Source organism: Meriones unguiculatus, chromosome 7 (genome assembly GCF_030254825.1).
Source record: "Meriones unguiculatus strain TT.TT164.6M chromosome 7, Bangor_MerUng_6.1, whole genome shotgun sequence".
Classification (NCBI taxonomy): Eukaryota; Metazoa; Chordata; class Mammalia; order Rodentia; family Muridae; genus Meriones; species Meriones unguiculatus.
Window position 1 is genome coordinate 12,771,169 of NC_083355.1, and position 144,179 is coordinate 12,915,347.

The 144,179-nt window shown below is 46.9% G+C and overlaps 2 long non-coding RNA genes across 2 annotated transcripts; both read left to right on the forward strand.

Moving 5' to 3' along the window:
• Positions 1 to 2,255: 2,255 nt before the first annotated feature.
• Positions 2,256 to 50,079, forward strand: LOC132655379 (uncharacterized). The gene is made up of 3 exons (XR_009593193.1): positions 2,256 to 2,368; positions 42,626 to 42,750; positions 49,968 to 50,079. It is a non-coding gene; the product is annotated as an uncharacterized LOC132655379 (long non-coding RNA).
• Positions 50,080 to 116,031: 65,952 nt separating this feature from the next.
• LOC132655380 (uncharacterized) lies at positions 116,032 to 119,074 on the forward strand. The gene is made up of 3 exons (XR_009593194.1): positions 116,032 to 116,415; positions 116,831 to 116,892; positions 117,436 to 119,074. It is a non-coding gene; the product is annotated as an uncharacterized LOC132655380 (long non-coding RNA).
• Positions 119,075 to 144,179: the final 25,105 nt, after the last annotated feature.

Consider the following 144,179-nt stretch of genomic DNA (forward strand, 5'->3'; position numbering starts at 1 on the left):
GCTCTAGAAGCAAGGCTCTGAACACCCAGAAATTCTCTTTGGGTCCACAGCCAGTGATGTTCCCCTTAGCAAAAGTAGCCATGACCCTGACATCTAACACTTTAGATTAGTTTTGTATGTTTTTGCGTGCTGTTTCATGTAGATGAGACATCTTAAATATTATCTAAATGGATCACAAGGCATCTTATTGAAATTTGTTCATAATATTTACATATAGTGTTGATTCATGCTCACTGAGTACAATATCTTTTTTCTATCCTTTATCTATCATCTAGCTATTATCTAGCATCTATCTATCATCTGTGTGTTATCTGCACACATTTAAACATATGTGGAGCAGAATTTAAGATTCTATTGAATGGATACACGTGATTGGCGAGTATAGAAAATAAAGTTTATGAATTCTGTTCTCCATCCTGCCTCCCCTTTTATGTTGCCTAGGGAACAGATCTGTATGTTTCTCTGAGGAATGGAATGCTCAGTTGTGGGGCACATGTATGTTCTACGTGAATCATTACCATCAAAAGGTTTTGCAAAAGTGATTGGACCAAGGTAGGAGTGTGTGGGTTTTTACTTGCCTTTTCTATTTTGGCCCCATGATGTTATTTTAAGGGATTTAAACACAGAAATGCCTTTTTCCTATGTTTGTTGGCCACACGGACATTCTCTTTTTATGAAGTCCTATTCAAGTCCTTTTGTAGACAGCACTATTTATTTATTTTGAGTCAGGGTCACACTGTATTCCTGGCTGACCTGGAACTCACAGCGTAGACGGCATGGCCTCAGACTCACAGAGATCCACTGCTTCTACCCCCTGAGTACCGGAATCAATGGCATGCGCCGCTATACCTGCTGATACTACTATTTGAGACAATGATTATTATCCTCCTTTGTAGATGGTAGAAATCTAGCTCTTTTTATTGATAGTTTTTTTCAGATGTTGGTCCAGCTGATTTTTCCCCCTGGCTCGAAAGTGTGTGTAGGGATCGGGGACATGGCTCAGTGGGTAAAAGTGATGCTTGTCAGCTCCAGCCTGACACAACCTGAGTTTGATTGCTGGGACTCACTCCACAACATTGTTCCTTGACTTCCATAGCATTGGTACTCCCATCTCTCTCATTTGGGGTGTGTGGGTCTTTTGCTTGCATGTCTGTCTGTCTGTCTGTGCACCACTTGCATGCACTGTCCTCGAAAGCCAGGAGAGGGTGTTGGAGACCCGGAAACTGGAATCCCAGGCACTGTGTGGGCGGCCACTTGAGTGCGGGGAATCAAATCTGGGTCCTTTGGCAGAGCCGGTGCTCTTCAGGCCTGAGCCGTCTCTCCAGCCCTCCTCCTGCCCCCCAATTAAAAAAATGCAGGTACCCACTTTTCACTAAGGTATAGTGCGACTACATTGACTTCCTCTTCGTTAGGATGCTAGCTACCCGCCTAAGCACGCGCCCGCTAGAGGTGGGCAGAATGAGAAGCATGGAGGATCCTTTCGAGTAGTAGATGCTGTCTTGTTTAAAGTTACTTTTTACTTATTCTTTGACAATTTCTTTCATGTATACTATGTGTCTCGAGTATACCATGCCCAATTCCTCCTCCCACTCCTTCTAGATGCCCCTAGCAAGCCTCCCGCCTTCATGCCTTCTCTTTTCTTCCTCCTCCTCCTCCTCCTCTTCTCTCTCTTATAACACACTGAATCCAATTAATTATGCCTGCATACACATGAGTGTAGGACTATCTACCATGATATGAAAAACCTACCAGGAATTATTCTTCTAAGAAAACCCAATTTAGTTTATTTTCCCTTCCTTGGTAGCCATGAACTGCCAATATCTCCTCAGGTAGAGGTCAGCCTCAAGAGCCCCTCCCCCAGCGTGCTAGAATGTTGATGGCCTGTTCTTATGCAGGTAACCACAGCTGCTCTTCCCCAGCCTCTGGCTTCCACATTCTTTCTGTTCCCTCTTCTAAGATGTTCTCTGTAAGCCAACAAAGAACCCTCCCTTCTATAAAGTCTCACTAAAAACTACACCAGAGTAACTAACAACAAAGTAACTAAAAGGTAACTAAAAGATCTCTGCTTCAGTTTCTGTCTGTACGCCCCCCCCCTCCCCCCCTTCCTATAAGTGTAAATAAACTCTTACCTGTCCAGGTTGCTTTTGGTCACAGCGTTTATGGCAGCAACAGAGAGCAAACTCTAACAGTCCACCTCTGTGTAAGACAGAGCCGGTAGCTCCCCTACAAGCCTGCATAGCAACCTTCTGGCACTATGGAAGCTAGCCAGCAGGGAGGAAGTTTCCAGGCCAGTTCCGGTTGGATTTCTCTATGTCCTGCAATCCAAATGGATGGCATCTTCAGCAACAGGGCCTGACGTCTAGTGATGGTGAGCAACTGAGCTTGCTGTTTGCTTACTCTAGTGTTGTGGCAGAGTCTGAGGTGAGGTAGCCTGACACTACTAGCCTTACTTTTATTTGTTTTATTTTATTTTATTTTATTATTCTATTCTATTCTATTCTATTCTATTCTATTCTATTCTATTCTATTCTATTCTATTTTTTTGATCCGGATATCTCTGAGTAGTCAGGATTTTTGTGGTTACAATTAATTTCTACGATTGCTTTTCTTTCCATGTCTATGAGCAATGCCATTGGAATTTTTGGCGGAGAGTGCACTGAATCCAGAGCTCAGTTTAGGTGTCAGTGTGGATATTGTAACAATATTAAGTTTCCCAGTCTGTCAACAGGGATTCTTTTTCCATTCATCTGTGTCAATTTTCAGTGCAAGGACTTTTTGCATTCCTTATAGACTGTGTGCGTGCATTTGAATCCAAAGCCACATGTATGCTAAGCAATGACCTTACCGCTAAGTTATTTGATTCTCAGTGTTCTTCAATCAAAGTATTCCTAAGTGTTTATGGCTTTTACGAAGGCAAACATATCCAAGGAGAAGAGCAGAGAGACGTATTAGGTGGCTGCAGGAGCCGGAAGGTCTGTTTGTGCCAATCCCCACTGTATTTTTTTCCTTCTGGATATAGCACCTTACCTTTTCCATCTTTAGACTTACTCCCCCTTCATTCTAAATCAGTTACCACTATTGATCTGATCTAACCAATCAGAATATTCCTTCCAATTTTCTCCTTGTAGTGATTGGTTCAGGAGTGGGCACCTGGCACAATCCAGACCTATAGGGTCAACTGTGAGACTTCAGCCATTGGGAAAGACATCTGTGCTTTTCACCGGGGTCATTGGCTGAGAGGACCAAAAGGCTCAGGGCTGTCTGCTGTGCAGCATCTTTTTAAGGCCATGTGTTTAACAAACCTCCTGAGAAGGCCAGACTGAGAGGAGAAACCTGTGGGATGGAGAGAGTGAGTTTTCTCCTCAACTTAAATTAAAAAAAAACAAGTGTAACTGATAAGAAAAAAAAATAAAATTAAATAAAAAAAAAAAGAAAGAAAAGTGCATTCTGTTTTACGGTGTGTGGGTGTTTTGCCTTCAGTTTTTCAGTGTAGCCCTTGCAGGTCTGGTGCTCAAGGAAGTCAGAATTCATAGGGCATTGGATCTCCTCGAACTGAAATTGCAGACAGTCATGGTCACTGTGTGGGTGCTGAGAATCAGACCCAAGGTCCTTGGCAGAGCAGGCAGAGCAGTCAGTGCCTTTAACTGATGAGTTGTCTCTCCAACTCCCAGAGAGTCTGTCTGTAATTATTTATTAGCATGCATTAATTGTGCATATTAGTCTGTTTTGGTGTGTCGGCGCTGTGCACTGGTCAAACTCAGCCTCTTCTTTTCGATCCACCCCTGAGAGTAAGCTTCTGACTGTGCCGTTCGTAGCCTCGATCTCAACTATCCGCCTGGGCTTTCGGTTTACGTATTCCAGTAAACTTATTCGGGCTTCACCAAGGCTGAATCAGTTTCCTATAACCCAAAGTGTTCCGCAGGCTGCCCACGCAAACATTAGCGTGAAGACGTTTAATCAGAAGTTGCAGCGGTCTCCTTGGAATTTTTTTCAAGGTTCTGAGTACATGAAATCCTCGAAGAAAGTGTGCATGCATTCCTCCTCTGAGTACGTGAAGTGAGTAAGGCTGGGCACTAAAGAAAGGGAGTCATGTTTAGAGAGACTTTAGATGAGGTATCCTGGGTTGGCTCTGCTTTGTTTCTGACAGTTACTTCTGCTCAGTTTTATCACCCAATCCTGTTGGTTCATGTTAGGCGGCTACAAGAAAAATACCGAAAACTGTGTGGTTTGTGAATACCGCTATGTCCTGCAGTCCTGGAAGCTACACAGTCCAAAATCCCAGTCCCAGCAGATTTGGTGTGTGGTAACCCTACTTTCTGCTTTGTGGGTAGTGCTTGTAAGCTAGTCCTCCAGTGGTGGAAGTGAAGGGGGTAGGACTGTTTGAGAATTCAGCAGGCCCCACACTCACGGCCTAACATTTCCTAAAGGCCCTGGCAGCTAATGCACACTGGTGGGTAGATTCAACATGGAAATGGAATGGGAGGAATAGCAGATTCGGATCCTGGGAAGGATAGAAAATACTTGTCAATACTTGTCGAGTTGGATGGTGTTTTTATCCATCCATCCATCCATCCATCCACACACACATCCATCTATCCATCCATCCAAATGCCTACTAATTAAACATTTATTGAGTTTAAGGGCTAAATATAAGAATTCCTGAGAGAAAAGGTTGGGCCACAGGTCAAACAAATTAAGCAGTTTTCTGACTAGAAGATGGGTTCAACCAGGTACCCCCTTTATCACTTGCAAAATGATGAGATCCAACTGGGTTACTCCATCACATTTCTTTGCACACCTTTACTTGAGGATTCAAGATATTTTCAAGATGGACAACACCCCAGAAGGTTGTCTGGTTCAATTTCCTCCTAAAAAACCCAAACTTGAGGGTTTCTCTTCCCTCCCGAGGTGACTGTATCACCAGTGCTGTGATGGCTGATGAGCCAGGACGATCATGGCCAGAACCCACAGGTACAGGCAGCTGTACAGGTCCAGATAAGACCAGGAGCTTGTGTGGTAATGAGTGCTGAGGGTGCCCACCCAGGCATGGGAAGTGAGGGGAGGGCACAGAACAGCTGCCTGTGTTTTCCTTTCTCAACAGCTAATCCTCAACAACTTGTGTGGACTTAGAGTTACCTAGGAGACACACCTGTGGGCCTTCCCAGTGAGGGCATTTCCAGAGAGGTTTAACTGAAGGGTAAGATGGAGCCTGATTGCGTGCCGCAGTGCTTCGTAGGCTGGGGTCCTAGGGCTGAATAAAAGGGGAAAAGGGAAAAAGTAAACGGAGTTCCCAGCATTCACCTCTCTGTTTCCTGACTACAGAGGCAGTGTGACCAGCTGCCAAATGCAGCCATGCCTTCCCACCACGATGGACAGAATCCCCTCAAACTATTGAGTCCAAACAAATGCCTCCTTCAAGATGCTTTTCGCCACAGATGTGACACAGTGATGGGAAAGTCTCCAATCTTCTCTTCCCCTCCCGCTGCCCTGCCTTCACTTCCTTCCCTGCCTCTGTCCTTCCTCTTCCTCTCTCTCCCCTCCTCTTCCTTTCTAATTTCCTCTCTTCCTTTTCCCAGCAGTTGAAAGACAGAGTAGCTCTGTGTGGACTGCCAAAGAATCTGGGTCCAGCTACTTTGCAGAATTCGATTTCTGAGCATGTGAAACACAGCCTGGCAGAGGACTCCAGGCTGCTCTACCCAGTAGCTGTTTCCCTGGCTTCCCCCTTCCAGAGAGGAAATTGGAGGCGTGTTTCTGCTTTGCTCAGGACCAGGGATTATGAAGCTTAAACTCTCTCCTCCAAGCCATGTTCAAGTTTTTGACTTAAAAGGGAAATGTTTCATTTTCGGCCAAATGTATCCCCCTCTTTCCCCCTTGCTGGAAGGAGAACAAAGCAATTCAAATCAGAAAACACAGGGAACTCCCTGCACACTGTCCACAGGGACCAGGCTCCCAACTGGATCCCACGGAATTTGATTGAAGTGCAACTGAGCCCTCTGCATTTGTTCAAATGTCATTTAAATAGAAATGTTTCAAATCTCTGCCAAGGAACTGCCCAGGGGGTGACACTGGATGGAGTCCGGGCCCTCTCTGCTCTGCAGGCAGCTGTGGGCCCAGACTGTGGGGGCGGGACCCAGGCCAGGAGGACTCAAGGGGTTCTCAGGGAAAATGAAGTGGTAGGGAAAGAGGGGAGAGAGGAAAGGGGAGTGAAGGAAAAGAGGTAGAGGAGGACCCTGGGCAATTTTGACCCTGAAGGTATCAGCTACAAACGAGGTCTATGCGGTGTCCACATTCTGGCACATGCTCACTGTCTGTCTGTCTGTCTGTCTGTCTCTGTGTGTGTGTGTTTCCATACCAAACCTTATTCCTTACCTTACCTTTCTTTCTTAAAAAACATACAATATACAAACTCTCGAAGTCTAGGTTTGGCGATCAAACCCCTTTGAGGCTCCTTCCAATCAGGAGGCACTCAAGGAAGGCTGATGCACCTGCTCAGCTATTTATTTTATTTTATTTTATTTTTTTACCAGCTTCCTTGCCAGGGCTTTGCCAGGGCAGATGTACAGGATTTGGTTTTTAAGTGGGGCTGTGGGTACCAGTACCAGTTTTCTGACTCCACTTGAGGATCGGAGATGCTGCTGGTCCTCATTCCTGGGAATCCTCGGCCAGCCTTGCCAGTGTGCACCCTTAAGGTGTCCAGCAGGAAGGTGGAGGGTAACGCACCCATTCCCCACTAAGTAATTGATTTTTTTTTCTTCTTGTTTTGTAGTTCTGGTTAGAATTTTGTGACACGGGCTGGGGAAATGGCTCAGTGGCTAAAGAGCTTGTCAAGGATAATGACGGGATCCCCAGATCTCACATGATGCCAAGTGGGCATGGTGGCCTACCTACCATCCCAACACTCGGGAGTTGGAGATGGGGATCCCCAGAGCAAGTGGGCTAGCCAGACTGTCTGTATCAGTGAGCTCCAGCTTCACCCAAATAAGATGGGGCATGATCTAGGAAGACACCTGATACCAACCTCTACCCACACGAGCCTCCACACATACAAACATGCATCCCCGAATGCCTCCTACACGTGAGGAAAAAAAAATTAAAAATAGTAATAAAAGTGTTTCCTAAAACTTTATGACAAAATAATTGCTACTAACACAATCACTAAAGTAGATATTTCAAAGTGTTAATAGTTCTGACTTGGGCTGGAGAGATTAAGAGGTTAAGAACCCTCACTGTTCTTCCAAAGGTCCTGAGTTCAATTCCCAGCAACCACAGGGTGGCTCACAACCCTCTATAGTGAGATCTGGTGTGCAGGCAGAATGTTGTATAAATACAAAAATCTTAAAAAAGAAGAAAAATTTGTTTAATTAAAAAAAATAGTTCTGACTCTACATGTTTACAGTTCAAAAGAGGTAGGAGCTGTGATGGTTAGTTTTGAGTGTGAGCTCAACAGCCTAGAATCGTGTGGAAAGAAAAATCTCGGTGAGAGATTCTATAGATCGGGTTGGCCCATTTTGGGTAGATCTTTGGGGGGTTGTCTTGATTATGTTTATTGGGGTTGGAAGACCTGCCCACCGTGGGTGGCACATTCCTTAGGCAAGGTATCCTGTATGAAAATGGAGAAAGTGAGGTGAGCACGGGTAAACATGGATGAATTCATTGCACTCCACTCCTGACTTTGGATGTCATCTGACTAGCTCCTTCAAGTTTCTGCCCTTGAATTCCTGCAATAACGGACTGTAACTGAGGGTTGTTAGCTAAATAAACCCTTTCTTCTTTAACTTGCTTTTGCTCCGATCTTTTATCACAGCACTAGAAAGGAGACTAAGAGCGAAGGTTGTTCCTTCATTTCTGGGAATCCATGAGCATGAAATAGGGTTAATCTGCTGCGTTAGGAAGTTTCCAAGGTAGCTGTAGTAAGCTGACCTGTTTGCAGAAGAGCTGAGTGCTGGCCAGCACGAAGCACAGGGCAACCCCCTCCGCAGGTTTGATCCATGTCAAACTACTGTCCCCGATCACATCAAAGGCCTTTCTTTCTCTCCCAGCCTTTTTCCACAGGAAGGCTCTAAAGCTGTGGTCCTCTGTATTTCTCAGGATGAGAGCGGGTTTTGAAATACTGGGAGGCTCTTGCGGAATGTTGGCCATTGTTAGTTGGACTAACCTCCTCTGTAGACCAAGATAATATATATTAAAAAATCCACTCTGAATGTAATAATTCTTCAAAGCAAGCTTGCATTTTGTTGCTACCTGTACTGGAAAACCATTGTATGCTTATGTAATAAAGACAGGCAAATACAAATCTCCTATTGTGCTGAATCACACAGAGGCGCTCATGCTGTTCACCTGAACCAGAGCCCTGCTGGTTTTCAGTAGTCTCTTGAAGGAATTGAATTTTAAATATCCATCAACTGATGAACTTACAAGGTGCAGTATTATCTACAATGAAATATTTTTAAGTCATAAAAAAAAGAAACAAAGGCCGAGGAGATGGCTCAGTGGGTAGAGCACTTTCTGTTTAAGTTCAAGAGTCCCAGAGCTCACGTAAAGCTGCGCTCACTTCTACGACGAGAGGGAGCGGGAGCCAGGAGAACCCCGCAAAGTTCATGAGCCTGTCAGAACCGTGCACACAGTGGTAAACAAGAGATCTTGTGTCAAAAGGTAGAAGGCAAGGACAGACATCACACTTTCGGTTGTCCTCTGCGTGTGCATGTCTGCACTCAAAGACAAACATGCACTCCATACACACCCACAAAAAGACAGAGAGAGAGAGAGAGAGAGAGAGAGAGAGAGAGAGAGAGAGACAGGGACACACACACACACACACACACACAGAGACAGGGACAGAGAGAGGAGAGAAGGAGAGAGAGAATTGAAAATCCCTAGGAACTTAAAGGAGATTAAAGGAGATTCCAAGAGCTGAGGGGTTGGGGATGAGGTAGGGTGGTTGCTAATAGATGAGGGATATCTTCTGGGAGCAATAAAAAGGTTCTGTCATCATTAGAAGTTTCACAACCTACTGGATGCTCTCCAACACTGTCAACAGCTATATTCAAAGGAATGTGAATTATGGGTAAGTTTTTAGAAGAAGCCATGGGAATGGATTTGAGCAGTGGATTTGGACCATCGTCGGGGCCCAAGGAGAGCTTAAAAAGCATCAAGGCTCCTTCTTGGTCACTCCAGGAATTTCCTTAGTCATCCGGTGTAAGGGGTTCCTGTCCAGTTCATTTGTCAATAGTGCCTTTGGCCTAGACTCCTGCTCTGCCATCTGTCTTTCCTGGCTGGGTGATTTTCATGTTTCTAGACATCTGCTAGAGAAGTGCTCGCCTCTCTGCCTCTCTCTTTCTCTCTCTCTCTTTCTGTGTGTGTGTGGAGTGTGTGTGTGTGCATGTATGTACATAGTTTTGTTTAAGCGAAGGTGAAAACACACTGAGGACAGCCTCCAGTGTCAGTCCTTGCCTTCCACCCTGCCAGACACAGAGTCTCTTGCTGCTTATTACCGTGGATGCCAGGCTAGCTTCCCGGCTCACAAACTGTCTCCTCTTTCTTCCCCCCACCCCATCTTGCCAGAAGAACATGGCCTGCCTTTTCTGTATAAAGAGAAAGGATGCGAGCCTCAGAAGCTCTGTGCTAGATTGAGTTTTTTTTTCTCTCTCTCTCTCTCTCCTCAGAGGAACTCTGCTTTCCTTAACTCCCACGTCTACGTTTGTGACAACGGTGGTGGGAGGCCTCAAGGACAAAGTCCAGGCAGGTGGCATCTGAGTGCTGTTAGTACCTTGATGTCCCCTTCTCCTTTTCTTCAGGATGATAAAAGCCTGGTGTCCATGAACGAACATGGCTAGTGAGGAAAGCTGGTTGAAGACCCAACACTCATGTCCTTCACTCCCCCACTCAGTGTGTGGCCACAGCCAAATCCCTGAGGTCTAGATTTGTCTGATGACAGGTCCCTCTGGGTCTTCCAGTAATGTGGTTGAGCCAGAAGATTCGGAGCTGAATGAGTTTCTGAAGCCAGCTGTTCTAGTTTTGGCTCTTTCGCTGCAGTAAAACACTCAGACCAAAAGAAAAAGCAGCTTAGGAGAGAAAGGTGCTTATCCTCCAATTCCAGCTTGACATCCGTCATAGCAGAGAAGCAGGTGGCTGGAGCTAGAAGTGGCTCTAGTCACATCTCATCTACAGCCAGAAGCAAAGAGTGATGAGTGTGTGAGGCCTTCTCGCTTTCTCCTCCCTTACATAGTTCAAGACCCTTGCCTAGGGAATGGTGCTACCCACAGCGGGCTGGGTCTTCCCACATTGATTAAAATTCAAGACAATTCCCTACCGATATGTCCACAGGCCAATTTGGTCTAGAAAGACCCTTAATTATGACTTTTTTTTTTTCCTCAGTTACTTCTAGGTTGTGTCATGCTGATACTTAAAATCTAACCATCACCTCAGGCAATGACAACAGGTGTCCAGGTACTGTTCATCCTGTTGTCTTCCCTTTCCCTTGAAATGTGGATTGCTTGCAGGACTTCTGGGTGATGCCATCATTGTGGGTGTCACCTGACTTACTAGGGACCTCCCTTCTACTCCTTCATCTTCAGAGAGAGAGAGAGAGAGAGAGAGAGAGAAAGAGAAGAGAGGGAGGGAGACTGACAGAGAGAGAGAGATAGAGAGAGAGAGAGAGAAAGCCCTCAGCAGAGGCAGAAATCAAGTGAGATGCTTTCTTCCAGAAACCAGCCTGTCTCTTTGTCCCCTCTCCTTGCTCTGACCGGCAAGCTGACTTTTATTCTTTCTGTCTCTCAAACTGTGGAGTAACCATCCCAAACACTTGTCAAAAATTAGAGTGGGACCCCCCCCCCCCAAACATCCCCTCTGCCTTTGCCAGTGAGGCAAGTTTGTCATCAAAGAATTTGCATTAATTTCCCAAATATGCACGGCTCAGAGACAAAATAATGTCTTCTGCTTTCAAGCTGGGTTCGGGGGACCTCCGGGTTTTAATATTCTCAACAAGGTGTCATGTGACAATTCAGAAAGAGGAGAAAGTGAACGTCCCCTCTTGGATGCACTGACTCTGTTACAAATGGGACAAGAAGACGTAGCTCAGGGCCACATACTTTATACTTTTTGTTTGTAATTTCTCTCTCTTTCTCTCTCTCTCTCTCTCTCTCTCTCTCTCTCTCTCTCTCTCTCTCTCTCTCTCTGTGTGTGTGTGTGTGTGTGTATGTACAGACCACAATATAACAGTGGTGGTGAGAGGATAATTTTGGGTGTCAGACAGGCTCTCATTTTTGACTGTCATCAGGAACAACAGGCTAGTGGGCTTGCATGCTCCTGGGGAGTCCCCTAAACTTTTCCTCATCTCATCACGGTAGCACTGGGGTTAGAGTTGCATGGTGTCACAGCCACGTTTGTGGGTTCTGGGGATCCATGCCAGCTTTAAGTGGGTTCTTGGGATTTGAACTCATGTCCTCACAGTTACACGGCAAGCGTTTTGTCCGTGGAACTGTCTCCCTGGCTCCGATGTGAGGAACACTCATACACACAGATTGAAGACTGAGCATCCTCAAGAGGGGCTTCTCCTGTCTCTCTCTCCCACCCAGCCAACTCAGTAGCCCAACATTATCTCATTCCGGCTCCCACCAGAAGGGAATCTCATTACAGCCAGGTCCCATTAAGCCCTGCGATAATGGGGACTCTCTGCTCTTTATAACAATTAGGATCCATTGTCCCCTTAGACCTGGGTCCTGCTTCCTGGGCCAGCAAGGTCTGAGGCTTCTGCACGGGTGCAGTCCCTCGAGAGGCCAGGAGGGGGGTGTCTTGTGCTTCAGAAGCACCTGTAGACTCGGCTTGCCCTCCTGGCTCTGCAGTCTTCTCTTGGCTGGAAAGGCTCCCTCCTGACAAATGCATGACATTCACTCCATGAGAGCCTGCAGATCAGCTTGCCACAATAATCAACTCTGCCCTAGGCTGCACCACCCAGATCTTTTTTTACTTAGAAGTCAGCTGAACTGTGAGATTTCTCGTAATGGCCTCACCTCACTCATCACCCTGGCAGGCCTGTGGGCATGGGATGGGGGCAAGTTTACACAGAGGCCTGCATCCTGGCTCTCTGAGCAGGTGTCCACTAACCCCATTCAGACTACCCTCCCACGAAAGAGCACCCCCTAGGGTTTGAGGGATACAGGTCAGCCTTTGGAGTGGCTTGCGGGGCAGTTCACTACCTGTCTGTCATCCACCAGTGGGCTTTGAGCAGATGCTGGTGGATAGAATGTGTGCTTTGGTTGACACCGGGAACGTTATACAACAGTGCCCTATTTGTCATGACGACCCTGAGGTACTTCAGTGCTATTCAGTTACATATAGGAAACAGACTCGGATCCATGACAGGCTATGCCAAAGGTCACCAGAGCAGCAGGTGGCAGAGCGCTGGCCTGCTTGGAGGCCCCCGGAGCCCTGGCCCATGCTGGCGAGTCAGCCCCACCTGCACAAACAGATGAGCCCTTGGAAGCTGGAGAAATAGTCAGCCCCCATCAATGTTTGAATTTTTTTTTTTTTTAAGGATTTTTCCTATATACTTCAGCTTCTGTTGTCTTTCGGATTCTCCCAACAGACCCCCACTGGCATGAGGGGGAGAGATACCAGACCTTGGTATCAACTGTGTTAGACAGCTCACTTCAGGGAGCCGCTCCTTCAGCAACCCTTGTTCCCAAACACTGGGCTCCATGGCTTTGTCTAAACCCCAAAGGGAGATACGTGCCTCCTGTGTTGGAATCAGACCAGTATCTATCTATTTTGTGACTGAATTATTTCATTAGTAGAATGTCAAGATTTTGACCATGTTGCAGCCTGCGGCAGGATTTCCGTTCTGTTCGAGAGTGAGTAGTACTCCACTGTGAGTTTGTAGCATATTTCATTAGCCCTTCAACTTTTTTTCTTCTTTTTGAGACAGAGTCTTACTATGTTGCTAGCTCAGGCTGGCTTCACACTCACTATATAGTCCAAGCTGATCTCAAACTCACAGCAATCCTCCAACCTATGCTCCCAAAAGGGCTTGGATTACAGGAACAAGCCACCATGCCTGGATTATCTTTTTTAGGTGAAATGTATTGTTGCTTACTCAGTTCAATGGATTATTAACATTATAATACAGGGTTGGACCCAGCAATCTTATCTTCAAGGACCAGATAGTAAATACATTAGGTATCATAGACTGTTCGGCATCTGTGGCAGCCAAACAGCTGAGCAACTATGATGTGATGTGATGTGATAGTTACCACAGAGCATATGTAAATGAATGGGTAGGGCTACATATCAACAAATTTTTATTTACAAAAGATGGCAATGGGCTGGAGTCAGCCCAAGGCCAGTGATCTGCAGACCCTGTGTAGGAGATGAAAATAGTATATAATGTAAAACACAGCTTTAGTGTGGGGAGATGAGGTCTTTTTTTTTTCTTTTCACTAAAATTATTTCTAGCTGGGTTATGATATACACATGTCATCAGAGTACTCAGGAAGTTGAAGCAAGAATATTGAGGTTAGCCTAGATTACATGGGAAGACCTCCCCCCTGCCTCCACACCTCAAAACACCAAGCAAGCAAGCACTTTTCTTCTTGGTAGCCACATATGTACCAGGGCTCTTGAGTGACATATTCTATCCAGGACTACTCACCCCTGGTCTTAGATCTAGAGCTGAGTCTGAATCCCCTTTCAACAAAACTGATTGAGTTTCAGGGCCCAGTGGTTCTGCCCAACCCCCACCCCCAGTTGACCCTTAGTTGAGGGCCTTAGTTATTATATCATCCCAGATGGGCTGACATGGGAAGAGAGGGCATTGACTGTCCAGATGATGTGAGTATCCAAAGTCCACAGTTGCTCTGCCCAGCACAATCCCTGCATCTGCAAACTGTTCATTTCCAAATTTCCTTTGTGAAGGGTAGTTTTACTCAAGACACTTGACATCTACCTCTTCCAGAGAAACTGACCCCAAACCAACATTTAAGACCTATACATCTGAAGCCTGATATCTCAGAGTAAGAAATATGAGTTTGGGCATCAGATAAATTGTACGACCTTTAAGAAGTTCCAAGTTGGCTTTCTCCTAAAGTATACAAGTTGCTCAGCACACTCAATCCCAGCTTTTCTGTGTATATCTTCCAAGTTTTTCTTATCCTTCTATCTAGAGTCTTAAGACATTAAAAACCTTTATTGAGGAATAATTTACATGTAATAAACTGCACATAAAATCTATACTTCGACAAATTTTGACTTTGTATGTCTTATATGAGTGAGTTCATGCCATAAACTCAACCTAGTAACTCTGTCTCTCTCTCTATCCATCTATCTATCCATCCATGCATCCATTCATTCACCTACCCAGCCAGCCAGTTAGCCATCCATCCATCCATCCATCCATCCATCCATCCATCCATCTCCCTATCTGTGTATGTATCTATGTATCTTAGACACTAATCAAGATAGTCAAGAATTCATCTTCTCCTAAAGTTTCCAGGTGTACAACCCATACAACCCCAGCTTTTCTGTGTGTATCTACTTCTTCATTCCCTTTTCATCTCACTTAGGTTTCCGGAATGCAGGGCCTATGTTCTGGAGTCTCTGTTAAAACACAGACTTCACTTTTACACACTGTTCAACCAGGAGCTCCTCGCAGAGAGATGGGAATGTTGCTTGACCTTAGTGACTTTCTGAAACAAGTCCCCTTGCTCTTGCAGCTTGTGTGCCTCCAAAGCTAGACCCTTATAGATGACCTCATGAGCCTGGCTTTTACTTCCTGCATTTCTCTTGGCGTTCTAGTCATCCACACTCCCACCAGAATGGCTCACCGAGCTCTGCTCGCAGCCATCTAGGACTTCACTCTCCAAACTCTTCCATGCTCTTCCCACAGGCCAGTTCCAAAGGCCTATGAACCACATGGCAGCTACCTCACTTCTTAGTATCATTTTAGGGGTATTGTTTTTCTTGTCACGAAGACCAAATGCATGGCAAACAACACAAGGGAGAAAGGATTTGTTGAGTCCATCCCATCACGCTGGGAAGGTGTGATGGTGGGTGGTTTTGTGGTGCTGAGAACACGTAGCAGCTGGTTACATAAAACTGGCAGTCAGGAAAGCTGGGAGACAATGTTGGAACCAGGGCTGGATCATAATTCCCAAGGCTTACTCCATAGTGACCTACTTTTTCCAGCTAGACTCTACCTCCTAAAACTTCCACAGTAACTCAACCAGCTGGGGATTAGGTGTTCAAAGACATCAGTCTGTGGGAGACATTGTACATCTAAACCATAGCTATGACTTATCGATACTTAAAAGAGAAGTATCGAATCTCTGATTACAATGATGATTTGTCTATTTCTTCTTTACAGTTCCATTAGCTTTTGTTTCATGTATTTTGAATCTCTGGTATTAGGAGAATAAGTGTTCACTATTGTTATATTTTCTTGCAATAACAGTTGATCCTTTTATCATTAAGAAATGGTCATGTTTATCCCTGGTTTATGGCCCCTAAGACAACATTATGGTTGCTTAAGCATGCTTTCACCCATAGAGACTGTGGGGGACCAGGTGAGTCTGAGTGAGTCATTGTGGGAGGTTGAGCTACAGCAGTATCCGATCTACTGTGATGGGCTACGGAACCTCCCATCTCCATTCTTTGCCCTGTGCTTTCCCCGAGGAGGGAATTAGTACAGGCCACATGCATATCTGTGTAGAGTGAGAGTTAGGGCTCCAGGATCTGAAATCTCATGGTTTATCACTGGACACGTGCCTCAGCCTGGTGAGGACCCAAGGTGGTAAAGAAACATGGTGACCTCGTCTAGACTCTAAGTATGTATTTTAAGAGACAGAATTGGAGGCATGGCCCAGACTGTCCAGTGTGTTCTAAGATGGTGTTAAAAAGAATCTACTGTACACGGGTAATGCCCTGGGTTTACAGTTTCCTGACTAATTCCATCATAAAGTTAATTGCCTTTGCTTTGGCTTTGAAGTCCAAAGACTCCCTTGGCACAAGACTCCCTCCTACACACACACCCAGACTCCTGGCAGGAAGTAATGACTCAATATCCAAGTACCAGGGCTCCTTGACTCATTCTCCAAACGGTTACTTCTGCCTGGCCAGGAGCTGGACTCTCCCTCTTCAGGGGGTGATGTCAGCAGAGCCGTTCTGCCAGCTACACACACTGGTGCCGATGGACGCCAGTGTTTGGGTGCTGCCACTTCAGACCTCTCCTCTGAGACCCATCCTGAGCACTGGGGGTTCCAGTCTGTCCTCTCCTCCCTCAGAGCCACCGTCTGTGTGGTAGGCCCTCTGCCAACTCTTCCAGGTGGCTTAAATTGCATCGTTGCTACCTTTGGACTTCCTCTCCTCACTACAATGCCGAGAGCCAGGCGACAGTACACCCTATTCCTGTCCAGAGAGAGATGCTAAGGATTACTGAGGACAAGGGCTTTGTGTAGAGACCCACAGCTAGGACATCGATGGCCAGGCTACAAATTGTGTCATTTGATTCTAAATACAGAGCTGGTTCCATTACTCCACACAGGTTTGTATTCATTTCCTAGGCCTGCCATAACAAATCACCACAAGGCTGATGGCTTAAAACAACAAGAATTTATTCTCTCAGAGCTCGGGAGGCCAGACGTCCAAAAAATCAAAGCATTGGCACACTAAACTGTGGAGACTCTGTTCCACACATCTTTCCAAGCTTCTGGTGGCCAGTGGCGGTTCTTGCTCATTGGCCACACATGCATCTTGGTAACCTCTCTGTCTACACATAGTCTCTTTTTTGATGATAATGAGAGATGTTAGACAGCTGGATCCCAGCATGATCGGAAAGTGGAAGGAAGATTCTGAGTCAAGAACTTCTGGGTGCGTCTTAGCCAGTTAACCCTGCTTGTTATGCCGAAGCTTCCCCATGGGTGGAAGGAGGATGGCAAAGGTCTACCTATAGGGCTCTGGAAGAGTTAAGTCTATGTGAAGCGCTTCCTCCTAGACCTGGCAAGAGCCCAATCGCCATTATATGTCAACAGCCACGACTGGTCATAGGTCATGCATCTCACTGAGCATAAAGCCCACCATTCTTTCTACAGTAGCAACACCTGCCTATGGGCCCGCGTCCTTCTGACCTCAGATTTTGCCCCCGGCTCATCTGTTCTTCAGGTTTCAGCTGCCCTGGTTTCTTGCTGGTACCTGCTTACATCCAAAGACTTTCAGATATGATTTTCTCTACTTGACCTGCTCTCCTCCTTACCCCTGCCTGACCTGCCACTCAGCTTATTCTCTTCTCTCTTTACAGTTGCTTGATTTGAGACTTCCTGTGCTGTATCCATTTCACAGGTCACCTTTCTCCTTTTATGTATCTCTCTCAGCTCCATGAATCACCTTTGTCTGAACACTCATCATTGATATATATTTATTTATCTGATTGTTTATGTACGTCTCCTTCCATTAGGACATAAGCTTTATGGAAATTCCTTTCTGCCTCAGCACTCAGTCATTCAAGCCTGGAATAGTGATGAGCATATAGTGGTTGTTTTGATAACTATTTGTTGGATGGATGGATGGATGGATGAAATCTTACTGATCTAGTCCAGTTGGTAGTAAGGTCCTTATCTACAATGATGTCTTACCAGCTTATCTCTGTGTGTGTGCATAAAACATATGTGCAAATGTAAATGGAGGTGAGAGGTCAACCTCAGGAAATCATCTACCATTTTATAAAAAAAAAACAACAAAAAAAAAACAAAACAAAAAAAACCTCTGATTTCTCATTTTCATGGAGCTCCTCCACTAAGGCAGTGGTTCTCAACCTGTGGTCATGACCCCCTTGGGGTTGTATATCAGACATTTACAGTATGATTCACAACAGCAAGTTTAGTTATAAGGTAGCAACAAAATAGTTTTATGATGGGGGGTGGTCATAGCATTACGAAGGTTGAGAACCACTGCGCTAAACTCAACTGGCTGCTTAGTGCACCTCAGGATCCACCTGCCTCCACCTTTCCATTGCTCAGTAGGACTCAGCACACGCCGCCATGCCAGTGTGGGCACCAGGCATCAAACTCAGGCCCCCGCGCTTGTGAGACACGTACGTTACATTTCCCTGGTCCCTTTTTGGAGGAAGTGGTCCCACATGGGCTCAGCAAAGCACAGCTGTGCGGTGGGCTTGCCAGATGCCCTGCTGGCAGAGCCTATGGGGGAGGTAGCAGTAGGCACCTATCCATGTGCTTCATGCTGTGTGTGGCACCTGAGTTCCTCTCCACATCCACTTTGTCAGGTAAAGAAGTGGGCTCGGCAACAGTTGCCCGTGGCCACATGGTTTTTGACGGGAGCCAGAGTCCAGTTTCCACCACCCCATGCTGGAATGTCCTTGAGCTTTGATTTTCAGAAGAGGAAAATATGGGTAGAGATGGAATTTGCTACCATCAAGGGACTCCATGAGAATTCCTCCAACCCTGGTTCCCAGAGGAAGGTCCTGCCCTCTGAAATTCTTGCCAGGAGTCACGAGATATTCCCAGACCCTCCTGTGACTGACCTTGAAGAAGTGTCTTCAGAAACTCTTTTACTCTAAAGTCCCCTGCAGCTTGCAGCCACCCACTTCTTAAATCCTGTCATCAGAGCCCTCTCATAGTTAACATTCCTGACCCCAGCATTCTGCAGCAAAGCTCTCTTCTGTGTTTCCCACCTCTGAGTTTGGGAGCATTGGGGAGGAAGGGGCAGGGACCACAGATCGGGAGACCTCAGCTGCTCCACTGGAGAGAGGAGCAGAGGTTCTTCTTCAGCTTGCTGACAGAAGTCCATTCCAGGAACATTCCAGAAGTTTCTATGAGACATTGGGGTCCTTCTAGAGATGTCTTTAGTCAGAAGCTGCGGGATTGTGGCTCAGTCTGTTCTAGTCCAGCCTTGGAGGTAATTGGTTCATCCGTTAGGCCTTCAGTCGTCTTGTTGTGGGTGGGTCTGTTCTCATATCAGGACCCCCATCCTGGGCTTCTGAGTCCATCCAGTATAGCCTTCCAATCCATCAAGAGAAGGATTCAGGACTAGTGGACATCTTGACCCTTCATGCCCAGTTGCAATGTCTGTACATCGGTGGCCAGACCCTCTCTCAGGTCTCACCCATACTCTGAAGTCTGCTCAGGTTGTCTTGCCTGACTTTGAAATCCACAAACCATCCTCCTTGAGGTGTCAAGGGTCTCCCTAAGGCATGTGTGCTCAGGGGCTTCTGAAACCCTCAGTGACCAGTCTTTTTTCTCCTCTAGCCACGTCTTTACTGCTTCTGTCCTCAAAAGACTCTGGCCTCTCCAACGCCATCTTTGGCCAGAGCTTTGTCCACATCCCTCCTCCAGCATCTTGCATTAAGCGGCATCCTCTTCGTGCCATTTCTAGAAACTCAGACTGTGCCCTTATTGGAGCCAGGATCATTGCAGATGGAATGAGCTGAGTTCATATTGCAGTAGGGTGAGCCTCTGATCCACTATGGCAAGAGCCTTTAGGGCATGCAGGGTTGCAGTGGGGTGTGTGTGTGTGTGTGTGTGTGTGTGTGTGTGTGTGTGTCTGAATAAGAGTGGAGGGAGAGAAAGAAATGGCTCAAGGAACACTAAAAGGCCTATCTGCAACCCCAAGAGGCTTGGCTGAGGTGGAATTGTCCCCTGCCTTGGAGCTGTCATGAGACATCTTGATTTCATATTTCTAGGCTCCAACCTGAGACGGGGAGATTCTCCAATGTGTTAGGACAACCAGTTCGAGCTGCTTGCTAATGGCATTCCTAGGAGACACATGTGAAATGATGACTAGAAATGAGTCCTCCTAAGAAACCTCTCCCCTCCATAATCCCACACTCACACCATTTTCTCTTGTCTGCCTCCTCCTGCTGATCCTACAGCTTCTCTCAAGATAGTCCTTCTTGGTCACTCTTCCTATACCCTAGTTTTGTTTCTGTTCCTGTAATAAATCCATGGCCAAAAGCAACATGGGGAGGGTGGGAGGGTGGTTATTTGGCTTATGCTTCTCAATTGCAGTTCATCACCGAGGGAAGTTAGAGCAGAAACTCAAATGGAAATTGAGGCAGGGATGACCTCTGATGCTTCTGGATGCCCCTCCCCCCCCCGGCTCGCTCAGCTTCCTTTTTACACAGCACAGGCCCATCTGTCTAGGGATGGTACCGCCGACAGTGGGCTGGATGCTCCTTCATCGATTAGCAATAGAGAAAGTGTCCTACAGACATGCCCATAGGCCAATGTGATGGAGGAAACTCCTTCGTGAAGGTTTCCCATTGCCATGTGTGTGACAACCATGACTAGCTAGCACGTCCCACCAAACCAGGTCAGGCTTTCCCAGAATACATCACATCTTCCTGTGTTATAACGATGTTTCGTTTGCTTGACACGGGTCCTCATGCCTTCACCTCTAGCTGCCTGTGTGGATGTGTGGCTCTCAGAGTTGCACCAGATCTGAGCATGTGCAGGGCACCAGCTGAAAGATATCCCTAAGGGGTTCCTGGTCGTATTAGCTCCTCGGCCTTATCCTTTGTGGTCCCTCCGACCTAGTGGGCCAGTTCTCCTGTGTATGTTATATTGTGTATCTCTCTCTCTCTCTCTCTCTCTCTCACACACACACACACAGCAATACTTGGCTTTTTGCATGAGTGCTGGGGATTTGAACTCAGGTCCTCATGCTCATTCAGCAAACACTCTTACCCACTGAACCATCTCTCTAGCCCCTATACCAGATTTTGATGGGCACTCACAGGGATAATCTACCAGCAAGACCTGGTGGGAGCTAGGCAAATACAGTCTCCTTTCCTACCAGGGGCACTGCTCTGGCACGCCTGTCCTTGATAATCTTGTATTATTGGTGGGCACGCTGCCAGGCAACCTTCCTGGAGAGGCATAACCCTCCATTTCACAGTGTCAGTGCTTTCTTGTTGCTGCAAACTTCAATTTGTAGAGGGCCCTGTCTAAAAACAATGGTCACGTGAGATTGGGAACTGATAAGCACTTTCCTCCACTCCCTGCTCGGAAAGGTGGGGGTCACAGGGAACTTAAACTGGTTAAAGGCTCTGAGAGGTTCTACACCGAGAGAAAACTCAAACACGTCTTTAAACACGCCACACGTGAACACTCAATGAAAGCCTGCTCCGCAGTGAGCATGGGTGTGTGTGATCATTTCACAAGTATTGGCTTTGTTAAAATCCCTCCGACACCATTTGGGGAAGGCATTGTGATTTTCCCATTTTGCAAATAGGGAAAATGAGTCGCAGTGTTCCTCAGTATCTTGTGACACAGATAGCAAGAAGAGAAGGCTTCTTTTTGTTGTTTCGTTTTTACTAAGAGAAGGTCTCACAGTGAGAGCCCAGGCTGGCCTCCGACTCAGGGGGTTTCTGCCTCAGCCTCCTTTTGGAGGGCTGGGGTGACAGGCCTGTGCCACAGCGCAGTGTAAGAAAGTGTCTACTCTGGGAATCTGGCTCCAGACTAAGCTTGTAAGCGCTTCACTGGACCTCGGAAATGCCCTTTTTTATGATGGTTGTCTTAAATCGGGTCACCTGTTAATATCAACGGAGCTGGCTCTACTGGAAACGGGTTGTTTATCTTGGTTTCCTGCAGAGCTAGCCGTACAATAGCCACTGATCTTTCTACCTTTGTTCACCCGACTGCTTTATGAGTTAACAATTTCATACCATGATAAATATTTATAGGATGGGAAAGAGGGAGTGGAGGAGGGAACAGTTATCTTTACAGAAGACTGAGAGACATCCGTGTGTGTGTGTGTGTGTGTGTGTGTGTGTGCACATGTGTGTAAATGCAGGCACTCTAGTATCATAAATGTATGCTTATGAGGTCAGAGGATAACTTTAAGGAGCATTAGGCAGTCAGTTTTCTCCTTCCACTTTCAGGGCCTGAAGACTCAGGATGTCAGGCTTACACGGCAAGTGCTCTGACCTGCTGATCTAACTGGCCGCTCATCTTAACCAACCCCTGACAGGCATCTTCAATTCCAGTTTCTTGACTGTGGCTCCCAAAGTGAAAGTGAAAGCTTCTTTTCTAGCACAAGTCTGGTCATCAACTGGTTGACTCTTGAACAGCCATGAGCGAGAAGGATGATGTGATGAGGAGCCACGGTCCCTTATGTCCGGGGGTATCGATGTCATGCAGTTAGATGGGCTGCACACGTTACAACCACAGGCTGCTCTGTTCCCATCCCCTCTCCATCAAACGGCGGCCCTGCACGGGAGCCACAGTGTATGTCAATTGCCAGGTTGAGGTTGGGTGGGGTGGGGTGAGGGTAATTGCAGGACTGCAGTCATTGCGGACACAATCTGGCTTATCGGAGTGGCTCTGGGTGTAACCCTGTGCCATATCACAAAGCACCAGGAAGTTCTGACAGTGGCGCCTGGAAGCCTGCCCTGTCTGAGGCGGGTTCTTGAGGGAGTGTCTGCACAGGCATCGCCCTGTCCGCACAGTACTGACCATCCTCTGGCATTGTGGGGAGCACTGGCTTCCCCGGTGACATGGGCAACTCTTATCGTTCCTTCTTGGGGGGGGTCTGCCCCACGCACCTCTCAAATACACCCACAAGAGGCCGATCACACCTTTCGTTCCAAAGTGTGAGCATCCAAGTTATCCCTGTTTTCCCTAGGGACTGAAGTTGCTCAGGCATGAAAAGCAATGCTGTGGAAGTCAGCACCCTCTGCTGTGTGTGTGTCTGAGGATTCCCGGTTGGATTCCCCAGAGTTGGAGTTATAGGAACTTGTGAGCTATTACTTCTCAACATGGTGGGTGAGAACCGAACTTATGTGGGCACTGGGAGCTGAGCTTGGGCCACCTGAGTTTCTGTGGCAGCTGGTTACACAGTCCTATTGTGTGACCACTCTCCATCAGTTGCTCAGCCCTGCTCTTGACTTCTGTCTCTTCCTTCTGGGATATCTCAGGTTTGGTCCTTGGATCCCATTAAACCTTCATCAAAGAGGCATTTATGGCTATCTCACGATGCCCCAAGGAAGCCTACACTCCTCAGCTGGGTCCTCAGCACATAGTGTAAGCTGCCTGTAGCCAGGGCTGTGGCTTTTGGAGGCCTGTCTCTACAAATCTCACTTCCCCTTGCCATCAGATGGGCCTATATTCCCTCACAGCCCCACTCACTCTCTTCTTTCTATCTGTCATACACCTAAGACCTTTTAACGTTCCCTTTCCCCAGAGGCAGAAAGATCAGAGGAGCCAGAGATGATGAAACAGTGTCTTTCAAACACAAGATGGATGTACATACGAACGCATGGAGATGGTAACATGGCGCATAAGCCCAAGTTTATTGGAGTCCCAGAGCTGAAATGGGAAGGGAACGCGTGCTTCCAGCCCTATCTGAGAAACTATATACACTTCATACCTATTTGTAATGGAAGAATCTGTTTCCCCAAATGGAGTCTCGCTGGATATATTATTCACATTCCAGGGCAGGCCCCATGCCCATGGGTAGTTGGCCAACACAAAATAAGCTCAATGGTATTTTTGTAGAGTTTTGTTTCATTTCACTTTGTTTGGAGATTTTTTTTTTTTTTGGCTTCTTGGTCTCTTGCTTGTTTATTTCCATTTTTGTGTGGTTTGTGCTTGTATGTTTCTTGTTTTATTTATTTGTTTGTTGGTTGGTTGGCTTTTAAGATAGACAAGAGAGAGAAAGAACATAAAGTTTAGTGGCTAGGGAGAAGGAGAGGATCCTGGAGGAACTGGGAGAAGGGAAATACACCATCAAAATATATTGTATGAAAATATTTTTTTAATAAAAAATAAAATCTTTCCTCCTTCCAGAAGCCTTTCCAGTTGCCATGGTGACCTAGATAACTATAATTGAGAATATCTTGGGGACAGTCACAGGTGGTGGCTCTCCTTTGTGCCCATGTCTTCTGTTTTTCTTTCCTCTTGGTGAAGGGCCTTCTTCGGTGTCTTCTGGATCTATGAATAGCCGCTCAAAGCCTGGCTACAGGATTGAGTTTTATGACTACATTTTCCAGAGTTGAACAAAGCATTCAGAGAGTAGTGGCCATCATGATTTCAAGCTTCTCACTGTTTCTCAGCACTGCCCATGATATGTCTAGGAGCCATGAATGGTTACCAATTGGCTGAATGGAGAATGGAGCCCCAGTTAGAAGAATGAATCAGATAGATTGGAGGTGGCAAAGGGAGGATAATCTTTAGAGACAGCTGTCTACCACACCTGTGTATACGCTGCCTTGGCTCTGATGGCTTCCTCTGAGGATGAAAAGGGATAATGGGGACATTGCTAGCTATGGTGGGCAGGCAAGTGTGTGTGTGTGGGGGGGCTGTTCTTTGGCAAGGCATCTGGGAGACTATCTCCTTGGCTGTCTTGTAGGTTAGTGAGTTCTAGGATGTGGCTGTCTCCCTGTCTCCCTCCTCCTGATAGCTCAGTAGTTGAACTGTATTTGAATTACATCAGTTAACCAGAATGGTGAGACTTACTTCTCTGCATCACATGTACTGGGTTCTAGATGGAAAACTATAAACTCTCATCGAGGGAAGGGAGAGAGACAGCAAGCCCTGGAGGATTGTTTTTTTCCCATTCGGTACACAGCCCACATCAGGTCACCCTGCCCTGAGCCATCTTGTTCTTCCATCTGCATTCCAGAAAAGTCATCCTTTGTTCATCTGTCTGTAGATGGTTCTGCCCAGGGCCTTCTGGGCATTTTGACCAAGCGCTGATCAATCTTGCATGGTGGCTGATGTTTTCTCATCAAAGCTGTCCCTTGCCTTTGACTTTTGTCTTTAGGGCAGGATGGGAGGAAAGACAAAGGTCCTCTCAGGTCTTCTCAGCTTGTGCCGAGAACAGGGAAGGACGAGGATGAAATTTTATAAAATTGCTGTGTGCACCAGGCCCTCTAAGGGTTGACAAACCTGGACTAGTTCCCAAGGTCTTCTGGGTTCTCTGCTTAGGACAGCCAGTAGGTGGCTCTGCTACATACTGTTAGGTGACAGGGAGCCAGAAAGCAGGCTCAGCAAGCTCACTCTTCCTTTTACAAGCTGCCTGGGATTGTTTTGAGGGCCGCTGGGGCTGCCTTCTTGGGAGGAGACAGAAGGGATCAGGAGGAGGAGTGAAGATTAGCAAGGCCAGACAAACTGTGCAGGGTCAGAGGGACGGACAGGAGTGCACAGAAGAGCCACCAAGCTAAAGAAACCTCAAGAAAGGGCCAGTTCTGCATGGAACATGGTCAAAGGCGGTGGGGGTGTACAGAGGAAAACGCACAGCCTCAGGGGGAAGGCAGGGTCAATGCTCAAATGCCTCAGTCCCTCTGTTTCCTTCACTGCCTGTGAACCGAAGGTCTAGTGCCATTACGGGGTTGTTGGACCATTTAAATGAGAGCCCAGGAGACGGGGACCTCCCGCCATATATGCCGTAACTGTCGTTCGCTTCGGAACCGTGCTGAACATGAGTCACCATGGACTAAGCAGTGTGTACTATGCAATGGTGTGCATCCTTGTGGCCACTCAGCAACACTTGGTTATTTTATTTGCAGGGGAGCAGGACATCAGGAAATGCTGGCTAAAAGCCTGTTTGGCCTCCATCCCCTGCTGCAGCCCCACTAAAGAAGCAACCGGGGAACTCAGAAGCCAGGTTCTCTCAAGCCGGAATGGCTGTGGAGGGCAGGTTGTGGCCCCATTGAGGACAGGCCCATGTCAGGGGATCAGGAGGAGCTATCATTTTTTATCACAGGGAATAGAAGCAGCGCAGACAGGAGATGGTTTGGAAGAAAGGAGCCTGCTCCCCTCAGGTGGAAGCAGAGATTTCTCCTTTCCTGGGAAGATGTATGCTTGGGAACACCCTCTGTTTTAGGGGGGGACAGGATTTCCTGGCTTAGGGAAGAGCAGGGGCCTTAGCATCCAAACCCAATCTCGCCACTGGTCATGTGGCTGCAGGACAAGTGACATTAACACCTTTAGAGCTTATTGCCTGCCATGAAGTAGTTGTAAGTCGCCAGTGAGTCAGCCTGGGTAGTGCCAGGGAGAGCATGACATTATTGTGAGGCAGGAGGAAGTGAACAGGATTGTTAAGATCTCATTGTCTCAACCGATTTCACTTTAACTCACCTTCACTTTCAGGGAGGGTCACAGAAGGTCAAAACCATGACAGGAATTTAATACGCACACCCATATATCATAAACCGTAATGAAGAATGGAATAAAAATGTAAAAAGCATTGTCACTATTCTGATGGTCCACATATAATCCCCTGACAGCATTTCTCTGAACATTTGTCAAAGGGATGGCCATAGATCGTAGAAAAATAATCTTATAGATAACTAAATTTGGGAAATGCTGAATTAGAAAAACAACCAGAAGGCTCCTTTTTAAAAACATATTCATTATTAATATTTTACTGCAGAAATGATCAGAGCTCTGAACAGTTTGTGTGGTAGCACTCCTAAAGGCCAGTGTGGTAAAAACCCAAAGATTTTAAAATTACGTTGTGTGTCCCGTGTGTGTGTGTGTGTGTGTGTGTGCGTGTGTGTATGTGTGTAAGTGGGCATGTGCTCTAGCAGACCTCGAGTGGAGGCTATAAGAAGACCTATTGGAATTGGTTCTCTCTTTCTATCATCTGGACCCTGGGGACCAAACTCCATTTGTCAGGCTTGGTAGCAAGTGCCTTTACTCAACGAGAGCCATCTCGTTTCTGCAAAATCCTTCTATTTTGTTGTTCTATTTGTTCTGAAGACGCAAGGAGCTCCTTATGCAGACCAGGCTGGCCTTGCGCTTCCTGGGATCTGCCTGTCTCTGCCTCCCGAGTGCTGGAACTGACAGTGTGAGCCCCCACGCTCCACCTGAAATGCTGTTTTTCTGTAGAATTTTCCCACGCCCCTCTTTGTTCTCGTACATGCTTCCTGGAGCTAGCGGTGGGGAGTTCACTTTGGGTTGTCAGGACAATTGTTGCTCGAAGCTCGTTTTCACTTGTGATTTCTACGAGGTGGTCAAGTGTAACTAGATATCTGCTCATGCTACGTTTTCCAGTTCACAAATAAGCCTGTCAGTGCAGTGCACACGCCTTAATCCCAACTGACTAATGTATACATACTTAACATAGACCCATAGCAAATGACAGGTCTTACATGTGCCCAGTGGGAGAACGAATCATTTTCACTTCCTTCCTACGCTTATCTGCACTCCATGACTGTTCCAAAAATGAACATGTCTATGGCCCCAAAGAGATCACTCCTATTGCGCAACCAGTGATGAGACATCTCCTTGAAACAGCGCGTCTTCCCTGGGGATCAGCTGCTGGGCCCATCTAATGCCTTAAAACAAAAGGGTGTGTGTGTGTGGTGGGGGAGATGTGTTCATCAGCTCTTCACACCATACTAAATTTGGAGGGGCGGCTCACACTCAGCGAGCCAAGAATAAAATTCAAAACAACCGTGACAAATTGAAAACACGGCCCTACAGAAACCGGATGAAATTCAATAGGACAATTATAAGGTGACATGCAGCTAAAAGCAGCCACCACGTGTTCAGCATGAAAACGGGTCCAACGTCCAGTGAGGGGTCAGCAATCAGCAGATGAGACCCTCCTGGACCTCTGTGCTCACACGTGGCTGAGGAGCCCTGAAAAGACTGGCAAATGGTCACGTCCACAAGCTGAGGAAAAACGAGTAAAGGTTATCCCAGTGGAACTCATTTCTGAGTCTGAAAATCTACAAGAACATTCTGGACCCTGCTGGAATAGTCTTGTATGAGGTACGACTCCCAGTTCACTGAAGGAAAAGCTCTCTGAAGCAGTGCAGCCTTCCCTTCGGGGACCCCGATCGTGTGACCTTACTGTGTTAGGGTGTCATCTGTTCCGTGCCAGGCGAGGGGAACAGTTTGGTGTCAGAGGCACTCTGGGACCTCTACTGTGGGACAGAGAAGTTGGAACTTCTGGGATGCTTTACTGGCTCGTGGCGTCAGTCAAGGAGACTCCTTGAAATCTGAGCCAGCTCTGAGAAGACTGTCCTAGACAATCCTGGGCATCTGGTGGTAGTCAACAAAGCGCCTCGCCTGCTTCAAAGCTGGCTGGATTCCGCACACATGAAAGGACCGTGATCCCCAAGTCACCCCCTTTGCTGGTCCCATGTCAGTTAGCTCCTCGTTACAATGCCGAGTGGAGCCTGCGTCACCCCCTCCTGAAAAGGTTTGAAGAAGCTGGAGTGGGTCCAGGCAAGAGCCACAGACACGCTCAAAGAGATGGAAACTGGGCCTCATGAAGGAAGGCTAAAGGAATGAGAATTATTCTGCCTTGGGAAGAAAAACACAGAGAAATCCTTGAATAACCCATACCCCATAGACCTCACCTTAGCCCAGGCTTTGAGCCCCTCTTTGACCTGGCCAGGAGTCGCCTGGAAGTTATAACCAACAGCATGCATGGATTGTATGACCGTCTCCAGCTTTCTGTAGAGGACTTAATGGTCCTATAATTTCCTGGTGTTTCAAATGAAGGAGGTCTGAGGCCACCTCCTTCAGGAGTTAGGTCCTTGCTGGGGTTCGTTTTACTAAAGGGTGGTAAACATGGGCTTGGATAGTCTGTGGATTTCAGCTGTAGTGCCAACAGCTACTGTGTTTTATGGGACCAAGTCCTTGACAAAGCCTTTCCCATCTCATGCTGCATTGAATGGCCCCAGAGGGATGCCATTAAAAAGGAAATCTCTTTTGGTTTTGTTTTAAATTTTTGGAGATAGCCCAGGCTGACTTTGAACATGTTGTACAGTCAAGGATGGTCTTGGACTCCTGGTCCTCTGAGACCCCAAGTTTGTAAATGTATTTTGAGAGGGAGTCTTTGATGAGGTATTTAATGGTGGTCCCTGGACTGGGTCCTCACTGGGTATGACAGGTAGTGTTGTAAGAAAAGTGCATTAGGACAAGGGGACCCCCACAAAGAAAAGACCATGTGACGTCAGAGGAAGAAGATGGACAGCCAAGCCCAGGAGTGAGGGCTCTGAGGAAACCAGCCTTGCCCAGACTTAGGCCTTGGACTTCTAGCCCCAGAGCTATAAGCCATTATGTTTCTGTGGTTTAAAGCACCCAGCTCTTATTGGCTTGTCAGGGAAGCCCCAAGCAAGCTACAGTCTTCTTAATGATCTTATTACTCACTGATATAAGGACAAGACCCATACCTGAAGCCTTTGAGGACCTTTCCTAGAACCAGCAATGGAGAACCTGGCAAAATGCTCGTGAGGAATACACCTGAAAAAGCCTAATCAGCCCTACCCGGGCATGATAGAGGAGACCAGAGGGTGCAAACAAATATCTAGCCCATCTTGAACATTCTTGTAGATAAAGGAACATGGTGGCTGTTGTCAGACTACATGGGGCAAGTGGAATCAGGCTTTTGGAATCAAATCTCTGCTTTAGTATATAAAATTTAGCACCAAATTAATGGAAACTGGGGACCATGCTCTATGGACCCAGCTGTGGATCCCCATGTGAAGGAAGGAGATAACATCCCTACATGGGAGGGGCTCTGAGGGGCCCTCAAATATAATACCAGCATGGAGTCCTGGTTTCTCGTGGGGAACCAGCATTCGGAGGGTGCTATGGGTCTTGCTTGGCTTATGAGTCTTGGATCAGAGCAGTTGCAATGTCTCTGATTTCTGCCCATCAGGAGTCTGTTCTGTGCATTCCTTTGATGGCTCTCATCTTTGGCAGGTACTGTGGGTACTTTAATTTGAGTGTTGGCAGCTCCCGAAGTATCCTATTTTTACCTGGGAATAAACAGAAGCCCACAGAAATTGAGCAACTAGTCAGAGACGGTAGCAGTCAGCACACCCCTCAGTCCAGGTCAGTCTTATTCTAAAGTCCCCGCCTTTTCCTGACACAGGGAGATCTTCCTCCAATCCCTTTGCCTCCCCTTTGCTTTTGAGTTTTCCAAATGTTGTTCAGCCTAGCGCTCAGTACCTTGCCTGAGCGCCTGGTTCTGTTGGGTCGGGTGATAGGCACAGCAGCTAAAGGAGCCACTTCCCAATCATATGTAAGCATCAGTGACTACTATGCCAAGCATGTACCGGATGGCTCTTGCCCCAGAGGGGTAAGGAATGGGTATAACACGGATCACCTGAGAGCTACGGTATACATCATGCAGAGGACACCTGAGACACCTAATAGCCCTAATAGCCAGTCCAGCATTTGGTCCAGTAGAAGCTAAGGACGTATTTATGAATCAAATGAGTGTGTGTGTGTGTGTGTGTGTGTGTGTGTGTGTTGGGTGTGTGTGTGGAGACGAATGAAGTTCTTTTTAAAACTTGTTTGGCTTAATGAAGTATAACTGCTTTTTGTTGCTTCTATGACAAAATAATAGTGCCAGGATAGCTTAGTCAACTAAGTTTCTTATGGTTCTGAAAACTAGAGGTCAAGTAGGGTTGCTCCCCTCCCGTGGGACTGCAGATGGCTGCCTCCTGACTGCATCCATGTGACCTCTCCCTGGTTTGTGTGCAGAGAGACAGAGACACACACACACACACAGAGTGCAAGTGCTCCAGAAAGCTGGCTGATTTTTTTTTTCTAACAAGCACACTAATCTTACAGGGTCAGAGTCTATCTCATTTAATCTCAATTACCACCTTAATTACTTAGGGCCCATTTCCAAACACAGCTGCTCCGTGTTTGGGGTTAAGACTTCAACACGTGAATTTAGGGACACACTCTGCCCCTAACAACCAGTATCACAAACTTGTCTGTTTAAACAGATTCCTTTAAGAAATAAAAGATGGGTCCAACCTCCTTGCAATTTACGTACCTACTCAGATTTCTTTAAAAAAAAAAAAAAGGTATCTGCCTGTATGTGTATTTATGTATATCATGTGTGTGCAGTGCCCGGGGAGACCAGAAGAGGGCACTGGATCCCACAGAGCTCAAGTTACACCCGTAGGCCCTAGGAACCTAACCCAGGTCCTCTGCAGTTGTAGCCAGTGCTTGTAACCTCTGCTCCATCTCTCCAGTTCCTAGTCAGGATGGTTTTTGGTGTGAAACAGCACACTATTATACTCTGGGGGACACGTTTCCAGGAAGATTGGTGTGTGTTGACACGGCCTGGCTTTCGGAACCCTCAGGGCTGGAGTTTGAAAAGCCTCCCCGTGGAGGAAGTAGATATAGGATTGAGTTTGAGGTTAGGAGTCAGAGAGAAATTTCCAGAGGCTATTTGGTGGGTTCTGGAAGATGCAGCGGCTGGAAGCCGAGGCTTTGGGAAGGTACAGGCAGGGTCTGAAGCCATTCTCAGGGCAGCTTCAGGTAACACGGCAAAGGCTTGCTCTCCCTGAGCCGAGAGGCGTCTTTGTCCGCTCAGTTTGTTGTAACAAAGCCACAAGTGACTGGGTAGCTTAAATACGCATTTCTCACGTTCCAAAGGCTGTGAAGTTCCCCTGACTCCATAAAGTCACTAACCCCTGGACTGAGATGGCTCTGTGGTTAGAGTGTTTGCTTTACAAATACAAGGACCTGAGTTTGGTCCTCAACTTAGACTTTGAAACAGGCAATCAGGCAAATAAACAACAACAACAAAAAAAGCCTCACAAAACTAGGCAGAGTGGTGCACGCTTGTAATCCCAGCGCTTTGGAGGCAGAGACAGGCAGGCAGGTCCCTAGAAACCCAATTGAATTCCAGGCCAGTGAGTGACCCTGCCTAAAACACAACCAAACAAAGAGATGGGGCTTGGAGATGGGAATTGTTTGAGAGCCATTGCTGCTCATGCTTGAAGCCTTCGGTTCAATGCCCCACATGGGGGCGGGGAAGTGGCCAGAGCCTGAGGAATAGCACACACGTACTCAAACATGTGTATACACACATCACAGGGGCCCTATCACAAAATTCACGAAATGCCCTCCCCCAACACCACCACAGTATGGATTAGTTTTCACCATAAGACATGGAGGGGAAGGGCGCAAGCCTGCAGTCTATACCCAGGGTGGAGAGATCTTAATCTTATTTTTCTCAGGGAGTAGGGAGAAAGGCAGAAGCTGAGGGTCAAGCTTAGACATTCACGAGAACTCACTGAGATGTGTGTCCTCCACAAGTTGAGGGTAAGAGGCAAAGAAACCCAAGCCTGTGGGGAGTCATCAAATCTCCACCCTGGCTGTGTGTAGCCTGTTTAGAAGTGTCAAAAATGCTTTGCTCTGAGCTTTGCCTCCTCCTACCCGCTGCAGACTTGCTGTGTAGGCTTCGGCGGATGAAGGCTAGTCATCATGGCTGCAAAGCATCCCTCAGAGCCCCAGTGGGTTCGCTTGCCCACAGCATGGAGGCCTCTTGTTGGCTGCTGCTTTCTACGTGACTGAGCTCTCAGGCTCAGCGTGGTGTAGTCCATCTCAGCAGTGCTGGTCCAGTCTGACCTACCCAGTGTCGACCTATCCTTGCCCCCTCTGGCCTCAGTTGTTCTCCGTTTGGTTTGGTTTTGGTTTGGTCATGGAAGAGATGTGTATGTGTGTGTGTTGTGTAAGTGTTCACGTGGCTGTGTGCACATGAAGGCGTTGGTATGTGTGCATGTCTGTGTGTGTGTTGTTGTGTGGAGGCCAAAGGTGGATGGATATTGAGTTGAATTTCCTCCCCAGATACACTCCATCTTATTTCCAGCTTGCTTTTTAGTTTTTATTTTTAATTTTAATGTATTCATTTTACATTTTGTTTTTTAATTTAATTTACTCCAGTTTATTCACCTTGTATCCCAGCTGTAGCCCCCTCCCTCGCCCCCTCCCAATCCTACCCCTGATCCCTTCCATCTTATTATTGAGGCCTTGCTTCTCACGGAACCTGGGTCTTATCACTTCTTTCAGGTTGGCTGTCAGTGAGCGCCAGGAGTCTGCCTGTCTTCACTCCCAACCCCTCAGGACTGGAGTCGCACGTGTGTCTCCTGCTCATTTTTGAACAGGTGGCAGGGGTCCAGACTCAGGTCCTCACACTTGCCTGGTCAGCGCTTTACCCCCTGAGCCATCATCTCCCCAGCCCCTGCTGCTCTGTCAGGTCCCTTCCAACAGCTGCTTCTAAAGGGATGTAGGGAGGCTCAGAGCCCGTGTCCCCTCTTCCTTTTTCCAGAGCCCAATCCTGTCAGGCCCACGGCTTTGTGGCAGAGTCAGTTTGGAATATTTTTGTTCCATTCATGGGCCTCTAATGGGATCAAGACTCGGCTATTTCTATTTACAGATGGCCCACACGTTAGTGGAACATCAAATGAGCCACATGTTGTCAGGACGGAGGAAAGTTAGCAAACATGCCTAATAGGAAATCAAAGAGGCCCATGCACCCCAACGTTTTCTGGGCCAGTATGTTCTGGAGCCTGAAGACTGCAGCTGATAAGAAACCATGTGATGCAGAAAGGCTTCAGCAGCCCAACTAGGCGAGTTTATTGCAGCTTGTTTTGCTTGAGGAAAAAAAAAAATGCAGTCATTGTCTGTGTCTATTGTTCCTTCTGAGACCATGCAGGGGATGAACAGCGGGCGTTTCATCTCCAATTATTTTCAGCCAAGGGGGGAAAAACAGATGGTAAATAGCACTGAAAAAAATTTTTTTTTAGAATTAATATTAATAAAAGATGTGCTGGAAGTTGACTGAATCCCCAGGAAACAGAACCAGCCTGGTGTTGGGGCTGGGAAAGGGGAGCGGGCCAGGACACAGAGAGGTGGCTGCAGAGGTATGTGTGGCTAGGCCAGAAGCTCCCCAGAGGGACCCCCAGGTGTTGAGGATGGTGTGGGTGGCGATGGCCCTTTGGAAGCCCAGCATCTGGTGTGGAGGAGCCGAAGCCCTAATACCACGTGGCGCCTGTGGAGGCTCTGAGCACCCGGGGGAGGAAGGCAGTGGGGCTGGGCCAGGGCTGCCCGCTCTCCTTACAAGGCACTCTGGCGCCGCTGGTCCCCTCACAGCCGGGTGTGGCCCAGATGGCTCTTTGGTGCAGCTGCAGCAGCTCGGAGAGGAGGCAGGCGGGTGTCCTACACCTCCCGGGACCACGCCAGTCACTGTCCCTGTCCAGCTCGGCGAGTCCCAATGCCCATCTGTCAGTAAAGGCTATAGAGTGTCCACCAGATGCCCAGCTGTCCTGGGAAGGCTTGGATTCCACATTCAAGAAGGGAAGGAGTTCCGGCTCCTTCAAAATGTGAGGAATCCACGTGGGAAGAAAGGCTGGCAGGATGAGTTTTGTAGAGACTCGCTCTTCGCTCTTCGGGACATTCACAGACTTAACACAAACTCTTGGGCGCTCTCTCTGTACTTTGGGATTGCTTCTGAGCCCTAGAGCGACACTGAGGGGCAGAAAGATGAGGCTGGTGCACAGAGAATTTATTCTGGCAGCACAGGGGAGAAGCAACAGTCAAAGGCACATTCAAATGTCCGAGGCCACCATTTACCAGGGCCTCTGCGGCGTCTCCGAGCATCTGTTTCCCTTTAGCCCCAAGCTCAAACAGGCATGAGCTTGGAGAAGAAGCTGGGAAGAGAGTATGTGTTATAATCAAGAGCTACAGACACCAATATTACAAAGAAAAGGCTACTGTAAGACAGAGATTCTCACTGGGGACCATTCTGCGGTTGGGACAATCCAATCTTGTTTTCTTTGCTTCTTACGGGTGCTAGGACGCTTGTGGGCAAAGAACGATTTGCTTACAGCAACAAACACCAAGGCACGCATAGTATGTCCTTGTGAAAATAACTTTATCTCCAGCTTTAATATTTCCTCTCCTATCGCATTCCATCTTCCTCATGAAATACATGTAATTTATAAGCATTTTAAAAAAATCATATAACTACATCTTTGGGGACTCCTTCTGGACTGTATGTGTTTGCTGTGCATTTGTACACATGAACATTTGTGAGCATGGCATGGTGCCAGTGTGGTCGGAAGACAGCCTTGACTTCGGGTCCTCAACCCCCACCTTGTTTGAGATAGGGTTACTTGTGGCTGGCCACTGGGTATACCAGGCTAGCTAGCCCTTGAGCTGGGAGTCCTTCTGTCTCTGCCTCTCAGATGTGCACTATTGTGTCTAACTTTTTGTGGGTTCTGGGGGTCTGAACTCAGGTCTTCATGCTGACATCACAGGTACAGGTAGCCATGGCTGTCTTTTTTGTTTATATGTTTTTCTGTGAGTGCTGGGGATTCAAACCCATGTCCTCATAATTGCAAATCAAGAGTTCTCTTACCCACTGAGCCACCTCCCCAGCCAACAATCCCTTCTGGAATTCAGTTCAAGGCAGTTTGGACTGTTGGTATAATACATACACACACACACACACACACATATATATATACATTATATATATATAATATATATAAAAGTATATATAATGTATATACTTTTGGAATGGATACAATTTACCCTTGTTTATTCAAATGCTGATTTTTCTCCCCCATTATCTGGTTTCAATCTGGACATTGCATTGTGATGCTTATTCTAAGCATCACCTGTCTCAAGTTTGTGTAAACATGCCATCATTTGTTCTCTATATTGTCAATTAAAACAACCAGCCACAATGCTGAGCAATGGAGAGGACAGGGTGGGACATCCTGGTCTGGAATGAGAGGAAGAGGAAGGAAGCAGAGGAGGAGAGGAGAATCTAGAGGAGAGGTCTTGGAACCATGTGGAGAGATGGACCGGACCATCTCTTCTACTTGTAAAAGCAAGTATAATGGGTGAAATCTGAATGGGAGGAAACTATGTGGGCTTGGAGGTTTAGGATGGAGTAACTATTGCCCAGCATTGTGCTCTAGGTTAATTAAATAAAGCCTAGTCTCTGTGTGGTGATTTGGCTTTAGGACTAACTGCTGCTAAACTAAAAGATAAATCAACAGTGGACCCAGGCAGGATTTAGGGGAAGCCTAAAACTCATGTTTGCTTTACATGACCGAGGGTGGGTTGTGAACATGGATGCCATCGAAGGATAACTGCTTTCGGATAATCAGGGGTCATAGGGCACACGCTGTAGACTAGGGAAATCATTGGCATATTGGGAATTTTCTACATTTTGCAATGTATTGCGCTACAATACATTACAAGAAGATGGGGCCTGCGAAGGCATCTCGGGGTGGGGAAGGAGCTCCGGCTGTGCAAGCGTGAGGATCCAAGTTTAAATTCCCCCCTTTCCCCCTCTGTTTTTATATAAATTTTGACTGATTTTTTTTGTTTTTTAAAATTTTATTATTTTTATTAATTACAGTTTATTCACTTTGTATCCCAGCTGTAGCCCCCTCCCCAACCCCCTGCCTATCCCACCGTCCTTCCCTCTCCCTCTCCTATGCCCCTCCCCCAGTCCACTGATAGGGGGTTCCATCTGACCCTAGTCTATCAGGTCTCATCAGGACTGGCTGCATTGTCTTTCTCTGTGGACTGGTAAGGATGCTCCTCACTCAGGTGGAGGTGATCAAAGAGCCAGCCCATGAGTTCATGTCAGAGACAGCCCCTGTTCCCATTACTAGGGAACCCCTTTTGGTTTCTTTTTTTTTTAAAGTTAATTTATTCTTTCATATATCACATCTGGGAAATGGAGACAGAATTTGCTGACCAGTCAACCTGGCCAGAACAGCAAGTTTCCATCTCAAGGCAATAAGGTGGAAATCAACAGAGGACACACACATCCTGTTCTGGCCTCCACAAGCAAGCAGGAGCACAGGTGCAAAGATCTGCACATTCACACACCCACACACGTGCAACTTTGTTCTTTGCAAATACATGTCAGACTATAAAGAGATATAGAGACATGATACATGTCTCTATAAAAGGTTCCAAAAGTGTATGGGTAGGTACATCCAGTCTTCTTGCTTGTGTGTAGGTAAGGGGATGTGCAGGCTGTGTGTGTGTATGTGTGTGTGTGTGAACATGCCTGGATGTGAGGCTCCAGAGACAGTCTTGTGTGCTCTATACTGTTTCTCAGGTGTTTTCCAGCGTTGTTTTTGTTTGTTGCTGTTTAGACAGGTTTTCTCACTGGCCTGGAATTTGCCCATTAGGCTAAGCTGGCTGGCTGGTGAGCCCCAAAGAGCCTCATGTCTACTTCCCTGGCACTGGGGTTCAAAGTGTACACCATCATGCCCAGCATTTATGTGTGGGTTGTGGGCACCAAACTCAGGTTCCTGTGGGTATAAAGCAATTGCTTACCTTACCAAATGCCACCTCAGTCAATCAATCAGTCATTCAACCATCTATCTAAAGATCATCATCCATCCAGAAGCAAACAGGAGAAAAGGAAAGACTATAATCCATGCTTGAAAAAATGGAAGCATTTAATATGTCCTAAAAGTTTTGCTGTTGCCTGGTTTTCACTATGATTCTCGTGTGTGTGTGTGTGTGTGTGTGTGTGTGTGTGTGTGTGTTTGACATTTGTGTTCCTGCGGGTATGCGTTTGTGCATGGAGGCCAGAGTTTGACGTCAGGTGTCTTCTATTGCTGCCCACTTTATTTTTGTGAGACTAGTCTCTCATTGAGCTTGATGAATGGCTAGACCGGCAGGTGGGTGAGGTGTGGGAATAAATCGCTGCCCCCAGCACCAAGTCCGTGCTGCTACACCTGGCTTTGATGTGGAGACCTGCGCTGAGGCCCTCAAGCTTGCCACGCCCCACCCCAACAATGCCCCTTTAAAAGGCAGCCTCTTACAAACCCGTCCTGTCTTCTCTTTCCCTCCTTCTGCTGCCCCCTTCCTGAGCACCCTGAACCTTCCTCTCTCCGCTGGAATACTAAAGGAAGACTGGAGTTCGGAAGAACTCTGGTACGAATTGTGTGCAGACAATCCGGCGCAGTCCACCTGTGCCTTTGGCGTTGCTGTAGATACAGGATCCCATCTAGGTCACCAGCAACGGCTTCAGCTTCTGGTGTTTTTCTTCCGGAAGCCTTTTATTAACCTGCAGGAGAGAGAGCTTCGGCTTTTCCCCTCAGCCTTGACTTGTTGTTTGCAAAGCAACCAAGCCCTGTGGACTACAGATACAGGGAAGGAGAAATTGCTGGTGAGCAGGATCACCTTCCTGACTCAGGGCTCAGAGCTTTCCACCGGCTTTGCTGTTGGTGGCCACAAGTCCCTCCAGCCCCGCATCCCTCCTCCCTTACACTTCCATGCATTTCATCCTCCATCCCAGTTGATGGGAGCCCCACTGGGATCCCCACCTAAGACTGCCGCTCCAGACAACTCCGGAAGGGGGGCTGGAGAATCTGCCTGTTCTATACTTTAATTTCCATCGTGACCAGATGACAAGCCAGAGACACCCTTCCAGGAAGGCATAAACACACCTGGGTTCCAGCTACCCAGCGGAACACCCAGTTCTGGCCAATGATCCCTCTTTCCCTAGGAACCACTGCTTCAGAACCCAGGACGAATCGTCCCCCGACACCCTTGCCCTCTGAGCCGCTTTGAGGAAAAAGTGAACTTGTCGGCCTCTTTTCTCAGCAAACATTGGATGCAGGTCTTTCTTCTCCACAGTCTTTTTCCACAGATGCTTATCTCCCTAGAGTCTTCCGGCCTCCACTCGCTGGGTGAATGGAGGCTGAGCTCCGAGTCTTCTGATGGGTGTTTTCACTAAGTCAGGAAAGAGGTCATCACCATGGCCTTGTTTAGTCCACAGGAATCCTATGTGCTTAGTGCGGAAAGGGAATTTGCCTCCCAGTTCAGAAGTAAATGGAGGGGGTGGGCAGGCAGAACGAGCCACGGCTGCTGCAGAAATTGTGAATTAAAGGAGTGACAGGAGTTCCGAGAAGTCAGGGGACTTTGCTGGCACCACCTCTCAGAGACTGGCCCTTTATCCCTAGGCTCATTATTTTGCTTTTTTCCAACACTCTTCTTCGAGGCCTTTTATCCGTGCAGTTCAAAGTGTTTTCCCAACTTGAGCTCTTTAATCCAGGCAGTCGCTGTGTGACGCAGGTGATGGTAGAGATAAGGCCTGGAGCAGGAGGCACCAAGCCCCGACACAGCAAGGGAAATTAGCCCAGAACACGGTCAAGGTGACCTCGGCCATACCACAGGCGACTCGTGGAGGCCAGGCTGGGCTGGGGGTTGGGACAAATAGAGGCACTTGAGGCACTCAAATGTGTGTGTGTCTATGTATGCTGGAAGTGGGGTGGATAACCAAAGCCCCGGGCTTCACTGGCTCCTAGACTGAACGCAGAAGCCTTTCATCTTGAGCTCTGCTTTGCCTCCCAGCCCAGGGCCTGGCTCTGCCCCAGCTCTGGCCTCAGCTCTGACCACCTGTCTACCACACCATCCCTTGTGCTGCTCTCAACCCACCTCCTTCTCCAGCTTCCTGGAGTCAGAGGCCCAGGTTCAAGTCCAGCCCTGCCCTCTGCTGACTGACAGATCGATCGAGCTGGATGCCTTTTGCAGTCTCTGGGGTGGGAGGCACCTGGTCTCTGTAAGGTGGTCTCTCCTGGACCTGGGTGATCTTGTCCCTACCTTACTCTTGAGTCTATCTGGGGTCACTTTTCTCAAGCCCTCTGTTCTCAGCCCTCAAGCCCACCAACCTTAAGACTGGTGCCTGCTCTCTGGTAGCTGGGTTTTCCCTTGCAGGTAAAATGTCTGCAGTTAATCCAGGCCTTGGAAGAACTAGAATTGGAGAGGGAAAGCATTGGGACCACCCGCCTCCCCATCCCATGCTGACCAGTGACCACAGCCTTAGTGACCACAGACAGCAGCCCACTGCCCTGCTGACCCTGCCCCCAAATGGAGGAGGGGCTGGTCAGCTCTCATTTTGTAGACGAAGAATCCCCCCCACCCCAAAGGCTCTGGAGGTTTAAGAAACACATAAGGCCTAGTTGTTGGGATTTGGTCAAGGAATTGCCAGACATATACATGAGTCTCTCCCTTAACTCAAAGACATTTCACAGATCCCCCAGGGTGGTTCCAGGGTTGCTTTATCTGTTCATTTAGGAATATTAAGCCAGGAGTGCTGGTTCATGCTGTGATCCCAGCACTTGAAAGGTGGAGGATGAAGAAGTAGGAGTTCAAGGCTACAAAGAAAGCAGCCTGGGCTACACAGGACCCCCGTTTAAATAACAAACAAGCAAGTAGATAAAAAAATGTTTGTTTTCTCATGCCCACATGCAGCCATGACTGACTCTAGGTTGTATCTGAAAGCGGTGTGTGAGGTGGGGACACACAGGCGTGGTTGGGGCTCACACAGATGGTGGCGAAGGCACACAGACAACAAGTTACCCAAGTTATGCTTGGGCTGAGACCTGGAAGGGAGAATCAGCCAGGAGAAGTAGAATCCTGGAACCACAGGGCCAAAGGTATAGAGGCCAAATGGAGTCTAGCAAGTCAAGGACAGGAAGCGGCCCACTGTGGCCGAAAGGGGTGAGCACAGATCGAAAGAAGCCTCATGAGGGGAATGTCTGTAGGTGTAGAAAAGTGTCAGAGTTTCATTTTCCTGGAGAGGCTCCAGTAGGGAGTTAAACACTGACCCACCCACCCCCAGGAGGTGTTGGCTTCTGGGAAGGGATGGACACACACAGAGGCCAATGCCTGAGAGAACCATCACAGATGTAAGGGAGCTTTGGGCATCTTGTGTCGGAAAGACCATAAGGCTATCGGGCTGAGAGATAAGTGCACTCTGGGCACTGACAAGGGACGCAGACCAGAGGAAGCCACCAGGATGGGCCCACCCTGTTTAGATGAAAGGTCGGACCAGCCTCTGTCACTGTGCATAGCGGTCAGCACAGACAGCGACCTCCACGCCCAAGCCCTGGCCACCATCATTCTTGTGGGTCCCTCTGCTCTCCCCATGGCCCCCCGAGACTTTTGTGTGCTCCTGTGGCCTTTTACACGGTGGGCCAGCTCAGAAGATGTTGAAACTCCCTATGAGACAGAGTGATTGGGGGTGACGGCCAACGGGGGAGAATAACATGGTTGCTAATCTCCCTGTGGGGTTTCCACATACCGGCGTTCTTGATTTTCTGGGATGCTGGTTTTGTGTGAGTGTACACACGTGTGTTGTGGTGCATACTCGGAGGTCAGAGGACAACTTATAGAAGTCAGTTCTCTCCCTTCACCATGTGGTACACGGACTTGAACTCAGGTTATCATGCTTATTGGCTACAAGTCATCTTGCTGGTTCCACTGTCCTTTTTTGTTGGGGTGACTGGGGAGCCTGAAGCTGAATTCCTCGTGTATAATAGGCTCTCCCGCTGAACTACAGCCCCTGTTCTTTAGTTTCTCTTTTTATTTCAAGATAGGGTCTTCTGAAGTTACCTACGTTGACTTTGAACTCACGATCCTCCTGCCTCAGCTTCTACGGTGCCTGGGTTACAGATATGTGCCACCACACAAACCTTTATGAGGTCCTCATGGAGCTTAAAAGGCAGCCACTATTGCAATCTCTACATCACAAAGAAACTGGGACAAAAGGCAGGTCAGCAGCTTCCAGAGGCCCCTTGGATGGAAACAAAGTCAGGGTGTGTGCTGTTAAACCTTAACTCCACTCTGCTGCTCAAGCAGTATCTCTCAGGTCCTCCCTCCAAAGTCCGCTCTCTGCTACAGTGGACACCAGCCTTCACTCTGTCTTACCCACCAAAGGCTCCAGCAGGAAATACAGTCCTCACTGAGTGGTAGAGCTGGGCAGAACCCCAGGACTGTTAGGCGACATCTGGGGGATCAACACTGAGAAAGCCAGGCTCTTCTGTGGGAAAATCAAGGATGACAGTAACTGGTCCCCTGCCACAAGAAACCTATACTTACGCATGATTAAATATGCCTTCTGGAGAGGAAGTACCCCATGGTTTGACCAAACACGAGGCACCCTCTCCCTCCCAAACCCTGTTATAGTGGTTTGTGTGGTATGCACTGTTCTGAACCTGACCCAAGTCTGTTAGACCCAGTTCCAGAGTTGTTTGAGTATTTTGTTGTTGTGATTGTTTTTCAGCCAGGCCTCACCGAAGCCAAGCAGAAGCCCACAGTGTGGTGGCTCTGTCCCTGAGCATGTGTTACTGCTCAGGGCTGGAAGACTGCCTTCTCACCCACCACTGGCTACTTTCTGTGCTTCCCCTGTCTAGGCACTAGCCTCCTCTTTAGCCTTTCCCAGTGTAACATTCGCTGTCTCTGTGAGAATCACTGAGAAGAACTGAGTTTTCCCTCGGTGAGGAAAAAAATGATTATGTCTGTCCTTTCATCGTGCCAGGCTACAAAAGGAGTAGAAGGGGCTTGGTAAAACCTGTCTTCTGCCTGCCATTCTCCTCTCCAGTGCAACTCAGAAATAGTGGTAATGGTTGCCAAAGCCATCTTCCCTCATCTCCAGACAGGTGGAAGGAATGACTCCGTTTCTACACACTAACGTAAAAACCTGTGTGGGAGATGATATGGCGATGATGGGGGAGGGGGAAAGACAGAGACAGAGAGAGACAGGGAGAGAGAGAGAGAGAGAGAGACAGAGAGAGAGAGAGAGACTGACTCAGCAACTCACATATCTTCAGGGTTCTGTAATTATCACCCAATAAAGGACAGTTCTGGGCATCAGAAAACACCAGCCTGGATCCCTGTGACTGACAAATAGGAGCAGGGGATTTCATCTCTCTTTGTAGGGCAGATCTTTTAAGTGACTGTTGATCGCCTGGCTGGATTAGGCTGACAAGAGAAATGGGCTGCTTTCCCTGGCTCCCGGACTCTGCCTCCCACCCCCCAACCCGATAAGACATCTGTAAACTCACTCTGAAACTCTTTTCCCTGCTCCTCAGGTTTCGGCTTTGAAGGAGAGTTGCAGGAAGACCTTCACACGAGATGAAACTATGTTGCCAATTGATAAAGGAGCAAGGACCCGGCTGAAATCTACTCTGTCATGGGGATTAGTAAACCTGAGAAGGTTGGTCTGGCTGGGAGACTGAGTTGAAAAAGATGGGGTTTGGATCCTATCGAAATGAACCCGACCTCCAGCCTTCCTTCATCTGCTACTCGCCTGTCATTCTTAGGGGTGGGAGTGCTTAGCTGGGTACTCAGTGTACCCACTCCCACATCCACAAAGTCCTTCCATTTTAGGGACAACTCATGCGACTTTTCCTGTCTCAGCCAGGGCGCTGCCCACCTGGAGAGCTTGCTCTCATGCAGATTCTGAGCTGTCGCCACAGTGACACTTATTATAATCCAGTGTGCAACTCGTTGTTAGGGTTCAGATGTGAAATGTCTCAGAAAGGGCAGGCCTTGAGGGTTATGGCCTGGCGCTGTGCGCTGGGTAGTTTTGCTTTGTTTGTTTGTTAAATTGATACAATCTAGGATCATCTGGGAGGAGGGAACCCAACTGCGAAAATGCCCCCACCAGATTGGCTTGTGGGTGTGTCTGTGAGGCATTCCCTTGACTAATGATTAATGTAGGAGAGGCCAACCCAGGCTAGGTGGCGCCACCCCTGGCCAGGAGGGTCTACGGATACATTAAGGACGGGAACTGAGCAGGCCATGGGGAACAAGCCAGTGAGCAGCGGTCCTTCATGGCCTCTGCTTGAGTTCCCGCCTCAGGTTCCGGCTCTGACTTCCCTTCATGATGGACTGTGAACGAAGCCTTTCCTCCCCAAGTTGCTTTTGGCTGTGGTGTCTCATCACAGCAGCACAAAGCGAACTGGGACAGCCTGTTTCCGGTCCCATCCGTGCGCTCTTCTCTGCTGCGATGCAAGCAGGTGTCTTCATGCTTCCACTGCCCAGCTTCCTTCCAGGGACGAAAGGGCTGCACCCTTCACACTGAGGCAAAGTAAATGCCTTCTCCATTAGGTTAATTCTTTTTCTCCCTCCTCCTCTTTCTCTTCTCTCTCCTGTTCTTCTTTTCATCACAGCAGAGACTGGCCTCGAGTCCCCAATCCTCCTTTCTCCACCTTCCAAATGCTGGGATAATAGGTATGTGCCACCAAGCCCAGTTCTTACATTTTTGGTATTGAGTCCAGCCTTTAATGGCTGAGCCACCTCTCCAGGCCCCAGGCCGTTCTTAAATAGTGTCTTGTCAGGTAGTTGGTCACAGTGATAAGAAAAATAACCAACACACCAAATGAACTGGATTTTGATTATGACTCAGAATGTCCAAACCCAATTTTAAAAATCATCTACTCTGGTGATTTTATCCAGGGTTGTGGTCCTGAGGGACATAGTAGGATTGATGGTAAAAATATTGAAAAATAACTATCACTTGGACTCCATTGGGGTCTGGTCCAGGGACCGCTTGGATTTCAAAGCCTGAAGATGCTCAAGTCCTTTATATAAAGTGCCTTCTTATTTGCATGAACTAAGATGAACTGCACTCTCTCCAGATGAATTGTATTAACAATACCTAATATACCAGGAGCATTTGTATGCTCCTGTTGTTATTCTGGATTGTTATGGAAGAGAGACAAGAAAAACATAGCTGCATGTATTTGTTACAAGCGACATACTTCTTAAGCAAGTATGTTTGATTGTTGATTGGTTGAGTGTGTGGATGGAGGGACCTAAAGAGAGCTGAGTGCACAGGGTTGGGGGAAAACAGCTGATAAACAGCCACAGCCTATAGTTTCTTGAATGCCAACAGACACCCCAGCTGCCCTCCCCCACCCCAGCACCTCCTAGGCTTCCCCATAATTTAGGCACCAACGAGTGAATTCAGGGCCCAGTAGAGGGGCTCTGAGCCCCTATCCCTGCTGCTGAGGCCGATGTCTGCTCTGATTGGCTGCTGTCTCTCATGACTGCCTTTTCTTCATCACCTCCTCTGCATCCAATTCTGGCATTATGGTACACACCAGCTCCTAGATGGTGGAAGGTGGTGGGTACATGTGCACGCGTGGGCATTCACATTTGGAAGTCAGGGGTCAGCCTTGAGCGTTCTTCATCAAGTACCACTAATCTTCTTTTTTGAGGTGGGGGCCTCTTAAAGACTCAGTTTTTGCCGAGTAGGCTAGCTGGCTAGCTGGCCCGTGAGGCCAGGGCATCCTTTTGTATTTGCCTCCTTAGCACTGGAATTATACTTATCCTCATACTCAAGAGACAAGCACTTCACCAACTGAGCTTCTGTTTGGACCCATTCCCCTTTTACTTGACTGTCCACTAGCAATGCAATGCTTGACAGGCACTCGACTGTATATTGAAGGCAGAGTCAGGGTAGCAACATCTGAAACCAATAGGATCCTGTAGCTTCCTCCCTGGAGAACCTGTCTCAGTACGTGTGGAGTGGAGTCTGGGCATCTCTGTTTCGCTAGCTGGAGGCATAGGCCTGGCAGAGCTGGTGTAGGCAGTAGAGACCTTCACTGCCTGCCTCTGTCTCTTGCTCCCACCACCACAGCATCGTAGATGAACGGCTCTTCATGGCAGGGGTCCGCCGGTACATCCTAAGACTCTTGGCAGTATCCTTGCAGACACCAAAGGACCGCTCCTACTTGTGATGACCAAGTGCATCTCCTGACATTGGCTGGCTTCTCTAGGAGGCAAACGGGCCTCTGGTTGAAATAGCAGTTGTGTTCTAGATTGCCGAGACTCTGTAGCCCATAGTCCAGAAGAGCCCAACATTTACAATATATGACCTAATATACACAATAACACATGCAGCAAGCCCTGAGGATCGCCTCTGCTGCTAAGTGCATCTGGGCTGGCTAATTGTATACATGAAAATCAAGGGTAGCTTTTAACTTATCTAAAAGAGATAGCCTGGTCAAAGCCTATTTGAAGACTGCCATGTTTTAAAACTCAACATGACTTAAAACAGAATCCTGTAAGTTCCTTTGCTAAAACACTTTCAGGATGTATTAGGCATAACAATAGCTTGCTACATGAAAACGGCTTTGAAAAATCTTTAAAGTGTTCTGAAAGAAAAGAGACTTTTTTTGGGGGGAGGGGGCCCTGCATTAAATTGGATGTGAATATGACAGATCTCAAAGACCGTCAAAATAACGAATTTACATCATAAATGCAGCAGCCCTCTTTGTAAAGCCTCTCCCACCACTCAGGAAGGCATTTAATGGTGAGGAAGTTCAAAATGTCGCCGACTCCCACTGGTACAAGAGGGAAGCGATCCCCAGTAGAGTCGCCGGGCTTCAGATAGCGTCTCTGGTTCTTTTTAAGTTAATAAACTGCACTCCTGTCAAATTGCAGATAAATGAAAGAGATGGCACCATTGTGGTCTCCCACATCTTGCTAAGAAAGATATCTCCCAATATTTCGGGAGGACCGGTATGCCAAAAAAATAAACTTGAAATAAATCCACCCTGCAGTGACTCTCCCGGATCAAAGACGATGGGATTTCCACAAAAGCACTTGTCTGAAGTTTGCTGTGCTTTCTTTCCGATAGCGGCTCATTAAGAAGCTTCTAATGCGTTTGATTGTTTCAAAGTTAGCCATCTGTAGGAGTGCAAGATAGGTACAGGGTTGCACCCAAATGCTGTGAAGCCTTTGTGTCCTGAAGACTCATGTCAATATAATATTTTCCAGAATAACCAGCAGGTAGAGCCAGGGGAGGGGGCGGCTTCAAACAGCTTCCCTCTTTGATGGGCTGGTGGACAGCTTTCTGAAGTTGCCTTTTTAAGAATCGTAAGTCTGAACATTTTAAAAATCTGGTTTCTTTTCTGTTTGACAGCGTAGAGCTGGTGGTCTTTCCCCTGCTCTTTCCTTCTATGTTAATAAGAGAAGGTGAAACAGGGGTTAAGGGGGCTACCAGCCTCTGTCCCTGTCACTGTAACTGGAGTCTCCAGGACAGGAAACATAGCTGTTCACTTATACTCGTGGGTTCAATCTCTTCTAGTGTGAACCCCTTCTTTTTGAGAGTATCCGCATATGGGGGCTGGAGAGATGGTTCAATACGTAAGATGGTTCAATGCTGCTCTTCCAGAGGACCTAAACCATCACCAGAGGACAGCATCACCTTAGCTGTCTCACAATAACCAGTAACTCCAGATCCAGGGGGTCCAACACCCTCTTCTGGCCTCCATGTGTCCCTGGATACACATGTGCCTGCCTACACACACACACACACACACACACTTTTTAAAAATATCCTAATATTTGGGAAGACCAGGAACACAGCTGAACCCTCTGGGTATAGACTTACGCATCCTCTACTCCAAGCTTACAGGAGTGGATGCTACACCGACAGTGGAGAAGAGACTTTGCTGCTACCATCCTTTGGAAGATGTGGTGAAGGTAACCTGGGTCTGAACCTGTCCTTGGCCTTGAGGCAGCCCTGAACCCCCTCTGTACGTGGGTTCACATTGAGTGCATTGAAGCCTGTTTTGATTTGTACACACAACCTGACAACCGAATCACTAGAGAAACCTTACTGTGGCAATGAAATCATTTGGACAAATGTCCCTCTGAGGCCCACATTAAAGGACCGATGGGTACCTAGGGGGGCACTGGGAGGTCTCCTGCACCTTGAAGTGATGTTGCCTAGAGGGAGGTTTGTATTTTACCTCTATCCCTGTTGCTGGGATAAAACACCCTGGACAAGCATTTTATAGGGAAAAGGGTTTGCTTGAGCTTATAATTCCAGGATACAGCTCATCACTTGGGGGAATCATGGCAGGGAAATCAAGCTGCCTGTCAATCACATCTGTAGTCAAGACAGGAGCCATGGTCCTCCCTTTTGAGAATGAAAGGGCACAGCAGAGGCTGAATGCTATCATCATGCTACTTGGTATTTGGGGTACTGAGAGACTACCTATTTGTGAAATCCTTTATGCCCTCAAATCAACTCTTTAATGTATAAACATCTTAGACTTTCCTTTATCACCTACAAAAAAAATGTCCTAATTAGGTGCTATGTCATTGAAGTAGGAACTCAAGAGAATCACTTTTTTTTTTATTGGTCTAATAATATTATTATTTCTTAAAATTTTCTGTTTTAGTATAATGGACTACCACTAGGTTCTATTTACTAAGTGCTTGTGGAGCAAATGCTGCTATGTATATGTATATGTATTATATGTATGAAACTTATCTATTATATGTTTTATGCAAGCATACACATATTAACACATTTAATCCCCATGCTATGTAGATAATGTTTGGCTGCTATTACAAAGAAGAAATTGAAATACATTGACACTACATAGTATAGCCAAGGTTACGTGACTTGAAATATAGGGACATTTGATAGAAAGCAAAGGTCAGTCAGCTACTAAGAAATGGAGTTAAGATGCCCCTAAGCCACACTGTGATACAAGCTGCTTTTGCATGGGTATCATTTTCCACTTTCCACCCTATTTAGAGGAACACAGGGACTTCTCTGACAGTTCATCTCCATGTGTTCTTTTCCATGGGACCCTTCTACAGCCAGTGTATGGAAGGATGCTCCAGAAAGTCTAGTAAGAGGCTACAGATGAGGACGACTGAACACATTTGTGGAAAGAGTCCTGCTGACCCATATTCTGAAGTCACTACCTACAGGATAGGGTAGGCCACAACATGGGTGGCAAAGCAAGAGTGAGATGGCATCAGCCTGGATCACCAAAGAGCAAAGAAGCCCTCTGTGTCACTCTACCTTTCTGGAGGAAAAAAAAAAAAAGATAAAATTCAGAGTGACTGAGACCGACCATGTAGAAAAATGGATATCCTCATATGCTAGGGGTGTGTAAAAAAAATGGTGGCACTTTCCTGTAGGGCATTTCAAACCACACATACATAGCATCAAAATGTTCACATTGTACACCTAAAAATCTGTTCTAAAAGAAGCACACATACACACAGATTTAGACAAACAACGCTCCTTGCATTATTTATGAGTGAGAGATTTGAAACTCCCTAGATGTCCCCCTAAATTGAATACTGCTTGTATGTTGTATGGTCTATATTCAACTGTGCATGTTGAATACAGAATGTATATTTAAATATGTATATTCAGTATATGACACACTGCAAGCCATGACACATGACACACAAAAGAATAATTAGCCAGCGAACACGATTCATACTCTAATTAAGACAAAAGGCAATCTACCAATTTGTGCATGTGGAGCTGATATTTTGGTAATTAAAACACAGAAGAAGGGAAGAGAGAGTGTGGTGGATGTCTCAGGCTGCTATCACAAGATACCATAGACCGTGGCTTACACAGCGGGAATTTATTCTTCCACACGCGGAGGCGGAAAACTCCAGGATTTAAAGCATCAGCTGACTTTTTTTCCTGCTGAGGACTTTCTTCCCAGCTTATGGCTGCCTTCTTGCTGTGCCTTGAGTTATCTTTCTTTCTGTGTGTGTGTGTGTGTGCTCAAACAGATCTCTCTTTTCTTTGTTTATTCTCTTTTGTTTGAGTTCTTGTTGTCATTATCCTTTTTTTTTTTTTTTCTAAGACAGAGTCTCAGGCTGGCCTCAAGCTCACTTTATAGTTAATGACCTTGAACTCAGGATCCTCCTGCCTCTACCTCCTGAGTGCTAGAATTACAGGCATGTGCCAGCATGCCTGGCTTATGTGGTGCTGGGCATGAAAACCAGGGCTTCATGTATGTGCTAAGCAAGCACTCAACTGAGGCTCATCCATAGCCTTTGTTGTTGTTGTTTTCTTCTTGTTTGTTTTTTTAGACAGGGTCTCATTGTGTAGCCAAGGCTGGCTTGGAGCTTCCTGGGAGTGCTGGGTTACACCACCACATCTAACTTTCTTTTTCCTTTAAAGGTGCCCATCTATGGGTCAGAACCCCACCCCATGACCTCAGTTCATTTATGCTTTTTTTAAAGCCCTAGCCCCAAACACAGTTACATTTGGTGAAAGGTATTCAACATATGAATCTGAGGTCAAGGGGAGACACAAGCCAGTCTATAGAAAGAGCCCACTGTTAATAGCAGCTCTAGCCAAGTGATTGCTGCCATGGGTTGTGCAGAGGTTTGGGTGAAAAGTGTCTGCTAAGCTTGGTATTTGGACACTTGGTGGCCAGTTGATGGCACTGTTTAGAACAAGGTTGGGGGTGGGGTTAAGAGGTCCAGCCTGGCTGGAAGAAGTGTGTCACTGGGGACGAGCCTTGAGGGTGTGCAGCCTTATTTATGGTTTGCACTCTCTGCTTCATGCTTGTGGTCTAAGGTGTGCTCTCTCCTCTTCTTGTCCCTGCTGCCATGCCTGACACTTGCGGACATGCTTCCCCACCACAGTGAAGCCTTTACCTCCCTGGACCTGTAGACTGAGATGAATGCCTTCTTCCACAAGTCATTGTTGATCATGACATTTTACCACAGCTATGGAAAACCAGCTAATCCACTGCACCCATATGCTGAAGGCTGGGTAAAGCCAATCACCAGAGGTGATTGGGTCATGAATGTTGTAACTTCATCCATGGATTAATCCCTAGATGAATTCAGAGCTAAAGGGATTGTTGGGAGATGGGAGGAAGTCAGCGCTGGAGATGTGCCCTGGGAGGGGATCTCCTCTTGTTACTTTCTGTTTTCTGGCCACTGTAAAGTGAATATCTGTATCCCCATAATGCCCAGAGAGCCTCCCCCCTACATACACACGATGCTCTGCCACAGTGCTCTGCCTTACCTCAGCGCAGAGCTAGCCCACCCTGGACAGAGGCCTCTAAGACCATGAACCAAAATAAATCTTTTCTCCTTTGAGTTCCGTCCCTTGGGTTTCTGTCAGCCACAAAACCAGCTGGCTAGCAGGAAGGTGATGACAAAGGATTCTTAAGTCCTCTCTCATCAGATCTTTCTACAGCAAACATACTTCTTCGGTGTAATAAGGGGAAAAATGTGTTTCTGAACTTCAAACCTTTTTGATACAAGTGATTTTAATCCATTTTATCCAAGTAGATCCTGAAGGCCTCACCTCTGGAAAGCCGGTTGACCCCATCCTCCTATGTGTGGGATAATTTTACTACAATGTGTAGCTTTGTCTCCTTCTGTCTGGATGGCCTGAGACATACCCAGGTCATAGCATCCCCCGTGACCAATATCCCCAAGTGTGTGGCCAGAACTCGGTAGACGGTAGCCTTTCTGCAGCCACACTACATAGAACCGGAGCCAAAGCACATCCAGGAAGTGTGTAGCTTGGTAGCCAGAGCTCAGGGCTTTCTTTAGCAGGATTCCAGCGGGTCCGCAGCATGAACGTCTGAGGGGAGAAAGAACTTCACCAGGTTGGAACGGGCTGAAGCGCTGGAGCCAGACCATGAGGTGTGATTTCCAAGCGGGTGGCCCAGACAGGGAGTCTCCACTTGCCGCTCAGCTCCACACCCCTCAAGCAGGGGAGCCAGGAGGATCGTCACTGTGTCAACCGACACTAAGCTTCACTATTTGTGCTTCAGGTTTGTTTTCTTTCTGGAATCAGCCCCAGGGACTTGAACTCAGTTTTAGGTCTGTCATCGTGTGTACAGCGGCCTGAGGAGGGGTCCTGCACCTAGCTCGGTGCGCTGGTCACTTCAGGTACTACTTCAGGCAAGCCATTTGCCTCGTGGGTTCAACCATGTTTAAACCATGAAGCCCAAGAGATGGGCCAAATCACAGGATTGGTGGCCAGGCACCAGCTATCATCAGCTCAGCCAGGGGGACCCCCGGAGGAGGCAAACATGAACAGCAGTATCTATAGATGCCCCTGGGAGCAAAGAGGAGGTACAGAGGGCCACTCCCCTCAGACTTTGTGGTATGCAGTAGGTGCTCAATGTATTCTGGGTGACTAAAGAAAGGAGAGCGTGAGTTAGTGTGGATGAAAGTGGTTTTCAGGTCATAAGGAGACTTCCGGAGACTGAGCAATTGGTCATGAGCACCTTCTCTGCTCCCTGCTTCCACAACTAGACGCCGTTCTCCAGCCCCTTGTGCTGGTGGCACTGCAGAAGCAAGACACACAAAGCCTGGCCATGAAACCTCCAGGCAGCCGGGCCGGAAGAGAGCACGGCCCTGAGGTGGACGGAGAGTGCCTGCATCCTCGCTTGGATGGAGCCAGTGGCTAACTGCACAAGCCGCTTTGACTACATGTAAAGAAGCAATAACTGCCCTGTTTTCCGAATCTCGGGGCTTGCGTGGCACCTGGCGCTGCCTTGACTAACACGCAGTGGCGGAGATAAGTCACGCTGCAGATCCAAGAGGCTCTCAGAGGTTGTGTGATGGGGCAAGCTTATAGAAGGGAGGTGCTGGAGTCCTGGGCGCTACCCATAAGCAGAGGGTAGGACCCCAAAATGCCCCTCTGGAACTGAGCATGTAAACCTGTAGCACTGACCATGGTCCCAGCAGTCCAAAAAGCCTTAGTGAAGACAGAAGGAAGGCGTGCGTGAAGAGGAGAAAGACTGCAGAAGGGTTTCAGCATCACTGAAGCGAAGGACACTGACAAAAAGGCATCAGCCGGAGACCAACACGAAACACTTCCTGACTCCAGTTGGACAGACAATCCCAGCCATGGGGGTCCAGACTTGAGGATATTAAGACAAGTTGCTAAAACGATTCCAAGCTGGACCTTCCGGAGAAAAGCCACAGGACCTGCTGATGGAAGGTGGGTATAGTGTACCCTCAAGAGTCACAAAGCGTAAAGCGCTCCTGCGCATGCCTGCTTGGTGAATCGACTACAAATGCCTGGTTCGATTCCAAAGTCCCAATAACGATGTTTTCAGGACAGTACTTTTGATCTTTATGAAGTAAATACACAGATTCCCAAGACCAAGACAGGCCAAGGTCACTGCAGTCCCATTTCCCTCGGTCCTAATAGTCTGGCACATCAAGGACATGCAATGGACGCTAATAACCGAGCTTTAAACAGCATCTGGCAAAGCCACTCATAAAATCCAGGGAGATTACATGGCCTGGGAAATGGTGCAATTAGTTAGATTTATAACCAGCTGACAGATTGTACCCAAAGGATGCTGATAAACAGGACATGGAGTCTGCTAAATGGAGACCTTCAGGAATGAGACAGATATCGTCAATAAGAGCGGGCTATGTGCCTGCTAACAGGGGACACTTGGGACAGAGGCCAACTGGAGAGCCCGAATATTGACATCACTACAGATGTGCTCATTGCACGAGGCACAGGTAGAATGTGCAAGTCTACAGCCTACATGACTGTATGTAGCTGTTCCAGCTGTTGGGCTGTGGCTCTGCTGTTGACATAGCTTCAGTCGTTCAAGAGAAGCTTTAAAAATTTATTGTTGGGCGCTGATTCAAAGGTAACAACAAAACATAAAATATTATTCAGTCCAAGCGCAGCACATCTGCAGGCCTCATTTGGCAGCTGGGCCATCGATATGTGAACTCTGACCCCAGAAAGATTTTCAGTAGCACAGGGCTGTGTCATGTGTCCACTTCTATTCAACATATTTATCAATGACTTGGATTAAACTCTGGAAAATATGAGGATCAAATTGATTATTGATCTAAAGCCAGAGGGACAGCTGGATGGCCAGCTCTGGATTCTCAATCACTTCAAGAGAGGGAGAGGAGGGCTGAATTATGCAAGAAGAGCTCTGGGGTAAACAAATGTTAGATCATGTCCTTGCGAGGGGTGTGGGGGGACGGGGACTGATCAACACAAAAACACATGCTTTAACAAGACCACGTGGTAAGAGGGCAAATGCTGGAGTGTTTTCGTTGCCCACAGATGAGCGAGTGGCATTGGTGTGATGTGCTTGCCAAAATGGGAGGGATTTTTCATCTTCACTGAGGGGAACAGACCCTGTCCTGCTTGGCCAGTGGCAGCTGGAGCTTTGCCCTCAGTTCTGGGAAACCTTGGAGACAGATGACAAAGAGGCTGGGGCACTTCTGAGGGACTGCAGCAAGGAGGGCAAAGAGATTGAGCATTATTCAGACGGAGAATGAACCACCGAAGACGATCCACGCTTCCTCCCTTAGAGAGCAGACGTCCTGGCATGGGACTCCTGGGCTCTGACATTTGGGGAGCCTCACACGGATGTCCCGGTTAACACGAAAAAAGAAAAGAAAAAAAAATTACGAAGACCCAGAGTTCAGTCAATCCTTCGAATGCTCCGCAACCAAATCTCAGATTTGGGGAAGAACTATGCCCACTTCACCCGCTAAAGACAGAAAGTTAGGATCGGCAGGTGGGGCATCTTCAGTCAAGACCAGGGTGGCGGGGATCTGACTGTTAAATGGGATGCATCAGAGACACAGTGGATGCAGCTGATGGGATGCAGAAAAGGCCCAGGTGAGATTTAGCCATGCCCTTTTAAAGCAGCCACTAAAACTAAATAGCCATGTACACACGCCTAACAGTTTGGGCTGGTAAGGAAGAGCGTATCGGAGAAAGTTATGGAGGAGGGGGACAAGGCCAGTGGGGACTTTTAGGAGAAGTCAAAACTACAAACTATACTTTCCAACGGTAGGGTTCCTCCTCTGCGGACCTCAGGAGACAGCTTACGTCCCTCTACCTCATGCAGCTCAGTGAACCCCACTTCCGCATCGATGATTTTCCTCATCACGTCATGAGAACGCTCTCCATTCTAAAATTTAAGAAACGCATTCTTCCATGAGGATACACTGGATTCTGTACACAAAGCATCGAAATGCAGCGTTGTCTTCCAACGGCTGGAGGAAAAGTCCATTTCAGTGTCATGGAAGAAAGAGGGGGATCCCGGGGTGCTAAGTGATTGCCTGAAGCTGTGGAGGTCTAGGTCTGCTCTAGGAAGTGTGACAAACACCTATGCCAGAGCAAGAGTCGGGTGGCCCCCTGGGTGAGGAACAGAACCCCAGCTACAGACCAACTTCTGATTCTCCCTGCTTTTCATAGCCCTTCACCCCAACTGTCTTGCTATACAACAAATGCTCTTCCCAATAGGAACTAACATTAAACTTGGTGTGTTCGTGCATATCTGTAATCCCTGCTGCACCCAGGAGGCTGGAGAAGGAGGATTGACTGGAGTCTGAGGCTGGCTTAGGTTTGTTTATACAATTAGTTGAAGGTCATCCTGGGCTATAGAGTAAGACCTTTCCTTATACACCGAGGGGGTGGGGGGAGAAGGAGAGGAAGGGAGAAGAAGAGGGAGAGGAAGAGAGATGGAGAGAGAGAGAGACCTGGTTAGCAATGCAGTGATGTATGCTCATAGCAGGCAGGGTCAGCCTCTAGACTAAGGGTGATCGCTGTGGCCACATCTTTCAGGTGCCTTTCAACGAGAGATGGAGTGCCATCACAGTTGTGCACATCAGCATCGTTTCCTAGGTGCAGGATCATATCATTCAATTTCTGTCCCCAGCACTCAGCCTGGCTTATCACTGTGACAGCTAGCCTCCGGGGTGGTACCCAGTTATCCCTGAATCCTGATAGTCACATCCACGCACACAGTGGACAGGCCAACACTTGAATGAGGATGACTCACTGGTGAATAAGACATGACAGAAAGGACAGTGTGAGTCTTTGGGCCATAAAATAATCCTTGTTTTGTCTTGGCTCTGCCTCAGCTCACTTTGGGAAAGCCAGTCACCACATTGTATAGACTCAAGGAGCCCTCAGGAGGGGGCCAGGGGGGCAGGACCTGAGGCATCCTGCCGACCTATGGGAGATCCTGAGTTGTGAATCAAGTCCTTTGTCGTAGGCTGTCCCACCTGACCTCCTGGGCTCCTTCTCACGTGGGACTCCGACACAGGACCACCAAGCGAAGGTTCTCTGGAATTCACGGTCCGTGGGAACCAGAAAAGATAATACTGTTTTTTGTTGTTTCGGTTGCTCCACTTTGGGGTGATTTGCTACATAGCAAAACACAACCTGTACATCCTCTGTAAATGCATGATGAATTGAGTGGATAGTGAGCAGACAGCAGGCGGATATCTGATTACACCTGGACACACCCCAGTAGCTACTATGGCTCAGCTCTATCGAGAGATAGAGCTGCCCATGTCTTACACAAAGGAGGAAGAGGCAGATAGCACAACATGGCTCTCACGCCATCTGAGAAACTTATTTCCCCGCAGGCCCACCAGGAAAGGTGTTTTCCCAGCAACCAGATGCCTGAAGTCCATTTCTTCGAACCTCAAACTTACAACTGTTCTTTACCCATTTGGAAAATTCTCCCACGGTTTCTCTACCTGGTGCTTTCTGCTCAGATTTCACAAAATATGGCTACCAAAAAATTCCTGCCATGGACAAAGGAATTCAAGGATCCACGGACCCCAGTTTAAGAAATTTTGAACAGTGGGCTGTCCACATGGTAGAATACAGTCATTTGATGGGATGTGGTATGGCTTGGAATCTACTTCTAGGAAATGTTAGGGCACTTGTTAGTACGAACAAAGCCCTGGGTTCCACCCCTAGCACTGGGGGTAGTGGGGAAGGAAGGAGGAAGCAGGGCAAGAGGAACTGCCAAAAGCAACTCATGGCATGGCAAGGGACTATGTTCATAATTACACACTGCTGACTAAAACGTGAAGGCAGTCCTGATGGGCACAGGCCCACGACTTAGTGGGTAGTGAGCTTGCTGTACAAGTGTGAGGAGCAGGGTCAGATCCCTGGTCCTCAGCTCAAGGCCAGGCAGGTGTGGTGGCTGCCTGTAATCCCCACATTTGGTGAGGTAGAGACAAGGGGTCCACCGACCACGCTAGCCAGCAGGACTAGCAGGTTCGGTGAGCTCTGGGTTCAGCCCGGAGACCTTGCCTCAGTGAATAAAGTGGAGAGTGATCAAGGAAGACACTCCATGTCAACCTCTGGCTTCCACACTCGGCCTCTCCCTGCATACACATACACCCACATGTGTAACCATGCGCTCCACACACACCACATACACATACATGCAATAAACAGCAAATAAATAAATAAGGAAAACAGCTTCTAAGAGAGCGGACCCACATGAGCAAATACATTAGCTAGTACTTATTATTATTGTATTATTAAATATGTCATCATTGTGTGTATAAATATGTGACTAATAAAACACACTCCCGAGCACAGACAAATACAAACAGATTGAGAGGGAGCAGTTGGTCCTCTAAATGAGTGGAGTTTGCATGTATATATTCTATCAATGGGGGAAAATATTCAGAGAGAAAACAAACAAACCATGTCTTTATAGAAGATTAAAAGGCCCTTTTCTATATTATCATTCTCCAACCAATATAACATAGCAACTATTTACATAGCATTTGCATTGTATTAGGAACTATGAGTGATGTGGACATGTATGAAGGGCACAGATTATGTGCTAATATTACACGATTTAGGTGAGACTTGAGCTTCCCAGGTTTGGGGACCCATGGGGAAAAGGCATTGTAGCCAAGTGCTCAACAAGAGATAGCTGTATCCAGAAAGTGCTAAGAATTTTCTTCCTTAGATAAGGTAATATGGCTAATTCTTTAAAAGGACGTTTTTGATGTGTAGGTGTCGTGGGTTTGGGGTTTCATTGCTTGTTTGTTTTTTTTTCATTCTGTGATGCCCAAGTTGGTCTACTGCACATATTCTTATTGCTTATAATCAGAATAAACCACAATCATTTTTTCCCCCCGAGAGAGAAAAGCATGTGGCTGACTGCCCCACATCCAGGGGTGACCCAGCTCAGGGAGGCCAGAAGAACAAAGGACCACTCACTCGTTCCCCTGCTCCTGGACGACCCCACAGTCACAGAAGAAGGCCTGACAGGGAGCAGGGGCCTGGATAGGCTCCCACCGGCATGTGGCCCAGGGGCCACCATCTGGAATGGAAGGTCAGAGCCTTTTCCTTCCGACACAGCAGGAGTGGGATGGGCCAGCGGTTGGAAGAGTAGCAAGAAAGCACAGGGACCCAAAACTAGGTCATCGGGACATTGAGGAAATAAACAAGGGGTTCCTGTGGAGGGGAGGGTCCCTTTGATCCCAGGATGGGAATAGGAGACACCAGCTCTGGGAAGAGGGACCGGGTCTCTGTGGCATCCTCGGTCCCCAGCAGGCTGACACAGTTAGAGCCTTAGAAACTCACAGCGAGGAACGGAAGGAACCTGCCAGCCTCCTGCTCTCTCTCACTCCTCACGGCAACACATCACAGCTCAGCCTCCGGCCTTGCTGCCTACCCCGCTCCCAACGGCCGGCCACAGCACGCTGAACGATGCCCTTGCCTGACGCCAGCGGTGGCTTACCCTTTCTTTGGCTGAGCCTCACGACTGGCTCTCCTTTAAGAGCTTGTTCACCTCTCTATGGTGCAGAGCTGAGCAGCCTGCCCTAGACTTCGCTGCTGTCAAATCAGTACACAAAATTAAACTGTAGCAAACATGGCCTGAGGTTCACTGTCTTACCCATGTGCATATGCAGCGAGTAACTGCATTCACACCACCGGGCACGGTATCAGCCACCATCCCCCTTCTCCTTCCCACCTTCCACACTGAAACGCTGTTCCCCGGCGAACACAGACTCCCCGCTTCTTGCGCTCTCCAGACTGTGAAAGCTGCCATTTTTCCCCTTCCATGAATTTGACTTCTCCAGAGACTTACGTAAGTAGACTCCTACGGCATGAGTCCTTTGGAGGCTGACTTGTTTCATTTAGAATAATGTCCTCGGGGTTCACCTATACTGAAGCATGTGTCAGAATTTCTTTACTTTCCGAAAGCTGAACAATATTCCACATTTTGTACAGACTACACCTTTTCTAAGCCTTTGTCTCGTGATGGACACCTGGGTTGTTTCCACACTTGTGTTATACCATTATTTATAATACTGCTGTGGGGAGATGTGTGACATTTTGACTATAGCAAATTGTATCAGTTACCTTTTCCATTGCTGTTGCAAAGTCCCTGGCAAAAGCAAACTAAGGAAGAAAGGAAGGAAGGAAAGAAGGAAGGAAGGAAGGAAGGAAGGAAGATAGGAAGGGTGAGGGGGGAGATTTTATTTTGGCTCATAGTTTGAGGGTACAGTCCATCATTGTCACTTTTCTTTGTTTGTTTGTTTCTGTTTCAGAACTCCATGCTTTTTATTGTGGGCTCCCCAGTCTCTTGTCCAAGGAAGGTCTGCAAAAAGGTTATCCCTGCTCCATGCATCTTGAATGTATCTTGAACAAAATCGATAGGTACAGTTTTTGTCTTATTGAAAAAATATCAGCCCAAGAAGTCCACACCCAAATCCACAGAGCTCAGGAACACGTTGCCTAACACAGGAAAAAGACCGTAAGGGTGACTAAATTAGGAATTCTGTGGTGAGACTATACAGTCTGACCTGAGTGGCCCAGGATAAGCCCACAGCCCTGATAGGGGAAAGTAGGGAGATGGTTCTGTGTGTGATGTGCTTTCCACGTCAGCTTGAGGACTTGAGCTTGACCCCCAGAATCCACATAAAAAAGCCAGGTGTGGCGATGTACGCTTGTAATTCCTGTGCGGGGTAGGCAGAGACAGGTACATCCCTCAGGCTTGCTGGCCAGTCAACCTAGCCAGAACTAGAAAAGGTGATGTGATGTCAGATGGAGGCAGAGCAGGGCTGAATGGAGGAACATTGGGTGCTAGAAAGGGTAAGGACATGGATGAAGCAAGTCATTCCAACAGATCGCGTGGGATCCTGCTTCCCGTCCACCCATCTCCCTCCCCGCAAGCTCCCATTTCTGAAACTCAGTGCAGGAGGGGCCCTGAGTCCTGCGGCCTTTAGAAGCTGGAGACACTTTCTGTTGCTGTGTATGAGAACTCTGCATCTAGACACATGCTTCCTATAAAAGGAAGTAGACAGGGTGAGGGAGGGTGCCTCTCAGATCCCTGCCTTGATCAAGCACAGCGGAGTTGGAGACTGGTGGCCCTGGGCACAAGCAGCCAAGCGCTGACTACCTGCCACTACACACGCTTCCTCACGCAGAAAGGCCTTAGAGAAAAGCTTCCATGCCTGCTATCCCAATGGCCTCCAACAGAAGAGCCCCAAACTTGAAAACAGTATTGGCTTCCTTTTCCTTTCCTTTCCTTTTTCCTTTTTTTCCTTTCCTTTCTTTTTTCCTTTCCTTTTTCCTTTCCTTTCCTTTCCTTTCCTTTCCTTTCCCTTCCTTTATTATTTGTGTGTGTGTGTGTGTGTGTGTGTGTGTGTGTGTGTGTAGGCCAGAGATAAATGTCAGGTGTCTTCCCCAACTGCTTCTCCGCCTCATATTCTGAGACAGGGTTTCTCACTGAAACTGTGGCTCCTGATTCAGCTAGTTTGGCTTGCCAGGGAACCCTACAGATCCACCTGTCTCCTCCTTCCTGGTGTTAGGATTACAGGCATTTATGTGGGTGCTGGGCATTTCATTTAGGTCTTTGTGTGTACAAGGCAGGCCTTTCACTGGCTGAGCCTTCCTCTCAGCCCCTACCATTTTTTCCTAACAGTTCTACCCACTGCCTCCAGATGTATGGCTGCTCTCACCAACCTGCCCTGATAGTGATAGTGACTTGCCTGTCTTCCAAACGGCCTATGGGGAGGGGACCTCTCACACATTAAAAATTTCCCACTGTCTATCTATCGTGCTTGGAGCATGGTATCCACAGTGTGACCTACTGTGAATGAACAAGAAGGGTCATTACTGCTGGAGTTGGTCTATCCTACCCCTAGGCTTCAGATACCAGACCCTCTGGCCTGCCCGACTCTGGTGCTTAGAGAAACCTGTCCCAGAAAGTTCAGGTCATTTTGACACCTCAGCATCTCATGTGTTGGGCAGAGCTGTGAGCAGGGTGAGTTACTGCTTGCAATTAAGTCTTCCTGGTGTGGTAGCATACGCCGAAAACCATTATTTTCATTTTTATGTCATCTTGCCTTTCCCCTGTATCCAATTTGAGGAAAGGAGAATGGCTTTTAAATCCACAGAGTAACAACTATTTTTTAAACAAAGTTCAGAATGAGGGAGGGGGGTGGGGAAACAGCTTGCCTCTGTCCATTTTACTCTTCAGGAGTTGGACTGACAAATTATCAAATTGAGAATAATCAGCCCGGACTATCTATTTACTTCTGAGACTTCCCCAACATAAGGAACCACAGCGGGGCGGAAGTCATCAAGCAGGCAAAAAAGGAAGGGAAGGAGCTTTGAAATTAAACAAACATCTGAGGTTTCTTCCCAGGTACCCACAGCTGTGTGACTCTGGGATGAGGGGGTTTAACCCTTTGACATTGGAACACAGTGTTGTCATCTCTAAATGTGTTGGGTCATATCCTTAGCCGTCCTTGGACATGTGAACTGATGGGCAGCAGGATGGACTCATCTGGTAGGCAGTCAACATGGACAGCTTTGTTTGGAAATCAACCAGTGGGACTCCAGACTGCGCTGGAGTGGACTGGCTGCTTTGTTCACAAAATGGAAGTGCGAAGGGGGCTAGACTCTGAACTTTTGTCCTACTGACCTGTCCGTTCTTACTACATGTCTCACTCCCTCACCCTGAAGACTTGATCCTCATAGGGACTCAGGATTAGATTCAGCTGTATAGAGCTGATTAGATTCAGGTGTAAAACAAGGATGAAGTAGAAACAAAGCAGCTTTTAATTGTTTATTGCCTACATCCTCTTGGTTTAGGTACCGTGATTACAGCCAAATCTAGACTAAAAATATTAAACGAAGAATTCCAGAAATGAACAATCCGTAAATCCCACATTGTTTACTGTTCTGAACAGCACGGTGAAATGCCAGGCCCTCCCACAGTTGCAACCCCTGGAGTGTGAACTGTCCCTTTGTTCAATGTTCACACTGGATAGTCTTAACCTCCCCTGTTAAGCACCTAGGATCCACTTCGGCTCACACATCCACTATCATGGTATCACAGTGTTTGTATCCCTGTCGCAACATCATTCCCCCTGGCTCACCTCCTCAACTTCTCACATATTATCACACCATCTCTCGGGCGCACAAGAAGCACTGGGCCTTGTAAGAAGTTTTAGGACAGACCGAATTCACATAACTTTTATAGCATAACTTCACGATTATTCTATTTTATCATTAATTATTGTTATCTTCTTACTGTGCCTACTTTATAAATGAAACCTTATTATAGGCACGTATGTTCCAGGACAAAACATAATTCGGGATAAACAGGATTCAGTACAATCCCTTGTTTCAAGGAGGCTCTTGAAACATATGCCCTACAGGTACACAGGGATTGCTGCACGGGGGCTTATGTCTCTCAAGGAAAACTCTTGTGAGTGGTCTATGGTGGTTTTAATCATCATCTTGACACAATCTAGAATTACTTGGGAAAGGAGTCTCCGTGGAGGATTATCTAGGTTAGGTGGGTGACGTATCAGGGGAGGTTTTCTTGATTGTTGGGGAGAGAAGATCTATTCATCTGCTGCACTCCCTAGGCAAGGGATCCAAGCCTTCTGCTGCTTCTTCCTCCTCTTCTATCCTTGTCTTTTTCTTTCTTTCCTCTTCTTCTTCCCTTTCCTCCTCCTCCTTCTGAGACAGAGTCTCGCTTTGTAACCATGCCTGGCCTGGAACTCACTTTGTAACCATGGCTGGCCTGGAACTCATATAAACCAGGCTGAGCTCATAGAGATCCATCTGCCTCTGCCTCCCAAAGTAAAGGTGTTCTCTATCATACCTGACTGCAGGCTTCCTGTGTCTTTTTGCTCTACCACTTACCTGACAGCTAATATAGTGTTGAAACAATCATGTTACGTTCATAAAGTGAAAAGGGCAAGGCAAGCCTCCTTTTAGAAGTACTTCCTGGCTGGGCTTGGTGGTGGTACACACTTTTAATCCCAGTACTCTGGAAGCAGATGCAGGAGGATTTCTGAGTTTGAAGAGAGCTTGGTTTACATAGTGGGTTCCAGGACAGCCAGAACTACATAGAGAGACCCTATCTCAACAAATAAACAAACAGATAGCAACAACAAAAATATTTATAAAGAAACTTTCAGGAAGCTACTCATAGCACTTCTGTCTATCTGCATTTTGCTGGTGAGAATTTTGTCACCTGGTCTCACTCAACTGGTAAAGAGGTTGGGAAATAGCATTTTCATCTTAAGTAATCGTATATGCAACTAAAATATGTTAAGGCCTGGGAGTACAGGTTGGTGATACAGCCCCTGCTTAGTAAGGCTGAGGCTCCGTATTCAATGCCTATCAATGGAAAACAAACAAACAAACAAGCAATAATTATAACAATGAAATTTGTCAAAAATTTTATGGAAACCAAAGTCTGTTTGGAATTCACTGGCCATCTGATGTAGTGCCTTAAAGATCTAATTCCTTGCTCTCACATAAGAGATGAAGGATTACGTGAAAAGGATTACTTTCTTCCCCGAGTCCTATTTGTTCCCTGTTGAACACTTATCTCAGGCTGGAATGACATATGTAGGCGTGATTACTCGACCCCTCTTTCCTAAAGAATTATCTAGGTGTGGTGACTCATGTCTGTAATCCTAGAACTTGGGTAGCACAGGCGGAAGGAGGACCACGTGTTTGAGGCCAGCCTGAGCCTCAGAGTGAGACTGTCTAAAAAAATAAGGAGAAGAAGGATAAAGAAGTAATTGATATGGATAAGTACAGTGACGATAAGAATGTTCTTTGACTTTTCATGTTCTACCCTGTTCCCATTGCTTACTTAATATAACTTAAAACATAGTCAACATGAAACAACTCAGTGACATGATAGGTTTAAAAGAAACTGCTAGCTCTTTCTATGGACCTATAAAGTCCCTTCCCTTTCCCTCTTCCCCCTCCACATACATGTTTAAAAGAAATAAGCATAAACTATCAATACTGCTACAACATACATGAATATGAAAATAATCATGCTGAGCAAAAGAACTCAAGAAGAAAGATTACTACAGGATTTCTGTGAATCTGAAATGCTAGGAAATGCAAATGAACTTCAATGGCCAGAAAATGGACTGTGATTACACGAGGACCATGAGGGCTGGGGGCAGTGAAGAAGGAGAGCTTGTACATAAAGGCACATAAGAAAATTTGGGGAATGATAGACATGGCCACTGCTATTACTGTAGTGTTGACTGTTACCAAACTACATTTAAATATGTATAATTTATTTTATGCCATTTTACTTAATGAGGTTCTAATAATACATTTATTATAATAACATAAAGGAATTTCTGCAAGTTGTCAAAATATCAGCTTATCAGAAACACGGAAAAATAAAGTAAAAAGCTTTACTTAGCAAAGAGAGTAGCCTAAAATGTGGGTCACCATATTAACAGACTTAGAGTCAACGCTGGATCTTAGTAGATAAAAATAAAATATTCAATAAGTGTAACATTAACGAATTAGTAATGTATTGGAAACTTCTCTTATATTTATGGCTGTGAGCCTAGCCTTTAACGGCTGAGCCACCTCTCCAGCCCATGCAATCTTCTCTCATATGATAATTTTAATGTTGCTACTTTCCATAAATAAATAATTCATATCTAATGTAGAAATATTATATTTCCCTTTAAAATCATAAAGGAGGGCTCATTGGTTAAGAGTACTTGCTGTTCTTGTCTTGTCTTGGGTCTGGTTCCCAGGACCCACCTGGTGGCTTATGATAATCTGTGACTCCAGCTCCAAGGGTTCTGATCTCTTCTTCTGTCTTCTGAGGGCACCAGGCACATACGTGATAAATATACATACATGGAGGCAAAACATACGAATGAAGAAATCATTAAAAAGTAAATAACAAATGATGTAAGTTTCCATCACTGCTTCCTGCATCTACTCTATGTTGCACAGATGATCTGAGACAAGGGGATAGAGTAAGAAAAATAAACGAGGTACAGTTTGAAAGCATGTTAACAGGGTCTGCAAAGGCGAGTTATCACAAACAGAAACCTCTAAAAGTTACAGGAACACTACTGAAATGACTCAATATGGGATATTTTGGCAGGACTACAAATGTACAAGGGGCTAGAATAAATATGTCTTCTTACCATGGCAGCAGTAGTTAGCAAATAGCTGATGTGCATTGAAAATGGCTCCATCAATTCAACACAGTATTGACGTGGGAGTTTTCAGTTTCTTTGGAAACTCACTTGTGTCATGTGACTGTGTTTTCTGTTTGGGTTCCAAGTGTGCGATGTGGGAATGTTTTTCCCCTATGGATAAACTCCCCCACAGAAAACATCCCTCATGAGAGGGCGTGTGATATTGGTCAGCTGAAAGCTACCTCATGCGAGGGGTCAATTTAACACAGAGAGACCTCAGTTGAGGGAATACATACAACAGATTGCCTGTGGGGTATTTTCTCCATTAATGATTAACGTGGAAAGGCCCAATCTGCTGTGGGCTCTGCCACCCCTGGGCAGTTAGTCCTATAGTCCCAAGAAAGCAGGCTGAGCAATCCAGGGAGAGGAAGCCTGGAAGAGCCCTCCTCCATGGTCTCTGCTCCAGGTCTGGCCCACCTTGAGCTCCTTCCTTGGCCTCTCTTGATGATGGATTATGATGGGGATTTTTATAAGCCAAACGAACGCTTTTCTCCAGGAGTCGCTTTTGGTCATGATCTTTAGCATGGCTTTCGATAGAAAGCCAACCAGAATGTATGGAATCTTATATAAGGGACCAAATGAGCATAGATATCAGTACCAATGACTAATCCATTGGGAATACAACTGTGTATATAGCCTTGTCACACTGCACGGAATTTGTGTAAATATGTAGTTGTAACTCTACCCTCCCTGGTGGTCTGTATCTAACAGGTTGTGATTTGCTCTTCCAGGGATTTACAGCCTTTGTATTGCTTGCGGCAAACATACCCTCCATCTGCTATCCCTTTGTAAGGGTGTGTCTTAATTTCTTGCATCAGACATCCGGGATGAAAGCCTTCTTTAGACTCAGGGAAGCTGCAATGTTTCTATCTTAGAAGAGGGATGTGGTGGATCCTAAAATGCTTTGGATGGAGAAAAGCAGAGGTTTTAGGTTACAGATGCTGTTTTTCAGGTTTACAGCAGTCTTGTGAAGCAGACACTATTATTATCTAGATGCCATGGTTAGAGAAACTGAGGCACAAACAAGATAAACCAACTTTCCCAGGATCACACAGCTAGTGAAGGAGGGAGCTGAGATGCAACCTCTGTCTGACAGATGTCAGTATCCTAATTCTTTCATTCTGCCAGGGTTTCGGAATAGCCTGGTCTGCACAAGTGAGATTCTGTCCCAGAAAAACAAGAACAAACCAAAACAAGACAAATGTTCACAGTTGTTCTTAAAACTGTTTTGTGTGGAGTGGAAGAAGCCCCGGGAGAGTAAAGTCTTGGATGAATGCGTACTACTGACACGTGCACAGCTGTATCAAGGACCGCTGTTTCAGACCCAATGGGAAGCAAAGCTTTCCCTCTAGCGTGAGACTCAGGGGAGATGGCCAAACTCCCCAGGTTCCCATGCGGGCACTGAGAGTCCTGCAGGAAATGTCCACCGTAGCTCCACCCCTTGGGTGTTAACGACCTTAAGACTGCTTCCTACCAAGATGAACTAAGCCTGTCTCCTTGATCTACCTGTTATCCATAAACCCTGCCTCTTGTTTGGCTGTGTGTAATAACTCCATCTCCATTTTCTATATATAATAAATGCTCTGGCTTCCAGGTTGCTGCAGTTTCTTTATCAGAAAGCCCAGTCCACCCAATCCCAGCTTCGTCTTTTCCCTCATTGCCCTAGTCAGGTCCATTCCTAGAACCATGACAGATGGGGCAATTGTTAATCATTAGTTCGTTAAAACATCTACTGAAATGTTTTTGACAGATCCTGCAGATTTAGGAGTCACAGAAAAGACAAAACCCTTCCCTTTCACAGCCCTAGAAGCAAAGAGTGCTCAGCTCAGTGACCACCACCCAGAGCCAGGACTGTGGCTTCCAACACCATTTCTCAATGCAAGGATCTAGGGATCTGCGGGGAAAGGGTGACTTCTAGGATGTGGGAAGGGGATAGATGAGCCTAGAACATCTTTTCCAGGGTCAAACAGAGTATATGACAGAGAACCTGGGTGCAAGACAATCACGTAGTAATTGATGGACAAATAACAGGCACATAGGAATTGATGGGAAATAACTCACAATGGCCAATGCAGAAGTAATCTGATAAACAAGGTTTGGCAGAAGATTTTAAGGTAAGGCATAAATAAATCTTCATGAGTCCAAACCAATATGAACAGGATTCGATGAATAATGTAATGAAGACACATGATCCTCCCACATAAGATAATCCTAAGCCCCACATCTAGAAAACCCACCCCAGGGTCAATAGTTTCCTAGGGCTGCCATGATGGACAGCTACAGACTCAGAGGTCAGATTAATAACTGGCTTCAGTTTAACTTGAATACAATACTTTACTTTTCATTGAGAATTTTATAGATGTATTCAATGTCATTTGATCATATTCACCCCCACTCCCTCCTGATTCTGCCCATGCCATATCCCCCAATATCATATTCATCTCTCTCTCTCGAAAACCCACTGAATCCAGTTAGTGTTATTCATTTGTGTGTGTGTTGTGTTGTGTTGTGTTGTGTTGGAGCATGGTCAACTTATCAAGGATGACACCCTTAAAAAACCCTTGACTCTTCCTTCCCTAGAAGTCCTCTACAGCAATAGATCCTCGGCGAGGAGCGGGCTTGATATACGCCCTCCATGCTGGGATGTCATCTGGCTTGATCTTGTACAGGTCTTACTCAGACAGCCACAGCAGTTGGGAGTTCATGATCACAGCAGTCCTGTCATGTCCAGAAGATACTGGTTTGCACCAGTTCCTCCCTGACCTCCTTTTACAGTCTCACCACCCACTCTTCCGCGGTGTTTCCTGAGTGTTGGCAGAAGAGTATATAATACAGATGTCACATTTATGGCTGAGTGCTCCAGGGACACTTATTCCCTGCACTGTGACCAGCTGTGAGTCTCTTTATTAACTGCTTTCCACTGCACAAAGCTTGCTTACCTCTTTTAAGACTTTCTCTTTCTGGTTCTGGGTTACCTCACTCAGGATGATCATTTCTGGTTCCACCCATTTGCCTACCAATTTCATGATTTCCTTATTTTTAATTGCTGAGTAGTATTCTACTGTGCAAATGTACCACAATTTCTGTATCCATTCGTTGACTGAGGGGCATCTAGGTTGTTTCCAGATTCTGGCTATTACAAATAAAGCTGCTATGAACATGGCTGAGCAAATGTCCTTGTATGGCAGAGCGTCTTTCAACACACATGGAATATACTCACTTATAAGTGGATATTAGCCATATAGTGTAGGATATCCATACTAAAATCTACAGACCTAAAGAAGCTAAATAATAAGGAGGATCCTAGGGAGGATGCTTAATTCTCATTCAGAAGGGCAGGTCGAATGTACAGCAGAAGCCATTGAAGAGAGGGAACAGGATAGGAGCCTACCATAAATGTCCTCTGAAAGACCCCACCCAACGGGGGATTGAAGCAGATGCTGAGACTCACAGTCAAACTTTGGGCACAGTGAAGGGAGTCATAGGAAAGATTGGAGGAGTAGAAGGGCCCAGAGGGGATAGGAGTTCCACAAGAAGACATCCCCTCCCCAAAAAAGAAAACAAAAACCAGAGCCAACAAACTTGGGCCCAGGGGGAGCAGCAGAGACTGATGCGCCAACCAAAGACTATGCACGAAGAGATGTATGGTCAGATGTAGCCAATAGGCAGCTCAGTCTCCATGTGGGTTTTCTAGTAAGGGGAGCAAGGACTGTGTCTGACATAGACTCTGTTGCCTGCTCTTTGATCACTTTCACTGGGTGGGGGGAGCTTTCCAGGCCACAGAGGATGCAGGATGCAGTCCTAATGAGAGTTGATAGGCTGAGGTCAGACGGTAGGGGAGAACGGCTCCCCTTTCTGAGGACTAGGGGACAAGGATAGGGGGTAAAAGGGAGAGAGGGTGGGATCGGGAGGAGATGAGGGAGAGGGCTACAATCAGGATGTAAAGTAAATAAATTATAAAAAAATTAAATTAAAAATAAGACTTTCCCTTAACATGCACACATTCCAAGACCCTGGAGCTCATGGCTTTAATGGCAGTGCTTGGTGGGTAGCTTTCAGGGTAGGCTGCAAAGATGAGAGCATCCAACTTTATACAGATCTAGTGTCCCTTATCTGTACTGCTCTGGATGAGAAGTCCTTCAGATTTTGGAGTTTTACATATGTTAAACTATTTACTTAGACATTACACAGGTCAAGTATCCTTAGTCCCCAAATTCAAAATTGAAAATGCTCCAAACTCCACAATTTTTTAGCTAGGTGTGATGGCTCACATCTGTAGTCCCTGTCACTTAGGAGGTTGAGGCAGGAGGATTGTCATGAGTTCCACACCAGCCTGGGCCACAGAGTGAAACCTTGTCTAACACCTGGCAAACCCTACTTTACAAAGGACTCTAATGCCACGGCACTGTGGAAGGAAAGAGGCCCTTTCCTCCTCCGGTCTTTATTAAAAATTCTGGGACTCTTGTTTACCTATGAGAAAAAGAACCAGTAAATCAGATGCATGTGTGCGTGGGGTGTGTGTGTGCTTGTTTGAGGCATCATGTGTAGGGGTCAGACACTGACACTGGGTGTCTTCCTTAATCACTATTCACCTTATGCTCGCTGAACCTGGCGCTTGCTGTTTCAGCTAAGCTGGCTGGCCAGCGAGCCCCTTGGATCTGCTTGTCCACTCTGCCTCTGCTGTCAGAGTTACAGACGCATACAGCCATGCCCAGCTTTTACGTGGGCTCTGGGGGATCTGACCTTAGGTCCTCACCTTGTACAGCCAATGCTTTGTCCACTAAGTCATCTCCCCAGCCTTACAATTTGCATCTGAATATTATCTGTTCCTTGGCTTGAAGGTGGTGGAGGGCGTTAAAAGTGACCTACTGGGAAGTTTTAGGTGTTTGGGGAGATGCCCTTAAAGGACTATGGGACACTGCTCTCTTCATGCTCCTCTTTTGCTTCTCTCCGCCATGCTCTGAGCAGCTTTATCCCGAAATTCACTTTCTTCGTCTGCTGGATCCCTCACCACAGGACCCAGAAGAAAGAAAGCCAATTGATCATGGGTCTAAATTTGCACAATTTTTAGCCCAAGTAAGCCTTTTCTCTTTGTAAACTTTTTATGTCAAATATTTTGTTATAGTAATAGAAAGCCGACTAACATAAGAACTTATGGAAGAGTTGATGAAATCTGAAAGCCTACATGTTATGTAATATACCAATGTTTTGTTTTGGTTTTAGCCATGACAGATGTATGAGCTACGGTCTGGATGTATCCCTCATGTCCATGTGTTAGAAGTTTGATTCCCTAATGTGGAAATGTTGGGAAGTGGGGCTTATGGGAGGTATTTAGGTCATGGGGCAGGCCTCCAAGAGCAGATAATGTCTTCATTTCAGGAGTGGGTTAGCTGCCATGAGAGCCTGTGCTATAAAGCAAGCCTGCCCCTCCTGCAGGATGAGAGGATGGAGCCACACACACTATATTCCTGTAATGCAAGGCTGGCCAGGCACACACACACACACACACACACACACACACACACACACACACAGACTTCAGCAGGGACTCACTTGCCCTTCCGCTTTCTGCCATGAAGCAATGAGAAAATAATGTTGTTGTCACGCCCTTGGACTTCCCAATTTCTGCTATCATGAGCCAAATCAACCTCTTTCCCTCAGGGCTGAAACAGAGCTCAGTAGTATAGCACTTGCCTAGCATATATGTGGCCTGGGTCCAGTCCCCAGTACCACAAATAAATTTCTTCCTGGTATAAATTACACAGATACCCTTTTGTGTTCTCTTATAATAAGAAAAAACTGGCATATCACTGCCATATCGACACAGAAGCTAACAACGGGAGAAACTGTGTTTGGAGTGTGTAAGTGCTATTATCTTCACAAATTCTCTGTAAATCTAAAATTCTTCTAAAGTTAGAAAATATTAAAAAAAAATAACCTACTCATGTGCATTTATATTCCAGAGGTTGGAAGGGAGCCAACTAGCAACAAACAAATGTATGCAAGTTGTGTGTTGGGTTGGAAAGCAATCAATACCTGTGCGGGGCAGCCTGCACTCCGCATCTTCTGGTGGGATGGTTTTGAAATATAAAGTACGCCTAAGAGAAGGGTAAGGAAAACAATGCTGAAACTCGCCGTGTTGCAAGTGGAAACACAATTAAAATATGTCCAACAGAGAGCCTACAAAACAAAGCGGTATGGCACAGCACATCTGAGACCCGAGGCTATGTGCCTTTCTAAAAATCTCCTGAGAAATAAGCTTTCAAAGAGCCTGAGACCCAGTAGTAGCTCTGTTTTAGCATTCCTGTTGGAAGCTGCGGCATGAAAGCCAGGCAGCTGCCTCAGACGAAGCCGCAAACAAGATTATACTGTAACCCATTTACAGATGAGTTCACTGAGGCTTGGGGTGCTTACAAACCTTTCCTCGGGGGCCGTGGAGAGAGCCCTGTAAAGTGCTTCCTCCATAAGCGTGAGGTTCTAAGTTCGGTTCCCCAGAGCCCAGGAAGAACAGCTGGGGGTGAGGGAGGGCGCTTGAAATCCCAGAACCAGAGAGACAGCCAGGCAGATCTCCCCACCTGCCAGTCAGCCTAGACGAATGCTCGGCTTCTCTCAAACAAGGTGGATGGCATCCTGAGGAAGGCTGCACAGTGTCCATCCTTCCACACCACCCTCGTGGGCACACACATGCACGCTACCAGCGCCTATCACTCCCTTCACCCGAGGACCTGGCCTCAAACCATGGAAGATAAGTTTGACTTTCAAGTGGCTCCTCCCAGCAACATTGAGACCAAAGCACACGGCACTGTCAACTCATTTATTTTGTTCTTGGCAGCCACAGGAGCCACACACACTATATTCCTGTAATGCAAGGCTGGCCAGGCACACACACACACACAGAGAGAGAGAGAGAGAGAGAGAGAGAGAGAGAGAGAGAGCGCACATGCCAAAGAACCCCAAAGCCTCCATTGATGTGGTCCCAGAGGAAGCCCGTGTTGAAAGCAGGCGCACACAGACCGCTGCTGGTGACTCAGCTTCTAAACCCTCGCCTAGCCCCGGTTGCACAAACTTTTCCAGCGTATTGAAGTCTTGGAGGGAACAGGGCTTCCTGGGAAGATATCAAGGAAAATGTTCTAGGAGCCAGCTAGCAAGCCCAACTCAGGGAGTCCTCAGCCCCCTTTTTGAGGTTTCTTTCTTGCTTTTTCCCCCTCAGCAATTCCTTTCAATTTTTCTCCCTATCGCCGTTGACCTTGTTAGAGTTGCTCGCTCCCGCTCCCCCTTACACCGTGGCACTTCTGTAAATGTTTTCGCTCTTTGTTCTACTTCCTGCCCTCTTTGAGCCTGGCTGTGATGTCTGTTCACTGGGGCCCTTCTGATCCAATTGCTCCTTGTCTGCACATCCTCTCCCCAGGTATCAAAAACAAGGGCAGTCGGGCCTGGAGGGCCCCTCATTAGACAGAGGCGGTGGCGCTCAACCACCAGTCGCAAGCAGAGAGGGCAGAGCCGACTCCACGAATGACCAGTATTGAAAAGAAAGCTCCAGGGGTGAGCGAGAGACACAGACTGGCAGAGTCAGAAGCAGAAGGTTAAAAATAAAGAAAAGCAGGGAAAAAAGACCACCAAAAAAAAAAAAATCTGCTTTTTGACTGCCTAAACAGATCCACTTTTATGACCTGCGGCTTTCCAAGAAAAGGGTTCTATGAGGGGCAAAGCATTTCACGGCTGCAAAACTCTTCCAACCGAAAGCGGTATCTTGGGCACCTCAGACGTCCATCCTCTCCCAGGAGCGGCTGTCTGTATTCTACTCTCGCTCAGCTCTGCGGATGGGAGAAGCCCTTTATCCCCGCGGACGGGCCACAGTGATCAGAGAGTATATCGCTGGTCAGCTGCAGCAGGAATGGAGTCTGGGAACTTTGGTGGGGATCCAGATGGGCCAGTCTCGTTGGCGGATGAGGGAGAGGAGAGATGGAGAGTCGCCACGAGGGTCTGGGGGCATATGCAAGATGGAGGATGAGAGCTGCAAGGCTCTTTGGGGGTGCCGGCTTTCCGGCCTGCTACAAAAAGCTGTTTATTCTGGGTAGCGCAAGTGGTACTGGCCTTGGGCATCAGAAGACCTGGCTTTGAGCCCCGCTGACCCAGAGTGACCGTGAGTGAACCTCTGCATTCCATTTCCGTGAGAGGGAGACAATGCCTTGTCTTCGCTGAGATCAGACAGATGTTTTCTTGAGTACCTACTATGTGCATCTGACACATGCCTCAGCAGACTGAGGGGGACTCTCACATTTCAAGGCCAGGCCGGGCGTCATAGTCTCAGAGACTTTTCCTTCAAAATAAACAGTAACTTTATACTAACAAATTTTAAAGGCAATGGACAACATTTAACATTTTAGAAAATTTAGTTTATTCAAACAGACACTATAAAAATCACAAAATATGTCTACCCTTAAATACTTTTTAAAAATTAATCTTTGATTACAGAGATGCAAAGGTTTTCAAAGACCCAGATCCACATGGCATCACCAGCCGATTATCTCAAACATTCAAATAAGAAACGACACCAGTTTTAATATAAACTCTTCCAAGAAATAAGAAAAACAAAATGCTTTCTAACTTAATTTATAAGGACAGAACAAAACTTGATACCAAAACCCAACAAGGCATTTGTAAAATGGAAAATTACAGGCTGACATAACACATAAATGAAGAGAGGTACTGTTGAGTGCTGTGTGTGTTTGTGTGTGTGTGTGTGTGTGTGTGTAGGGGTGTGTGCTTGTGAATCCTTGTTCATGTCCAAGACGCAGGTGCCCTCAGAGGCCAGCAGAGGACACTGGATTTCCTGTAGCTGATGCCATAAAGGCTGTTGTGAGCCACCTGACATGGGCACTGAGAATCTACCTCGGGTCCTCCTCAAAAGCAGTTAAGTCCTCTGAACTGTTGAGCTATCTCTCCAGCCCCAAGACACAGATTTAAGATGCTAGGCTGGGAAACCACATCCTGAGATAGAACTTTCAAACATAATAGCATGCCGTACAACGCGCTGAATGTATCCTGGAGACGTAAGGGCTGCTTAGCACTAGCGGGCTGGCCAGTGTAACTGGTCATGTGAGCAGTTAGAGCGCATCGTCTCTACAGGTGGACAAAATCGCTAAAAAGCAGACGTCTACTAAACAGAAGTAGAGCTGGGAATGCTGCTGTCATGCTTGTTTAGTATTACACGGGAAAGCCTACCCAACACAATATAACAAATTGCTGTCTTAAAGAGTATTATTTACGAATAGTATAGAGGGACTCAGAGAAACACTGATAAGCTTGAAAAGCTAAAAAATATCAGGGAACTCAAAAAAACTTTTGAGTGTAATTTTCACATGCAAAGTCAGTTATATTTATGTAAACCAACAACAACCAACTAGAAAATAAAGCTTCTGGAGCAGCAATTCTCAAACCTTCCACCCTTTAACACAGTTCCTCATGAAATTATTTTGGTTGAAATTATTTTATAACTTTGCTAGAGTTACGAAGTATAAATATCTGTGTGTTCCAACGGTCTCAGGTGACTCCTATGAAAGGGTCGCTCAGCCTCCAGGGTTGTGAGACACGGGTTGAGAACCACTATCCTGGGGAATCGGGAGATGCTTCAGTGGTTAAAGGCACTTGTCATGCAAGGCTGGTGGTCTGTGTTAGGCTTCTGGAACTCGTGTAAAAAACAGGATGCTATGACTTGGATCTGTAATCCTAGCATCCCTGGAGTGAGATGGGAGACTGAAACACTAGAATCTCACAGGCCAGCTAGCCTGTGCAGTAGACAAAACAAGAGACCCTGACACACACACACACACACACACACACACACAATATTAAGCAAAACTAAAATTTTTTAAAATTTTATGATTGCCACTGTGGATAAAACCTTCAGTATTCAAATAATCTTAGAATGATTAAAAGTTCAAGGATATAAAAGATGTAAAAGATAGTGAAAGAAAATTAAAGGTAATCTAATAATAAAGAAATACATGACTGTCTTGGTTAGGGTTACTGTTGCTATAATGAAACACCAGGACCAAAAGCAAGTTGGGGAGCAAAAGGTTTATTTGGCATCCACTTCCACATCACTGTTCATCATTGAAGGAAGTCAGGGAACGAACTCTAACAGGGCAGGAACCTGGAGGCAGGAGCTGATGCAGAGGCCATGGAGGGGTGCTGCTTACTGGCTTGCTCCTTATGGCTTGCTCAGCCTGTTTTCTTATAGAACTCAGGACCATCAGTCCAGAGATGGCACCACCCACAATGGGCTGGGCCCTCCCCCATCAATCACTAATTAAGAAAATGCTCTACATGCTTGCCTCCAGCCCTATCTTATGGAGGCATTTTCTCAATTAAGGTTCACTCCTCTCAGATAACCATAGCCTGGATCAAGCCAGCACATTGAGAGCCAATATTATAAAAAACAAAACAAAACAAAACAAACAAACTCAGTTCTAGTTTCAGTGCAATCCCAGTTAAAAAACAAACAAACAAATGGATGTTTTATGTGTATGTATGGAAAACATGGTCTCACAGTTTCTGTTGAAATACAAATGGATTTGAGTGGTAGCGACAGCTAGCCGCCATGCTGATATGAAGGTATTGATTGTTCTAATTAAGATCCTGGAAGGATAATGAGGAGATGCTTAGTCAGTAAAGTGTTTGTCATGGAAACAAGGACCTACCTGAATTTGGATCCCTGGCACCAATATAAAATGCTTGGCCCGGCAGTGTGTACGTGTCATCCCAGCAATGGGGGTGGGGGAGGGTCAGAGGCAGGAGGAGCCTGGAGCTTGCTGACCAGCTAGTGTGGATGAATCAGGGAGCTCCGGATTCAGGAAGAGACCATGTTTCAGAAAATAAGGTGGATTAGAGATAAAGACGCTCAGTGTTGACATGTGGTCAATATGTATACACACACACATACACACGCACACACCCCCCACAACCTTGATCATGTTAGTGATAATCCCGTCACTATCACAAATGACTATAATAGTCAACTTAGGAAGAGAAAAGGTTTCTGCTGGCTCACAGTTTTCGAGGTTTCAGTCTATGACCAGGTTGGCTTTTTGCTTTTAGGGCTTTGCTGGTACAGATTGGGGGGGGGGGGGAGTATGCGGTTAAGTAAAATATTGTCTTTACTGCTGACCAGGGGGTAAAAGTGGAAGAGAAAGGGGATTGAGTCTGATTGTTCTCTTTGAGGACATGTACCCTGTGCTGGCACGTTTTAAGTCAACTCAACACAAGCTAGAGTTGTGTTGAGGGAAGAGGGAATCTCAACTGAGAAAATGCTGGGCATTTTCTATGGACAAGCCTGTGGTGTATTTTCTTCAATGGTGGCTGGTATGGAATGGCCCATTTCACTGTGGACAGTGTCACCCCTGGGAAGTCCTGTATGGTAATAAGAAGTATAATCAATACATAATAAAGTAGGCTTTGCAAGCCACGAGGAGCAAGCCAGTAAGCAGCACTCCTCCATGACCTCTGCATCAGCTCCTGCCTCCAGGTTCCTGCCCGGAGTTCCTGCCCTGGCTTCACTGCTATGACAGAGTACAAGTGTAAGATGAAAGAAACTCTTCTTCCCCAGGTCTCTTTCAGTCATGATGTCCCCCCTTCCCCCACCACAGTAGCAGAAATCCTAATTGGGACATTCCTTTTGACCAGACAACATGGACCACACATTAAAGGCACCAATGCTTCCTAGTGACACTTAGGGCTGGGGTCAACATTAAATTACAGTCCCTTAGGGAACATTCCAGATGTAAACTACAGCAATTGGGATGATGAGAGGCTAGATAAACGGGCCAAAGTAATAGAGAGTTCAGAAAGGACAGAGTCATAGTGTATTTGCTGAGGATGACTTCAAGGGAAGGATTATCAGAAGCTTTGGCTCATCATAGTGCCTATGACGAAAAGAAGGCATGGCAGAGCAGGGCCGTTCACGCTGTGCTTGATGAGAAGCAGCAGGAAGAGACTATAGGAAGTGTTCAAGGCAAAAGGGTAGCTCCTAAGGACACTTTCTCCACTGAGACCCAGTTCCCACCTAACCTCCGGCCTGCATATTATGCCAGCGATTAGGAATCCATCAAAATTAATTTACTGATTTGGTCAGAGTCCTTCTACTTTGATCCCCCCTGAAACACCCACATAATAAAAAAGCAATGCTTTAATCTTGACCTTGTCACTTTCCAATCCATTCAAGTTGACAAGATTAACTTACACAACCATTTGGTTTACTGTAAAGATGATGCCACAGAACAGTGCAAAAACTGTAATAATTTCACTTAAATAGTGCTATGCCAAATGGATATCTATATAGAAGAAAATCAAAAGTTTCATTTTATTTTTTTAATTGTGTAGGTGTCCAGGAAAGGGTATGTACGTGCTCAGGCCAAAAGAGGGCATCAGATCACTTGAACTTACACTTGTGTGTGAGCCGCTTTGTATCACGGCTGGGCATTGAACTTGGGTCCTCTGGAAGAGCAGCAAATGCTCTCAAGCCCCGAGCCATCTTTCCAGCCCCTGAAAAAAATTAATCTGAGTCTTCTTCCTGAGGCCAATGAAGATAAATTTTAGGTAGAATTTAGATCTAAGTGTGAAAAAAAATTACTTCTTGATAATGGAAGTAAGGTGAAAGTTATCAGTTGGATGAGATGAAACCTTAAAACATTCCCCTTACCCTTCAAAGATATTGTCATAAAGCAAGAAGGAAAGGATACTTTATTCCAAATATAGCAACAGTGTCCTTGATTCAAAATCCATACAGAACACTTACAAATCTACAGCACAAAATCAGGGGATATAGAAAAAAAAAAAAAAGAAAAATACTCAAAGATATATGCAGGTAGCTTACAAAAGTGGATGTGCAAATATGCTTAAAACAACACAAAATGTGCTTAAAATCCCGTGTGTGTGTGTGTGCGCGTGTGTGAGGAGTCAAGTTCACTTGAGAAGTGCTCATCAAAATTATCATGATTCACTTCCACATCCACTAAAAGAGCTAATTTTTAAAATATCAATACCATCAATGATTTAAAAGACTACGAGGTAACTAGGACTGAAGAAAGGTAGTTAAGAGCTCTTGTTGCTTTTACAAAGGACCCAAGTTTGGCTCTCAGCCCCCTCGTCATAACCTGCAACTCCAACTCCAAGGGATCTGGCACCCTCTTCTGGCCTCAGGCTGCAGTTGCACTCATGTGCTCATACGCCTTCATACACACATCTGCATAATTAAAAACAAAATGAATATTTTTAAAAAGAATATGAAAAACCATAACTCTTATTCATGACTTACAAGCATGTCAGTTATTACAATCACTTAAAATCATTCAGTGCTGCTTAATGAGGTTGGAGGCCCGCACATCAGTGATCCGTTCCACTCTTAAGTTTATGGCTAGCAGAACTATTTGGGTATATGTACCATGACACTTACATGAGCCTACTTTTATGAACATTACCAAGGTTGTGCCTGAGTGAAAACAAATGCATGCTTGTCAGAAGTAGAGTTTTTTGTTTGTTTGTTTGTTTGTTTTTAAAGTTGTGTTTTACACAGTGAAACGCTGTTCGGCAATGAAAATGAATGATTCAACACTGTTTTGTTGATAAGTCTCACAGAAATAATGTTGTTGAATATGAGAAGCCAAATGGAGGGCCGGAAGGACAGCTCCGGGGGTAAAGGTCAGGCTGCCAAGCCTGACCACCTGAGTTTGATCTCCAACACCCACGTGGTGGAAGGAGAGAAGTGACCTCCGCAAGTTATCCTCTGACCTGCACACACATACATATATAAACGGAATGTTTGTCTTTCTTAATAAAAAAAAACCCAAACGTAAACAGATACATTCTTTTATATCCAACATTACTCAATCTATAAATAAAGCTTGAAAACCAAAACAAAACAAAAACTATTAATGGGTTATGGAATGTGTGTAAACAAAATCAGTTACCAAATGTTTTGCTGAGGAGGGAAGAAATCTCCCAGTGTTAGTGAGGTTTGCGGTTTGGTTTTGGTCCGTGGCTTTGGCATAAGGCTTCACAATGAACCTTTTTTTTTTTTTTAAGAAGCAAGTCACAAGATGACACACAAATATATATTTATAGCAGACTTATATCTGGCTACTTACACCGTGAAAGCCAATACTTAAGAGGAGAGAGTTTGTGGGAAGGAAGCTCGTTTTTGTTTGGTTTTGTTTTTAAAGGATTGGCTCCTTGGAGGAGAGAGGGAACTGTCGTTCTCCTCCATCTCAGGGAACTGAGGCACTCCACGGGCCTCCCGGGGACATGGCCAGGAAGATTGTGTTCTATATTCAGTCTTATTCTTCTAAATGGTGGTTCTCAACCTGTGGGTCATAAACACTCTGAGTTTGGGGTGTCATATATCAGCTAACCTGCCTGTCAGGTATCTATATTACGATTGAAAACAGCAGCAGAATTACAGTTATAAAGTAGTAATGGAAATAATCTGATGGTTGGGGGGAATCACCACATGAGAAACTGAATTAAGGGAGCACAGCCAGCATTGGGAAGGCTGAGATCCACTGCTCAGGGTGGTGACGTCTAGATGGGCCTCAACCTCCTGGCATGTCTTCCTATGGTTCTTTAGACAGACAAGTGACTCTCTGCACGTATGTGACTCGTGTCAGCTGATGCAAGAGGCTGAAGAGTTAGCAGGAGCGCCACACATTCCGTACTTATTATTCTGTCGTTATTAGGCCAGCTCTGTAAACGTAAAGGAGTATTTACCAGTTGTGATATTAATCACTTAGACGCCACCGCTCTTTAGAATTTGAAAACTGGGCCAAGGGAGGGGTCGTCACTCCACAAAGGGCGAGGGGAGGTGACACAACCTTGCAGAGCACAACTGCCAGAGAAGCGGACACCTACGCTACGCATTATGCAATAATCAAATCTCTAAGTGACGTCTCCACGTGCTGTAACTAGTCAAACTCATCTTCAGGCGTTCGAAATAACTGACAACTTCTTTGTAATGGAATCTGGGGTCAAGAAATGCAGCCTGGGTCGACAGTAAGCAAACCCAGTTCTGTGGATTTCTTTTTTCTTCCCCCTTTTCCTTAGGTGATGTCATACATTGGTGGGAGGGTGCTCAGGAAGAGCCCGAGTGTTGAGGGAAGTGGCCTGCAGCTGTCAGTCTTTATCAGAACCCCCCTGATGGACTTTCGAGTCTGGACCTCAGGGGAGGGCTGGCACATGCACTGACATCTCTGGCTAGCTCCTCACGTCTGTTTGGTCCCTCCTAGGTGTCCTTGGCCTCATTTTAGTTGGTAAAGAGCCCTTCTATTCACAGTGGTAAGACATCTTGAGGTTGGGCCTCTTGTTCTTTTCTAGAACTGTGGGCTCCTCGGTGGCATTGTTCTGGCTCCTCTTTGCCCTGGCAGCCCACCTGCAGCCATGCTTTATTTTTGTCATGCTATGGAGACTAAGGGCTCAGGTAGCTGCTGCCTCCCATCTAGAGACAAGTTCAGGGCTAATGTGTATGTGTGTGGGTTGTTCGTTCCCATCGGGCCCCAGTTTTCTGCCTCCTCCTCTACCTCTGCTTCTGCCACGCTAGTTAAAAAAAAAAAATCTCTACAAGAAGGAAGCTCACATCTTTTGGTTCCCTCTTAGACTTTTGTGGTATATAAACGCCAAGTTTTTGATCCCTTTGTTCTCTGCTTCCATGCTGACAGCTTTCCCCAAGGACAGCAAGAGGTGGGAAGAAAATGTGAAGGAGAAAAGAGTCCGCCTGAGTCAGTATGAGGCAATGTTTTTTTTTTTTTCTCTGCCTGTAGGTACCTGTGAATGTTGGGGGAAAGATCTGGAAAGCATCTCAGTGAACCCCGCTTGGAGGTTGGATGGAACTGGAAGCAGAATGGTACAAAAGGGAAAGGAAGGCTTCCCGGATCCCCGGTACCTACGAAACGTCCAAAATACTGTCAGTAAGCACAGATGCCACACACTGCTGCAGCTAAACAGAGTAGGTAACTGACACTGAGAGGCCTATGGACAAAGAAGCCCACGTCAAAGCAAGGGGTGGAGGCCGACTCACAGGTTCTTTCCCAACAGCCTTCAGTGTTTTCATTCTTCACAGTTCTGAGAACTGATCAAAGAATCGCACAGTGGCCAAGTTAAACATTTTTTCTTTTTTCCCAAAGAAACATTTCTAAAATCCAAATGTTAGAGGCACAATGAATGCATCTGATCCCTGGGGAGTGAGTTGTGAAATGAGCATAGTATAAGATGCCACGTGATCACCAGAATGGCAGGGTGCTGACCCCGTGTGGTTCAGAGGGAGGTGTGGCTGACTGGATAAAGATTGACAAATGGGGTAATGGATGTGTGGGTGTGTTACAGTCTTGAGACACAGTTTTGTTTTTTTTTTGTTTTGTTTTTTTTTTCCGTTTTCCCTGATTTGCTTTCATATGAGAGATGAGGACCATCCAGGCTCTCAGGGTGTGTTGGGTTTTTGTTGCGGTTGTTGTTTGGTTGGTTTTTGTGGACTTGAAACGAGCTAGACTTTTTGGAGGAAGGAACCTCAACTGAGGAATTGCCTCCATCAGCCTGCCCTGTGGGTGTGTCTGTAAAGCATTTTCTTGATGAAAAATTGATATGGGAGAGCTCAGACCGCTGTGGGCCCTGCCAGCCCTGAGCGGGTGGGTCTGGGCTGTATAGGAAATCAGGCTGAACAAGCCACGGGGAGCAAGACAGTAAGCAGCGCCCTCCGTGGGTTTCACCTCCTTTCTCGCTGCAGTTCCTGCCCTGACTTTTCTCGATGATGGACTGTGTCCTGGGAGTTGTAAGGTGAAATGATTCCTTTTCTCCACAAACTGCTTTTGGCGATAGTACTTGTCCCAGCAGCAGAAAACAAACTAGGACAGAGATACTCTTCACTCAGCCAATGTCTCTCTCTCTCTCTCTCTCTCTATATATATATATATATATATAATTATCATGTATTCATATTTATTATCATATATTCATATATAACTAATGATTACTATATATTCATGGTATATGCCACTGAGTTATAAGAGGCTATCTTGTGTATGTATAAACTAGACATTGAGAATTGTCTAAGCTACTGTTCTATTGTTGTGAAGGGGCACAATAACCAAGGCAGCTTATAAAAGGAAGCATTTAACTGGGGGCTTGCCTGCAATTTCACAGGTTTAGTCCATTATTGTTGCGGTGGGGAGCATGGCGGCGGGTGGGCAGGCAGGCCTGGCGCTGGAGCGGTAGCTGAGCGCATATATCTTATCTTCAAGATGGAGGCAGAGACAGAGAGAAAGAGGGAGAGAGAGGGGGAGTGGGGGAGTGGGAGAGCGAGCACACGAGACTGGACCCCATGTAGGTCTTCTTCTTCTTCTTTTAAGATTTATTTTCTTTTATGTGTATGGGTATTTTGCCTGCATGCGCAGACAGATGCACCACAGGCATGCCTGGTTCGATGGGTCCCCTGGAACTGGAGTTACAGACAGTTGTGGGCTGCCATGTAGATGCTGGAAATTGAACCCAGGCCCTCTAGAAGAGCAGCCAGTGCTCTTAACCCCCCACTCATCTCTCCAGCCCCTTGTATGGGTTTTTGAAACCTCCAATCCCACCCTCAATGACACACCTCCTCCAACCATGCTGCACCTCCTAATCCTTCCCACACAGCCCACCAACCGGGAATCAAACACTCAAATGCATGGGCCTCTGGTGGCCATTCCCATTCCAGCCACAAGCACGATCCCCCCTTGCCCTTCATCCTCCTCTTTCTCGCCTCTTTCGTTATTCCCCCGTGTCTCCCTAGATGGTTTCTTTTCTACCGCACACATATATACATGTATGATTTGGTTTACCGACATAAAATCTAGACAACATGTATGAGAGAAAACATGCAATTTGTCTCTCCGAGGCTTAATTCACATAATGCAGTCAGCTCCATTTTCGTACAGTGTAACCTCATTCTTTTTATGGATGGAAGAACCCCGTTGTGTGCATGCGCTATGTTCTGCCATTCCTCCATTACTGGACGCTCACTCGGCCGTTGTGAACAGAAAACACTGACGTGCAAGCATCTCTGTGATGCCTTGACTTGGAGTCGTCTGGGTAAATACCTAGATGTGATACACCCAGGTCATGCTGGGGACCTATTTCCGGCTGTTTTGAGGAAACTCCATCCTGATTTCCATTATGGCTGGACCTAGTTTACCTTCCCACTGGCAATGTACAAATGTTTCCTTTCACCCACATCCTCACGGGCATTGTTGGTTATTTGCTTTCTTTCTTTCTTTAAGACATTTATTTATTTTATGTGTCTACGTGCATTCCTGAGTGTGTGTACATACATACAGGAGGCCTTGGGGGGGTCAGATGAGGCACAAATCCCGTTGGAACTGGAGTTACAGATGGTTTGGGGCCACCTGGGTTCGGGGAGCCAGACTGAGGTCTTCCGTAAGAGCCGCCAAGCACACAAACTGCTGACCCGTCTCCCCAGCTCTGCCATCTGTCTTCTTAATGACTGTGTTCAGCCTGGGGGGAAGCTGAACGTCAATGTAGGCTCAGTTTGCATTTCCCTGATGGCTGAGGTTGATGATGTCTGAGTTCCCCGAGAGGCTCTTCTAGTTGCCATGGGGAGGGACCAGCTCAACCATTGGGACACAGAGAGATAGGGTACCACCCTGGGCAATCCCTCTCATGTTTGGAGCAGGAACAGGTGACAGTGTCCCCTGTCAAGTCCTCATAGCCTCTGCTCTTCCCGTGGAACCTTCTAATTTGTGGGCATCACGCGTTGTCCGCCCTGCCTGGTCACTCTGAGAGTGGGGCTCCCTGCAGGAGCAGCGGACATTTCTGTATCTCCCTGGAGCCCTTCAGCCAGAGGACGTCTCACCCTCACAGGGGGTGTTTGGTTGGAATTGGAGTGGTGTTTCATCACCTGACAGGGGAGGCCAAGTATACTCAGTGTCCCTCCCAAAATCAGCTTGTCCTATCCGGTACACAAAGGTAGGCAGAGGCCCTCGGCTCTTTCCTATATCCTCACGTAATGCTGGACAGGCTCTACCTGTAGGGACGTGAGCTAAATCAGTAACAAGACACGTAGCATTAAAGGGTCCCAGTGCAGCCCCCCATTATAGAAAGCCTCCTCACCCTTTGGCATTGTGAGGTATGAATGTGAGCAGAGTCGTGGCCATGGTACCTAGGACAGGAAGCCTGAACCAAACTCCCACCCTCTGGTCTTCTCACAGTTCATCTACCTGGACCTGAAATCTTGTGAATTGGGTGGTCCAGGACTGACTGTTCAAAAGGACCTCCCTCCTTCGGTGATAAGAAAGCCTGTCCCCAGGAGAATTAAGCCCAGAGTGATGATGCCTCTAGAGGCAGGACCAGCCCCTGCCTTCTCTGAAGCTCTACCCTTATCCTCAAGTGTTGAAAAGATTCTTAGGGTGTCCAGCTCCTTCCTCAGTGGGAGAGGTTCTGGATTCTCAAGGAGTGTGGTCAGAACCACGGTTCTGCCGCCACCAAGTAAGAAATGCATTGCTCGGGCCTATCCCACAGCCACTGAGTCAGAGCAAACAGCCAGGCCCCTTGTCCTACTCTGAGGCAGGGAGACGTAACAGTCCCTCTTCACTGTGGCAGGAGGGGGTTCGAGCCCAGGTGGCGTTAATCTTTAGAGAACACTTCCTGTTTTGTAAGTGTTTTTGTCTCCAGAGCTACTGCTATTTCAGAGACAAGAAAATGAACCTGGGCAATGTATTGGAAGAGCTTTATGAAGAAGTAAAATGAGGCACAGAGTGGTCATAAGAGTCCTGAATAACAAATACAGAGCCAGTTTGGCCTCCTGTAAAAAAAAAAAAAAGAAGAAGAAGCTCAGTCAGCTCCCTCTCCTAGGGATCAATAGCAGGTGGCCCCATGAGAAACTCCTAGGAATCTGGGAATTCTGAAATGTGTGACTATTCTAACCAGGCTTGGCTGTGTTAAATGAGCAAATGGCTCACGTCACCTCAAAGGATAGTTTCTGTTCCAAAAACGTTATCCCAAAGCTTTCATTGAAGAGTATTTCCTTTGTGCACTTCAAAAGGAGATTCAGAACTAGGAAGACGGGTCAGAATGCAAAGGTCTTGTCACTCGAGCAAGAGGACCCAAGTTTGATCACCAGGACTCATCCAAAAAGCCAGGTATGGGAGCTGGAGAGATGGCTCAGCGGTGAAGAGCACTTACCGCTCGGGCAGAGGACCTGGGTTTGGCTCCTAGTACCCACATGGTGGCTCAAGTATCTGTAAGACCAGTTCCAGGCAGCCCGAAATCCTCTCCTGGCCTCCACGGGCACCAGGCGTGCACGCGGCACATGTTCACAGATGCAGGAAAAACACTTGTAGACATAAAATAAAAATTAATAAAATCTAAGCCAGGTGTGGCGTTACATGCTAATAATACCAGGGGTGCCAATGAGGCCGTCTGTGTGCTTCGGATGCAGAGGCAGGTGGATCTCTGGGCCTTGGCGGCTGGACAGCCCAGCTCCATGTTGTATATTACTCAAGGAAGAATACACCTCAGGCCTTTACACACATGAGTAAGCATGCACAAACACACACGTGTGTGTATACCCATCATATGTGCACTTGTACACACACGTGATGATTCAAGGCACCACGACACACATCTGTAAGCTCAACGTTCAGGAGGAAGAAGCAGGAGTATGGGTATTTGAGATCAGCCTGGGCTACACAATGAGACCCTGTCTCAAAGGCACTCAATAGCTATTGATATATTGATATGAAAACGCTGCTCACGTCCACCCGTCATAAGACATGTGGCACTCCTGTTTCTCTGGAGGTCATGGAGAATGAGGTCGGCCTCTGGACTCAGGTGTCACGTGCGGGACTACCGCTGCTAAAGGCTCGAAAAGAGTCAGGAGGAAGCCTGAGGCTGAAGCAAAGACAAGTCTCGGGTAATAGACGGATTGAGTGAGTGACTCCCTTCTGGCGATGAACTACAGAACAGACCTCACGGGGAGAGAAGGCTTGCGTGTTCACTCTCCTCCCCACCCCCTGCTTTTGTGGCTTTTGTCCCTGTGACCTTCTTTACAAATTTTAATTAACAGACTTTATTCTTTGGAGCAGTTTTAAGTTCACGCGCACACAAAGAGTAGAAACTACAAAGAGTTACCGGGTCTGCCCCTACCTTTCTCCTATTATGCACAGTTTGCATTCCTGTGATACCTTTGGGATGAATGATGCACAGGGATTGATGTGCCATCCTTAGCTGGAGGTCAGTGTTTCCATTAAGACTCCTGCTGCGCTGATAACTCATATGTACATATAATGTTATATGGAAGTTTTACTGTCTGAAAAACACCTTGTACAGCATCAGGGAATGGGGACAAGAGAAGGGTACCGAGGGACAAATACAAGCAAAGTAAAACGATATGTGTGTGCAGTGTAAAAAGTGTTCCCATAGAATCCATGATTTCATGTGTTCATTAAAATATTAATATTATAAATACATACAAATGCCTTGGCTCTCTTATTCATTTCTTCCTCTCCAGCTCTTAGCCAATGCCTGATCTCTGTGTGTGTTGTGTATGTACATGCTTGTGGGTGAGAGGATAGTTTGTGAAGTTGCTTGTTGGTTATCATTCCACTTTTTGCAGGGGGGGAGGGAGGAATGAGATTTAAGATAGGGGTTCACTGTGTAACCCTGGCTGTTCTGGAACTCACTCCATGGACCAGGCTGGCTTCAAACTCAGAGATCCATCTGTCTCCCTTGTGCTGGGATTTTAGACGTGCACCAGCGCTGCCCGGCTCACATTCTGCTTTTACGTGGACACCAGAGATCAGAACTCAGCTCCTCAGGCTTCTGCAACGAGTACTTTAAGTTATCTGCCTAGGCCCCGCCTGATTTTTTTTTCCTGTCTCCACGATTTTGCCTTTTCCGGAACGTCGCAGACATGGGTTGGTGTGCTATGTGGCCTACATTCAGACTGGCCTCCTTCAACTGAACAATATGCATTTGTTTCTTTCATGTCTTTGTGTGGCTTATCAGCTCGTTTCTTTTTAGCAAGGACCATGTGACCTTTCAATGTGGGGCAGAACACCCTGCAGGCTAAGCCAGGCCCTTCTTGCCACCATCTCCCTGGAGGTGGGGTTGTGGCAGGTGCAAAGGTGAGCGTTTGCTAGCCACACATTCTTAGGACAGGTAATGCGGTTGAGTCTGCTCTCTACCAGCTGCAATGTGCTGGGGTGGTGCGACAGATGTAGAAGTGGGGGCAGGAGCAAGTACCAAAACCACCTCAAATGAGAGGCAGGAAGGACAGCATCTCAAGGATGCCCACATTTTCTTAGTTTACAGCCACTGGTTTCAGGAGGATGTGGAGGGCCTGGAATAGACCTTTAAAAGACACATTCCAAGTAAGCATGATGGATGTGACTTCAATCCACCAGCACCCACATGAAACGCTGCAGACCAGGCGCTGTGCACCTGTGACCTTAGTACCTGAGAGATGGAGACAGACAGATCTAGCTCCCTGGAGCTTAGCAGAATCATAGAGCTCTAGAAAGATCCTTTCAAAAAAAAAAAAAAAAAAAGTCCAGAAGAAAGTGATTGAGGAAGACACCCTATATGGACATCTGGTCTTCACATGTGTGTGCGTGAATGTGTAAACATGCACAAAAGAAGAAACATCCTAGCCGGGCTCAGTGGCTCATGCCTGTAATCCCAGCACTCAGGGAGGCAGAGGCAGGCTGATCTCTGTGAGTGCAAGACCAGACTGGTCTACAAAGCAAGTGTAGGACAGCCAAAGCGACACTGAAGAAGAAGTAGAAGGAAGAGGAGGAGGAGGAGGAGGAGGAGGAGAAGGAGGAGGAGAAGAAGGAGAAGAAGGAGAACAAGAAGAAGGAGAAAAGGAGAAGGAAGGAGAAGGAGAAGAAGGGGGAGAAGGAGGAGGAGGAGGAGGAGGAGGAGGAGGAGGAGGAGGAGGAGGAGGAGGAGGAGGAGGAGGAGACACATACATCTTCGGACACATTAGCCCCCCCACCAAACCCCCTTGTAGGAGGTACAGCCTGCCACCTGAATAGCACAGACAGAATGGTGACACAGGAACCCTCCTGGCCTCTGCCACGTGTTAACCCTTTCCCCCAAAATCAGGCAAGGAAAGAGAATTCCCAAAGGTGAAAGATCACCCTCCAACTGCCTTAAATCAGCACGGCTGAGGCCAGCAAGTTGTAACAGCTGCCTGGCGGCCTTCTGCCACCACCACCCCCGACCCCCTTCAGTAAATGGTGCTTCAGAGGAACCAGGCAGCATCTGGACACCCCCCAACACAGGCAGGCTCAGTTTGATCTCATCTGTCCCACTCCCCCAGGGCCAGGACAAAAGTGTCACTCTGCGTGTGACACGGTGGCCTGATTTGTTCTCACCCCTGCAGTCCCTGTCAGTGACTCCCGACTTCCCAGCCTCCTTCGGTCCTGCTTTCTTCTTTGGCTGGCATTATTTATCGCAGCAAAACGAACAGAGGAGTGAGCCTTCGCTCTCAGGAGTGCCAGTCGCCCACAGTTCCATAAGAGTTGGGCAACCTCAAGGTATTCACTCCTTCCTGTCAGTGGGCGCCAGAGGACAGGGGTGCAAAGAATTACTGCAGAAGCCACCAAAGAAGGAGCATTGGAGTGGGAGAAGAAATACAATAAAGAAAGAAAGAAAGAAAGAAAGAAAGAAAGAAAGAAAGAAAGAGAAAAGAAACAGACTACCCAGAAAAAAAAAAGGCATTTGCTACCATCTGATAGCTCATTGGCGAAGGCTGCATGCCATTGCTTTGAAAGTCCGCATTTAACAATACGGGGGACCCTATGCCTGTGTATCTCAGGCCTAATGCATCTAAAGCCCAAACTACAAAGGTCTCTGATGTTTCTTTTTCCAGACTTTTTTTTTTTCTTTCCACGATATGAACTTTCTTAAGGCCCCCACTTCCCAACCAGCCGTCCTCCATGTCTCTTTCTTGCTGAAGCTGCAGATGTACACTGAGGTGGTGTGAAGACGGCTAATTAAACTGCAGAGGCTCGGCGGGGAGGCAGGGAAGGCCCCGCAGAGCACGCAGGGTGATTGATTTGCACTGTCACACGGCTCTGCTGGGTGTCATAACTTAGTGACAAATCATGGATTACAGTGGCCCAGACTAACTTGCTCCCTCTGTTGTGCCGCAGACTTCAAAGCCGTCAAGCATATTAGTGTTTTTAATAAGTAGTTAGGTCAGGGACTAGCTTACATTTCAGACTTACTTTTCTGTACCGCAGAAGGTATTAGAGTTAAGGGGGGGAGGGGAGAAGGAGCTGACATTTATTATCAGGATGAAAAAAAAAATAAAGTATGATGTAATAAACTAAACTAAAATTAAAAGGCTGTCCTAGAATAGGAGCGGGCTCTTTGTTGGGGTGTTGGAGGCTTTTGCATTATTTGTCTCAGCCACATGGTGGCCTGCTGTGGTGAACTGTATCTTCTAGAAATTAGATTCCTACCCCGCGCCCCACTCCCAACACATAGGGGGAGAATGACTCCCAGCGCTTCAGTTCTTCAAGGGGGAAGGTTTATAAGCAAAGGGCTTCGTTTTAATCAGCTCGGGAGGCTGGGAGGGTCAGGGTAGCATGTTTGTGAGCGAACACCCTGTCCTCAGCAATTAGTATCATAAAGTAGGGGTGGCTGCTCTTATCTCTGAAGTGCACAGCTCCCGAAGACAGCTGCAGCAAGGCGGTTTATCTCGGGGTTGTTTACCTGCAGCCACAGAACACAAACCTGAGCATCACAGCGAGCTGAGAGGATGGAAACCTTTCCCTCTGTCCTTCCACTGTGGCTGCTGTGGAGCTCATGGCTATGCCAGGACCTGCCAAAGGTCTTTGGAGGACGCTCCGGGGGTCAGGCCGCTCCGGGGGTCAGGCCGCGGTGATTCCAGAGCTCGACCAGTTGGCGAAGTTGTGAGGAATCCTTTATCTCTGTCTCCTCCGTGTTATGCTACACCCCCACCCACCCACCTGCTGAGTTTGTTTATTCTTGAAACAGGGCTCTTACCTGGGGGCTGGTTCCACATTCCTGGGCTCCTGCAGAGCACTGCCTCAGCCTCCCAAACTGCTGGGACCACAGATGTATGCCACTGGGTCTGTTTAAGCAAGTTTAAGCAGGGGGAGCCCTCTGGTCATAGAGAACCCTGGCCATCGGTACACCCAGGTCTCAACTCGGGTGACCCTACGTGTGCTTAGGGAGAGAGGTTCAAAGACACAGACGCAACTGGGAAGCTCTGGCCATTCAGTCAGCCTCTCTGGGCTTCAATTTCTTCCTTCCACATAACGGAAGACAGTCTTTCCTTTCGTCTTCTCTCATAAAGTTATGGCAGCCTAATAAAACAACACTACAGAAAATAGTTCACGAGTTCCCAGGCACTATGCGATCCAGGCAGAAAACGGGAACTCCTCTCCGACAAACACTTTGTCAACATGGTTGAAGCCAGCCTGACCTTGATGTCCCTACATGAGCACTCATAAAAGATTTCACCTCCGGAAGTTTGTTTTTTTCCAGAGACTCATATCAATTGATGCTGTGTGAAAAGCCCACCTGGGAGGTGAAGGACCAGAAGTCCAACGTCATCCTTGGCTGCTCAGCAAGTTTGAGGCCAGCCCGGGACACGTGGGATTCTATATCAAAACGGAAATAGCACTGGGACCGAGGAGAAGGTTCTGTCAGTAAAGTTCTTGCCACACAAGCCCGAGAACCTGATTTTGGAACCCTAGGGCTCACCTGAAAAGTGAGGTCATTTACATCTTGCTGCAATCCCAGCCTGGGGAGGCGGAGACAGGAGGCCCCTGGTCTAGCTGAATGGGTAGGTGCCAGGTTTAGCAAGAGACTCTGTGTCCAAAAAATAAAGTAGAAAGCAATTAAAGAAGACCGGTAACACGGACGCCTTGGCCCCATATGCCTAGAGCACCCTTCTCCCACGGGCATGCACACTGAAGTAAAACCCCCTTGACGTGAGTAACGGCCTCGGCTTCTTCCTTCTTCCTAAAGGTACACCTCCGTATCCCTCCCTGCGGCTTTACGAACAAAACAAAACAAACAGCCAAAAGCCCCGCCGCCGACTACAATGCAAAACTACAGGTGTAGTACTCTTTGCTTATGGTTCAGAATTCAACTACTGGAAGGAGCCAGCTAAGACAGACCATGGGTAAGAGGCAAGGATGTTGATGATGAGGGCCGTCCTATAGGGCGTTCCAGCAGGCTGCTGAGAAAGCAACAGCTGCCCGAGGAGGGAGCCTTTGAGGAAATGTGGGTCCCTGAAGCAGTGCTTGGAAACTGGGACCCGGCCTTAGTATCTTGCTTCCTGCTAGGCAGAGCCCTGGGACAAATCAGGAAGCCTGTTTGCTTTTAGGCTGGAGACCATCTCCCTCTGTCTGAGTACCAACCCCAAAACATCACCTTTGGAGTAATTCCTGTATCTCCTTTGGGAATCGGCTCCAGTATCTGTCACAGGTACCCAAAGCCAAGATGCTCAAAGCCCTTACAAACAACCGTGGGTTTGCACAGGCTGTGCCCTTGAAATATCTCTAGGTTGCGAATAGCGCAGAGCACACAGTAAGCGGCCCGGGAATTGATGGCATGCTGAAATGTTTGGGGGGAATAATGACGCGTTCGTTCAGTCTAGACATGATTTTAATGAGCTGGGGAGATGGCTCAGTCAATCATGTCGTTCCCACGCAACCGCGAGGACCCGAGTTTGATCTTCAGAAGCCCGTTTCCAAAGCAAGATCAGGCAGTATGTGCCTGTGACCCCAGTGTGAGGCTGGTGGAGAAAAGCAGCTTTGCTCCCTCTCCACCCCGGACCGTGCCACCCCAGCAAACTGGCCAACCAGTGTAACCCACCAGGCGAATTTCAGACCAATGGGAGACGAATATGAGGACGGTGCCTGAGGAACAGCACCCAAGGCTGGTCTTTGGCCTCTACATGCATGAGCAAATACATTTTTTTTTTTTTTTTTGGATCCACCATATGTGGAGCCCATGACCCGGAGGGCTAACTATATATGCAAAACAGCTCACCTTTCTTAGAGAGTCCCATTTTGTGACAGGAAACATCACGGGTTCACAAAGCGCATCCTGCTCAGGGTGCTCCTGCCTGAAACTGCGTGCTTCATTGTAAAAATAAAATTTACACTGGGGCTGAGGCACTCACAGCCCAGCCTGATGACCTGAACTGAACCCCCAGGCCCCACACAGACCTCAGTGGCTTGCCCTCCACATGTGTGCTGGGAAACAAGCGGGGCCCCTGCTCCCTCCCCTGAATGGAAGTAAAACACTTCTATAAACCAGGCTTGTGGCACAGGCACGCTATCTTAATTGCTTGGAGGCTGAGGCAGCAAGATTGATCTGCTCAGGCTACTTAGACCCAGTCTTAAAAATGGATGTGTAGGGGCCTGGAGATGTAGCTCTGTGGCAGATCACTTGCCTAGCATGCATGAGGCCCTGGGTTCAATCCCCAGAAAATACTCACACACACAGGCACTCACAAATGCACGCGCACAAGCACACATATCCAAGAATTTACAGTTACCTTAACAAAACAACAATCTCTTATAATTACAGAAGGCAATTATGAGCCCACCTGGACCTACACACACACACATACACACACACACACACACACACACACACTTGAGTTTACAGTTACTCTAACAAACCGACCATCTCCTCTGTGGTGATTACAGAAGGCAACCATGAGCCCACCTGGGCCCCGGGCTTGCCCCTGTCCCTGTGGAGTAGACTGTTCAAGTGAAGTCTCTCTGTGGGAAACTCCGTGTCTTATCTAAGGAGGCTGCACCTGCTCTCAACACACTGAGCTACGCTTCCCTTCCTGGTGTTTACTTTGGAAACAGTCCCACATGTGCGACAGGAGATGGAGATGGGGCGTGTGTGAGTGACAGCGTCATGCTAAGCAGGAATGCACGCTACTTAGCAGCTCCCTGAACTTGCAGCTACAACGGAAGGGGCAGAGAGCAGGGTTTTAACATAAAAGGACGTCAGTATATTGGTTTTTAAAGATTTGTTTATTTTTTTATTATTTTTAATCAATTATTATTAGCTTTTTTTTTTTTAACTTTACACGTGTAGGTGTTTTGCCTGCGTGTCTGTGCACCACATGCATGCAGTGCCTGAGGAGGCCAGAAGAGGGCGCTGGGTCTCCTGGAACTGGAGTTACAGACAGTTGCCAGTCACCATGTGGGCACTGGGAACCACACCTGGGTCCTCTGGAAGGGCAGCAAGGACTCTTATCTCTCCGGTCCGTTAATATATAAGAGTTTTAAAAATCTAAGAAACTGAAGCTGGAAAGGGCACTCAGTGGCCAACCTTGTTTTGCAAACCTGAAATTCTGAGTTTAATTCCCAGAACCCAGAGTAGAAGGCAAGAGCTGACTCCTCAATGTTGTACCTGTCTAACACACACCACTACCACCACCACCAACAACAACTGTAGCAACAATAAATGGTTTTAAATAATTTTAGATAAATATTACAGTTTAAGGAAATGACTGCATGTTCTCCTTGCTGTGGAAGAGGAGTGCCCCAGCCGGGTAAGACTCAGAGGGCTGACAAAGCTGCCAATGAAGGCCAAGGTGTGACACTACCCACAATCTTGGGGTCCTGCGTCATCAGTCAGCACACGACCTGACAATAGCTATGTGGATAGTGAGTAGATGCCATGAGATTCTAGCTCAATGCTCATGCCAGCGGCTTATCTCCTTCTATGTTCCTCTGGGAAATGGAATACAGATGGATCACAGACCAGATAACGGCGACCAACCAACCTCAGGAAGATAACTAGTCGATCTCAGGCTCTCTCTCTCTCTCTCTCTCTCTCTCTCTCTCTCTCTCTCTCGCCTTCAAGCTCCCCAGCATGTACTGTGCACCCCATGTATTCAGTGTGCTGTACTCAGACGGCTCAGAAGGAGTGGGGGAGCCACAGTGTGTGTGGGAAGTGGGGGAGGCAGACAATGGAACAAGAGGTGAACCCCCCCCTCGCCTGGGGCCTGCTCCTTTGACAGCTAATGAGTGAAATCACCTGCGTAAAGGAAAGATGAATCATGTGACCAGGTGCCTCTCATCTTTATATACTAAAGAGAAGAAACAAGGAATGATGTATCACTCTCTCATCGCTACTTCTGAAATGTCGCCTCCCAGGAAGAGAGCGGGTGTGACCACCAGTCACTGGCCTGTCCCTCCATCACTCGCCCTCTGCACAGCCCTTAACCGTGTCTCATTTTTATTGTTGGCTTGTTTGTTGCTGGTCTCCCTCACCCTCTGTCCCTACCGCAGGAACATAAGCTTTATTCCCTTAGCGTTCACACTCATCATCTCGGCAACCCTACACCCTGCCCACAGATTAGGGCGTTGAACCCTTCAGGCTCACAATCTGCAAGACATCTTTTTTTTCTTAGTTTATCCAGTAAGAGTACCCAAGCCATCAGCAACAGGGGTTATGGCAGAAAACATTGAGAAACAAGGGGCCAAGACAACATTCTGTTCCAATTTAAGTCTCAGGACAACAGAACTACCCAGAGGGAAAAAGGAGGCACCATCCTTCGGGATATTGGTTTAGGCAAGAATATTTTGATATGACCCGAAAAGCATGGGCCACAAAAGCAAAAACCAGAGCACGGTAGCTGGTTTAAAAAGCTTCTGTACCACCAAGGGAAAAATCAACAGGGTGATGAGATCACCCACAGAGTGGGAGAAAAATACGTGCAAACTATTCGTCTACAAGTGACTCATATCAAGAAGATGTAAAGAACTAAACAACAGGGGGAAAAAAAAGAAAGAAACCTTTTTAAAAGAAAATAGGCAGATGACTCGAATAGACATTTTAAAAGGGAATATGAGATTAGCCAGCAAGGACATAGGGGGAAGAAAAAGCGGAATATCACTAATCATGCGGAAATGTGAGACAAAGCTATGGAGTGACATCATCTCTCTTTAGTTAGAACGACTGTTGTCAAATAGTCCAAAACCCAACCAACAACAGCTGCTACTGGTGAAGATGCAAAGAGCCAGAAGTTCTCAAGCACAGCGGCTGGATACGTGAGGAAGTAAAGCCATCTTGGGGAAGCACGAAGCGGTCCTTCCAAACACTAGAAACAGGGGCTTGCAAGACGGTTTAGTGGGTAAGGGTGCCTTCTGCCATGGCGAAGGTCCTGAGTTCGGTTCCCAGGTTCCTTCCGCAGTGTGCCAGGAGAGAGTGGGCTGCTGGTTGCCCTCTGACCTCCGCACATGTACTTCGGTGGGCGTCCCCTCCCAAACGAATAACTGTCATAAACATAAGTAAAAACCTAGAAGTGGGATCGTCACACGGCTTCAGAGATCCCACTACCGATTCATCCCCCAAGAGACCCCAGCCAGGATGGACGTTTCAAACCACCTCATTAGAAGTTTCTCTGGCCTCACTAACGTGAGCAAGCCGGACACTCCTGTGTATCTGGAGTTTACACAAAATCATGGGGCTGTTCTCTCCCGCTTTTTGTTTAGTGCCACAAAGTGCTCCGTTCCTTCTGCAATTAATTTTAAGCTAGCACACAAAAAATAATGGGTTTCGTTAAGGCATTTTCATAGATGGGTTATACTTTGCTGTCACTCATTTCCCTCGCCAGTGCTCCCTGCCCCCACTCTGGCTGCTCCTCTTTTTTCCCCCATATAATCTCCCCTTCTGCTTTCATGTCATGTGTATTCCATTACCTCTCCTTCCCTTCCCTTAAAATCTCCCCCCGCCATGATCCCTTTACAGTTGCATGACCTACACACACACACACACACACACACACACACACACACACACTTTTTTTTTTCAGACAGTCTACCATATATCTCCGCTGGCTTCAAACTTGCTAGGTTGGAAAGGGTGACCTTGAATTTCTAACCTTTGTGTTGCCTCTACCTCCCAAGTGCCGCAGTTGCAGGCTTGCGCCCAGTGTGTGTGGGGTCTGTCTAAGACTGTATTGCTTCACCTATTAATGATTTCTAGTTTGATCCACTTTTCTGCAAATGTTCTGATTTCATTTTTCCTTGGGGCTGAATGAAATGTCATTTTCTTTGCTCCTCTCTTGACGGATGACTGGGCTGGCTCCATTTCCTTGGTTTTGTGACCAGCCCAGCAGTCAACATAGATGTTCAGGGATCTCTGGTGTACTGATTTACAGCCCTTCGGGCCTGCACCCTGGGGATCCAGGCTGAGTCACGGTAGCTCTCCCGGGACACCGCTAGCCTGATATCGACGCCGGTTTACATTCCTACCAGCAGTGAAGAAGGGTCTCTCCCTCTTTCCTCACCTTCCTGCCAGCATTTGCTGTCGCTCGCTTCGAGAATGGCCACCCTGATGGAAGTGAGATGGAATCTCAAAGCAAATTTAATCTGTGTGTTCCCAATAGCTAAGGATGTGGAACACTTTTTAAAATGTTTATTAGTCATTTTCCTCCTCTTCTCTCTCCTCTTCCTCCACAGTTTTCTGAAAAACTCAAGACAGGCTCTTATTATGCAGCACAGATTGATCTAGAGCTAACTACATTAATTAGAACTCATGACACTGGACTTTATTTTAATCCCTTCACCTTTCTCTTCCCTGGAGTAATCAGCCATATCTAGAGACACCTTGGGAATGACCCATTTGTTTAAATTCCGAAAGCGATCGTGTGCTGTCTGTCTCGGTGTATGCTGGATGGGCGTGGTCTGTCGGACAGCGGCAACCACAGATAACGCTTCCATCCCTTGGGCTTCCACAGCGAGTGCGGCAGCTCTGCAGCCTCAGCTAGAAAGAGCTTCGGTCTCCAGGAAGGAGCCAAGAAGAGGGATCAGCCGGCATTGGTACCAGCTGGAGAAGTTCCTCTCGGCTAAACCAGGAAGCTCATAAAAGGGCCTTATCTCTGGACAACCCGTGCCTCCCCCAGTTTCCACCTGCCTGGTGCCTGGGAAAGAACAACAAAGGGGTGTCAGGAACAATGACCATCTGTGAAGCAGAGCCTGCCTTGTAGAGCCACGGGAACCCCAGACTCTAGGGGCCAGCCCTGGGAGACCAGGTGGTTTCAACGCCTCCTGTGCTCCCTGGCTTGTGACTTATCCGCACCCTTCCAAAATATTCTCCTAATATGCTCTTAATGAGTGGCTTTCTCCTGTTGTTTCATAGAATCCTCCTGTGGGTACAGTTATAGAAACACTACCATTTCTCTTCTCTCTGTCTTCTGTTATGAAAGCCTTTGCCCTCTCTTTCCCCGGCCCTCACGCCACCTGTGGATTCCAGTGGGATGGGCTCTGCTTTCGTGAATGGGGGGTGTGTCTCCCAGACTCCAGCAGATCCTACAGGCAGCCCCCAGCAACCCCACCCTCACCAGTGCTGAAAAACCTGGCCCTATTTTCTTTTCGTTTACCCATTAGCCTATGCCAGTGGTTTTGTTGTGTGTGTGTTTTTATCATTAATCTGAGATATACCTAGATAAAACAGTTCTACTTTATGGATAAAGAAACTAATGTACAGGTTTATCTGAGGCCATCATTAGTTACTGGCTGGGAGAGGAACCAAGATTCCTGCCAAAGGTCCTTCCTTAGTCTATCATCTCAGAGCATTGCTCAGACTTCTGGTCCTAGCTCATCCAGTCACGGCACACACCAATGAAGCTGAACCGTGTCCCATAAAGATTATAAGCTCAAGACAGAAGTTGCTCCCATGGCTTGATAAGTCATTGATGGCCAAGCTTGGGTCAGGCTGTTGGGCTAGCCCCCAACTTAGCCTATTAGAGACCCTTCCTCTATTCCCAGCCTCCCATTCTGCCAGGTAAGCAGAAGTGGGAGCACCAGTCAGTGCTACTCAGCCAGGACGCTGGGAGGAAACAATATTCAGCCAGGACACTGGGGCAAGAGCACTCAGCCAGGACACTGAAAGGTTGGGTTGGAAGCATGAGAGAAAAAGGACAATTTCTGGTTTGAGTCTGGAGGTTACACTTAGATGGAAAATACAACTGGCACTCCCCAGCTCCATCCTCTCCTCTCCAACGCTACCCAACCCTCACACCCCAATGAGTGTTGGCTTGCTTTGAAAACACAGCTTCACCTGCTACAAAAGTGGTGCCCCCAAAATCTCTCAGATGAGATCTGAGTGCAACCACAAAGATAGGGAAATCTGTTTTCTAACAGAGAAAAAAAAATCCCATAATTTCAACACAGACATAGACAGACACACAGAGTTAGACATACACACAGACAGACACATACACACTGACAGACACACAGAAACACACACACAAGGCCATAGACATATACACAGACACAGACAGTCAGAGAGAGAGAGAGAGAGAGACTTACACACATATTCCTACATGTTTTAAATAGTAATCATGATTGTCTTTGGTTCAAAGGTTAGAACCTAGTTATTGTCCCATCTGCTTTTTCACAAGTGACAAATGTGCTACAGTGCATATATAGAAATACCATGCCACATTTGCCTGAACTACAAATTTATTTTATTCACTTGTGTATATATATATATATGTGTGTGTGTGTGTGTGTGTGTGTGTGTGTGTGGTGAATGCAAAGGTGTGTGTGGGAGTGCGTGTGGACATGTGTGCATGTGAAGGCCAGTGTCAGATGTCCCGCTCTGCCACTCTCCACAGTGCTCCCTTGAGGCAGGGTCTCTCATCAAACCTGGAAGTAGGCTGGCGGCCAACAAGCCCCAGTGGTTCTGTCTATGTCCCTGACGGTGCTAGGTTTACAGGCACATGTGTGGCTCTGCACAGCTCATTTATTGTTAAATGCAGGTGCTGTGGATTTGAACTCGGGCCCTCACACTTGTGCAACAAGTGCTCTGACCCAATTAGCCACCTCCCCAGTCCCTGAACCAGTTTCTTTTCTTTCTTTCTTCCTTTCCTTTTTTTTTTTTTTTTTTTTTTTTTTTTGGTCTTTTGAAACAGGGTTTCTCTGTGTAGCCTTGGCTGCCCTGGACTCACTTTGTAGACCAGGTTATCCCCAAACTCACAGAGATCCACCTGCCTCTGCCTCCCCGAGTGCTGGGATTACAGGCATGCACCACCACGCCTGGCTCAGTTTCATATTTTCTGACACAGCGTCTCACGGCGTAGCTCTGGCTGGCTCAGAACTGGCTATGGAGACCAGATTCACCATGAATTTTACCTCCAAGTGCTAGGTTTAAAGATATACACCAGCATGCCCAGGCTGAACTAACATTTCAGCATCATGACAATCAAGGTTCCTGGAGGATTGGAGGACAGTCTCTCTGCCCCCACCTCCTCCCCCCCCACTCCCTGTGGATGGGAGGTCCTGAGCTATCTCTGGCCACTTCTGTGAACAGTCCAGCGTGGGGTTCCTTAAAGGTTCACTTTCTCACAGGGATGAGTCTCTTTTATCCCCACGGAGTCAGGGTGATATGGGAAAGGTCGAGCCCCATTACCCTCTAATCCAAATAAACGGTGAGAATGCGAAGAAGTGCTTATTTTTAACTTGAAACAGGTGCTTTGAACTCCTTCTGCCTCCCTTCTCTCTTTTTTTCCTGACCAAGCACACAATATTCTCAGATTAAAAATAGGTGTCTGCTAAAGCAGCCCAGGGGGTCACAGAGGACATCACCCTTTACTATCCCGCACCAGCTCCGCTTTTCCTGTCTTCGCCACATTAAAAGCGTCAGTTGCTTCTAACACGGAGCTACACGTGACCTAGCAATTACACTCTGGAGTGTGTGCAGGAGAGTTGAAAACACCTCCACTCAAAAGCTTGCCTGTAAATATTCATAACATCATTTTGTGTAACAGGTCCAGAAGCAGAATCAACTTCCATTCCTACCCAATGACTATCAACTTCTACCCAAACAACAGAATATTACCCAACCCCCAAAGGGAATGAAGTGTTAACTCAGGCTACAATGGGGATGAGCCTTGACAGTGTACGGGAAATGATGGTTACAGTCCTCATGCAAACGTTGGTTATCAGGACTCTTAGCTCTCCAGGTGCTTCTCAGCCATGGCTCTGAGTCCTTGGCTCTGAGGACTTGCCAGCTCTCTAGAACTCCTCTGGTGACCATGGCCTTCAGGGTATCATCTCTGGCTCCTTTTAAAACCTTCTCATCAATTTCTGCTTCTGCTTCCTATCCCCTTCCTGCTCTGGCCAATCGTTACTGGCCAAGAACATTGGGTTCTTCCTTCTGTTAAGACATCCTAGAGGAACTGAGGCACACAGAGGGCTGCTCAGGAACCAGAGTTGCAGAATGGTCTGGATCACTGAGGAGCAGGCATCCCCTCCCACTGGGGGGGGGTGTGTGTGTCAGATCCTGCCAGGTGGATGAGATCACTGGGAGAGATCAATGGGAGAGTTCAATGGGAGAGATCAATGGGAGATGGGTTGTGATACCCAACAGCTGGCATCACTGGGTGGGTTTAGACCCAGTCATAGACAGATCATATTCCCTTCATCATGGAAAGTGCTCACCTATGGCCAATGTGGAAATTGTTCACTGAAGCTGTTCTTGGAAAAAAAAAAAAAAGTTAATACAAAGGGTCCCAAACAGACCTGAAGGCTATGCCTTCAGGAACCAGGACAACTAACATTGAAAGCAGCTATTGGGAGTTCAAGACTGACCATTAGGTTCAGAGCAGCTCAGGCAAGAGGAGGAAACTCTAACACTGCTAATTGGGGAGTTCAATTCCCCAACGCTGGTGCCTTCACTCATTTACAGGTACATAAAACACTCCAGTGCTTCCAACTACAGATCTATCATTAACACCAGCAAGGAACCCAGGCATGGTGGCACACACCTGTAATCCCAGCACTCGGGGAAGGCAGAGGCAGGCAGATCTCTGTGAGTTCCAGGCCAGCCTGGTCTACAGCATGAGTCTCGGACAGCCAAGGCTACACAGAGAAACCCTGTCTCAAAAGGACAAAACAAAACCCAAAACAAAACAAGACAAAAAAACCCACAAGCAATAATTTCAACCATGCCTTACACTTGGTGAGAGGTGCTACCGGGCTCTCTCCTGTGATCCTGCCCCTCAAAACACAGCTTCTGTATAAGAATGTGATGGCCTACCCTAGACTCAGGAAGAGTTATCCATTCAGATGTGGCCAATCAGAAAGCCTAGCTTCTAAACGATAATGATGGGGGGAGGGGGTTGGCTTGTGATCCAGGCTGATCCAATCAGAGTCCTTCCCTGAGCTTTTGAGGGACAGCTCTATTGGCATGGTCCTGTTGTGTGGGGACATTCCTTGTCCAACAGGCTGGGATGAGGCCAGAGTGCGGAACAAGGCAGACACAAGGGGCCAAGTTTGGGAGTGAGGAAATCCTGGCAGTGTTTAAGTTCCTGGATCCATTTAACCCTGAAGTCAGCACCGCTGTTTCTGTGGTTTGTTGTGTGAAGTTAAATGTGGCTGCCTTGGTAGTTGAAGCAGGTTCTATGGTTTGGCTTCAATTTGTCCCTCAGAGATCCATCCATGTGTTGGAATCATGGCCCACTACTGGCCCCCAGAGCGATGCTGTTTAGAGGTAGTGAGTCCCTCAGAAGGGGTTAATGCCATAGTTGTGAAATGAGTTAGTTATCAGGAACAGCAGGCCTGGCCCGGTGGGCTTCTGGCTTTGCTATGCACTCTCTCGTTCTTACCTGCTCCCACCGAAATGTCATCCGCCATGTTAGGATGTAGCCAAAACAGAGCTGAGCTGAAGCCAGCTCTCGGACTTCCAGAATTGTGAGCTCAATAAACCTCTTCTCTCTACAAGGTAATAAGGCGTGGGTGTTTTGTTCTATTTATAGAAGACATACTCAGACACCTAGGTTCATCCCAAGACAGCCTAGAGGACATGAGGGACTTATAATAAATGCTGTTTTGTTTTTTTTCCTAGGGTAGAGCTGGGGCACTTGGAACAAACTTCACAGAGTTATTTTAATCTTTTCTGTTTGGGAAAGGAGTTGAGGAAAAGGATCAACAGCTCACTGGTATTATGTGCTGAAGAAAAGGAAGGAAGAAAAGATGCCTGGAGACCAGTGCCTTTTATTGCCATAGTGTCAACTGAATCTCTGGAAGATTCGGGGGCCGCCATCTCCAAAAAGTAGGATGTCCAATCTCATTTGACAGAACATGGACAGGAGAAGAAAAGCACACACCATTCAGACAGGGAGCCAAATCAGGGATGGTAGAAAGACCCTGACCCCTCCCCCCTCACCACCCCAGGAGCTTGGGGTCCCCCTGAGGTCAGAAACATCCTTCCTTCCCCCTTCAGGTCTCTTTGGGTTCCTCAGTCCATAAATTGCTAATTCCTGACCTTTTCACAACTCTCCTTTGCATTTAAAGTCCAAAATGCATCCTGTTGGTCTCTCCTGAGTCTGAGGTAGGAGAGATCACGGAGGTCAGTGGGCCTTTTAGTATAGAAAAGAAATAAGCATTCAAGGCTGTGCGAGAACGTGCTGTGTGCAAGCACACACGGTGCTGAAGATTTCCTGACTTAATCCACTTTTCAGCTCCACTGTGCAGGATCACAGGAGAGAGCCAGGCAGCACCTCTCACCAAGGTCCTTTAAAGACAGAAGCGCGTTCCCCGGAGTTGCCCTTTGTAGTTCACAAGGTCTGTTGTGCAGATTTCAACCGAGCTAATTACTGGTCAGCCAGCAGCCGCTTTGAACTGGACTTGCAGCAGAGGCCCTCCGAGGATCTCGTCTGCTAGGTGACTGTTTTCATCTGGTGCCTATGATGTTTACACGTGGCAGAGGCCTCCTTCGCTTTCGCTTGGGACAGAGCAGAGAGGAGAGCCTTCTAATTAAAGCAGCAATGAGGAAGTGGGGGAGCCTTGGGAGGTTCTCACAACGTCAAGGGCGAGAAGGCCCATGGAGGAGCTAAATTTGGTTGCTGTGATTCATTTGAAAACAAAACCGAAGAAGAAGACAGAGAGAGCGAGTGCATGTGGGGTGAAGATGAGCCAGTCATTTCCTTCATGCCTAACCACAAGGTCTCTGTCCATCCCAGGCTCCAACAGAGCTCCCGATGGTGGCCTGTGTGGACACTTCTCATCAGCAGTGAGTGGTGAGTGCTTACGGTACGGGTGCTGGGGAGGACCTGAAACTGAAGGCTGGGGAACGTCAATCGCTTTGCTGAGAAAACCATCTTGAAAATAAGCCCTGTGAAGCTCAGAATTTGGCTCAGTGGGTGAAATGCTTGAGGACCGGCATTCAAACCTTCAGACCCCACATAAAAAGCACGGCATGTGTATATGTGTGTCTGTAGGCCCAGCACTAGGGAGAATGTGTGTGTCTATAGGCCCGCCACTAGGGTAGGAGGACTCGCTCACCAGCCAAAATGGCAAGCTCCAACTTCAGTGAGAGACTGTCTCAAAATTACAGCGGAGAAGCAATAAAGGAAGACATGCTGACATCAGCCTCTAGCTTACACACACACACACACACACCCACATATACACACACACTCAGAGAGAGACAGAGAAACACACAAATACATATGCACTCACAGAGAGACTGAGAGACAGAGAGACAAAGAGAGAGGAAGGGGGGAAGGGAAAGAGAGGCAGAGGTCAGGGGTAATGTTCCCCTCTGGAGAAGTTAACATTAAAAATATGACCCTTTTAATTTTTTTCAGGGAATCAGATCGGGGGTTTTGCATGTACTAGGGCAAGGGCTCCACCAAGAGATACAAACCCAGCCTTTGGTCTTAATTTATGAACCAAAAACCTGAGGAGGATGGAAGGAAAAAAAAAAAAGTGGTTTCACACTAGGAGTATAAATTAAATCAGCTGGATTAGAAATCTTAAATCTGGCTGGTCTGGAAGTTACAGAATGATGGTTCCCAGTGGGGGGCTGTGTCCGAAGACTTTTTATCTTTATGCTTGGGAAGGCAGTGTGTGTACGTAGGCCTGGCTGCTTCTGCACGGAGGTCAGGCACACTACTCCCTGTCCTTCACTATACAATAGAACAAGACTCCGACAAGAAAGCTCTTCAGCATGGGAGTCGATTGTGTTGCTTTTTGAGAAATCCCAGATACAGCTTATGTACCTGGCACAACTATCATGGCCATTTGTGACTGCTCTAATTCCCAAGCAGTGTAGTCCCCTTCTCCCAATTATGACCACGTGTCTCACTGAGGACTTTGAGTGTCTCTTCCTTTAAAAACAATGTGTCCCTTATAAGCCCAACCTTATAAGGCACGTATCAGTCATGATTCAACCTCGCCCCAGTGGTATGGTTTAAATGTGTCCCCTTAAAATTCATGTAATGGAGCTGGGGATATAGCCATGAAGGTCTCAGGACCGGAGTTCAATCCCAGAGCTGGACATGGTGGCCCAGAGCTGGGGAGGTTGCCGCAAGCCTATCTCTGCAGCTAGCTGGCCAGTAGCATACTTGTCAAAGCTCTAGGCCAGCGAGAGACCTTGTACCAACAAACAACAACAAAACGAACGTAGACAGCATCTAAGGAACTCTGCCTGAGGTAGTCCTTCACACACACAGATGCCTACCTCCTCCACACAAGTGCAGCTGCACACACACACACACACACACAGAGGCACACAGACACACACACACTCATTGATTAGAAACAATCCTCAAATTCATGCGTTCCTAGTATTATGCGGGAGTAAGGCCTTTGGGAAGTAATTAGCATTAGAGGAAGCCATCAGACTGGGGCCCCTGTGATGGGATTAGTCACTTTATAAGGACAGAGACCCAAGTTAGTACACTCCACTTTTCCTATGATGCTTCCTGCCATGGGATGACATATCAAGGTCCCCACTAGGTGCTGGCATTGTGATCCTGAACTTCCCCTCCTCTTGAATTATTAAAAAAAAATTCCATTCATTATATGCAACCTCGCCTCAGACATTATGCTATAGCAGCAGAAAATGGGCTCAGACTCCAAGGCGTGTCTTATTGAACCTGAGGTGGACAATTAACCAGTGTTTATTCACTCTTCGCTTTCTCCCAATGGTTTATGTATACATAGAAGCCAGGCTCCTAGTTAGGGAAAGATACGATATGCTGTGACATAAATAACCCTGAAATATTGGTGGATTAAAAGTCATTCCTTGCTGGCCTGCCCACTCCTAGCTTTACATAGATGAGTTTTTTTCTGTTTTACAATCACTCAGACCTCCTGGCTGACAGAGGTTTGGCAATCTTATGAAACCATTATCTTGACTTCAGGGTTCATCTCAGCAAGAGAAGAAACCACAGAAGGGGGTTATACTGGCCTCTAAATGCTCAGCCCGGCGAGCGGCGCATGCTCCATCTTCTTACAGCTCATTGGCCAGGATTAATCACATGGCTCTATCAGCCATGGCAGAGAGGTTCCCGACAGCCTAGAAGAGACATGAGCTATGGGAAGCTGGGCTCCAAGGCCAGCTGTGCAGGCAGCATCAAGGGAGTGGATGCTAGAAGCACTGGGGATTGTGGGAAAGTGGTCAAGAGAAGAAAGAAGGAGAGTCAGGAAAGAGAAAGTTGGGCAGGTATGTGGAAATGAGCAGAAAGTAGCTGGCTCCTACGTGCTACGGACAGTAGGACCTTGGCTGTCAGATGGCTTTCCACTTCCCCAGTGGGCCGCCATGCTGATGCTGACTCAAGCTCGCTCTTAAGAACACTGCTCTTCGACATCCATGGGCTTTCTGACTGCCTGGTTGTGCAGGTATGCAGCTTAGTGGCAGAACACTTGGGGCTCACGCAAGGACCCCTGGGTTCCACAGTTCCAGCTGTGTAACACAGATGGTAGTGTTATGGAAGGAAACTGTACACTCAAAATAAAGGGGCTACTCCCCACCCCAAAGACAAATGTTCCTGAGTGAGCTTTGCCTAAGAGTCCCACCTGCCAACAGCTTTGACCCATGGGGCTTGGCCATTGACACAACTCAAGAAGCCCAGAGGGACCATCTCCACAGCCACCCTCCCCCATCCCAGTGATGTGGACACAAGGGTCCTGCAGTGTTTTTGTTCCATAAGGGCTCTTCTCAAAATAAAGCTCTTCAACAGTCTGAATATTTTTTTAAAGCAAAAGAGAAAATACACAGGCTGACAAAGGAAGCCAATTACCCTGAAAACACAGTAATCAAAATATTTTTGAGACACAAAAAAAGTTACCATGTAAACTTATGAGTACATTAGGAAACCATACAGTCAGGCTTAATAATCTAAGACCATAATTTAAAAGTTGTAGCACTGAGTATAAATAACAATGAAACATATTTGCTTCTACTGTAGAAGGGAGGGGGAAAAGCATGAAAATATCTTTTTGTTTTTCCTGGAGCAAAGTTAATACAGTAAGAGATACCACTGTTGCTACCGTGGTTTTGCTGTCTATGTTTGTAACTGAAGCCTGGGCCAAATCATCCCTAGACGCCTGTGGAAAGAAAGAGCTTTTGTTGTTTATGGAAAGAATATCTCATTGTTCCTGGAAATAAAAGCTTATTGGTCTTAGTCACATGCATGGGCTTCTTGAATTGTGTAGCCCCTCGTCATTTTGTAGACCACCATTGTGGCTCTCTGGCCACAGGCCCTAGACCAGTGTTTCCCAACCTTCCCAATGCTGTGACCTTTAATACAGTTCCTCATGTGGTGGTGACCCCCAGCCATAACATTATCCCAATGCTTCTTCATAACTGTAATTTTGCTACTGCTATGAATTACTTTGTAAATATCTGACATGTGGGATATCAGACATGTGGCTCCCAAAAGCTCAAGACCCATAGGTTGAGAATCACTGTGCCTAGACAAAGCTCAAGCTGCTCTCTCTGTCGTCTCTCACTCTTTCTCTCGTGTGTGTGTGTGTGTGTGTGTGTGTGTGTGTGTGAGAGAGAGAGAGAGAGAGAGAGAGAGAGAGAGAGCATATGTCTATGCGTGCATCTAGAGGTCAGAGAATAGCCTTGGGTGTCACTCCTCTGGAACAATCAGTCTCCTCCCCACGAGGTTTCTCACTGGTATGGAACTCAGCTGATTCAGCTAGACTGAGTGAGTAGTGAGCCTCAGTGACCTGATTTTCTCTACCTCTCCAGTGCTGGAATTTCAAGCATACGCCATTATGCCCAGCGTTATTTGTCTATCCACCCTGGGGCTCAGATTCATGTCCTTGTGCTTGCAAGGCAAGTGTCTTATTACTGAGACACCTCCCCAGCCTCCAGGAAGACTTTTTGGACAAGTAAACAATGGATGAAGAAGAAACAGAAACATGCCACCCTAAGGATCAGCAACCATCGGTGACTAATACCCGAGACAATGCCAGCTCATTGGCTTTGTTCTTATGATCTACCAAAGAGCTGAGCATACCAGGAACTTAAACTCTACAGAAGACACTGAATCAGGAAATGGGAGTTTGGGCTCACTGGAGTGGAACAGCTCATGCCCACAGGGCTGTCTTCAAGGATTAATTAGGACGGACTTTGAAGGTTAGCTCTGGCGTTGGTTCCTGCTGCCTTCACTGTTCCCCAGGATATGATGTGAACGGCTTCCCATCCATTCTTCATCTGCGATGGCCTGAGTTGACCCTCCATGCTTCCCTGCCATGATGGCTTGAGAACTTCTAAAGCCACGATCTTTCCCTTCTCCAAGTTGTTTCCGTCAGGTGTTGTGGTCATAGCAACAGAAATGTAATGAATGCAGGCTGATGTCAGATGCCTCTGCATCTTGGGGCTTATAGAAGCATTTTGTTCTTTAAAAAAAAAGTTTCTAGGCTTTTTGTGGTAGTGAAAATGTTGGATGAGGTAAAATTTCATAGCCCAGTTATTCATGTTTTGAATCCTTGATTGTACTAAATGTTGTTGGTTGTTGTCCTGGAGGAGGATCTGGCATTTCTATTGACCAACATTTGCTTCAGCTGTTGTGGTTTTCTTTGCACCACACTGATTTATTGAGCACGCTTCTCAGACTCAGTTTCACTAATCTTTAGAAAGATGTAATGGTCAGAATGACAGCAAACCTCTAAACACCATGGCCACCATTTGAGAGCAAACAGGAAGCTGCAGGGTTCGTGGGAGAGCCCGTCTCAAAGAGTAGCATGGAGAGCAACGGAGGAAGACAGACACCTGCCATCAACTTCTGATCTCCACATGCCCACACGTAGGCATATACATCCAGGTGCACACATGTGTATATACATTCACACACATGTGAGCACACAAATATGCATTCACCTGCACACACCTGCACCCTATCTCCTGGTTGGTTGTCACGAGTGGAGTGTGAAGACCACGAGTCTTCCTAGCTTACTCTAATGCTCAGCCAAGATCGTGACCAAGAAAGACTCCACAGTAAATGCTGGTGAGGCTGATTCTCACCGCTTGGTAGAGCACTAATAAATATGGTGGAGGGTCAGAGCCCTGGAACAGAGACAGAGTGACCAGATTCAGTAAGGCCCAAGAATTAAAGATAAAATCCACACTGGGCCGCTGAGAAATGCCAGGGAAAGCAGTGGGGCTTGGGGAAGGCACAGATAGGTTGTAGAATGCATGAATTAATTGTGTCCTCTTAGCTGAGTGGACTTGGGCCAGTAGCTTTGTCTCTCTGAAACCATTCTCTCATTTGTAGTATGAGCCTCCTATGGACAAACGGGAGGCTAACTGTGTGGCAAATCCTTTTCCAAATGCAGTACATGCACTTCCTCTTTTGACTCCTTGTCCCTGAGGGATGGATGAGAAGTCAGTTCATTTCTTTCTCTTTCACTGACTACGGGACCAACATGAAGTTGCATGACTAGAACAGGGCTCCTAGCGACAGTGACTAAAAATAGAAGCTACCCAATTCAGTTAGAATTTTAGGTAAACAAGGAATTCATTTTAAGTATATGTGTATCTCAAACGTTGTTTTGTCTGACAACCCGAGCCCGAGTCCGTTTTATCAACTGTGAAGGCTCATGTTGTTTTATTACGTTGTTTTGTGTCTTATTAGTACGAATACATTCACTTTGGATACTAACCTCCTGGCATGTGCCCTACATTTTTTTTTCTTTCTCGTGTCTTTTTTTTTTTTTTTTTCTCATTTTCTTGACAGTGTTTGCTGTGCAGAAGTTTTTAATTTTTGTGTTGTCACATGTTCCAATCTTTTTCTTTATGGTTTATGGCTTTTTTTTTTTTTTTTTTTTTGCCATGCTAGAAGTTTCCATTCAAGATTATATGACTATTCATCTACACTTTCTTTGTAACGCTCTTGTGGCTTTCTTTTTCACATTTAGAGCGTCTGGAATTTATTTTGCGGGGGATGATGGCATTTTTTCCCTAAACAGCTAGCCAGTTGTTCCAAACACATTCAATAAATTATCTTTTTCCTTGCTTGTTTGAAAATGTCCTTTATCACACACCGTATTCTGAGATTTACATGGCTATAATTCTGGAAACTCTAAATCTGTTCCACTAATCTTTTTTTTTTCTCTTTCTCTCTCTCTCTTTCTGGTAGGGCACTGTTTAAATCACTGCAACTTTATAATGTGGTTTATTATCTATGAAGGCGAATTCTTCCTTATTTCCACTCTTTTTAAGGATCTCACAATCTCATTGCTGTACTGTTCCAGCACAATTTTAGTTAATTTTATCTGGAACTTAACACAAGTGTTGAGATTTTGGTGCATATTAGGGGGTGAACTTTCAGAATTATTTAAGGAGAAAGGACTCTCAATATGGTGCTCCCTTAGCCAAGAACAGAGAGGACCCACCCTTTAGGTTTCAGGTCCGTGTCCATCCTTAGAAAACATTTCCTTCATGCACATTTTTGCAAAGTTCTTCTTAAATCCACTCCTAGCAATGACAGCCATAAAATTTTCTGTTTGATTATTTACATGGTATGAACTCTTTTGTTAAACTAGAGCATGGGAGCTGAAGGAAAAGAGGAGGGAAAACAAACGTTATCCATCTTAGAGTTTTCCCTGTGCCTATCTCTTTAGGGAGATTCCCAGGCAGGTTCTCTTTGGAACACCATACAGGGCACAGCTGTATCCTTAAGGACACGGCTTGAAAGCCTGGAGAGACGGAGGACCCTGTTCTCCAACACCTTCCTGTCCTGTCAGCCTTCATTTTGCCACACCAGACTCAGACTTACCATTGACCATCAGTGGCCTCTCCCCTCCCCACGGAGAGCCACCTCTACTCCCGGTCCTGAGGGAGCAGTGTTCTTTGGAAATTTTCTCCTCTTTGTTCTCTGGGAAGCTTTCAGGAAATGTGCTCCTCTGAAGGGCACCCGGCATCTCCCTGACACATGCTTTTGCTTGAAAGATTTACATTTTCGATTTCCTCGCCCCCTTTTTGACTGTATACATAAAAGAGAATTGTAAATGTTTAGAGAAATCAAAGATCTTCTTAGACACCTGCAGCTCATCTGAATCTGCATCCCCCAATCCATGCCAATAAAAGTCGAGGGGGACAGAGTGGAAAAACCTGCCAATTATCTCACAGGGGTTTCTTAAACTTTATTTCTTCTCCCCTCTTGGAGTAGCTTCAGGTTCCCAGGGCAGTTTGGAAGCCTGTCAAGACATCGGCACCCTGCTTTTCATGGACATGGTAAGGGAGACCTCTCTGAGGCCTGTGGTGGAGACAACAGTGAGGGAGGGGCCGGCAAGGATGTCAGCTGCTGCTGAGGTATGAACACGAGGTGTATTTATCAGACACCAATCCCCTCACCCAGGACAGAGAGCGCTTGCTGAGCCTGCCTTTCTGTGCCTGCCATGCTGCCTGTTCCCTGTCTTTGCACCTCCCGTGTGTTCACAGGTAGAGGACATTTAGTGCTGAAGAGGCTGCCGTCTTGAAAACTAGAAAATTTTAAGTGTTAACTGATTCACCCTCAGGAAAAAAAAAAATGAACTCCTCTGTCCTTTCTAGATTTTTCAGATGAGAGAGTGACAGAGACAGAGAGCAACACACCAGTGATCTCAGCATTCGGAGGGCTGGGACAGGAAGATCATGAGTCAGAGACCAACCTGGGCTATATCGCAAGGTTCTGTCTCCAGAACAACTGTGAAAATTCAGAAGAAAAAAGCAAAGAGATGGATCAGCTGGTGAAGACTACTCCTTGGCAAGCCTGGTGGATGATGGGAGTTCAATACTTCAATCCTTCAATCCTGGGGACCTACAGAATGGAAGGAGAGAACTGACTCCCGTAATTTGCCTTCTGACCTTTGCACGTCATCTGTTGTGGCATGTGTAGGTCAATGACAAGAGTCCCAGAGCTATTCTTAATATAAATGTGGAAGAAGGAGGGCAGAGTTAGTAGTTTACACTGAGCCCACTTCAGGGGAAGCTTGCTGAGTGATAACGTTTCTGGATGGCACAGCGCTGATCTTCTGAGGGCCACCAGGACCAGCGGTGACCGCACAACTCTCTACTGGCTTCAATGACTTGCAACCCACCCCAAGCCGGATTGCAGGGAGAGCTGAGCTCTGAGTTTCCCACTCACATCATCACCAACCCAAAGAAACAAAGAAAAGTTAGCCAATGCTATTCCCAGCACCACGCCTATAAAACGGGTTTTTTCTTCCAAATCTCCCACCAGGACCCTTTCAGGGAAATCTGAACTCTAATAAATCAACTTTTTCCACAGTTCCGACCTTGTAATTGCAAGGGAGTGGGCCATGTTATGGTGCTATGGTTGCTCCAGGCTTATATGTCATCATGACATCCTTAGACTAAGATAGCTTGCAGCATCAGTATGCAGTGCAACCTAAGGGGACCAATATCCTGTATGTAGTTTGCGGCTGACCAGAATGTTACATGGTATGTGATACTCCCTACTCAGTAGCAAGGTGTGTTACAAGGGCTGTAAGTCTGGAGACACCAAAGTTAAAAAGAAGAAGGAGTTCTGGATACAGATCTCACCCCTGACACGGAAGGCTTCCTTTGTGGACTGCTGCTACACAGTTCGTTGTTACCCTGGTCTCATGCGTGCGGTCTACTTCTATTCAGCCTATCATGAGAACAGCTGGGGATTCCAGGGCAGTCAGGGAAGCGATCTCACGGCCCCTCTGCCCCTCGTAATCTTTTATTGCAGTTCATTGTCTCACCCTTCTCTCCACTTCCCTGCAGCATCCCTTTTGCTCACACGTATCTTGTGGGAAACTGCACCTGGAAAGGGGGTTGTGTCCCTGGGGAATGACGCTGGATGAGGAGGTCTCAGTCAGGTGCCCAGATGACAGTATCACTCCCTCCTACATCTGCTCTGTCTGGTTCAGTTTGGAGCAGCTTCAAGGCTTAACACAGCTAAGGCTTGGGGCTCTTTCCTTGATTTCTGCTTCTCATCTCTTGTGCATTCCCCAGGAACTGTCAAGGGGGTGGGGATCAGGTAGCAACCAGAGCACTGAGGCTCTGAAACTTAAAAATAATTGAAAAAAATCCCAGGGAGTCCATTCCCTTTGGCTCCAAGTTCACATATGGTCAGCACATTAAAGGCCTCGTTCAGAAGACCGCATCAGGGCTGGGGTGGGGGCAGGGCTTGGGACTTCTGCCGTTAACACGCGTTGCTTTCCCTAAATCATGCGGGCACTCTGTGCCCTCCTGTTCACTGCAGGTTTGACCATGACATTGGTCTTAATGCAACATGATGCCTCTTGTAGGATGGTCTTCCTCTAGAGATAAAGTAGCAGTCTTCATGAATGATTGCTTCCAGATCCGACAAAGAGAAACATGTGTTTGAGATGCTTGCTGTTCTTCTCCATTGCACCATAAAGTAGCCAACTCCAGCTTGCACAATACTGTTTGATAACACGTGTGTATGTGTGTGAGTGTCTGTGTGTGTGTGTGTGTGTGTATGTATCTTCTGTATTTATAGACTCAGGAAAGGACCTACTCGGTCAGTGTGAGATAATTTCACAAGCAAAATGGAACCAGATGGGACTTCTTATTTGGCTCTTCAAGCCTCAGCACTCAAGTTCCCAAGGTCTTTTTACCTGGGTTTTCTGTTACCTACCAGAAAAGGCTCCTCTTTCCACAGAGGTTGCCTTTCCAAGGTACCTATGAAGCAAGAATGGGCAGAATTTGAGGAAGATGGTTCTCAGCTTAGCATTTTCTTGCCTTTTCAGCTTTTTATTTTCTTGCTTGGGGAAAGAGCAGGGAAGGTGTTTTCCCTTTTGGAATAGAACATCTCAGTCAGGCAGTGATCTTACCTACCGTTAACTAAACTGTTCCTCTAACTTCCCAGAACGCACACAACATACGGGTCTGGAATCCACAAGCGCTGAAGTGACTCCCTCAAAAGTCCAAGCAGAGGAGGTGGACATGGCTGTCACCCAGAAGGGCAGAACTTTCTTTTCATCTTAGTTCCTCTATTTGTTTTTGGGTTTTTTGTTTTGTTTGCTTGCTTAGATCAGTGGTAGAGCTGCCATTCACAGTGGACAGCTTTTGCACTACACAAAAATGCTCAGCCAAGGGAATAAGTGGGAATTGAAGTCTCGGCTATGGAACCCCTGTCCAGCCAGGTACCCCAGCATGATATTTATATATGAAAGAAGAGGAACCTCATTACTCCCCCACAAAGAAGCTGAATTGCTCGTCGGATTGATTTTGTATTTTCAGTAAAAAAGCTTCCCCCACCCCCCGGAAGTTGCTGGTGCCCACGGTGCCTGAAAGATAGTCCTTATCCTGAGAGATGAGTATGTGAATGCAAGAGAACATGTCATGTGCCCCCTGCTTGTGTACTGTGAGTCCTTCTCAGTGAACCCCACTCCTGTACTCTGCTGTATTTTGGGGCTGTCTTTGGGAAGCCCCAAAATAACTCACCAGAAGAGGTTTAAATATAGGATGGAAACCATGCGGCACTTGTACCACCGTGACTCTTTCTGTAGCAGACATAACTAATCAAATCCAGAACTCTTTCAACACCGAGCTCAAGTTGGCCCACAGGCCTTCTGTACACAGTAGATCACCCTACTCAGTCACTACAAAGTGAGTGGATTCATTAGACAAGAGATATTTTTTTGCCCTCAGTCCGAACTAGCTATAGCACAGTAATGCTGCATAACTAAAAATACCCCCAAGCAAAACCCGTGTATCCTTTCTCACCAACTTTGGCCAGCCAAGGTCTGGCTTTGGCACAGCTGGGCTTGGCTTCCCATCAGAGGCTGGGCTCACATCTGCTCAATGTGCGCCCATTCTGGAGCCCTGCCAAGAACTCATAGTTCACTACAGCATGTTCATTCTTCTTGTGTCAAAAGCAAGAGACACAAGCAGACCAGTCCAGCACATAAACACTTCTCTTTCTTTTTTCTTCCTTCCTTCCTTCCTCCTTTTCTTTCTTTCTTTCTTTCTTTCTTTCTTTCTTTCTTTCTTTCTTTCTTTCTTTCTTTCTTTCTCTCACAGTGCTGGGGTGAACCCAGGACTTAAAATGCACACATGCCAGGTAAGTACTCTACCACTGAGCTACTCCCCTTACCTGGAATATTTTTAGTCTACACCAGCATCTCTTTGCTTGAAACAAATGATGCTGAGTCCAAAAATCAAAAGGTGGGAAATACATTCCTCCTATTCTAAGACCAAGACTAGGGTGAAGAATTGTCACCAAGCTTTGGCACAGCTTTGTGGTCTTTCAGGGATGGTATGAGACCATGTCCTATGCCTGGCTGGGTCTTCCTTAATATTATTATTAAATCCACCTTTCTTAGCTATACCTGCATGATCTGGGACCAGAAAGACAGACGTTAGGAAGGATGAACTTTTGAGCCCAGAATCAGACAGCAGCAGCCTCTTACATACCCTGGCTGGTGAGCTTGGTGAGTAGTGTTGTTTGAGCTAGATCTGAAGAATGGTTTTGCTCAAGGGAAAGGGTACATAGGAAGAGGGAGAAGAAGGCCAGGCAAGTCCAGCAGCTTGGGCTTCAGAGTGAGTTATAAGAAGAGATAATGCAGTAGAAAGAGCTCAAACAGTAGCTTGCTAACCCAGAATGTATGAAACCCTTGCTTTGATGCTCAAGGCCAAATCAACAAGAAGAAGTGGTACGGGAGGATCAAAATTTCAAAGTCATCTTAGGCTATAGCAAGTGGGAGCATAGCCTGAGCTACATGAGACCCAAAAGCAGAGCATAAGAAATGGCATTCCAGGGGAAAAGTCCTCACACTAGAATTCTGTGTTAGCCAGAGACTGGTGTCAACATGAAACGCCTTTCACTCATCAAAAGCTAAACATTCCTTCAGGCCGTAACACGCCATCACCATCATCAAAGCTTAACTCAGAAAGTGACGGAGCCAGGATCTTCCCTCCAGGAGCTCATGAGCTGGAAACACCTGGCAAAAAGAGAAATAGAGAACCCAGATGTTTGAGGCAGGCAGGTGGCAAAGGGAGTTCCCATCATAGGTGAGCGGAGGCTGGGACCAACATCAGTACTCCCTGGAGGAAGGGGGGTGTGCTGTTCCTTCAGAAAAGTCTGTGGCTTAATAAAGGACACGGAAGTAGAGGTGGCTACAAGAAGAAGGAATTTACTGTGGGCTGAGCTGAGAGGGGAGGAGGGGCATGGGGAAGGGAAGGGACAGGGCAAGCCTGTGATCTTACAAGGTTATGCAGCTTAATTCACGGTCAAGAGCTCTGTGCCAGGGCAGCAAAGGAGCCTGAGAAGACTGTAAAGGTTTCCCCCTCAAGAAAGGTTTGGCTGCATTAAAAGCATAACTTAGAGAGGCTAAGGAGAGGACTCAGTAAAGTGCTCGCCACACAAGCGCGAGGATCTGAGTTCAATACCCAGAACCCACATAGAGAACTGGACACAGTGGCACACATCTGTTATCACAGTGCTGAGGAGGCAGGGACAAGGTCCCTGGAGCTCAGTGGCCAGCCTGTCTAGCCAAATCAGTGAGTGGCCCTGTCTCAAAAAATAATACGGGGAACAGTTGAGGAAGATGCCTGTTATTGAACTCTGGCCTCCATCGTATCTGGACCCACGTGCAAGAGTGTATACAAACATACAACACACACACACACACACACACGCACGCACACGCACACACACACACGCACGCACACGCACACACCTTAACAATGGTGGGAGAGAAAGGAAAAGTGTTCTTGGTTATAGCCTGGCTGGTAGAATGCTTGCCCAGCACCACAAAAACCTGCCACGGGTGGCCTGTGCTTATAACGCTAGCCTTGGGAGATGGAAGCAGGAAGGTCAGGAGGTCAAGGCCATCCTTAGCTACATAGTGAGTTCAAGACCAACCTAGACTACATGAGACTGTGTCTGGGAGAGGAGGTACTGGGAAAACTGGTTAAACTCTTCTCAGCCATCTTATCGGGGGAATTACCAAGGTGGGGATTGTGTGCCCCTGTCAGCCTGGAGTCTCTGTTTTGTGAACTACTGCAAACATGTGGAGACCACTGTGATCCCCATTTACGAATGAGGAAGCGCCGTATCCAAGGCCATACTGTTAGAGAATTCAACGGTACCAGGAGCCGGAGCCAGGTACCTGAATGTAGACTAGCCACCTTCACCACAGTATTCTACCATCTCTTAGAGGCGTCGCTTGCCCGAAAAGACCCAGCAGACGCTGCGTTTGATTATACCCAGCCAGCAACTGCAATGCCTTTGTGAATCCGGATCGTGAGAACAGAGCTATCAAGTCTGCTGGCCACGCAGAGTCACTGCTGTGAACGCAGAGCAGAGCCTCCTAGCTCAGCCGAGACCCTTGGGAAAGGTCAGTCTCCTATCAAATGAGCTCCCCCGTCTTCTGTCCGCTGCAGAGTCCCAGCGTGTTTTCTTCGCTTGTGAAGTCAAGTGCTCCTCGCAGCCGAAGGGAGGCTGGGAGAATGGTGCTGTCCCTTTCAAGCTGGTTCCCTGAGTCTGGCATGCAGGCAGGTGAGTCATTGATTTCCCTCTCTCCTCCACAGAGCGCTGCCACAGGTACACGGATTAAAGGCGAGGAAGAAAGGCTGAATTGAATGGTCCAGGTTGAAAGGAAACTTTTGAAACAGGCTTGAAGACTCCGGTGGGGGGGAGGGGGGGAGTTGGTTTGGAGTGTGAAATGCCAGCTACCAGCTCCAGCTGCCTCGCCTTGTTTAGATGTGGTTGGGAGGGAGGGAGGGAGAAGTTACATAATTACCATGCAGCTCTGAGGCCGAAAGGAAGGAAAACCGCTTTCTTGTGTCTTTCTTTGGTTGGTGTTGGGGGGGGGGGGCGCTGCCTGTGTGTGCCGTTCTGCAAGTCTGACTTTGAGATTACATTTTTCTAAAAAAAAGTGATTAAGGTTTTGATTTGGTGTCAAATTCCACAGATGCCGAGGCTTCCAAAGAACAACCTCAACCTCACAGGGAGGCGATTGACAAGGAGAGGCGGGTGAGAAGGAACTACCTGAGCCTGTGCTGCTCTGAGGGAAACTGTGCCCAGTAGAGGCTGGTGGAGAAGAGTATGAGAGTGGGGGAGGGGAGGGGCATTATCTTAAAAGAAAGGTAAGAGGGAAGTGTTTGAGTGCATATCCAGAAGTGCTGTGTGGAGGCCGGGGATGTGCTAAATTGTGTGGCAATGGCCGGATCCACCTGAGCCACTTTTGGCAGCAACTTTGAGAAACAATCCTAGCAAAGAGAAAGAAGGGAGCTTCTCGTGTTCCTCTTCCCAGGCCAAAGGACTAAAGGTTTGGTTTTTGAAAGAGGTCTAGGCAGGTAAGATGGCTCGGAAAGGGTGCTTACCCTCTACGTCTGATAGATCTGGGTTCCGCCCCCAGAACCCACACTCAGGTGATGATGATGATGAGTAAATAAAATACTTTTTTTTAAAAGAAATGACCAGAAGGAAGAAGAGAATATTTCATATTCTCTCTCTCTCTCTCTCTCTCTCTCTCTCTCTCTCTCTCTCTCTCTCCACTCCTGGGGATTGAACCAGGGCCCCATACACACCAACTAGGCAAGTGCTTCACCACTAAGCCATATCGTTGGCTCTCTCTTCACTTTCATCGTGAGGCAGCTGCTCCATCAAGCTGCCCGGGCTGGCCTTGAGCTTGCTACGTTGCCAACTTGTAGTCCAACTGAGACAGAGTCTGACTGCTGGCACCAGCCTTTCAGGAAGTCCTATGGGACTCCTGGAACAACAGCCTTTCCAGAGGCCAAAAGAGTCACAATGGAAATCGTCCCTCCACATGAAAGCACACAGCTGGTCAGAGAGAACCCTGACCTTCCCAAATGCTCCTGCGACGTGAAGGTTAGGGTCCCCGCTCTGCAAATGAGAAAACAACTGCAAAGGACCCTGTAGATGACCGTGCCAGAGCTCTTCCTGCCTTCAAACCATCCTGCTCATTAACTAGCACACCCATTCATCACGCCCACCGGGGCTGAGCGGACTTCGCACTCCTAGCCGGCGACCCTGAGTTCTGTATGGTTCCAAAGGCACTAAGATTCCCCCAACACTGCTAGAAGCTTGTGGTGTGCGTGGAAGAGTAGAGAGAAGGTATACACAGAGGAAAGTGTTCTCCCCGGTGAGGGAGGCTAGATGGAGGTGAGATCAAGTCACGTGTCTGAAGTGGGACGACAAGATGACCAAGCATCATTTAGGATGTTCAGCTGGACGCATTTTCCTCCTCTTTCCATGGGGTCCTCTCCGAGTCTGACACTGATGACGCTCCAGGAAGAATCCAGGGCTGCTATCTCCTCCAGCTGTGTCTTCATACAGATCCACTGTGACCCCAGCAAGCTTCTAGCTTCTTGCTGCTTTCCCGTGGAAGCACCTTGTGTGTGTGTGTGTGTGTGTGTGTGTGTGTGTGTGCGCATGTGCAAGTAAACATGTGTGAACATGTTCATATGTGTGGGTAGGCGCATGCATGGAAGCCAGAGATTGACACTGGGTAGACACTTCAATTGTTCTCCACCTTAGTTCTGGAGAGAGGGTCTCTCACTGAACCTATAGCGCACCGATTCAGCTTGATTGGCTGGGCAATCTCCAGGGATTCTCCTTTTTCTGCCTCCCCAGGGTTGAGGTGACAAATGCCACCACCTCTGGCTTTCTCACCTAGGTTCTTGGGCTCTGAACCCAGATCCTCATGTTTGCATGGCAGAGAACCATCATCCTAACCCCTGGCAGATATTATATTTTGAAGCTATGATGTCATGTTCATTCATCTTTTCTCGTTCTTCAATAGTACATTCTTGCCTTTCTGCAGTTACCTGTGACACCCAGATGTTGTAGAAAAACTGACACTTGTTGAAATATTGCAGTTAGTCTGAAAAAAACCTTAACCTGCTTTACTCAACTTCCCTTGTCCTGTGACAATTTTTGTAACTTAACCTGGTCATTCCACTACTCTAGGCTTATAAAATGCTTTTGGGAATACCGTGCTCTTTCCCCAAACTGTCTCATTGTTTATGTTTCTATTTATACATTCTATTGCACCTAAGGAAACTAATTACTGGGTGTGCCACACGGCAGCACCTTTCATGCAACAAATGTCATGTCGTGCTTTGTAATGAGGTCTACTGCTGGAGTTTCCTGGCAGCTTTTATCCCATGATCATTAAATGAACATAAATGGCTTCCCACTTCTTTCTCCTCATTATCTATGTTGATCTATTGACACTGTCTCCTGACAGGTTATAGGATTCATTGTCTGGCCTTTTTAAAGAGTACTTCCAAGGAGCTGGGGAGGCGGCTCAGTGGGTAGAGTACTTGTTGCACAAACATGTAAAAGCTGGGTATGGTTAGTACAAATCAGTAACTCCAAAAGAAGGAAGGCAGAAACAGGAAGAGCCCTGGGACCTGCCGGCCCATTACTCTAGCCCAACTGGTGAGCTCCAGGTTCAAACAAATAAATAAATAGACATTCATTGTTAGCCTCTGGACTTTACATGCATACCTACACACAAGTACATATGCATGCACACACACGCACACACACACACACACACACACACACACACACTAGCACGATACCAGGAAGCCTAGTGTCATATACATTAAATCCCAGTTACTCAAGAGACACAGGCAAACAAGCTCGCTCTCTACCTGGAAACTAAGATCCTGCCCGCAAATAAAAATACAAAAGGAACTGGAAACATAGCTCAGTGGAAGAATTCTTGTGCAGCATACACAAGGCCCTAATTCAATTACTAATATGGCAAAATAAGCCAACAGACGAGCAAGACTGTAGCAATCTACCCGTTTTTGCCATGTGAATACATGTAATACTGTCCTGGCTCACAATTTCTTCATCTCTATTTTTCTACCTTTCTTTCTAAAAAGCGCTTCACGGACAAATTAAAATGCACTATCACTGCGGAAGTTACAACCCACAAGCCGTACAATAAATCACAGTTGTTACCGCTCTCAGGGTGGCATCAGTCTGGAGATCACAAATAACACGGCACTTTCATAGCAATAACCTGGATGCCGCCGAAGGCATGGATTAAGCTGATTAAACTCCGCTACCATTTCTACCACCTCCATCTCAGTAACGTCAAGCATCCCTCTTCTAACATGAGAGACACTAAGTAAATAAGGGTTCCTTGGTGGGATTGCCTGTTCCAGATCAGGGCATTCAGAGTGTGGTCCTTTGACACTGGCCCATGAATTCATTGGACCTGGTCTTGACATTTTGAATATCACAGTGGGTCAATGGACTATTCACCGCCCTTGAATTCCCCAGAATGAGAGAGTCAAGTCCCTTACCTCTAAGCCAGCGCCTGTTGTCCCCCAATCGCTCCTATGTGAGTCATGTTAGGAAGAGCTCAGATGAGTCTTAGGTAGAAGGACAGCATAATGGTGACAACCCCCATATAGTGCCTCAGCAGACAAGTAGACCCTTTAAAGCTCAGTGGCCAGTGTCAATGCTGTATCAATGAGCTTCAGGTCTGGTCTCGAGGCTAAGGGTGAAGAGTGATTAATGAGGACAAAAGATGTTAGCCTCTGACCTTCACAGGTCTGTGCATTTGCACCATACACATGTGCACCAGAGCATGTAAGTGCGCACACACACACACACACACACACACAGTGGAGAATGGTAATCTCCACTTGTCACACACATATACACATGTACACACATTGTATACCTGCACACACAGGAACACGCACACAAACACACAACAGAAGAACACCTGGGGCAGGTGTGTCCACCTAGGAGAGGAATCCGAGGTACTGAAGAACTCGGATAGGATGGTGATAATGACCATAATTTCTCCTGGTCCCCAACTTAGGTTTGAATTTGGAAAAGGTATCAATACAGCCTTTGGGACATAACCACAGGAGGGTCCCTGGAGAGCTCCAGAGCCCAGCGGGCAACCCCGGTGCCATTCTTTACCTCTCCACTTCTCAGCTCTCTCCCACCCCCTTCTATGGCTTCCAAATTGGAATCAAACTTTCAAGTGAAAAACACTCTAAGCCCCAGCTGGAGAACAATGGGCACATAATTAGGAAAAGATTCTTGATTTTTAAATAGACAATCCCACACATGCTCGACGTGTAGGGAGGCAGACAGAAAGAAAGCTGACCACTTGAAACGTTTCATTCTTTTTAAGTGCACAGATTTCTAAGAACCAGCTCCTGCTGTGGGTGAGTGTCTTAGCTGCTAGCGTGGCATCCGTGGACAGTGAGGTCAGTGGGAAGGTGGGTGGGCATCCTTTGGACAAGGTTTGCACACTTCCTTCTGTACTTCCCGGTAATCCCAGAAGGAGATCGCAGAATACCAGATCTCTGTAGAAAGAGCCCAATTCAAGAACTGTCTTAACGTGAGGAAGTCTGGAGACAGTTCTACTTAGAAGCAGGGGGTGGCCAGGAAATAATAGCCCAGCTTCCTTCAAATTTAAACTTCCAGAAAAACCAACTGTAAACTAAGGGTAGCTATAGAGTGCTTCAAGTGAGACAAATTTAAAATGCTTTTTGAGCTAAGTCTGGCTCCAACTCTTTCTTTAAACAACATGCAGACCAATAGAATGCCTCTTCCTGCCTGCTGCCTGCCTGCATTCATGCTGTCTGCTGCCTACCTTCATACCTGCCTGCCTGCCTTCCCCCCCTTCTTCTTCCCTGTTCCTATTCTTTTAATTTTTCCTCCCCACGCTTTCTGTGTCCTTCCTTCATACCTCCCTCCTTTCTCCTTTCTTTTTCCTCTTTTCTCTCCCTCCTTCAGATCTTTTTTTTTCTGCCTCTCAGGTTTCTCTTTCTCTTATTTCCCTTCCTCCTCTGCTTCTTTTCTTTTGTTTTCTAATTTTTCATTATTCCTTCCCTTAATTCCTCTCACTTTCTACTTTGTTTCCCTTTTCTCCTCCTCATTCTGCTTCCTTCCCTTCCCGTGGCTTTTTTTTCCTTCTACTTTCCTGTCATTCCCCTGCCTCCCTGCCCACCCCCCTTACTTAGTTTTCTTTTAGAAACATTCTAGGTGTGTGGGCAAATTTTTTCCCTAAATTTGTTCCATGCCGTCATTCTTATTCATCAGCTCCAAGCGGCACAAAGGAAAACATAAGGTTTTTAAGCATTTCTTATTTCCGAGGCAATAAAACACTGTGACTGAACATAACTTAGTAAAATAGGAGAAACTGTTAAGCTTGCACCCCACCAACTCTTTCCAGTGCAGAGTTGATCCATGCAAGTTTCTTTAAAATCTCTGAAGCATTAAATCCTCATTAATAGAAACCCAGTGCATTTATGGTGTCAACGTATGCTTCAGAAAAGCCAAAAGCAACCGCTACACAAGTTGCTTCATTATCAATAATCTAGCAACATGCCTTTTATGTGTCATCTCTTTACACAATACACTATCATTGATGACTTTTAGCAAATACATCATGGCAAAGGATTACTCTCATCAGAGACAGACTTTGAAAAGGATATGCTAATTTCTAGGGAGCAAGAAAACATCAAAACAGTGCCAGCAAATAGCCAAGGGACTCTTATGTCTTAATATCCCTTAGAACAGCTTTATCTCCTGGTGCAACGTGTAGCACTCTATAAACAGGAAGCAAAACAGCCGAGGCATCAAAGGAGCGCCCGGCCGCGCCTGTAATTTCAGATCAGGTTTAATAAAGGTTATCTGCAGTGGGCTAATCAAACAAAAGTGTGTATGTTTTAAACAGCCATTTGATAATTTTCATTTAAGGGGCCCTATCAAAGAGCTCTCAACAATAGCTCCAGTCTCTGTTGAGACCCAGCCCTCCTCTTCCCACCCTACCCCCACCCCCATCAACGGAAAAGATCCCTCCGTTGGTTATGAGGCTGCTTGGCCTACATTTTTAGGGGATTCTGATTTTAAGGTGATTGTCTTATCCGAAGCTGGTTTACTTTAATGTCAACATTGATATATATATATATAAAAGAAGAAAGAAAGAAAGAGAGAGAGAGAAAAAGAAAGAAAGAAAGAAAGAAAGAAAGAAAGAAAGAAAGAAAGAAAGAAAGAAATTGTGTGGTAGTATTGCCCACAACCAGAGCCAAGCAGAGATTGTAATCCCTTCACCTGCCCCCCTAACAATCAGTTATCCCCCGACAGTGTCAGCTAGAGGTTGGGCTTCATGTCCTGACCTTGACATCAAAGTAGTCTTGCAGAAACAGTGCAGCCACTGGGATTCTAACTTAGGTACCCAAATCTACTTCTGATGTTCCACTGTGGGTGAGAAAGGAAGAAAGAAAGAAAGAGAGAGAGAGAGAGAGAGAGAGAGAGAGAGAGAGAGAAGAAAGAAAGAAAGAAAGGACAAACAACCTAGTCTTCTTTCTGCTCTGTATAAACCTAGGTCCTTGGTCATCAAAAACCTGGAGACACAGAGTGCAGAAGACAAATGTGCCAAGACTGGGTTCAGCTCTGTGCTGAGACCACTACCAGAGGAGAATAACATAGTTTCCCACCACAGCCGATTCTGACCGGGTACCCCACCTCCCCCGCCCAGGCCAGCCTTGACTGGGTTCCACTTCCCAGCTGGGCTAAAGGTTCCTCACATTTGCAAGTCAAACACCCCATTCAGTTCTTCCCAGCTGATGACCAGGAAGGTAGGAGGACAGATGGGCCACCTGCCCTCTATCTCATCAGGGGAGGGGGAGACAGGAGGGAAAAGGTCATTTGCTCAGAAATTGAGTCTGGCACAGCTTGGATCGGAGTGAGTCACTGTGCTCAGTCCTCCCTTTGTGGTAATTCCAACCAAATTCAACATCTCTTGGCTAGCTTGGGGTTTATTGGGTTCCATGGGGGGGGAGGTAGGGGAGACCGTGGCCGAGGACACCTGCCTTTGGGGTGGTTTTCCCCCACACTCCGAACCCTTCTTCCCCTCCCCTCCAAAGAGCAAGACCTGCTGGGGGCTTGCTTCCAGCTCCGCTACAGAGCCCAAAGAGAGGCAGAGGGGACCCTCTGGCACTTGGCCTGTAGCTTATCCATCTTGGGCCATGCACAGGCAAGGGAAGGGGTCCCCCGCCCTCAGCTGTTACCATGGCAGGGCACTGTGCTGTGGGGATTCAAACTGACAGACACTGGTGGCCAGAGCAGGCAGGGTCAGTGCTGGGCTGGGAGAATGCCGTACGCCAGAACTTGAGGCTAGGGGCTAAATCAGCCACCAAGTCACCCACCAAGGAGAGAGAGAGAGAGAGAGAGAGAGAGAGAGAGAGAGAGAGAGAGAGAGAGAGAACCCTCTGGCTCCTTGTTGAAGCAGCTGGGGGGTGGGGGCATTCTGTGCTTTGTGGAAAGACAGCCCGAGTCTTTCATCTCTTCCCTGGCCCTCTGGCCTCCAACAGAGTCCTGACTATGCCTGGCTCAGGCTAACCACATGTCTAGGATCCGGGCTACGTGAGAGTCATGCCGATGGGGCCCCAGGGTCGCAGAGTTGAGTTCCCAGTGGTCCATCTGTCCCAGACCCTTCCCAGCCTCAGCGTCCAGCTCCCACAAGCAGAACTCAAGCTTGACAAATTCCCACACCACCAGCAACCCAACCCATCCGAATTCCAGACACTCTCTGTAGTCTCCCTGACCCTGATACTCTGTGTAGGAATCTGATAAAACAAAAACTCAATCACTCCCACAAACAATACGGCCGGCTGCGCCATCCATCCGGGATAGCACATCAAAGCACCAAGAACAGAGTCATAAACATCAGTCTTTAAAAGCTCCGGGAGTTTTAAACCCCCTCCCCCACCATCTCCACCCCGCCCGTTAGGAACGTGTGCAGGCCAAGTGCGGTTTGCAGACTCCGGGATGACTTTCGGGACAAGTGTCATTACTTTCTGAGAGAGCCAGCCTGGGAAAAGTTCAAGGGGAAACAAGCTTGTCACAGTCAATTTTTAAAGGCTTGCCTGTCGCTGGGATTCAGAGTTTCATTTTTCCTGCCTTGTAACTTAAGTTCCTGCGAGATGGGAGGTTGCCTGGCTCGTGAGCCAGTGTGTGAGACTTGGGGCTAGAGGCAGCTTCCTGTTAACGCTGCTTTGAATTCGTTTACTCATTCAGCATTTGGAGACATGGTTTCTTTCCACATAAACACAGGGAGACACCAAGGAGAGTTCAAGGTCCGTCTGTTCTTCATGAATAGAATACACCACACCTCAAGGTTTTGATCGCTTTGATCGCTCATGTATTACTTCATCAGTTTCACTGGGGACTCAGGGAGATCCAGGAGAACGTGGATTGATCTGGACTATAGTCCAGCTCTGCCATTTATTAGTTGTGGGGAGCCTTGTTTTCATCTTTTGCCTTGCGGCTGGAAAGAGGGCTCAATGGGTGAAGCACTTGCTTCATAAAAATGAGAGCTAAAGTTTGATCCTGTATAAAGCCCTGTACTTCTACAGTGAGATAAGCAGGTGGAGACAGGAGAATGCCTGGGAGCTTGTGAGCTCTCTAGCCTGGAACATGCAATGCTGAACCAAGATGTCTCAAGACAAGAACTGACCCTCAAGGGTGTCCTCTGACTTCCACTCATGGGTGCATGGCACTTATGCGTGTGCGTGCACAAGGATTTAAAACAACAATAACAACAACAAAAGATTGTTTTAAGGATGGAAACAGCTAAAAAGGAAACTTCATTAAGCACTTAGTATGGACCAGGCGTGAAACTTAGCAGGAACTACGCCACCTCACACATGTGGAGGTCAGAGCTTCGTCTGTAGGCATCACTTCTGACCATCCACCATGTGACTTCCTGGAGCTGGACTGAGGTCATCGAGGCTAACACTAAGATTTCTGCCCACTGAGGCGTCTCACCAGCCCAGATCTTCTTCCTTAGTCTTCTCAGCCACTGTCATGAAACCCATTATTCACATTCGAATTTTGCAGAATGAGAGGAAACTTTGGGAAGCCGTGTGAGTTGCCTAAGGTTGGAGTGGAGGCGTGAACTCGGATCAACATTTAGAATAGAAAAGGGCAACTATGCCTCTCCCTGTTGGGTGCAGTAGCCTCCTGTGGACAGAAAGTACGTTCCCACGGTCATGGATGGTTTTACTGGACAGGGTTGATGAGACACTCATTGTAAAACCTATTTAGTAGTGGAATTACTTTGTCCCCCACAAAATCATACAGGAAACTTGACTGAGATGAAAATGAACAAACTAGTTGCTTTCAACTGAATTTCCTTTCTAAAGTCAAACTAATAACATCTGCTAATTACCCACCTGATGAAAAGCATGTTTTTGTTTATGTGCATGTATGTGCGTGGGTGGTGGTGCACATGTACATACGTGTCATGTATTTAGATGCAGGGGTTGACACTGACCATCTTTCACAGTCACTCTCTACTTTATTTGTGAGTCAGGGTCCCTCACTGACCCTGGATCTCAGCGATTGGCTAGAATGGTTGGCCAACAAGTCCTGACTCCTTCTGTCTCTGCCTCTCCAGTGCTGGGATTACAGGCGCATGCCAAAGCTTTTTAGGCGGGTGCTGCGGATCCGAACTCAGGTCCTTTATGCTTGTGTAGCAAGTACTTTACCAACTGAGTTATTGCAGCAGCAGCAGCACCACCACCACCCCAAGCATGCTTTATACATTAATTTCCATGCTGCTTTTTTTCACAATGTTTGCATTATGAAGCATTTTATAGGCCTGCAAGAAAGTATAAGCTGTACTACCAAGTTTCATGAGTAATTATGATGTTGACATCCACGAAACCACAGCCAAGAGAAGAAGCCAACCACCACCAGTAGTTGAAGCAAGCTCCTGGACATAGCCCTGTCCTTCCCCAGTGTCGTACACATCCATCTTTCAGAGCTGATCATCAGAACCCTAATTCAACCGATGACAGCAACAACCAATTCAAGATTATCAATTCAAACGACAAATCACGGCTCGTGATTTATGAACAGTTTCTGGATTTGTCAATTTTTGGAAAGAATTAAAAGAGCGATAGTATTGCATGACATGGGGGGAAAATGTATGTAATTTAAATTCCAGGATCTGCAGATAACGCATAGTTAGTAGGAAGCCATGGCCATCTTTTATGTGCTGTCCACGGCTGCTCTTGTGTGGCCAGCAGAGCCACCATGCAGACGGCATGCTACCTTCACCAGGGCAAAACATATCTACTGTCCAGCCACTTGCAGAAAAGTCTACCTCCTTCTGTCTAGATGACAATTCATTCCCACCCCAGCCTCCATATCTTCTGTATAAATTATTTCTACGTTTTCACCTTGGTTGTACAATAAGCAACCTCTGATTCGCACACACCAAGTTTTGACACTGTGATTTGTTTGTTTGTTTGTTTGTTTGTTTCATCATACATCTCATCTTCCAGCCTCAAGATACACTTTAGATTAATCCCATCTGAAGACTTGAAATGGACGTAGTTTGAGATTTCATTTCCAAGTTCAAACATATGTGATATCTAGCTTTGGCTTACAATTTGTGATCACATTTAGGAGAGTGAAAGGTGCAGTATTATTAAGTTAGGAGTAAAAATAATCTTAAATACAATATGTGAGGTCACCACACATGACTAGTTTCCCTGTTATGTGTACCCAACTCACAGTGAGACATGCCAAGAACATGCGCCGAGCAGATGTTGCCTGAGTTCTGCTGGCCTGTGAATGGAGCAGGGCCCACATTAGCTGTGGCTTTGTGGGAGGAAACAGCCTGAGTCTGAATTTAGAGAAGGACCACTTCATGCTCTCTGATCCATGACACACTGACAGGAACTTCAAGTACACGCATGGGGACCATAAGGTTATGACATCATTTCTCCTGATGTGATACACTTTGGTGGCTAACAGCCGTGAGCGGACCTGGTTGGTTTTTAGGGAAAGTGTTCATGCATGCATATGTGTTCGTCTGTGTGTTTTATGCATGTGTGTGCACATGTATGTTTGCACACTTGTGCACGTATGTATGGAAGCCAGAGGCTGATGTCAGGTGTCTCCCCAGTCCACTCCCCACCTTATTTTGAGAGGGTCTGTCTCTGAACATGGAACTCATCTATTCAGCTAGGCTGGTTGGCCAATGGGCTCCACTTGTGTCCACGCCTCCCCAGTGCTGGGATTGTAAGTACCTGGTTTTAATGTAGATGTTGAAGACAAATTCAGGTCTGCAGGCTTCTATGGAAAGCACTTTCCCAGCTGAGACATCTCCCCAGCCCCAAGAACAGCCTTTGACACCTTAATTTTATAGCTGGATTTGGTTGGATTTAGTGGCTGAGGGACCCCAACCTCTCATACCCAGTGCACTAGAACCCTCCTAGGCATCAAGAAAGAGTTGCAACTTATTATTGATAATTCTTGGGCAGTGGTCCATAAAACATGCAAATGTGTAAGTGGGGTTGCCTGCCCAAGCGGAAGGAGAGAATGCACTTAACACACACATTCAAGCCCAGCCAAGCTGTCCTTTGTCATGAGATCTGTGTTTAGAAGGTTGGCAAGGTCTGCCCTGGTCTGAGCTAAGCCATAGTTAGCAAGCTTTATGGAGAGAGAGGAGAGAGAGAAATCAGTGCACACCAATGGCTTCACCACCCTTCTTGGCCTTTCTGAATGGCTTGTCATCATTCCCTAGGCTTTCTCCTCAGTGCCCAATCCCAGGTGCTGAGAGAACCCAGGGAACTGCCTCTTGCCCACCTTCTCTACCCATGTGGACCCCAGAGTGTGACCCAGCCCTTTGTTCTCTTCTGTACATTGATTCTGGAATTTTCCCTGAACCAGGCAGGGCTTTTCAGCTGCTCCCCTGGCAGAAGGGGTTCTGGTCTGTCCCGTCCCAAAACTCCCCATCCCTGGACTCTGTGAAGGTGCCGAAGCCAGAGGCACTTTATACCCTCACTGTTTTGCCCCTAAAACAGGTGTATTTTACTTAAAGATGTATTTTTATTGTGGGACTACTACAAAACTGATTAAAGGACTACTCAAATTATTCAAATGCTTGTTTTAAAAATGTATGAATTTCTAAACCTAGACCACTGGAAAACACAAATATTTACATTATGATCACAGCAGCAGGAAAATGACAGTTATGAAGTAGCAACAAAAATAATTTTACAGTCAGGGGTCACCATGGCGAACTGCCTTAAAGGGTCACAAGCATTAGGAAAGTTAAGAACCACCGCTTTAGATGCTGTTCAAATATTTCTTTTAAAGTGACTTCATATTCACTTCTGTGTAATTGCATGTGCAAGACTAGAAAAGGCGTAACTCATGAGGATGAATCTAAGAGCTGGCTGTTTTCAGTAAGGTCCTGGGCCCTGTTTCCACGGACAGTTCTTAACCTGGACCTCCATCTCTGAGGTCTGAGGGTCGGGGAGACAAGCCGGTTAGAGGACATGCGTAAGATGCTCTCCTCTCAAGCTGAGCCTTTCTCCTTCACCGAGATCCAGGGGATGAGAAGAAAGTTGGGAGGAGGAGAAACTGTGCCCCCGGGCAAGTCAACACTACCTGGCTTCTGTCCCTACACGCGCTACAGTCGCCTCTCCCTCCTGGAGTCACCCCTCCCTCCTGGAGGCACCCCGTTTATATACTGGGAAACAATGTAGGTAGGAGCCCAGACTCAGATGCTGGTGATCTTGGCAAATTCCAAACCTGTTGTCCCTTCTAGATGAAATAAATAACTCCCAGGCCCCAAGATGGTCTGGCACAAGGATGAAGTGAGAGAGTTGATGTGTGAAGTATGTGATGGAGCTCCCATCACATACCAGGTGTGCAACAAATGTCTTCATTCATTCGCCATCTATCCAGCAGTGTCCTCAAACGTGTTGGATGCCCTCCAGGCGTCACACTCCCAGTGGTGATGGCTAAAAAACGAGCCCATGGAAAGCACCTAGGGTCCTCCTGTTCTCCACAGCCATATCGTTTTAGGCACACGCACACACACACACACACTCACACTTGGAACGTGACTAGGATTTTGTGACAATCTTGTCTACCCTGCAGTTGGGCCCCTCATCATTCCTTCCCCCGGTGTTCTCATCCTGAGCTTTGTCACAGAGACATCCTTTGTGCGTCCACTGAAAGCTCTGTGGTACAGAGCTCTGCTCTCACAAACGAGATCAAAGATGCCAGGTAACCAAGGCAACCTGTGAGGGAGACTCTGGGACGCCAGCCTCCATTCTGAGCCGTCTAGGCTGGAACTGAGCTGCGTTGTAAATATTTTCCAAGGGTGAATCTGAAAGCTGGAGGCACCTATGCGTTCCTCTCCCCTCCCCCATTTTTTTCCTCTTTTGCAGAGCAAAATAATGAAGCTTGGGTTTTTAAGACCACCCACAAACATGGGTTCCTTTGAGCACTGGCAGGTGCTTGAAGTTCTAGAACATTCTAGTGGAGGAGAGAAGCCAGGCAGTGGTGGAGAAGAATCTTTCCGCAAAAAATCTTTTTTCCCCTAAATCTTACATCCTTTCTTTAAAAAAAAAAAAAAAAACAAAAAACCCTCAAGCCCCGAGCCTGCCCCTCACTGGAAGTTTCTAGACATGTTCTCCAGAGGAAGCTGGACCTGTGGGGAATGGATAACAGTCAAGCAACACAACTTCAGCCTCAGCTTTTGCCACCAACAAGCTGGGTGAGAAGGATGAGTCCCTATGCCTCTCTGGACACTCATCTTTAAAGGGGACTTGGAGAGGTGCTGACGGCTCTGAGGTCCCTATTCTGAGGCTGAGGGACTCTCCTGTGCCCTGAAGGATGGAATAGGGGGAGTCACAAAAGGAGGAGCCTCCAAGTACCCTATGCCTCCCCTAGATAGGTTACCCCACCTTAGGACACACTGCCACACACACACCTTAGGACGTGTGAACAAACCATCAGTGGCTGTCAAGACACTGACAGCCACTTGCTACACTCATTAGCACACAATCTTCATAGTAGGGCAGATCTAAGACAGTGGCTGAGGTCCACCCGGTGTGTGGAACTTCCCAGAGGCACAATATCCCAGCGCAATCAAGGCAAGGTCATTTTGGTTAGACAACTTAAGAAAAAAAAAAAAAAACTCTATATGAAAAAAAAATATATATATATATATATAATTCTGGTCCTGAATTTTACTTAATTTGTGAGGACAGAATTTGATACAAACTAAATTATCCATTTAGATTGAGAATTACCTGTGGAGCTGGTAAGGGTCCACCAAAAACAGCTGAGGTTTAATCACCCTAGGCAACTTAAGGAGACAGTGAAGAGCACGCATCAAGTGCAAGCAAGAGGGTATGGCATGAATCTACATGTTCTCATTAGTAGTTATTGGTCGGAAAGTCGGTTTCACGCACATGAACAAAAAAGCCAACAGAGTCACAGGCCTCCTTCCTCACCCTCCTGCCCCTTGGAGGCGAGCATCCCAAGCAAAACGGAGGGTTACTCTGAATTGTTTGTCATGCTCACTCATGCATCTCTGAACTGACTGTAGGGCTACACAGGGACACGTGCCAACTGCTACAATGTAGCAGGGTCCCATCGTCCACCCCCAGCGTGGCAGTCAAGCAAGGACCATGGACTGTGGACAAAGGGAGGGAATGGGGGATGCAGACGCCCGCTGTGCACAAGGCTGGGCCAGTTTGGACTAAGCGGGAAGCACTGGATTGCTAAACTCAAAGGCACAGAGGCCTCCTAAGGGGTCACAAACCCAAATGGTGAGGTGTCAAGTCACAGCATTACCAGCTGAAGCTGGTCAGTGAGGAGGCTGCCGTGTTTAGGGTGCACACCCCATCCAAGTGACCAGACCTAGCACTCAGCTGCAGCCAAGGACTGCCACAGGGGAATGCGGGTCCAGGGGTGCCAGAATTTCTGATATTTTAAGAGTAGCCAGAAATCTGGATTTTTATATGAACACTCCCCATCTGAAATGCCGAAAATGAATTCAGAATGTCTTGGCTCGCTCGTAGGCCAAGTGACACACATCTGCAAGCCAGACACAACCTTGGATTGCCAGTTTGCAGCCTCTGATGCAGATCCACCCCCATAATTTACTGAAGGGAAAATCAAACTGTTCCAGAGACCGTCGGCGACTTACCCAAAGTCACGCAGCAGATCCCTACCGGAACCGGGCTGCCTCAATTGCGGTCCATCATTACATGCTGAAACACCGTGCCCAAGAAAGACCCATTCAGGGCACAAACCAAGGATAGAAAGCTGTAAAGCCCTCAGGTCAGATTGGACCAGCGCTCTGTTTCTGTAAATAAAGTTTTATTGGAACATGGCCACGAGCATTTGTTTATGTATTGTCTGCCGCTCTTCTCCCATTAGAGTGACAGAATGGAGTTGTTGGGACAGAGACCGCATGGCTCGCAAGCTCAAAAATATTTACTGTCTGATCTCCATAGGGGAAAAAAAAAAAAATGGTCTACCAGTGGCTACTCTGGACACTCGACATTCCCAGATGTCACATTTCTTGTTTCAGCTATCCAGGAGGACTCCCACGGGGTCCAGGCAGTATCACTTACACGCCCCGGGGCAGGTTAGAGGCTGAGCCCAGCGCCCAGGGAAGGGTATCTCACCCCAGGTAAGTTATTCCCTCTTAATGATAAGAAAACCAACAGCAGCAACAAGGACAACTCTCTAAAAGCTTTGAAAAGACGGTGGAGTCGAGGGGCAGGATGAGGCTAAGACTGCAGAACTTGGGAGTGGAAACCTGAGAGAAACAGGCTCTGGGGGTGGCAGGCCAGCAAGATGGATTAAAAGCCTTCCCTCAAGCCCGATGACCTGAACTCCATCTCTGGAACACACCAGGAGGTAGGAGAGTTGCTGTGTGCTGTGGCATGCACCCATCCCCAAATTAGAAAGTTAGTTCTAACGTGTGTGTGTGTGTGTGTGTTTACCTCGTGTGATAGATAGGATTTCAGTTTTAATTTTCCCAAGCACAAACGCAGCAACAGAGAAGGTTTGGCAGCCTTAGCTCTTCCAGATGACCTAAAAGAAGTAAGAATCTTGCAGATATGCAGACAGCAGCCTAGCGTAGGACACAAACCACTGGTGGTCCTGGAGGACAAACTGGGACCATGGACCAAAAGCTCGCAAACTCTAAGATTGAAAGCTGGGCCTCGTTCCCATGGAAGGAATCAGAAAGGAATACAACACTGCTTCTTGCTGTTTTATGCAACAAATATTGACCTAAGCATCCGATGGCAGGATGGTTGAGGGTGTGACCCTTAAAGAGATCACCAGAGCTCCTATCCTGCCCCCAGCATGGTATGGACCTGGGGAGGTTAGGGATTTTTTGTTTTTGTTTTTGTTTTGTTTTGTTTTGTTTTGTTTTTCTGTGTGGTTCTTCTCATCTGTAACACGGGCATGACATTAGAAACCTATCTCGTAGGGTTTGTGAAGACAGTTCAAGAAGACCTTGGAGCACTTCCAGTCAGCAGTGGTTGCATGTTTTCTGAAATGTGACTCTTTGTAGTAACTTAGATGGTATGTTTCAAGAAAATTATTTTGTTAAAAGGAAATCTATGTAAATTCATTCTTTAAATTAAGACACAGAAGGCTGGATAAATGGCTCAGTGGCTAAGAGCACTTGCTGCTCTGCGGGAAGACCCAGGTTTACATCCCAGCAGCTTGCAATCCTCTGTACCTCCATTTTTCGGGCGCTATATCTCCCTCTTCTGGTCTCTATTGGTACTGCATACACATGGCACACATACAAATGATCAAGTACTCATCAACACAGAATAAAAACAAATAAATCTTTAATGATTGAAATACATCATATGAAGTCTACAGGTCTTAATTTCACAGCTCAATGACCTTCTACGTACATCAAAGTCGATGGAATCCCAACTCCACATACAGCTAAGACTGTATGTACACAATTCTGACCCATATTTGCATACGTTTGTCCATTACAGAATTTCACATAGATGAAATGAAATTCTGCAGAGATATGTGTTTGGCTCTTTTCACTCATTTTTATGTCTATGGGATGCATTCTTGGCATGCAGAGCAAGGTGGTTACTTCACTGCTGTGTAGCAGTCCAATACATGAGTAGATCATACTATAATTAATTCATTGTTATTGTGTGTGATGTGTATGTGTGTGTGTTTGATGGGGTGGTGGTACATGTGGAGGTCAGAGGACAACTTAAAATTGCTGTTCTCCTCCCTGGGTTTGGGAGATGTAACTCCGGTTTCGAGGCTTATGCAACAAGCGCTTTTGCCCACTGAGCCATCTTGCTGACCCTCTATCATATTATTTAATTCTTTCTCCTCTGCATGGGCATTGGGCTACTTCCCAATGGGGGTTATTCTGGAAGCATCCGGTGTGAACATTCTTGCATGTCTTGGTAGACAAAAGCACCTGGGTATTGTTATGAACCAAACTGAGTTGTGAGTTCCTGTCCTCCCACCCTGCACCCCAGTTATCAGTTCTCATGTTGAAATCTTAGACTTTAGAATTTCCGAATGTGGCTATGTTTGGATATAGGGTCTGCCAGGAATCAGCCGAGCTCACACAGGGCTGTAAGGTTGGCCCCAAGCTCACCATGACTATGGATTTTTATGTGAAGTGGTAACTTGGCTAGAGACACGGAGGGGAGGCAGGATGCCTTTCAGCAGTATCCACCAGGGACAATCATATGTTTCATCTGTATATCAGAGGTAATCAATCATATTATGTGATTTTATTCCCCTCAGCCATCCATGAACTGAGGGGAAAGTCTGGGAGTGGATGCTTCCCTCAGAGCCCCTGGCAGAAACCATTCCTTTCATTTCTGTCATGGAAGTTAAGCAGTCTGTGATCCTCTGTTACAGCAGGCCTAAAAAGTTGCCCTGGCTATGTACTAAGAACAGAAGTGTTGTGTCCTAAATGTCTACTTACATATAAACACAAGGTGTGGATAATTTCCAATGATTTAAATATAATCCATTAGCTGTCCAGCACTATCTCCTTAAGCTGATTACATGCAAGATACATAGAAATGTGTGTGTATTATTCTTGTGTGTAAACATGATATATGTAAGATTGGTAGATTGTGGTAGATCGTACACATTTAATTTGTAAGCTGTTTGGAAGCATCTACTGGAGCCAAGCACATATAAGCCGATCATCTGCTTACAAAATTACATATGGGATGTATAGATCATATATATGAGATGGGTCGTTATGTGTATTTCTCAAAGTGTGTGTGCATGTGTGCGTGCATCTGAAATGCAGTGCCCACAGAGGCCAGAAGAGGGCTTCAGATCCCCTGAAACTGGACTTAGAGGTGGTTGTGAGCTGCCTGATGTGGGTGCTGGGAACTGAACTCAGGTCCTCTGAGATCAGCAAGTGCTCTTAACTGCTGAGCCGTTTTTTCCAGTTTCCAGTGGTGTATGCTTAATTTGTATGCTGTTCAGCAGACTCTACAAGATAATTCTATATATGATCTACATATATGTTTATATAAAATCACATATTATGATTACCTCTGATATATAGATGAAACATATGATTGGCCCTGGTAGATACTGCTGAAAGGCATATGAATTAAAAATTTAACATCAGGAAAAACCAATCATGTTTTATGTGTCTGATTTTATGGGTGCATGCAGCTGCAAATATGAATGCATATATTTCAAGGTAGATGTGAAGACAACTGTAGTCATATGAGGGATGGAGAGATGACTCCATGCATAAGAGCACTATGGCTGCTTCCCCAAAGGACTCAGGCTCGACTCTCAGTACCCACATGGTGGCTAACAGCCATCTGTAACTCTGGTTAACAAGGGATTCAATACTCCTTTTTTTGGCCTCTGCAGGCATCATGCACACAGACAAACATGTAGGCAAAACACCCATATGCATAAAATAAATTTCAATCTTTTTAATAGGATATGGTTGAAAGAAGTCATCTGTAGATGTTTAATCTACTACCAGCATTAACATGTCTTGTATAATATAAAATTATAATAACCAGGAGCTGAAGATGAAGCTTGCCTAACATATAGAAAACTCTGGCTCAATCCCTAGCTCTGCAGTAAATAAATTAATTTCAATTTTAACCATGTCCTGTAGGGGCGATGGAGGGGAGGTCATCAGTGGTTGGGGTAGAATCTTATACCAATTCCTATACTTGCAGAGTGTCCCACAGTAGGCATGAATTCTCTTTATAATCACGGAGGAAAATGTCCCTAATAGAAAGAAAGGCTTGGAAGGAAGCAGGGCTATGCGCTGTGACCATTGATCTCTGAGTGTGCGACTTTAGGATCACTGTAGCTCTGCCTTTGTTTCAATTATCTGCCTCTTCCACGTAACATACTGACCATATGTTACTCTTAATAATTCTAGTGGGAGGAGAAGAGGCTCCTCTTTTTTAAAAATAGCAGGAAATGATCCACAAAGCTGTCAGGCGCAGAGAGGGTGGCCATAGCATATATCAACAAACCCGTGGCAGATGGCATTTGTATGATGTTCTTTCATGGGTAGGCCAGTAAGGAGGGACACAGTTTCAAGTGAACTACAGTACTCAAGTAGTTGCAAGGTATTTACTGATCTAGGGGATTTATGTAGCCTTTGAAACGTGAAAAAATATCTAAGACTCTTCAGTGTGCAGCATTCTGCAAGCTACAAAGGGATAAAAATATACCCGAAGCCCTAGACCCATGTAGGTTTCACCACCATCTGCAAACCATGAGGACCAAGGCTGGAAAGGCCAGTGCAGACCCTCAAGCAGAAGAACGCGGTGGGAGGGACCGAGACCCTGGCTTGGTCCCCAACTCTCTGGAGACCAAGGGCAGAAGGAGTCACCCAGTCTGCTGTGTGGTTTCCTTGATGGAGGACACCCACTGACCGGGCAGAGAACTGTGTGTGACGTCTAATTGGCTAATGTCTGCAGAAGGCTTTGAAGATGAAAAGTACCAGGTGGGTATCATCACCATACACTTCTTAAACTGATGCATGAGAATAATAACAAAGCTCTCCCCCACTGGGCCTTTCATCCATGGATTTCAAAGCACTTAGTGAACCTTAATTAACCCTCCCAGCACCTCTATGAAGTCAGCATTAATAGCCTCTTGCATTGGAAAGGGGAGAAAGAGGAGAGTAGGAGGCTTCCCCAGGCCGTCAGAGTCACAAAAGATGATATCCTTGTATGAGACAGAGGATGTGCATTCAGCGCCTCTACTACATAAAGTCTCTTGTGACGTACTTGGGACACCCCTATGGTGTGCTAGGACTGGCCAGGACCAGCTTGCAAGCCTTGGTTATTAAATTTTCAGAATGTTTGCAAGCCAGTTGTGAAACAAAGCCGTTACTCAAAATTAGATTGTGTACGTATAAATGAATTGTATTGAAAACAAAGCAACTACAACTCAGAATGCATCACCCTGAATATTTTGCCTGATTTTGCCACTGTGCGCACTTTCGGAGGTATTTCCTACCAGGTGGCGGAAATGATAGGTGCCGGTGGAAAATCACTTCCGGCTCCTCTGCCCGGAGACATCCCAGAGGCTGCTGGAATCAGCCATGGTGGGAGCATTTATACCACAGGTATCGGCAGATGCTTCCGGTTAGGACTTGACTGCTTTCTTGACATCCAGACTAGAAGGAGTGACAGGAGAAATGTCATTTCTGTGGCTATTTAATCATGGCAGAGCATGGGAAGGGGGAGGGAGAGCTGGAGAAAGAGCATTCAGCATTCAAAAGACACCGCCTAATTCAGGAGAAGTCACTCACGATGTCATTGACAAATAAGTAGTGTCCCCAGGCACATCACTTTCATCTTATTTCAGAAGTGAAAAGATCGGTCAGCATTTGTGTCAGAACTACCTTCCCCTCGAATGCAATTCTGGGTAATGTACAAATACCAGCGTCTGACAGAGATAAATGAAAAGATCCTATGACGCTCTGCTGATTGGAGTTATGCCTCTACTTGTCAATCTTTTTGTGGGTCTGATTTGTTACTGTTTGTGCCTGATTTTTTTTTTTTTCTTGTGATAGTGCTAAACACTGTCAGCGCACACTGGGAGGCTGTTTGTGGGTGTGCGGTGAACAAGGGTCTTGTTCTAAGATCGCTGATAAACAAGCTGGTACCTTCAGGGCCTTGAAAGCTTGTGGCCAGCTAGCCTAGCAGATACAGTGAAGAAAAGCAAGAGACCCTGTCTCAAGCAAGGCCTAACACCCACACTCTGACCTCTGACCCACCCTCTGACCTCACACACACCCATGTCCACATTCAAGAATGTATACACATGGTAGCCACAGACTCAAAGATTTTTTTAAAAATTAACTAAAGGGGTCATCATCAGCTGAGAGCAGTGAAACACACAGGAAATCCCAGCCCTTGGGAAGGAGTGAAGTAGAGGCAGGAAGAACAGAGGTTCAAGGGCATCCTTGGCTACCTAACAAAATTGAGACCAGGTACCTGAGCTACATGAGACCCTGCCTCAAAAATAATTGATTAAACTAAAATTAAAATCATTTTCACATGGGTAGGCAATCAAAGTATGCAGTCAAAATTTAGGAAAAATATTCTAGAAGTATAAGGAAATTCACTAAGGACTTGTATTATTTTCTAACATTTAAAAATTTATATTCTATGGTTTATTTAATCATTTTTTTCATGAATATTTGGTTTCACTGTTAATGTTGCATTTATCATTTAAATTCTTTTTTTTTTTTTTTTTGAGAAAGATCTTCTCCCCAATTTGTATAGATCGCTAGTCCATCATACAGGGGAGGGTCCCCTGTGGGGAGAAACCTTAGGTGTGTCTTGTGGATACCAGGAAGGGGTCCAGCCCTAAGGAAGCCTCAGGAAAGATGCTACCTACCCAGAAATGCCAGTGAAAGGTGAGAATTAAAGTCGGTGGGGACAGGAGGACGCTGAGCCAGCTATAGAGTAGGAGAGACCTCTTTGAGGTCAGGACATGACCCATTGTGAAAACATCTCCTGGCCTGAAGATAGCTACAACAGCCCTGCCTCTCTGCAAAGCTCTTGCTTGGATCCCCGCTTTACTGTGTTCCTCCATCGTAAAAACACAATCTCCTGATTTGACAATGTTTGGGCAGCAAACCTTTGAGTGATGGCTACAGGGGTGTAAAGGGGGCATTGTAGGTTGTTTTTCTTTACAGATCACTATGGTTTGAAAATACATTTTACAGGGAGTTGGCAAGATGGCTCAGGAAGCAAAGGTGCTTGCCACCAAGCATGAAGACCTGAATTCAGTCTCCAAAACCTCCATGGCAGACAGAGAGGACCAACTCCTATAAGTTGTCCTATGACTTCCATGCATGTGCTTTGGGGCAAGCACGCCCAGACACATGTACACACAACACATAAACATAACTTAAAAACATGATACATATACATGTATGAATATTCAAACACATGTGCCTATAGGTCCACATATAAACACAAAAGTGCACACACATATGCGTGTGTGTGTGTGTGTGTGTGTGTGTGTGTGTGTCACAAAGAACATCTCAGGTTCCAGGGTACACCTCCGTTCATACCCCAGCAAGCTCAGCTAAGGCCTGGTCTCATCCAAGACTTCTTCCCAAAGATCTCTGAGCCTTTCATCTTCAGAGATGGAGAATGGGGTTGTAAATCCCACGAGAATACCACCCTACTATCTCAGAAGGACCCAGGCCCTGCACTGATTCAAGAGCAAGCAGCTTCCTGCAGAACTTCGGCCTCTGGATCCCTCCCGATTGATGCCTTGGCCACAACCCAGCCAACCCACACATCTAGGTGACAGCCCAGTCTTCTGATGTGGCAATGGGCAGACAGTTTTGTCCACCTGAATCTGACTGCCTTGGGGGCATTGCTAGCTTAAGATCAGAAGATGGGCTGTCAAGGTTCTCAGCAAGGCTTCCAGGGGCTCCTGAAGCAGCTTCCTCCTAAGAGAGTCTTTTTTTATGTGTGTTTGTATGTATAGGTGCAAACGTGTGTGAGAGATAGAGAGACGACAGACAGGCAGACAGGGAGGGACGGGGGAGATTTGTACAGAAGCCAGAGGACAGCCTCTGGTGTCAACTCAGGAATGCCATCCATTTGCTAAGTTGGGGTCTCTCGTTTGACCTTGGGCTCACCAAGTAGGCTAGACTGGAAAGCCAGTGAACCTCAGCGAGCCTCTTGTCTCAGTCTCCTCAGCTTAAGGATTACAAGCACCACACCAGGTAATTTGGAGAGGTTCTGGGGCTGAAACTCAGCATTTTACTGACTGGACTATCTTTCCAGCTCTATAAGGCCTATTAAAAAGAACATCCCATCACGTAAGGGCAAGAGCCCACCCCGGCTGACAGAACACATCTCACCAATCTCTATCAACAGCACCAAAAGCTGGCTGTGGTCCTTCCCTCAGCCAGAGGCCCAAGCCCAGTCCAACCTGCCCATCCTGCTTCTCCACTCCAGAGTGACCATCTCGGGAGCAAGTGCTTCATACAGCATGATCTTGCTAGCCACTTTTGATTGGCTGCCAACAGGCCTAATCAATAGGGGGCCAGTCACAGAACCTTCCTGAGGTGCCCAGGGAGGCCTCAAGAGAGCATTAGATCTTCTGGAACTGGAGTAGCAGGGAGCTGGGAGCTGACACGTGGGTGCTAGGAGCCAAACCCAGGTCCTCAGGAAGAGCTCTTGACTGCTGAGCGACCTCTGCAGGCCTAGAAGTTAACTTTTAGAGCTCCCTAATCCAGCTCTTACCCAATGCATGAACTTCCTCCAGTGTTTCTCAAGCTTCCTGATGCTGAGAACCCTTTAAAACAGTTCCTCAAGTGGTGACTCCCCCAACCATAACATTATTCTATCGCTATTTCATAGCTCTAATTTTGATGCTGTTCTGAATAGTAACAGTAACAGCAACAGCAACAGTAACAGTAACAGTAATAGTAATCTGACATACAACCTCTGGGGGTCGTGACCCACATGTTGAGAACCACTGCCCTACACCTTTCCTCCAAAGGATTTCAATCCATTTTTCTCCCCCAGTATTTTCGTTACAAAACAATTCTTCCGGGTTGAATCAAAATCTGCTTTTCCTGTAACTTCTAACCACTGGTCTTAATTACACACCCTAGAGCTACATGAAATAGATCAAAGTCTTTGTTCACATGATAGCACTTGAAATATTTAAAGCCAAAGTCCTATTATTACTATCCTTGCTTACTGAGTCGTTGCTACATGCCAGCACATAATTCTCACTCTCCATCCTCATCACAGTTAGCAGTTGGAACATCATCTTACAAAGGAGGATACAAAGGCGGGGTAGCGATGTGAAGTGATGAGTCCGAGGGTCTGATTGTCGTATGTCAGCATCTTCCAGCAAAGAATCACGAAGAGTCCAAGGGCCGGACCTTCCCGGTTGTTTCAGACTTCTGTACGTCGTGGTAGATGAAAGGAATGTGTTTAAGAGCGTGTGGACTTGATTTATTGCTTTTAATTATTGAGACTTGTGGTTTGCTGGCCTCTCTTTGTACTCCCGTCCTGAATCTGAAAATGTCACAGGGAGCCAGCGGATGGCCTGGGGAGATGCTTTCTCCTGGCGACCAGCCACTGAGCATTCCTGTTCATCGCAGCACCTCACTACTTACTTCTTAGGGTTCTGCTGTCTACAGCTTCCTGCAGAACGAGCTCTGCCTCTCATCCCCAGCTCCAGCTGAACTGTGACAACCTTCTGCCCTTTGGCTGTTGCATGCAAAGGCCAGGATGGTTAAATTCCCAGGTCGAAGTGTAAGGAACATACCCATTTATTATTATTATTATATTGTTATGGAACAAGCAATCCCAAAACATACTGGCATAAAGTTAGCACCCTTTCCAGCCTGACAGTGATTTGGGCGTGAGCAGTCACCGGTCTCTGAACCACACTGTCTGCTGCCTTGGGTGGGAAGTCTTGAGGACAAAGGATGCTTGCCACCTGCGCCTGGGACCATCTGAAGGTATCGCCTCTCACACACAGGAGGGAGGCAGCAACTGTCAGCTGGGACCTGACTAAGCTGTTGGTCAACACTTTGCGTTGTCTTTGTGTGATTTTCCCACATGGGCTAGCATGGACCCTCCTCACAGCATGGTGGCTGGACTTCACAGGTTCTGAGAACAAGCACCTACAGAAGACAAGGTGGACGTATGTGGTAATTTCATGCTCTCACCCCAGACGTCACAGACCACCACTCTGTTCAAGTCTGCTGGTTGAGGGAGTGGAAGACGTAAGAGAAGAGACAGGGGCCCCGCCACCCAATAAAGAAGAATGTGATGGGTAGAGGTCATTGTTGGGCCCCTTCTGGAAAAATATGGTTTTCCATGGAGAAGAAAGAGAACAGAAAGGCCACTAAATGGCACAGTGCCCTGTGCTGGGAGCTTTGTGTCATTCTTAACCGTACCTAACCTGGAGATTCTTCATTCTCAAAACCTTAGGCTGCCCCCTTCCACTGGTGCTTGAGGTTGAAGATAAGAGATCCACCTACATCCCACAGGGTCTCTGCCTTAGATTCCTTCATAAACGAGATCCCATGAGGTGCCAAGGGCAGCGGGAAACTCTGGGTAATCGTTTCAACATTTCTAGATTTTGCCAGCCTGGGGTTCCATTTCCCAGTTTCTTTGTTACCAGGGACCCGGTAGCTAGTTCATGCCGACCACCCCAAGAAGCGCTGCTCCGCACTGGAGCATTAAGATTGCAGTGGGAGACCCTTCGAGACCCTCTCTCCCTTGGTGTGCTGGCTGGTAGCCTTCATGACAGTGGTAGTTCTTTTTACTCTAGCAGAACATGTGCCGTTTTGGCTTTTCCTGGGGAGATGTGAATACATGTCTCTCCACCACAGATAGGGCACCAATGATGATTCTAAAACGCGGTTCTACTCAAGTCTAGCTTGGTGAACTGACAAGTTCTTGGGATGACCTACAGAAGCGGAGGGGAGGGGAGGGGCTACCCACAGAAGCATAAGCAGAGGCGGTTGTGTCACCAGAAGGATTAGCCCAGCTTGGGCAACAAGTCGTGAGAGCTATGTCCCCAGAGCTTCCTGCCTGACTTGTAGACAGCTTCACGAAACGGTGTCCCCTCCCCTAGAAACTGTCTACTGCTTACAGAACTCTGGGGATGGGCCCAGCAAATCCCATGACTGTCTGAGCCCCCTAGGCCTCTGAGCCTTATCAGTGTCCTTAGTCCTACAAGCTGCCTTCCTCCCCCTCAGAATGATTTCATTTGGGGGAAATGGCTACACAGCACCTGCCAACCTTTGAGGGCCACACGAAACGAATAGCATGAACTTTGTTAGCTCAGGCCATTACGACTTGAGGCGGCCTTTATTTCCACAGCATCACCAGTCTATCCTGAGTGACACAGAAGAAAAGACAGATAGAACATGTGGGCACCTCCAAGGAGCATCATAAAAGACCAAAGGAAGAGCAGTTGGGAAAATTACATCAACACTTTGTTCCATTCCCTGGCCTGCCAAAGCCTTGCGACCTTATGACAAGGCTCGTTCTGACCTGGGCCTCCAATTCCCCACCACCTCGCCTTCAATGTATTTCAGCTGGGCCCATTCTCTCGCCACAGACATCTGGAGGGTAACTTGGAGACAACACCCTGCAGCTAGATTTAAATCTGCTGGACCCAGGACCCCCTCCCGCACATTACCCCCACTCCGAGCACTAACAACACTCACTGGGCAACACCCTCTGATCCCCGCAGGCTGGTAAAGATGCCAATGCCATCTCAGTACGGTGCACGCAGGATTGCCCCCGCTCCCCCTCCCCCACTAGCTAGGCATCACAGGAAGATGCCTGGGGCTGACAACATTTGAGGCATTCCTGAACTTATATCCTGCCAGGCAGGAAGAAGAGAAAGCTTCATGCTGCTGGGTTCCCAGCTCACAGCACCCCACCAACAACCAAGGGGCCTCGTTCAGACCATTGTCTTGCCTGAGAGAAACAGAGGTCCCCACTTCTGCCAGAAGCAGCTGGGCTCCACGCCTGGGAAGCAGAGCTCATCCGAAACTCCCCACCCCACCATCTGCTGCTCCGAGTTCCTATTGCTGTCTGATTTTCTTTCTTTTTTTTCTTTCTTTCTTTTTTTTTTTAATAAGTTCAAGGGGAAAAACAAAGCAGACTTGTAGAAAACAATGTGAAGGGTTGAAAGAATTTATATTTAGAGTCTGGCCAAAAGAAAAAGTGTATTTTTATCATCTTGAGTTTCATAATCCTATGGTTTTCGTCAAACTTTGAAAAGAACAACAAATTGCAGCATTCTTTTAACACACTTGGCATCAGCTTCAGGAGTCTCTATTTAGTCCCTCCTTGTCCCCTTAACATCATCCTAAATCCCACCCAATCTCCTAGCAGACCAGCAGCTTCCTCCAGGGACAACAGCTCCTTTTAAGCCACACACAACCTTTG